This window comes from Sturnira hondurensis, unplaced genomic scaffold (assembly GCF_014824575.4).
Source record: "Sturnira hondurensis isolate 20B ecotype Veracruz unplaced genomic scaffold, ASM1482457v3 Scaffold0020642, whole genome shotgun sequence".
NCBI classification, from domain to species: Eukaryota; Metazoa; Chordata; class Mammalia; order Chiroptera; family Phyllostomidae; genus Sturnira; species Sturnira hondurensis.
This window is the reverse complement of record NW_028093273.1, coordinates 2,151,564-2,295,742: the sequence shown is the minus strand read 5'-3', so window position 1 is coordinate 2,295,742 and position 144,179 is coordinate 2,151,564.

The window sequence follows — 144,179 nt, the reverse complement described above, 5'->3', positions numbered from 1 at the left end:
TCCACCTACACCTCCATCTTGGCTGGAAGTTTATTTGTACATCTTCTTCTTCTTTTTTTTAATCTCAGGCTCTTTTTAAAAATATATATATTTTTGCCCTGGCTGGTGTAGCTCAGTGGATTAAGCGCAGGCCTGTGAACCAGACAATTGCGGATCAATTCCCAGTCAGGGCACATGCCTGGGTTGCTGGCCAGTTCCCAGGAGGGGCCAGTTCCCAGCAGGGGATGCACGAGAAACAACCATACATTGATGTTTCTCTTCCTCTCTCCTTCCCTTCTCCTCTAAAGATAAATAAATAAAATATTTAAAAATAAGTTTGCTTTAAAAAATATATATATTTTTTTATTTTTAGAGAGAGGGGAAGGGAAGGAGAAAGAGAGGGAGAGAAACATCAATGTGTGGTTGCCTCTCACATGGCCCCCTGTGACCTGGCCTGCAGCCCAAGCATGTGCCCTGACTAGGAATTGAACCTCAACCCTTTGGTTCACAGTCCACGCTCAATCCACTGAGGTATACCATCCAGGGCTATTTGTACTTCTTAATCCCCTCACCTCTTCACCCATTCCCCCACAACCCCCTCCCATCTGGCAACCATCAAAATGGTCTCTGTACCCATGATTCTGTCTCTGCTTTTCTTGTTTGCTTATTTCATTTTTTAGATTTTATTGATAGATATGTATTTATTGCTGTTTTATTGTTCATAGTTTAGATCTTCTTTTTCTTAAATAAATTCCTTTAACATTTCATATACTAATAGTTTGGTGATGATGAACTCCTTCAGCTTTTTGTCTGGGGAGTTCTTTATCTGCTCTTTGATTCTAAATGATAGCTTTGTTGGGCAAAGCAATCTTGGTTGTAGATCCCTGCTTTTCATGACTTTAACTGTTTCTTGCCAATCCCTGATAGCCTATAAAGTTTGAGAAATTGGCTGATAATCTTATGGGAACTCCCCTGTACATATGAGAACTGTGTTTCTCTTGCTGCCTTTAAGATTCTCTTTCTCTTTAACCTTTGGCATTTTAGTTATGATGCGTCTTGGAATGGGCCTCTTTGCATCCATCTTGTTTGGGACTCTGCTTCCTGGACTCATATGTCTATTTCCTTCACCAAATTAGGGAATATTTCTTTCATTATGTTTTCAAATAGTTTCTTTCTTATCCTCTTCTCCTTCTTGCATCCCTATGATGTAATGGTGGACATCTTGAAGTTGTCCTAGAGGCTGCTTATACTATCCTCATTTTTTGGATTATTTTTTATTGTTGTTTTGATTTGTTGTTTTATGTTTCAAATCATTGATTTGGTTCTTGGCTTTATCCACTCTACTGTTGTTTTCCAATAAATTGTCTTTTATTTCAATTAGCGTATCCTTTGTTTCTGACTAGATCTTTTTTATGCTGTCAAGGTCATCACTAAGTTCCCTGAGCATCCTTATAACCAGTATTCTGAACTGTGCATCTGATAGGTTGCTTATTTTCATTCTGTTCAGCTCTTTTTCTGGAGTTTTGATCTGTTATCTGTTGTTTTATTTAGCCCATGTGTCTTTGTCTCCTCATTTTGGCAGCCTCCCTGTATTTGTTTCTTTGCATTAGGTAGAGCTGCTATGACTCTCTGTCTTGGTAGCATGGCCTAGTGTAGTGGATCCTGTAGGGTCCAGTGGCACAGCCTCCTCTGTCACCCAAACTGGGTACTCAAGGAGCACCCTCTGTGTGGGTTGAGTAGACCCTCCTCTTATAGCTGAGTCTTGGTTGCTGTTGGCAGATCAATGGGAGGAATTTACTCAGGCCAGTCAGCTGCAATGACTGCCTATTACTGCTGACTACCAGCCTCTGCCTTCTCTGCAAGAGCAGGGTGGTGGTGTTCCAGTGTGGTCTGTAGCTGTCCACTGGGTGTGCAGCCTCTGGGGTTTCCCGGGTGGTGGAGGCCAAGGTCAGCCCTGATCCGTGTTCTGGCCAGGGCCATCCTGCATGAGCTATAAAGCTTGTTTACTACTTGTGCTGGGCTTGGAGGTTCCCAGTCAAATCCAACCTATGAACCTAGGCTGGCTGCTGATAATGCTGGGCCTGGGGCCACTGAGCAAGTGGTATGTGGCCCGGGGGCTTACTGAGGCCAGCTATTGCTTGTTTTAGAGCATTTTTTTTATGAAGTTGTGAAGCATGAGCAAAGACCATCCATTCATGTGGAAAAGCCCTTATTAACAGCTTGGGGGGAACTGTAAGTTGGGTAGGATAGAGTCTCAGGAGATCTCCAGGGTGAGGCAAACAGTATGAGCCAGGTTGATGGAGCCTCAAATATGGCACTAGCCTGTGGGTTCTGCAGCTTTGTGGAGGGAGGGTTTAGAAAAAAGACAATGGCTTCTTCCCACCTTTCTTTCTGAGAGAATACTGTCCCCCAGCTCTCACCTTGATGCCAGATACTTCAGTTTCCCCCAGTATGTCAACTGGTGCCTGTCTGGGAAGCAGCTTGAAAGGTGAGTCCATGTGTGGGTTCTTTAAGAGGAACTGCTTGGGTCTCAAGAAGTTTCTTCCACCCACTCAATCTTCTCTAGTTTTTGCAGCTGGAAGTTATGGGAACCTATCTTCCTGACACTGGAACCCTATGCTGGGGGAGCTGATATGGGGCAGGGACTCTTCACTCCTGAGATATCCCTTCAGAATTTTTATCCACCACATATGGGTGTGGGACCAGCCCCTTCCACATCTCTGTGTCTCCTACCTGTCTGGATGGATTTGGTTTCTTTAATTCAGTAGTTGTCAGACTTCTATTCAACTTGATTTCTGAATGCTCTGAGTGATGGTTGTTCTATAGTTTAGTAGTAATTTTGATGTGGTTGTGTGAGGAGGCAAGCCATGTTTATTATGCCTCCATCTTAACTGGAAGTAAAAGGAAGGATTTTTAAAAAAATAAATTTGGGGGTGATAATATTCCTTTTCAGTGAATGCTGGAGCCCCTGCCTGTCTCACCACCAACAAGAAGTTCATCATCTCCCTTCCTGTGACTTTGTACAAGGCAGTGGGGGAAGTGATCTGGTCTGTCCTTGTTTGGCATACCCCTCTCCTCTCCATGTGGCTGGAACTAGAATCTACCTGATGGTCTACTGTCACCATTGTTTCTTGCTGCAATACGGCTACACTCTTGGGGTTGAGTCCTGCACAATTCCCAGTGGTTGGCTAGTCCATCCTGCCCTAGAGGTTTTCTCCAAGGCTATTTATCATTCCTGCGTCTAACAACTATTTTGAAAGAGGTTGCTGGTATATGGGTTATGGAGTTGCACTTTTGCAATTTTTATTGGATAAAAGGTAGAGTTGAGTAGGATGGGCAAGAGTATGTGGTTTCTTTGAGAGTGCATTTGATAAGGAGAAGGACATAGGAGAAATATATATGAACAGAAGAGATTATAAATGATCTGTGGGATCAGGTTGGGTGTGTCTTTGAATTATTTGCCAGACTCATATGTGTGCGTTTGTGTGTGTGTGTGTAGCCTGTCCAGAAGATATCCAGTCATGTAACGTGAAAAATATAGACATTTACTGATGAAGATACAAGATACACAAAATACATACATAGGGCAATATGCTCAGTCCCCTTCAAAGTAGGCACCTTGCAACCTCACACAGTTCTTCCAATCACCATCAGCCTCCCTATTATATTTTCATGAATCTCATCAATGGTTTAAAATCTCTTTTCTTTCAAAGGTGACTTGAGTTATGGGAAAAGCCAAAAGTTACAAGGTACCAAATCTGGGCTGTGGGGGTACTGAGTTTCTTGGGTGATTTGATGTTTCTCCAAAAACCTCTGCATAAGATGGGATGCATGTGCAGGCGCACTGTCATGATAAAGCTGCAGGTCACCAGTTTCCTGTAGCTGCAGCCTTCTGAATTATCAAAGTAGTTTCTGTAGAGGAATATTCAAGCTTAATGCAAAATTTGATGCAGATTCATTGCTCTAATTGCTCAGTCAGTTTGATGCCATGGCCACACAGTACACCTTCTCACTCAACAACATCTACTCACCCCACTGAGTGGTACAGTGAAGTCATCATTGTTCACGCATGCACATTCCTGTTTACTCTCTTTGGCTGCCAGGTTATATCGTTGTTGGATAAACCATTCTCCTTACATTAACGATGGCTGGGCTTTTCCCAGACAGACCTCTTATATATGCCCAAGTTTCTGTGTCCTGTGCAGTTGGAATTCTCTTCCTACTTTTGGGACTAAGATGTGATCAATACAGGAGTAAAGGGATTTTATATGGAATGTAAAGCCAATGGAGCCAGGAAATTTGGTCATCTGGTATAGCATCCTATTTCCTTTGGTTTTGATACACTAAATATCCACTAAAATGTGAACTTTAGCCCTACAATCTCCCAATGTCTATGTTAGTATAGTGATCTGAGCAAGGATGGGATGCCTGTGCCGGGAGGGTCAAACTATTTTACTCTGTCACGTACTTCTTCGTCCTCATTTTCAGGAACCCAGTGAGCACACATATTCTCCTTTTATGTACTATTGTGTGTCCCTAGAAAAGCACCTAATAAATAGATTCATAGAGAGTTGTAAATGATGAAACTTAGGTATGTTTCCTATTTTAGGGGCATGAGCTTTAAGAGTGATTAGTCCTTTAAGGAAAATAAATAAAATCTGATTAATTTTGTAATTTCAGGTAGACATGAAATTATCAAGATGCGCTAACTTCTTTGAAGCACCTTAACTAAGAATTGGGCATTTCTCTAACAATGCCCTTCACTTTCTCTTTGCTGAGATCCCATAACCAAATCTGCAGCCCAGTACTTAAGAAGTGTTATCGCAAAGACTGGCAACAAGCCTGTAAATTTTTTTTCAAATCTGCCACTCAGCATTCATGTCCATATTGTTTAAATTTTGCTCTTAACTAAATTTCCATTCTTTCCCAAGTGGCATTCTCAGCATTTGAGATTATAAATGAGGGTAGTATAAATGGCTTGGTGGTCAAATTCACTTTATGTATAATCTTTTTAAACTATGTCCTTCAGATAGAAACATTAGTTTCAGGAGTCAATAAGCAAATATGTTGTCAGATGTGTGTCACAAAAAGTTATAATCTCCTTTACACAAATCCTGTACCTATTTTTAGGAGAAATCACACTTTTCAAAGTCTCTGCCTATGTAAGTTTTCTCTGCTTACAATAGTTATTTACTTTTAATGCATCTTTTACATATTAGTTCTCAGTCTTCTCTGTGTTTATTTTCTCCTAATTGCTTCTAGCCTAATTTCTTTTTGTTTGTTTGCTTGAATTCTTTTTGACCTGGCTTCGCTTTGTAGGCACCCACCCTGAGGAAATCTCCCGTATGTTTTTCTCTGTCTCTCCTGTTGCCATCCAGCTAGAAGTTCAGAAAAGGGCATAAAAAGCTCTTCCTGTGATGCATCGGTGACAATTCCAGTTTCCAGTAGCTGGAAAATATCAGTAAATAGACCATGCTTCAGCCCTCTCCCAGTGGAAATTCAAAAAAGAGTTATGACAGCAGTGTGGTGAACGGGGCAATATATCGTCACAAGGCAAGTGCCAGCCGTGGAAAGTGAGGGCTCGTCTGGGCTGCAGGCCAGGTGCTGCAGAGGGCCCAAGGAGGAGCATCCCCCGAGCTGCTGCGGCTGAGTGTTGACCCAGCTCCAGATTCATCGCTGCAATCAGCTGTGCTTTGTGCTTTGCCGAGAGTCACTTCGGCCTGTCTGAAGGAGGCAGCTGTTGTACATTATCAGTGCGGATCCGGGGGATAATTCTTGGCTTTCATCATGCTGTGAAGGCTTCAGCAATTAATTTCTTCTGTTCTCCTCACAGCCGAGGATTCTCCAGATTCTCCACATTATTCATCTCTTTGAGCAAGAGCCATTGGTGGCCTCCGAGTTATTTTCTCATTAGGTTTAGAATGAGAATTACCTGATTGTGGATGGCTTGAGCTTGTAGTTCATTCTGCAGGTGGATTCTGATCAGGTAAGACCTCAGCAGTAACTTAATCTATCTTAAGCTTTCCAGGCATAGAGTTCAGTATGACATTTCCATTAGATACGAAGGCACCAGCTTGGCATTTTCAAAGCCAGAGGCACAACTTCCTGATGTCTTTACCTCTTGAAGTGGCTGGTTTTCCTGTGTGCACATGACCAGATCCAAATAATTTCACCAGAGAGTCGATACTGGGCTTTTTATGTCTGTTACGACATGAGAAAACAAACCAAAAAAAAAACCACCAAAAACCACTCCCCAAACCACTCACCTTTTCTGCTGGGAGATTTAACACTTGAACAAACGGAGTCTAAAAGAGCCCTGGATCTAGTAAGCCACAGGGGAGAGACTGCAGAGGGCAGAGAATGGAATTTAGTCCCCAGGGTTCTGTTTCAAGTCCCAGGTGCTCACAGAGAATTCAGAGGATGAGATGGGGCTTGTGCAGGACCATTTAGCATGTTCCCCTGATTGCTTGTTTGTGTTCCTGTGCAGGGGGATGGCTGACAGATTCCCTTCACACAATAACAGTTCAGCCCCCACACTCCTCTGATTAGAAGTGTTCCCTTTGTATTGTCTGTGCGAGGTCCACACTGCTGCCACATCAGCTGGCAAAGGACACAGATGCTGCTGAATGAAAGGAATACACAGAGACCATTGTCTCATGGAAACAACTAGATCTGGACGCAGGAAAAGAGGGGAGCAGCATTCAGATGCCCATGTCTCCAGAGGCCAGCCTGGACAAGGTGCAGCCCCTAGGCATGGGAGTCAGGGTTTTCTTCCTCCCAGGATGGAGTGCTGACTTGAGGGGGATGCTGTGAGGTGGGCCAAGTTGTTCTTCTGAGTTCTTAGTCTCTGTGGTTAGAAACACTTAGCATAACCCTTGGTGGAGTAGGCACGTAGTAAGTATTTGATGAACGAAGGAATAGATACATGACAAGTACCGGAAACTCATCATTTTGGTGCCTTCTTTTTGCAATGCAATTGGTCCTGGTTTTCTGGCTTCTTTTGCCTCTGTAGCAAAATTTCCCTGTTTGCTGTCCCACCACTGCTGAAGTAGTCATCTCATTGGAATGTAACCTGAACAATGCGTTCTCTCTGAAGTATATTTGTAGATAATGAACAATTAAATGTGTTATCCTCGAAGAGTTATGCACATTTCATTCAACAGATGACAGGTAACTGGAGACAGAGTAAATAATAATGAATTCATATGAGAGGTGGGATTGCTGGTTGACTGAGGCACTGTCTTCAGTCAGGAGGGACCATTTCTGTGATTTCCCTCATGCCGCACTATGTAGTGAACTTCCATCCCTTCTCTCTCATAATTTTGTTCCTGGATAGACTCATAGAAGATCTGACTGAGGTGGTTGAACTCTGAAGTGCCTGAGTCATTCTGAGGGGAAGTCTTTACATCTTAGTGCGAGATCTGAATTCCAGCCTGGTCTTGGCTATGTTGGGGACCAGGGGGAACAGGGCATAACACTGGGAAACATAGACGGGTTCATTGCATATTTTTCAGATGTTTCCAATCAAACAATACGCGTGTGGGCCTAATGAGTCTTGAAAATAATTTGAAGCTATGACAGCTTCTTATTATGGAAGGCATGTGTTGAACACAAAGTCATAGCCATCAGATTTTCTTCAGTGGGAGGGAATGAAGAGGCTGTTCCCTTTGGATTAAGGTGGGGAAGTTGAGCTGCTGGCTGAGAAGACAACTTGGACAAGGTCATTCAGCAAGTAGCCAAACTACCTCTCCGTTCCTAGCCTAGCTCACCATTGTCCTGCGTGCCCCCATTCTCCCAATCCAAAGGCCCAGCTGCATCTGAGTCAGGCTCCTTGGTAGGGCTCTGTGGAATGCGGGTGTCAGCAGTCTGGGCTTGCAGAGGCCCTGAAACAATACCAGGTATTTTGTAGCAGGTATGTGCTGAGTGTTCTTCTCTCACTCTTTGCATTTGGGGCATTCAGCATATAATCCTACAATTAGTTCATTAAAAAAAATAAAAACTACTTGCAGGTCACCTTTAAAACAAAGGGAGAAGCAATTTTGAATTTAGCAATTTTTCATTTTTGACATTTAGTACCACCTCAAGCTCTGCAGCTACAAATAATGCTGGTGGGAAACGGATCCTTTTATGCACATTTGAAGAAAGAAGGGTTATACATTATGAATAGAACAAGGAGAAAGGAATTGGCTGTGTAGTGCAAGATATTTTGGGTACATTAATCAGCCCATCTCTTTGAGTGGGAATCATTTTTAAACAGAAAGCAAACAGTTTGTACAATTCAAATCTGCTTGATATACAGTGGACATATGAGGGCAAAGGGAAGATGAGAAAACACAGGGAATGAGGCGTTTAAGAGGGAGTTCCTCAGGGTACAATAAAGCAGAGAAAAGAAACAGAAGCATCAAAATGGCATCTAGTCCTACTAATATTTCCATAGGGCTTGGTGCATTGATTCTTTTATAAGGAGCAATTAGGCATCAGCAATGTGTCAGCCCTGAGTACATAGAACTCACATTCTATGGGAGAAGACAGGTGCCTCCTCAGAGAGTCCCAATAGGACTTGCTATACACAGAAGAAATACAAGGAAGATCTATTAATTGGGAGTGCTTTCCTTTACAAGTAATAGAAAACACTTTTAACAGTGTCTTAAATAGAGTTTTGTGTGTCTCACATAAGAAGTCTGGAAGTAGGCAGCTGCTGTGTGGGTTTGACACCTCAGTGACATGAGGGCTGATACCCCTATGATTTTCTTGGGCCTTCCCTCAGTGTTCTGAGACAGCAGCAATAGCTCCAGGAATCACATCCACATTCAGAGTGGAGGACAGGAGATGGACACGATGGCTAGGTGGTTCATCATGGGAAGGAAACCCTTTCTGTAAGCTCCAAGCAGATTTCCGCTGACACCTCGATAAGCCCAAACTGTGACGCATGCCTCTCCCCCCCCACCCCCCCCCCCCACCCCCACCCAGCTGCAAGGGGAACAAAGAAAATGAGAGCTTAGCTCTGGTTCTCTCTTCTAAGTCTTGCTCTCTATACCAGCAGGCTGACAGGAAGTCAACAGACTCCCTTGCTCTTGGGTTTGGTTAATGGGCAGCACTGGGCAGATGAGGGGAAGGAGGAGAGCAAGGGTGGGGTCTTGGTAAGGGCACCTATTACCTTGGTTCCCACCTTGGGTGGCTATAGCAGGTAGGCTGCATTTTGAAACCTCTGCCAGGTGGTCCTCTCCTTGGTTGTTGGTAAGCATCTGCTTTCCTTATCCTTTTGGGACTAGAGATGCCCTAGGGAGGAGTTCAGGTTGTCAGGAATTTGAAACCTAAGGCTGAGAGACTTTCTTCCAAGGCTGGGAGTCATCTGCAGTATTAGTATGGTTAACTGGTTTGTTTCTGAGTACTTGGTACTTCTTCTTTTTTTTTTTTTTTGGTTTGAGTCTTGTTTTCTTAGTTTTCTATTATGTAATTACGACCTAATGTGATGATAGCTAGAATATAGTGAGAGATTTAGACATGTTTGCTGAAAAGCATCCTTGTACAAGTTGGTCTTCCTATCCTCTGTTTCTTTATTTGCTAAATGGGCAAAGGGCTATGACGACACAGCCCTAGCTTAGGCGAGAAGCGAGTCAGAGACACATTGACTTGTGCACCACAGCTGATTACTGTTTGAGTCCTCATGTAGGTGGTTTTCCAGTTATGGCATTTAAGCCTTTCAATTTGCCCCACAAGGTAGGTTTTATGACCTCTTCTGTTGCTCCCCCAAATTTGGAACAGGTTTGCAGTGCACAGTCTTGCATTAGCTCGACCCTGAGGACAGGTGCTAGCTGGGCAAAATGGCACAGCCTCGGGCCATTTGGTTACATGGACTGGGAATTCAGTGGAGGAGGAAACCTAGAGATGAGGAAGGTAAATGTGAGCTTTCCCTCACTTCCACACCCAAACTACCCATGGCTTTCAGGAGATGGGAGGCTTTCCCTATTATCTAGAATGGAGATTTAAGCCAGTTATATTAAAATCTTAATAAGGTAACCCCTGAAATCTTGAGCAGATTTTGGCAGCTGACATTTGGGTTGCGACTGGTATTCGTCAGAGAATAAAGCATTACTTTGACTCTAAAGTCATTTTCTTTCAGAGATGGACAGAGAGACTTAGCAATTGGGCAGGTGCAGGTGTGACCGTAACATATGTGGCATGACTGTCTTATCTGGCCCATGGAAATTTTTTCTGGTGCTCGCTGGTCACATATGATACAACTGTTATCTTTGGCAAGGCCTGGGTTTGTGTTTCTTGGTTTGGTGAAGAGGAAAAAATTGAGAGAAGGGTTAAGATGGTATGCAACTTCTGAGAAAAAAAGAAACTAAATGCAGTGGTAGCTTAAAGAATTAGGAACCAGAAATTAAAGAAATAGAAGGAATGCTCCTTTTAAGTTCCAGTTTAGCAAAAACAGTTACCTTAGAGAAAAATAAAAATAAAAAAATCACTTCCTTAATAGTCCCAATCTTTGTGACTAAAACATACGATTCACATCAGGCGGCCTGCTATTTAACCTCCGCTTTCTTTTACCCTCCTGTTTCCTGGCTCTGGATTACATTCTAATTGATAAAATGTTTTTTGTTCACCACGTCAGTACAATAAACACAGAACTGTCTGCTGTCAGAATATCCTTTTCTTTTAGGAAAACAAGCAGGAAAGATGATGAAAACCATTTGGAAACTGAAGGTGGAAAACATAGAAATAAATAAAAATAATAAAAATTTATTACTGCAGGTGATCCGAACTAGAGGAGGGAAAAACCAAAGGATCCCTGGCTATGATTCATACCTTTGGAGAGGTTTCCTTAATGACTGCTCTTTTGTGTCACCAAAGCAGTACTCATTTATCAGTGTGTGGTTTAATCCAAACCTATCAGGATGAAATTCAAGGAGGATGAAGGTTAAGTGACAGACATCCTGACTGGGAAACCCCAGAGGTGATAAATGTCTACAAAACTTGACTGAAAAGGCCGAGAGGGAAAAACCTCCTTCTTCGGAGCCACGGCAAACAAAGAGGCATTTTCCGTGGGGGGATGGGAAGGTAGGGTGAATGAATTCAGATACAAACAGCATGCTTTATTTTAACGTGTTTAATTAATTGTGATTCAGAGGGAAATTCTAAACTGTGTCTCTCCTATATAGTAAGGCTGGTAAATTTGTGGTGGTAAGTGTATTGTAGCCCAAAGCAAAGGGATTAATCATGGAAAAATAGGCTTTAACAAAATTAAGATGTCTTTAAGAGTTCTGCCAGTTCTCTAGTTCACACTGTTACCTCTTCCTGTCTGACCCTTGGGTGCTCGATCGGTCTCACTACATTTTTCCTTTCTCAAATGTAGTCAGTCTGTCCTTTCCACTGTGCCCCTTGTCTATCTGGACACAGAGCACAATGTCTCGTGTGTAGTAGGTACTCAATTTAATTGCATCCAATTATATTCGGAGCTGCTCTGGTTAACTGGTTGCTTCTGCTATGTGACACACTGGCAAAACCTCTTTCTGAGGGACACAGCCCTTCCCTGGCTACTAAGTCCAACTAAGGGTTCAGCTGTAGAATCAAACTCAGAGTGATTTTGCAGAAGTTACTTAACTTTCCTGGCTCCACTTTCTCCATTCATAAAGTGAGTTGTTTTGAAGACTGGGTTACTATTTATACAACTGCTTAGAAAGAAGGAAAAAATGATTATTCTGGGAGAATAGGCATGTGTGGATGAAGCTTTTTGGTGTGAAAGAATCAAAATCTGTAAATTCTTTAAAAGGTAAAAATTGTAAGTCTCCACAGAAATAAGAAAAATGAAGAATTTGGCATAGGTGACAAATCTCTTCTCTCCCCTCCACGTCCTCTTTTCTAAAATACAATCAATCTCAGGAAATATACTAAAACCACACTGAAAAATTAAAACTAATTAGTATTTAATATTCAAAGATGATGCTCAAAAAGGAGTTCTGAAGGGTCTCACACACAACCCATGCATTGTGACTTGCTCCCTCAGCAAGACGCTTATGAAGAAGGTGACCTTCTGCTTGTAAATGAGTGGTGCTAATGATGAATCATGAGCTTTTCATGACCAGTTTCTTTGTAGGGCCAGTACTGACATTTCATTTTTGTCTGATTCATAGGTTGCTTTCTGGGTTGTCTCACTTTATTCTAGTGGATTCTTTCATTTTTCTATTTTCCTAAAGACTGTCTCATCCAAGGAACAGATAAGATCTTGAATCAGGATGGCACTCGTCTGGCACCTGAAGCATGAAAAACAAGCTTTTTTATTGCTGACCTGTTTCATTTGCACTGAGTGGCTAATTGTTTAGGTGTGTCATTGCTTTCTATCCCACCATGAGAACTCAAATGACGAATCCCTTGGGAGAGGATCACATGACTAAAAGGTCGAACAAGATGCTGCGATAGTAGTTGGTGGAAGTGGTCACCGGGGAGAAGGAGCTGAAGGACTGACTGACGCTGGCATGCTGGTATCTGGTGTCTCTCACAGGTTCTTAGGGCCAGAGCTCTGTTATGGGTTGGGCTGTCCCCAGAGAGGCAGTGTGGCACTCTGGTCCTGAGCACTGGAATTTCCAAAGAAAAGCCGTGGCATACCTTGTTTCTCGTGCCATCTCCAAAGACATGGTTTCTGCCTCGGACTTCATCCAGACAGATCTACTGAACACTGGCAGGAAGGGAACCATGCTTTGCAATCTCTCTCTACCTTCAGTGTCCTCCCTAATGTGGGCCTGCCAACTTCAAGGCAAGGGAATATGTTATTTGAGTATGTTCACTTTTCCTTCAACGCCGTCATGAGAATCTCTTCCAGTAAGTGATTTGTTAGGAGCAAAATTTCCTGTGATGATTTTTTAATAGTCTCTTTTCATTTCTTCCAGAAGCTTTATATTCCTGTGTTGTATACACTTTGGAACCTTAGTATTTAGCTTATTTAGAGAGATAAACAAATATTATGATAATGACAGCAGCCGATGAACAAACAAGTGATAATAACAGCAGAGGCTTAAATATAAGAATTAATTAACAAGAATCAGGCAACAGGCCCAGCTGTCTTCAGCAATTTTGATGGCATAACTTGAAACGTGGAAGATGTTCAAAGGAAACTTAAGTGGAGGAAAAAAAACACAACACGTGCCATTAACATGCACACTGCAGATGTGAGCTTTGTCAGCAGCATTTCTCTGTTCTTCCCGTAAATCTGAGATTGGCATTAGAAGATCACATCAATTATGTCCAATTAAAAATGCCACGTGGCCCAAGAAAGCTAGAGAGAGAAATCTCACTGCTAAAGGCATTGGGGGTAATTTCATTAGCTTAACCTGGTGTCATGTGATGCGTTGTTACGCTGTCCAGTCGTGAGGCTAAACCTATTTATACTTTTGTGTCACATATGTTATTATGTTGACGCGTTTCCTCCTTGCAGAGAAGCTTCCTTTGCCTTTCAAATATCCAATTCAGTGGAAACCCTAAATAAGTATTATGGCCATATAATTGTCCTAACTGGGTCATTTTGGTGCATACTGTTATTTAAAATTTTTTATTTTTCAATTACAGTTTACATTCTATATTATATTAGTTTCAGGTATACAGCATAGTGGTTAATCATATACTTTACAAAATATTCCCCTGAAATTTTCAGTACCCACCTGGCACTGTACATAGTTGTAGAATATTATTGACTATATTCTCTATGCTGTATTTTACATCCCTGTGACTATTTTGTAACTGCCAATTTGTACTTTTCGATCCTTTCACCTTTTTTCCCCCAGTCTCTCCCCTCTCCTCTGGCAACCATTGGTCTGTTCTCTGTGTCTATGAGTCTGCTTAAGTAGTTCTCTCTGTTTCGGATATTTCATATGATTGGAATCATACTGTGATCATTTGTAAGTGGCTTCATTTACTTAGCATAATGTTCTCAAGGTTCATCTATGTTGTAGCATGTATCAGTCTTTTTTATTGCTAAAAATTACTGCATTTTCTTGATATACTGTGTTTTATTTACCTGTTCACCAATTGCTGGGCATTTGGGTTGTTTCCACCTTTGGACTATTATGAATAATGCTGCTATGACTATTTGCTTTTGTGTGGACATATGTTTTCACTTCTCTTGAATATATATTTAGAAATGGAATTGCTGGGTCATGCGGTGACTCTATGTTTGACACTCTGAGGAAGTGCCAGACGGGTTTCCAAAGAGTCTGCATCATGTTTCATTGCCACCAGTAGTGTATGCTCCGCATTCTACATATTCTCAGTGACATTTATTATCTGACTTTGCAATTTTAGCCATTTGTGTGTGCATAGTGCTATCTCATTGTGGTTTTTATTTGCACCTCCCTGATGGCTAATGATATTAAGTATCTTTTCATCAAATTTTTTACTTATAAACACATTCTGGAAAGAAGACATGAATGAGTGTGTCTGATCATAAACAAGTGTGTCTGATCTATTTCTAACTAATTTTCATGCATAACAGGAAAAGCTTATCTTGCAAGTATTCAAAAACACATGTAGTGATGCCAATTCCTACTCAACATATTTTCTATTTCAATACTTTGAGTGTGTTAGTATAGTTACTGTGTGGTTAAGAAACAGCAATATTATGCACTGGAATTGCTCTGTAAGATTACTTCTTATATGGAGTTGAGAGAAGAATTCACTCAAATGACTCCTCAGGATTCACTAAAAGGCAGAGCAGACTGGTTGCCAAAGCCTTTAAAACTCAGTGCTTATTCATCACCAAGGCTGTTTACATCTGTGGTGCATAAGTGTGTTCCAGACGTGATAAATATCAAAGAAATGTGAGGGCTTTGACATGGGCACATAACATAAGTCTGAGAGATGGATGGCAGGACGTTTCAATGGGCTTTTTGCACTTTAATTATAATGTAAAAAACAGATCGTCATACGTATGCCAAATAATGACTGCAAAAGTTGGGTGAGGGCACATGGGACATATTTTTCTATCTTCTCTTGTGCATGTTTAAACATCTCTCCGTTAAAGAAGCTTTAAAAAGGTAGAAGATGTTGGGTGCCTCATAAGCAGAGGGAGAGGCCAAAGGACACCTGGCAGAGATGCATCAGTCCACCAAGACGGGAATTTAGCTATCCCTCAATGAGGTGATTTCAGGACATGTTATTTCTCTGAGGTCGGGAAGGAAACTCATGTGAAAGTGTTTTGTTGAAAAGTTCCCATCTCAAGACTCGAAGAACCTCTGAGAACGGTGGTCCAGCACATCAGTTGAGCAAGTGGAGGTGGACTCAGCTTGGGGAAAGTGAGATTGAAATGGATTTGAGTAGCGTTGGAGAGAGAATAGACTAAGGAAACAGGGACCTAAGGTCTATTTGTTCTGTCCCTATGTTAGTCAGCATGAGATAATTGTTTGTGGAGTAAATGAATGATTTCCAAGTAGTTATGGGACAGAATTTATCATTGCACTAGCAGACTTGATTGAGTTACTTATAAGAAAGTATTTCTGGAATAGACAAGAAGATAAAATTCTGCCAGACAGAAAAGATTAAAGGAGATTGGAAGGGGCTTGTTTGTAGTGGAGCTTTTTCTTTTTATTGAATGTATTGGGGTGACATTGGTTAACAAAATTGTACAGGTTTCAGGTGCACAATTCCACCACATATCTGTACACTGTATTGTGTGCTCACCATCCCAAGTCAAGTCTCCTTTCATCAACATTTATCCCCCATATGCTTCCTTCTCCCTCTCTCTCCCCACCCCAGCAATTCTCACACTGTAGTGGAGCTTTTTAAATGTTGGTCACCTGATAGACCATCAAGTCTACCTTTAGAGGGAGGAAGACGAGAATTTGGTGGATGGGAGTAAGTGGGAAAATGAATGACCCGAGTTCAAAACTTCACAAGGGGCATATATGTTGGAAGCATAGGTGGATGAGGCCAAAGGGTGGAAGGTCAGACCATACTGTCCTGGATGGCAGAGGTGTTCTAGGTAATAAGCTCTACAGTGGGGCACTAACTGCACTGGAGTGGACATAAAGGACCCAGTATGAGATGATGCGGGAACTGAGAGGCTGGGTTATGGGCAGCTCAGTCCATGTGGATGTTACAGCCCTCCACTGCCTGCTCACTTCCTCAAGTTCCCTGCCCTGGGCCCCATCCCACCCAATGTTCCTCCCAGGGCTTCCAAAAATATGAATTTTTTCTTTGACCCCAAGTTTCAGACATTATAGGGTTAATGGCATAACTCTGGACAAGAGGATGTAAGTGTGGTAGTGATAGGGGGCTGTGGTGGACATCTGTCTTTTTTGTACACTCCGGATTCACAAGGCATGCTGGGAAAGCTACCAGGACACTAAGACACTCATTCCATTTTTGTATTCCATTCTGTACAAATGGTGTTACCTTTCCTCTAGACCCCTATTGTAAGAGTGGGTATGTGTACAGTCTTGGCCCCCAAAAGAGGCATTTCATGGAGGTCCATAGTGAGCCCCCAAATATCTATAACCCCGGGGCATTGTTTAAAGCTCACTTTTGGTTCATGAGCTGCAGGTGTTTGGGAGGAGATTTACTATAGCTCCACCAAAGCCATGAATATCAAAGGTGACATCTCCTCCTGATAAGCGACCTGTACCCACCCACTAAGGGCAAGACCTTGTATATTTCCATCAGCATGGATGCAATATAATGAAGGCACCAAGATCACCTTCCCCAAAGACAGGGATGCCATGCCTGATGACATCCCTGCAAACATTGCTTTAGTCCTCAAGGAACAGCCCCATGACTTTTTGGTGTTAGACATCGGTATGCAGTGCTCTGACCAGCCTCGGGCAGGTGGGGCCTAGATCAGACTGATGAACCTGGGGGCAAGAAAGGTCACGGCGTGGGGATGAGGAGGCATAAACCTTTGTTCTTCCAGCAAGGTCACGCTTTCCCCTCTTTGTACTTGCCCATTCACTCCAAGGCATCATTTCCTTACTTTCATCTTTATTTTACCCTGAGAGCTAAACATTCCTCCCACTGATAGCTGAGTGATGCTTTTGCTCAGTAAAAACAACAGCAACACAATGTTACCAATCAGGCAGCCTGAAAAAATACCGAGGGATGGGAACCACTTCCCCATGGTGACTTTCCGGTAGGCATACTTCAGTGTCGAGATCAAAGTATGCTTCCCCAACACATTAACAAGACCCACGAGAAAGATTTTATAGCAGCATCTATGCTGTTCCTAGACCCTTACCCAGCCAGGCCAAAATCCACTCCAGCAATATCCCCCCAAACCCCCTCATTCAAGGTTCACTCACCTGTGGGATCCTTTGATCACTGACTTCTAATAATGATTAAGCCACTTTCTCTTCTTCACTGTTATTTTCTGAAAAATATACCTGCCCTTGACCCTCTTGAGATATAGAAGGCCTGTCTTCTCTACTGTTCAAAAGGATATTAAGCATTCCCTGAGACAGAAGATGTGGGCTGCTATATACATTCACTAAGGGTGAGCTATGAGGTAGGAGACAGAATCTATCTCCTAAGCCTCATCAAGGATGAAAGGGCATTTAGAGGGGCACATGATATCTATTTCTCAACAAGAGCTCCTGGGGAACTGATCACTTTTGGAAGCCAAAGGAAGCAATCAGTAGGAGCTGAACTAATTCCCTCCTTTTCATAAGCACAAGCCCCTCAAAAGGTTTAATATCCCAAACCCATGCTCCCAACAGTACACAGAAAACAAATTATTGCTATTAGAGAAACATTTCTTAGGGCAAATCAATACTCTCCACAAGAAAGGCATTATCTGGGGGTGGGAAATTTTTGTCCCTGGAAATTCTGGCAGAGTGTTTGCTAAATGGTAGAGATGGATCTCTGAACACAGGACCTTCAGCAGTGCTGAGAGTAGCAGGAAGTCCCTGGGCAGCTTTGAGGCCTGCAGATGGGGCTTGGATGGGGCACGATTCCTCTGTGGGGCACAGATTTCAGGTGCTTCTGACATAATTGCTGGTCCTTTAATTCCACAACTTTTTGAGGGCATCTGCCCTCATTTCTGGTGTCTACTACTACTTGTAAAGCTGGGCGGGCAAAGACAGCAGCTTGGCAACATGATTTGGTATTTGTCACTTCACAGGAGGGAGCCCTGGAGTTGAAAGGATGCCCCAGGACAGACTCCACCCAGGCCTGCACAGCTGCCTTCTGCTGAGTTTTCCCAAACTTTACTGTGGAGGGAAGGGGCTCTTGAGGGTAGGTGGTATCTATTGCCTGCTGACATCCTAATTTCTCTCCTCAAGGAACTACCCAATGTCTGTCGTGACTTTCTGAGCTTCCACTGTCCCAGTAAAGGCAGCTGTACTTTTAACTGGGCCTCTGCTCTGTGCAGATGAAATGGGGTTGCCCTTTTCCTGGGAGTTTTCTTGCTTTTTGCATTTTATTCCAGGCTGATACCATTGAAAACAGCACTTAATTTTATTTCCGAAAAGGATTTCAAGAGTAGACTGTTTTCTGAGATAGGGTCTTCCAAGACTTGTTCCAAGACTTCTCCTTTAATGCCACATCCCAAGTAGAAAGTCTCTTCCTTCTAGGTTGGGATGTTCCCAACCCCTCCACCAAGCTCTTCTGATTGGAGCCTGTGGGGAACTTTTAGGTGGCACAAACTTAAGACATGCTTAGGGACTCAAGGCTCCTGCCACTGTTCCATACTGTCCTGCAGATGGACATGCAGCACCTGGGAAGCTCCCATGTCCACACTAGCGACACCCTGAGCATGAGTCAGGGAGGCTTTGGAAGTCAGGTGTGTGAGTCATGGGACAGGTCAGTGGGTTGCACTTGAGCCTGGCTATACTTCCTGTTCTCCAATCTAGACTTTTAACTCAGCAATGAGTTGTTTCATAAGTTCTGATGATTAAGAATCTTGGAGAATTAACATTTTTATTGGGGGGATTTCAGTGGTCACAGTAGTTTCTCCTTTGCTCGTATTCACATTTACCCTTTGGGAGATTGCTAGTTTGGTGGTTGTCAGGACATAACTAGTTTTGGATTGAAGAGCATCACACTCCCTAGCCCTGAGTTTCTTTCTGGAAACAATGGGCATTGAAATAGTTTGATTTCTTCATTTTTTTCTGCCCTGTTGCATTTCTTCTCTATCACTGGAATTCACACTCTGATCCTTTGGCTCATATCTGGCCCATGTTTACCTTTCATGCAGCTTTGAGAGGGGTGAATGCTGGCTTTTGGAGAATGTCTCTGATTGCATTGCCAATGACATCATTTATGACAGGCAAAAGAGAGTGTCTGGCCCCTCTTGTTCTCTGAGCCTCCTATGCAAGTGGTTAAAATCAGAGGGTGATTGTTTCATGGTGTCCTGTCTGTCCTTACCCACAGGTGAGATGACAGATTGGGGAAGATTCAGGATGGGATTTAGAGCTTCCTCTAAGGGGTGTGAGGCTCCCAGATTTGGAGTCCTCCTCAGCATTGGAGTTGAACAAAGAATGTGAGGATGTATCTTTCAATAAAGATCTCTATGGATTCAAGGACCTTGGTAAGAAAGCCCCACAACATCCTCATATAAAAGTTTGGTAATATGGGCTTCCAGCAACTGCTGTGCCCTGGATTCAAGGAAGGAAAGCTCCTGGGACTTATTCAGGCAGTAGTCCCCACCCACTGATAGTGGCTAACTTCTCTGTTTTATTTTGGTTTGGGATTTCACAGAAATTGCTTGATAGCATGCTGTGAACTATGCACAGTCCTGGAAAGCTGACTCTCGTTGATTTCCTCAAACATATTGCTCAAATGTACTTTAAGGGCATGTTCCAGCTGTCTCTGACTTAACACTCTGCCCTGACGGACTCATCATGTAACTGTCTAGATCTTTCTCAGAGTCCTACCCCCCATCCTGTAGAGCTCTTCTAGTCACTTAATAGTTGATCTTTTGGATCATTCCCTGGGCTGAGTCCCTCATCTTTCCCCTTCTCTTCCTTTAGCTGAAGCATTTCTGAGCTCCTCTCATAGAAGCTTCCTAGTTGGCTCAATCTAACATTAGACTTTTGATACTCTGACCCTCATACACAGAAATTCATAATTGCTTTTTGACTCATGTATCCCTGAGCAATTGCTTGAGGTCTTATCAGTGCCAGAGATTCATGGATCCTGCAGGGCAGGCCCTACTGCTGTTGGATGAGCCCCTATCTAAGGTGATGGCCTAGTTTCTACTGAAGTTTACTGTGGAGGGGAAACTCTCCAGGAGGATGGAGACTGAAATGTGGGCCTGGGAGGGCCAGCAGTAAGAAGTGGGAGCTGAGGAACAAAAGTCTTCCTGAGGTCTTTGGACCACAGACCCTTATTGACATTGGGGTATGGGGCTGGATGGTAGGATTGCGAGTGGGGATTAAAGGTGGGCCTGGCGTCAGATCTCAGTGAGAGATAGGGTTTGGGGTTAGGGTAGGATTTGAGGTAAGAGTTGAGATTGGGCCTCAGACAAGGATGGAGGTAGGAAATGAAGAAGTACGAGAGATTCTTGGCTTGTAGGGACATTGCAGATGGTATTGAAAATAAAGATTGGGAAACAGTCACCTGAGACGTGGACAGCAGAGGGCAAGGACTCACTGTTCAGAGATGGAAGAGCCCAGAAAAGCTTCATAAGTTTTTGCTTTAAATGGTCTTCTCAGATCTTAGGATATGAGTACTGCTGATGGACATACAGTTCCTTTGGTTGGCCTTTGCTGCTACAGAAACGCAGGGCAACTGAGTCATGCTCATCAGGGTTGAGAAATAAGAGGTGTCTAGGATCTATAAGTTTGGCTGCAGGCTCTTTCCCAAAAGAGGTCTTTGTGGAACAGAGGGCAAGAAACTCTTGATGGAGATTACATTGTGCCAAAGTTGAAGAGAATGAATCTTTGGGTTGGGGTAGGAAACGGGGCACTGGGAATTTGGATTCCAAGGGAGGAAAAGGCTCTGATGGTTGAGTTTGGCTCAGTGGTGATGGTGATGGAAAATCATCACAGGGAGTCATTGGATTAGTGGAGAGAATGGAGGGGTTGGAGGTGGTGGGAAAGGCTCAGGCAGAAGAGGTGGATTTAGGTGTCTTACAGGGACTGCTGAGGAGGCAGGGGACTGAATAAATGATGGTTCAGTGACAGGGGCTGAGGAAGCCAGAGTGGAAATAAAGTAACATCTTCCAGGGTCTCTGAGAATAGCAGCCAATTGTTTTCAGCAGTTGCATTATTGTGTAACCTCACAGGAGGAGTTTGAACATAACAGGTGATGAAAGCAAGTAGAATCATGATGCTGGCCAAGGGGGCTGCAGGAGACAGGAGGTACAAAGCTATGCCCAGGACCAGAACAAGTAAAGAAGGACCTACTGGTCTAGTGGGCGTGGGGCTACCTGAAGCCTGATGCACCTTTATATTGCCCCACATCCATGACTTCACAATACACTCGGTAGCACTCACCCTAATGTCTTCATTCACATCCCTGTTCCTAGGGAATCCACCTCCCCTGATAATAGAAGGCTGCACTGAATCCCTGGAGTTGCATAGCATGCTAAAGAAAGATCAAGAGAAAGGGGGAAAGATAAGTCATTCTTTCAGGATAGAAATCAGCCTTCTTCTCCTCTTTCATCTGGTGCTATCTCTAACCTGGGGAACCAAGACAGTGGGTTGTATGGGACGATGGTAGGAGCACAGGTATTACAGAGGAGTCCCTTTATGGGGGACCATTGGCATAATAGACTCTGAAAGCCCCAAGAGTTAGTAGATGAGGAAAAATGGCCAATGATATTAATAAGTTTCCTGCGAGTTACTTCATTTATAAAGTACTTTTATATATATTATCTCATTTGATGCTCAAAAGCACTGTGTAAAGCAGAGAGGTCAATGGTTACATCTTGATATTAATACTTTCACAAAGTCAGGAGACACAAATTCTGACCCTTGACATGTATTGGAAAACAGCCATGCCCAGGTCCATCACTGCTTCATACCCAGGGACAGCAGAATAGAGAATTTGAGAAGAGTCTCAGGTCCTGACTGTCTTCCCATGAGTGTCTCCTCTGAGGGCTCTTTTTAATGAGAAGAACTGTGTCCAGCATCTGACATAGAGAACTTGGGCCTGGTACCTCATGGAAATGAGAGAAAGGGTCACCCTTGGGGAGCTCAGGTGGAATAGGAAGAACCTCATCTTTCAGTGGCCCACCTTTCCTTCTCCTCTCGGCTCTGCTCTGATGCTGGAGATGAAGTATGAGGGGTTGGGACTCATTTCTCTAACTTCTCTCCCTAGGAAATTCAGACATCTATTATCCAAGAATAATGTCTCTCTGAGCCAACCAAACTCATTGTAATTAATAAAACTTCATATTCCTTCCTCTTACCAATTTGTAAAGGTTAATTTTAAAAGCAGCAAGGGGAAAGGAGAGAGTTAGGTAAAAAGGAGTACCCATAGTCTTATCAGTTCATTTCTCAGAAGAAACCTTACAGGCAAGAGGGGGCTGGAAAGAAGTATTTGAAGCCGTGAAAGGCAAGGGCCTACATCCAAGATCACTCCATCCAGCAAAGCTATCATTTAGAATGGAAGGGCAGATAAAGTGCTTCTCAGATAAGGTCAAGTTCAAGGAGTTCATCATCACCAAGCCCTTATTATGTGAAATGTTAGAGGGACTTACCTAAGAAAAAGAAGATGAAAACTATGAACACTAAAATGACAACAGACTCACAACTGTCAACAACTAAAGAGTAAAAACAAAAAACAAACTAAGCAAACAACTAGAACAGGAACAGAATTACAGAAATGGAGATCATATAGGGGGTCATCAGCAGGGAGGGGGCGGAGCGAGAAAGGGGAAAAAGGTACAGGGAATAAGAAGCAAAATTCTTATGGGACAGTTAAGAATAGCATAGGAAATGGAGAAGCCAAACAACTTACATGTAGGGCCAATGGACGTGAACTAAGGGAGGAAATGCTGGTGGGGGTGTGTAAGGCAGGGGGGATAAAGGGGAGAAAAAAATGGGACAACTGTAATAGCATAACGAATAAAATATACTTAAAAATAGCACATTTTCAATCTTTTTTCAAAAAAACTCTTAGAAGAATTTTGTCTGTGAGGTTCACATTCACACTTGATATTCTCAGAGGGCCTCTGTTCAATGAGGGTATAGAATCTGAGGGCAAGAGTCGTATCTCTGCTCCCTGAGAAAAGACCCTGTAACCCAGAGCAGAGCTCAGGCTCCAGTTTCTGGTTTGAGGCTCTTAGAAGCTCAGCACTGCTCTCCTGATCAGCCCAACACAAAGCCTTGGTCTAGTGATGTCTGTCAGGGGAATATGACACATGATGAAGTGTTGGTTAGTCTGATGTCCTGCAGAGATCCCAAAGTCTCTAAGCAACTTGTTCCAGAAGTAGGGAATCACTGTTTTGGGGATTTTAGCCAGGAGCCTGTCACCACACCCAGATGGTCTGTGAGCTTCATACAGTAACCCGAGTCCTCCCTGAACCCCTAACCCTGCCTGGTGTGTTTCTCTAGAAGAGTGATATTCTAGTTTCCTTCAGACATCCTATTTTAGGTGTCTCTCTGATCCAACCAAACTCATGTATAAATGCGGGACTAGAAATGGAAACAATAGAAAAGAATCTTTGTTGGGGATTGCTCAGGGTTCCTTACCTTTTGTGTTTGTGTGTGTTTTTTTTTTCCAGAAGGCTGATATTTTCGCCAGGAAACAAGAGAAGAGAAGGAGTAACCACAACACAGAGATGTAAATCAGGGTGTGGTTACAATCTAAAGAGTCTAAGGAGGAGCTCAGATAAAGCTCTGAGGGGCTATTCGGAAACTGGCTGGATGTCATTTTCTGAATGGCAAAGCTGCCTGAGGCAACTGAGCTCTGAGAGCGCAGACTCCTGACTTTATTGCCAGGCCTGCATCACAGAGCATTGAGGAGTCACAAAGGGTTTCTGAGGATGGGGGAGGGCACAACTTGAAGAGAGTGTGTCTATGGCCTCTTCCCCACCCATCAGCCCAGAAGGCCCCTCCACTCCTCTTGGGCCTCTAGGTTCCTCTTCTCTACCCTGCCATGTCACTTTCTAACCCACCTTATAGCACATATATTCACCTTAATGAATGTTCTGCTTGTTCCATCCGTAACCCAGATATTTCCTGGGTCCCCCTTTACTGTTTGGAGAACTTGACTTGGATTTACTATCTTCACTACTATGAAAGTCTGAAATAGTGCCTGGAATTTTTACTTGTACCCAGACATTTACACTCAGGATCATATAAGTAAGTCCTCAAAGACATCTTTCCTATAGAATATTTTGCCTTTCACAAACCCAGATATAGAGCTTAATGTTCTTTTATATTTAGTTTTCTGAATGTTGAATAGTAAATTTTAGATTTTGTTTCAGTTAGCCTTTACTATCTTCAATCAGAAGAGCTGACTCAAATAATTAAAATAATTTATTATCCAATATTCACAAAACTAAAACGAGAATAAAATAAATGTAAATAATTAAACCTTTAGCCCTGGCTGGTGTAGCTCAATGGATTGAGCTCGGGCCTGTGAACCACACGATCGGCGTTCGATTCCCAGTCAGGGCACATGCCTGGGTTGCAGGCCAGTTCCCAGCAGGGGACTCACAAGAAGCAACCATACATTGATATTTCTCTCCTTCTCTCCTTCCCTTCCCCTCTAAAGATAAATAAATAAAATCTTTTTAAAAAATAAAAAAAATAATTAAACTTTTAAGTGATCTTGGGGATAATCTGTAGCCCTTATTTCTCTGAAGGTAGTGAACCTTAAACTGCATAAAGACTTTCAGGATATGGCGCGCACACACACACTCACACATTCACACATTCACATACTCATACACAAACACACATGCATCTTTTGACAAAACTGCAATATTTTAAAAATAAACTATTTTCTCTTTTTACTTCAATCTTACATTTTTTATTTTGACATTGCTTCTTTTTTACTCTTTCTAAAATACAGATAGCCTCTAGTCTACGTCAATTTTCTAACATTTGTACAAATCCCTGTCTTAGTCAGCTTTTGCTGCTGTAATTAAAATACCATAGACTGGGGGCTTAAAAAACAAACATTTCACACAATTCAAAAGGCTGGGAAGTTCAAGATCAAGGCACCAGCAGATTCAGTGTCTAGTGAGGTCTACTTTCTGGTTCATAGAAAGTCATCTTCTCCCTACCACCTCACATGATGAAAAAAGATGAGGGAGTATTCTAGGGTCTCTTTGTAAAAAATATTTTTTAGTTATAGCTTACATTCAATATTAGTTTGTATTGGTCTAAGACGTAGAACACAGTGGTTCTGTTACTGAATCCAATCAGTAGGGGACGGAGTCCTATTGGTCACAATCTACCAGGCAGAGCTCCAGTGACAGAGTTCAGTGGAAAGGAAGTGAATCTTTTATTTAGTTAGCAGAACACTTGGAAAAAAATAGCTTTTTAAATATTTGTTATTACAACTACTATATAGATTCAAGAGCTGGCATTGACATGAGAACAAAAATCTGTCCAAAAAGCTAAGAGGTTGAAATTATATAGTGTGTATTTCCTGAAAAGCGAGGCCTGAAAAGAAAGGAATCTTTCATTTAACAATTGTAGGCCTCTTCCTCCCATTACTGATAGGCCTGCAGGGCCTGTGGCCATCGACAAGTTCATGCGGGAAGGGCATGGTATGGGGCCTGTCAGTGGCAGGCCTGTGCTGGCAGCCATTGGCCGGTGGCCATTGACAGATTCATGCTGACAGATCCTCATGGGGCCTGTATCCCAAGCTTCTTTACCTACCCTCCTACCATCTTCCAGGCCTGGGGCCCAGGAACCCCAGCCCCAGTGGTAGGGAAACAGGGAGATGTCTGCCCAACCATGGTATCCCCCCACCTGCCTCTCCCCTCAGCAGCCACCTGAAGACGCCATAGCTCCTCCAGGCTCAGTGTTGGAGCCTGCCTATACCCACCTGCACGCTTGCTCCACCCCCTCCCCATCTCCTTGGGCTGCTCAGCCTCCTCCTACCACCAGCAGGCACCTATTCTCCCCCGGAGCTAGGATGCTCCTTCAGATCCCCTTCTGGAGCCCGCCTACTGGGGACTTTTGGTGCATCCTGCCCTACCCCTTCCTGTGACCCCCAGAATCATTTGTGTATCCATGAGCTGTTGCCCTGGTTGACAGGGTGACACATTCTTTAGAGATAGACAGTAATATACTTTATAAAGTGTTCCCCCAGATATTTCTGGCACCCACCTGGCATCATACATAGTTATCACAATATTTGACTATATTCCCTATGCTGTACTTTACATCCTTGTGACTATTTTGTAACTGCCAATTTGTACTTCTTAATCCCTTACATTTTTCACCCATCCCTTTAATCCCCCTCCCATCTGGCAAGTGTCACAGTGTTCTCTGCATCTATGCATCTGTTTCTGTTCTGCTTGTTCATTAATTTTGTTCTTAAAATTCACATATAAGTGAAATCCCGTGGAATTTTTCTTTCTCTCACCGACTTATTTTACTTAGCATAATAACCTCTAGGTCTATTCATGGTGTCACAAAAATGGTAAGAGTTCATTCTTCTTTATGGCTGAGTAATATTCCATTATATCTATGTATCACCACTTTTTTATCCATTTGTCTCTTGATGGACATTTCAGTTTCTTCCATGTTTTGGCTATGGTAAATAACAATTCAGTGAAAAAGGAGTACATATATTCTTTCAAATTAGGGTTTTCGATTTCTTCAGATTAATACCCAGAAGTGGAATCGCTAGGTCATAAGGTAGTGTCATTTTTAATTTTTTGAGGAATCCACAGACTGTTTTCCACAGTGGCTGCACCAGCTTGCATTTTCACCAACCATGCACAAGGTTTCACTTTTCTCCACATCCTTGCCTATGCTTGTTGTTTATTGATTTATTGATGATAGCCATTCTGACAGGCATGCAGTGATATTTCACTATGCTTTGAATTTGTGTTTTTCTGATGATTAGTGACATTGAGCATTTTTCATATGTCTATTGGCTATCTATATTTCCTCTATGTGGAAGTGTCTATTCAGGTTCTATTTGTTAATTTATTATTTGTGTTTTTTTGGCATTGAATTATATGAGTCCTTAGTAAATTTTGGATATTAATCCCTTATGAGATGTATCAATGGCAAATATATTCTCCCAGTTAGTAGATTGTTTTTTCATTTTATCATTAGCTTTATTTGCTGTGCAAAACCTTTTTTAGTTTGATGTAGTCCCATTTGTTTATTTTTCTTTTGTTTCCCTTGCCTGAGGAAATATATCAGAAAAACATGTCTAAGAAAATTGTCCAAGGTTTTATTGCCTATGTTTTCTTCTAGAAGTTTTATGGCTTCGAGCCTTACATTTAAGTCTGTAATACATTTGAGTTTATTCTTGTGCATGGTGTAAGAAGGTAGTCTAGTTTCAATTTTTTGTGTGTGTGTGTTTCTGTCCAATTGTCCCAGCATCATTTATCGAATAGATTATTTTTACCCCATTGTATATTCTTGCCTATTTTGTCAAATATTATTCTGCCATGTAGCCATCAGTTTATTTTTGAGCTCTCTATTCTGTTCCATTGATCTATATGTATGGGTATTTTTGCTGGTATCATACTATTTTGATTACTATGTCTTTATAACATAATTTGATATCAGGTAGTGTGATATCTTAATTTTGTTATTCTTTCTCAGGATTTCTGTGGCTATTTGGAGACTTTCATAGTTTCATATAAATTTTTGAATTATTTATTCTAGTTCTGTGAACTATGCCCTTGGTATTTTGATGGAATTGCATTGAATCTATAGATTGCTTTTTGTAGTATGGACATTTCAATTATGTTAATTCTTTCTATCCATGACCATGGTATATGCTTCCATTTATTGGTATCTTTTTCCATTTGAAAGATGATACCATTAATAATGATGCTGGGTCAATAGACAGAAACCAAAACTGCCCCAGGCAAATCAGGATGTGTGATTATCCCAGTTATAAGGCCAGAGCACAGAGTCTAGATTTGTATCAGTCTTAGGAAGATAACTAAAATGTTATCAGACTTCTGCTTTGTATCTTACTGGATTTTGGGAGGTATGAGGTGGTTTATAGTGCAGCCAATTGTAATGTATTTTATTATATTTAGTTAATAATGAGTTGCTAATATTAAATTTTTCTTCACTGGGCATTTTTCTTTGGTCCCTAACCATTTGTTTTGACTTTTCTGGTGTCTGCACACATGATTTAACTTTAATTCAACATTTGACCTTCCAATGGAATATTAGAGTAGTTTTCCCCACTGCTCTCTGGCACATCTGATGGCTTCTGAGGATCTCACTGAAGCTGGCACAGGGCGTGCACCTTGAACTTCTCTAGAACAATAATTCTTAGCCTCCTGAGAATGACAGCAGTTGGTTTCTGTGGAGGTGAAAACCTATAGTGCACTGTTTTGTTCAGTCATTCATCTAGTTGTTCATTGATGAATGGGGTCACAACAATCTCTCTCTCAGTGTCCTAGGAGCAATGCATTGTGGTCACAAGGATTTGGTTTCTCTTTCACCTCATTGTGAATGCTGAATCCAAACCATCAGCACATGATGACTTTTGATAGCTCAGGAAAACATCACTTGGTTAGGCTGAGACCCAATCTGTGCAATGCACTTAAGAAAAAAATCTTCCCTAGATGCCGAATGGGTTGAATTTGACCTCTCTATCTTGAACTTTGGTCTCTTTCATTATTTTGAAGGGAGAGAGTGTGGTTGACTGCACACAATTGCTGACTGACCATCTTACAAATTGAGAGACATCTGGCCTCTGCAAAATCATGGAAGGACTGTTCAGGATGACACATAATTTTCTGTTGACTACTCACGTCCCAAAGCAATTTGATAGTGCTGACTTTTTTGCACACCTGGAAATACTTCTCATCTAAACTTCCACCCCAACTAACCCTGAGTTATATGTTGTACCTCAGAGACATCTGGGGCTTTATCTCCAAGGGCCATTTTTTTTTTTCAGAGAAGCCATCCTCTTTGCTGGAGGGAGGAAATTCTATGATTTTTCTTTTTAGACTTTATGACAGATAAAAACAGCAAGGGAACATTCAAACTTAGGTATAAATAATTCAGAACTGATTTTCCTTGAGCTTCATATCCAATATTAATTTCTTTTCCTTTCTCATCATTACTCCCACATCCTTTACTGGGAGGAATAACCTTCTTACATAGCTGCCATGGACTTAGTCTAATAGCATATTTCGGGCAACAGCAAGGAGAAATTGATAATGTCATTGGCTGCAACCTTTTGTGGGCCCTGGAAGTGCTTATAAAATTGTCCATCCATTTTTAAGTTACATGTCTGAAGGTTTAATTTTTTCTAATTTTAAAATTTTACTATCTTATTTTACTGTGTTGCTGGGTCCATTTTTTTCCCTCCAAAGAGAAAGCACAGTTGTAATAAAGAAGGTCTGACATACTTTTTATGAAAGTTCTTTTCTGCTAGGGCTGGGCCTCAGCTATTAGATCTCTGCTGATTTCCTCTAGCATTAGTAACACAGGTAGCCAAAATATATTCCCTCTCACCTCTTGAACTGCCTTTTATAGTTAACTGATTAATGACATGTAGATAATTATGGAAATGTGGGCATGAAAGCAAAGAGGAAGAAAAGAATCTGCCTCCATTCCATCAACTTGCAATGAACTCTTTCCTTTTATAGATTATCTGTCAACTCAAAAAAAAATCTTTAAAAATTCTGTATGACTCAAAGATTTTGAACTAATTCTTTAAAAGGAAGCCATTCCTTTTTTGGAGGGGGAAACTACAGTTCCAGGTATTTTTCTACCTGATAGTAGTCACAGTTGCCTACTGTTTTCTTTTTATTTCTCCCCTTTCCCATTTTTCTTTCCTCTCTCCATCTTTTTTCTTCTCCCTCCTCTTTTCCCCCCTTGCTCCTATAATTGCTGATGGCCCGCTATATGCCACAAATTCTACTAAGTATAGAGGAGACTTGGGACAATCAGGGGTATGGAGAATCAGATGGGAAAGCCACAGGCTTAATATTAGTGAGCTGACAAGAGAATGAATGAATAATAACAGTGGAATGTGGAAGATGTGATGACTGAGACATGCACAGTACCATGAGAGCTCAGAGCAGGAATAGGGTGGAAAAAGGAGAGTGGACATCACCATAGATGGGGGATGTTTTCATTGAGAAGGTGAAAGTTTTCATGACTGGAGGTTAGATTTTGATTGATGAGTAGGATCTACCAAGGGTTAAGAGACAGAGTTCAGGAGAGGTCAACTGGTATAGTGTTGCTGAGTAAGAAGAACTTACATCTAAAGAAGAGGCAGTGGGGAATGGTGAGGAAATCTGGAGAGAAGGGAGGAGCCAGGGTAAAGCTGCAGTGCCTGGGGAGCACACAGAATGTTTGCAGCCATGAGGGTGACATTAGCAGTTACTATAAATTATTGCTAATCCTGCGTCAATCAAGAAAGGTTGTTATGAGACTTTTGGCTAAGATGGAGGTATAGGTAGATATATTGTGCCTCCTTGCACAACCAATAGAAGGACAACAACAAATTTAAAAACAAAAACAACAAGAACTGACAGAAAGTTGAACTGTATGGCGGTCTGACAACCAAGGAGTTAAAGAAGAAACATTCATCCAGACCAGTAGGAGGGGCAGAGATGGACAGCTGGGCAGAAAGGAATTGTGGCAAGGCAGCAGCTGGAGGACGAGGGTGGGCAAGGGGGTGGCTGGTGGACATGGCAGGTGGCAGATTGCAGAGCTGGTAGTCCCACATTTGCTTGCAGATAAGCTGGGAGGAAAACTGGTGAGTGAGAAAGATCGAGCAACCCAGGGCCCCAGCGTGGGAAAATGAAACCTCAAATCTCAGATCGAAAGCACCTGTGAGGGTTGAGGTGGCAGCAGGAAAAACTCCCAGCCTCACAGGAGAGTTTGTTGGAAAGACCCACAGAGTCCTAGAACATACACAAACCCACCCACCTGGGAATCAGCACCAGAAGGACCCAATTTGGTTGTGAGTAGCAGGGGAAGTGACTGAAAACTAGCAGAGAGCAGGGCAAGTGACACTGTTCCCTCTTGGAACCTTCCCCCTCATTAAGCATCACAATGTAGGAACGCGGGTTGCCCTACCCTGGTGAACAGCTAAGGCTCTGACCCTTACTATGTAATGGGCGTGCCGAGGCAAAAAAAATGGCCCAAATGAAAGAACAGATCAAAGCCACAGAAAAAATACAACTAAATGAGGAAGAGGTAGGCAACCTATCAGATGCACAGTTCAAAATGCTGATAATCAGGATGCTCACAGAATTGGTTGAATATGGTCACAAATTAGATGAAAAAAATGAAGGCTATGCTACGTGAAATAAAGAAAAATGTACAGGGAACCAACAGTGATGGGAAGGAAACTGGGACCCAAATCAATGCTGTGGACCAGAAGGAAGAAATAAACATTTAACCAGAACAGAATGACAAAATAATAACTCAAATAAATGAAGAGAGGCTTAGGAACCTCCAGGACATCTTTAAATGTTCCAACATCTGAATCATGAAGGTACCAGAAGGAGAAGAGGAAGAGCAAGAAATTAAAAGATTATTTGAACAAACTATGAAGGAGAACTTCCCCAATCTGGCAAAGGAAATAGACTTCTAGAAAGTCCAGGAAGCTCAGAGAGTCCCAAAGAAGTTGGACCCAAGGAGGAACACACCAAGGCACATCATAATTACATTACCCAAGATTAAAAATAAGGAGAGAATATTAGAAGCAACAAGAGAAAAGGAGACAATTACGTACAAAGGAGTTCCTAGAAAACTATCAGCTGATTTCTCAAAAGAAATCTTACAGGCAAGAAGGGGCTAGAAAGAAGTATTCCAAGTCATGAAAGGCAAGGACCTACATCTAAGATTACTCCATCCAGCAAAGCTTTCATTTAGAATGGAAGAACAGATAAAGTGCTACCCAGATAAGGTCAAGTTAAAGGAGTTCATCATCACCAAGCCCTTATAATATGAAATGTTAAAGGGACTTATCTAAGAAAGAGAAGATAAAAAATATGAACAGTAAAGTGACAACAAACTCACAGTTCTTAACAACCACACCTAAAATAAAAGCAAAAATAAACTAAGCGAACAACCAGAATAGAAAGAGGATCACAGAAATGGAGATCACATGGAGGGTTAGCAACAGGAGAGTGGGGGGGGGGGGGAAGGGGGAGAGAATAAGTAGCAAAAATGGAGTATNGGTTTTCTGAGGCCAGTTGAATCCAATTATTAGGGGATTATGTCAAGGCTAAGTTCTGCTGGGGTTAAAAACAATCTCAAGACATCAGTTCCTGAAAACAAAAATATTTGCTGGTCATTCGTGTTGCATATCCAGTGGGGACTGCGGGAGTGCCTTTTTCCATGCTGTCATCAGTCAATGGCTCAGGTGGAGATGTACCACTGTTACCTTCTGACGCTGGCTTCTTCATATAGTGTGTTGGGATTTGCCTCAGCTGGCTAAGAGTGGGCTGGAGAGCTGAGCACTGGTATGTTGCATGTGCTTTGGCCTAAATACACATTATTTCTGCTCACATTTTACTGTCCTGGCCTAGTCAGATGGCCACACTTAACTTCCAAGGGGTGTGGAATGGTAATCTTCTAAGACATGGGACGTTAGAAGACCTGGACATTGGAGCATATGAGTAGTGTCTGCCACAGGGACATAGCAATGCCAACACACTCTTACACATCTCCTCCAAGACCAATATATAATCAAAAACCAATTCTAGATGGCTCAAGAGCAATCACTTTTCCAGTTTCTATTTGTCGTTCTGTATTCTCTAATGCACTAGCCACTGGCTAACATGTGGCTACATGTTAAAATTAAATTGAATTACATTACATTACATTAAATATTTGGTTCCTCAGTTGTACTAGGTACATTTCAAGTCTCCAATAGCCACATGTGGCTGGTAGTTTCCATAATCAGAAGTGCAGATGCAGAACTTCCCTGTCATTGCAGAAAATTCTATTCATGTGCTATCTTTTCCTCTAAAAGGCCAAATAGCAACTATTTTAGGTTTTGCAGGATATAAAGTTTCTCTTGCAAGTATTCAACTTTACTACTATACTGTGAAAGCAGCCTTAGGAAGTATGAAAGTAAACGGGCATAGTTGTGTTCTAATAAAACTTTACTTAAAAAACAGACGGCTGTCAGAATTTGGTTCATGGGCTGTTTGTTTTCCAACCCCTGGACTAGACCAATGGTCTCCAAAGGTAGGGGCAGCCAGTTTTACAAGTCCATCTAATGAATGTGGTTAAAAATACTAGTACATCCGTTAACATTTAAAAATCTATTAATCTTTACTTATACTCATTATTCAGATTGGCATTGACTCTTTCGTTCTTGGTCTGTTCGTTGGATGGTGACAGTCATGTATGCTGTTAGGTAGGGGTTTCATATACAGGGTTAAACACTGTAATATTCACAGGCATTTTTCTTCATTTAAGACATTGTGACGTAATGCAGCCTACATAGTCTAGTTTTGTGATTTTATGAATTGTATCAGCTAATTTTAAGGAAATCACCCTTCACACAGTGAAGGATAGTTAAAAAATTTATCTGCAGAGACACCACTGGTTATGCTATTGTTACCCCACACTACACTTGGCTCTGGGACATGGGGGTTGGGGAGCTGAAAACCACATTTCTGCTTTGTCAGTGTGTGTCCTGTTTGGTTCTGCCAACCTGAAAGGCAGGAGGAGGGAGCAAGAACTTGCTCCTCAGTATCCGTCTGCTGTTTTTGCTCTTGTCACCCCAGCAGGTTTGTCCTTTTCTTTTCACACTCCCCAGCCAGCTTTGTTCGTCATGCCCCTCAGACGCAGCAGCGCCAGCTAGGCAGCACCTCTCCTCCGACTCTGATTCCTCCCCCAGGCCCTTCCTCTCAGGGCCTGACGACCTGGGGCACTGGCAAGTCCTCAGAAGTGTGCATCCCAGATCCCCCAGCCTCTCTTAGGTTCCAGGTCTATTTCCTCTTCTTCTCTTTGATTTCTAGCCCCAGGAGTAGAACCTGCTTTCTGAAGTTACTGTCTCTGTGACTACAATGTACCTTTTTTCTTTTTAAGTCTTCCAGTGCTCTTGAACCAATTGCCTTTATTACATTCTCTGCTAAAATAACCAGAGTGGTTTGTTTGCTGTCTGGATTTTATAGAGACACCATAGGTTAAACTTCATCTTAATAATGCAAACTTAGTGAACAAGAAAATGGTGATGATGACAATATGAAGGAGAGAACAATGATCTAATGAAAATAGTAATAAGCTAAAAAAAGGACTTTTCAAAAATAAATTTTCATCTATCGTTAATGATGAATCTCACTCTAAGTTTATACTGTGCTTGAGATAGGTCTAATGATAATTAAACAAAGCAGTTAACAAGGCAGTTAAAAATAAAGCAATTGAAACATGAAGGAAAAAACAAAAATTTTTCAATGATATTTAAAATCATGAGATCTTCAATCATTTCCTAAAATTTACTAAACTTCATATTAAACCTTTATTTATTTATTTTATTGTTGTTGTTCACGTACAATTTTCTGCCTTTTCCTCCCACTCCTCCCCACCACCCCAGCCCTCCCCTGCCTCCCTTCCCTGTTTCTACCCGGCCTTGTTATTGTCCATATGCCCTTTATAATTGTTCCTGTAAACCCTTCACCCTTTTACCCCATTATCCCCTCCCCTCTCCCCTCTGGTCACTGTCAGCGTGTTCTCAATTTTAGTGTCTTTGGCTATGCTTTGCTCACTTGTTCATTTTGTTGATTAGGTTCCTGGTAATGGTGAGATCATATGCTATTTTTTTTTCACCGCCTGGCTTATTTCACTTAGAATAATGCTCTCCAGTTCCACCCATGCTGTTGAAAAGGGTAGGAGTCCTTCTTTCTTTCTGCTGTGATGAATTCCATTGTGTAAATGTACTGTAGTTTTTTGACCCATTTGTTTACTGATGGGCACTTGGGTTGCTTCCAGCTCTTGGCTATTGTAAATTGTGCTGCTATGAACATTGGGGTGCAGGGCCCCAAGACATATGAAAAGATGCTCAGCATCACTAGCCATCAGAGAGATGAAAATTAAAACCACAATGAGATACTACTTCACACCAGTCAGACTGGACATCATAAACAAAGCAACAAACAACAAATTGGAGAAGTTGTGGAGAAAAGGGGACCCTAGTGCACTGTCGGTGTGATTTCCGACTGGTGCAACCACTATGGAAAACAGTATGGAATTTCCTCAGAAAACTAAAAATGGAACTGCCTTTTGACCCAGCAATTCCACATTAAGCCTTTAGTAACACCTTTTTGAAGTTTAAAAAATAGCTTTCTGAGTGTAGCTATCACTTTTCTACGTGGTTCACTGCTGTACCCTAGCCTAGAAAAGCATGTGGCATGTAGTAGACAACACATTTATTAAATGAATGAGTACATAGTTATTAAAAATAAAGCAGATTCCACAAAGTTGGAAGCACCCTATTCTCTGCAGGTATGGTAAAAAAATGGCTAGTATTATAAGTGGCAAACAATATGGCAATAAACTAATCTGCATTCGTTTGCCAGCAAATCTATTGGAAAGCCCAGAGAAAACACACTATTTGAAGAAGCAGGTATTAGAACAAACATGGCATGTTTGCGGTATAACTGCCCGAATGTACATATGGCTTTGCTGTGTCTCAGCTGATGGAGTTTATTAGGTTCTGTTTCAGTTTAAAAAATTAAAAACTATTGTGATTCCTAAAAAGTATATATCAAATCAGATATTCTACATAAATTAAATGACTTCTTTAAAGCAATTATTTTCTTGAAAACCTGGGTAAGTTTAGCTTTGACTAGAATTTTTAAAAAATGACGCTGGGGGTAGAACTCAGAGAATGAACCACACATGACATTCACTCCCTGCAACATTCTTAGCAGAAGCCTTTCAGCAAAGATGTTGAAGTTGGATATGACCAAGTGCTGCATGATATCATTGATTGGTTGATTTTTTCCTCTTTCTAAGGTAAGACCTTTAAATAATACATCTTCATGGTGTTTTTAATGAGATGAAGAGTGACCATGAAAAGAATTTTAACCACATGGGAGCTTTTTTCTTGATCCTGTGGCAAATTACCTAAAAGAGATGAAAAGCTAAAAGTTGAGTTATACTTTGTGCTTTTACAAACACGTAAATGCTCCAAATTTGCTGACCTTTCATATGATAATAAGGAACACTCTCCAGCATGTTACTTAAAAGTACCCACTTTTAATCAGTCTCTTCAACAGAAAGGTGATCTTTTATTAGTGAATGAGAAAGTAAATGCTTTTCAAAAGATACTCATGTTATGGGAAGAGCACTTTGAAAAATGGCATTTGGAAAGGTTATAATTTTTATGTGATTTTGTTCCTTAAAATGGCCTAAATAGTGTGATTGAAATTTTTTTCTGACTTGTTGAATAATATTACATATGTTCAAAACAATTTTTAAAAAATAAGAATGCCACACTTTCCAAATAATTTGTAGAAACAGATTATTGAATTTAGGGAGGATAAAAATTTATTAGCTAAATGTTCACACAAATCTTTGCCTAATTGGAGGATGAGATTGAAAGCTGTGTCAGAATTTAGTAATTGCAAGGGGATTTTCATTTGGATCTATGTACCTGGCTGTGATATGTTTTTTAAGTAAGACAGCCAAATATTGAAATAAATTTGAGTTTAAAATCAGAGATTCTAATCATTGTATCTCAAAGTGTAAAACTTGAATTTTCATACATACGAAGTATTTTAAGCACACTGCTTTCACTGAAAATATTTTTTATTGTTAAGTACAGTTATCTCCATTGTCCCCCCATCACTTTCCCCAGCCCAACCCATGCCCAACTCCCATCCCCAATTCTTCCCCCCTTTGACTTTGTCCATGGGTCCTTTATACATGTTCCTTGACAGCACTTACCTTTCTATCCCTCCACCTCCTCTCTGGCTATTGTCAGTTTGTTCTTTATTTCAATGCCTCTGGTTATATTTTGCTAGCTTGTTTGTTTTGTTGATTAGGTTCCATTTATAGATGAGATCATATGGTATCTGACTTTCACTGCCTGGCTTATTTCACTTAGCATAACTAGGAAAACAAAACTTAAAATCACATATTTAAAATATTGCAAATATTTTTTAAAGTCACAGTATTTAAAATATAGTGAATATTCTGAAATCACAATTTAAGAGAAAGGCAAAAATTAGAAACTAACACTAATAAGAGTTGGAAAGGATGTGAAGCAGCTAGAGCTTCCATACATGCCAATAGAAATAGAAATTGGTACACCACACTGGAAATTATTTGGCAATATCTACCAGTATACACCAACCCACCAACTCAGCAATTCACTTCTAGAAATATATCTAACAAAATTGCATACATATGTTCCTAACAGATATAGAAAGTAAATCTTCATAGCAACATATTTTTTATACTAGAAACTGAGAAGGACTCAAATGTTCATCAATAGTAGAATAAATAAATACACTGCATATATTTATTTAATGGAATTCTACACAGTAATGAAAATGGATAAAGTACTGCTATGTTCAACATAGATTAATCACATAAATTTAAGGTTTGGCAAGAGGCAGTATACTCCAAGAGTATGTATTATATGTTTAAAAACAACTAAAACCAATTTATGCCTTTAGAGGTCAGAATAGTCATTACCTTCCATAAAGAGAGAGGCTATAACAGCTTCAAAGGGACGCAGGGCTATGGTGGGAGAGTGGGTGTCATTCTACAGGATCAGTAGTTACATACTTGTGAATTTATCCATTTCCTCGTAATTAATTGGACTATACACTGACAGCTTTGACATTCTTCTCTACATTATTCTTTAAAATGCTCATTAAAAAATAGGGAATAGAGCCCTGGCTGGTGTAGCTCAGTGGATTGAGCACGGGCCTGCGAAACAGAGGATCGCGGTTCGATTCCCAGTCAGGGCACATGCCTGGGTTGCAGGCCAGTTCCTGGCAGGGGACACACGATTCATTGTGTGTCCTCGGCAGAGGCAACCATACATTGATATTTCTCTCCCTCTCTCCTTCCCTTCCCCTCTAAAAATAAATAAATAAAATATATTTAAAAAAAATAGGGAATAGATGGAGCATTAGGCAATAAAATGGGCAAATAAGTATATTTTCATTTTGTCTAAACAATTCTCACTCAGTTTGTTCTGGTTGGCCAGTGTGGATTTCAGTTCCTTTTTTTAATTGAAGATTTTATTTATTTATTTATTTTGGACAGAGGGGAAGGGAAGGAGAAAGAGAGGGAGAGAAACATCAATGTGTGGTTGCCTCTCACATGTCCCCCACCAGGAACCTGGCTTGCACCCAGGCATGAGTAAGCGTCCCAGTGCCCAGACTGAGACGCTCCCAGCGACAGTTGGGTCCACAGGCCAGCTCTCAATCCATTGAACACAGCAGCCAGGGCTGGATTTGAGTTCTTGGAAAAGTTCTTGTGTGGTTGCTGTTGTTGGTGGTAAGTTGTCCTCTATGGCCCAATGAAGCCATGGCAACTTTAGAGAGAACTGCTAAGAGTTCTGCTGGGAGATACCAGAAATGTCTGTAAATGGGAGTGAAGCTTTACTTGGGATTGGTCTTTGAGAAGCTGCATAGGGCTTTGGTAGAGTTGCCCAAAGACATAACATTGGGTCCAGGGAGGTAATGGTTGGTGCAGCAATCATTGCATTATTCAGAATTTTTTGATGAGTTAAATGTAGAGTATTATGTAAGAAGCAGAAAACAGCTTGCAATAAAATTTAATGAACAAATTAAAGAAAGATGTAAAAGTTTTGACAAAATTAGCCATATTAAAATGAGTATAAAGGACTAGAATCATTTTTAAATGATGCTAGCCTTGAGAGAGGGTCATCAAAAGCTCCAAGTACTGAGGAAACTTATGAAAAGCTGGATACAATCAACTCTGTACTTGAACATAAAATATACTTCCTCGAAAAATGCTTGAAAGAAGAAATCCAAATTCTCAGAAAAATGATGAGGTGATGGATGCCATTTGAAGCATATAGAGGACATAAAAGCCATTGTCTTATGAGTGGCTCTTCCAAGTGATCATTTGGCAGCAAGGATTTTGCCTGTGGTCCCTCCCCAATGAATGACGTGATCTTCTCAAAGGAGAGCTTCTCCCTCTTCCTTCAGGCTCTCAGTTTTCCTCTCAGGATTATGTTCACCTGCCTCCCACTCCAATATGAGGTCCAGTGATGGAAATATATCCACAGGAACTGTTCATGGGGAGGGGACTTGATTTTGAATCCCTTCCTTCTTGATCCATATGGCTTCTGAGTTTTCCACAATGCAAGTTTATTATTATTATTATTATTATTTCATCAACAGGTTTCCTGGCACACCTTATTCAGCCACAGCAATGACTCTCCAGTAGAAAGTTTTTCCCAGTTCTCCTTCTCTCTCCCCACCTCCCTCCCTCCCTCCTCCAGACTCCCAGCTTCCCTCCCTCTCTCTCCTCTAAGCTCCAAGGGCCATCCTTTTGTTCTAATTTGTTTTCTGAGACCATTTCTTCCATAGCTCACTTCTTCCATCTCTGTGGGGAAAAAATACGCTCCTTTAATGGCTGGATTTATCTCTACCAATTCAATCTAAATTTAGAAATGAGCTCTGGCTGGTGTAACTCAATGGATTTAGTGCTGGCCTGTGAACTAAAGGGTTACCAGTTCGATTTCCAGTCAGGGCACATGCCTGGGTTGCAGGGCATGTCCCCAGTAGGGGGTGCGTGAGAGACAACCACACATTGATGTTTCTCTCCCTCTCTTTCTCCCTCCCTTACACTCTCTCTAAAAGTAAATAAATAAAATCTTAAAAAAATAAATTTATTAATGAATTACCAGCAGTATTGACCTAATCTTCAAATGAACCAATCACTGAAAACCAGAACCCAAGTAAAAAATTTAAGACTTTTTTTTGCCTTGTTCCAAAGGTGATTTTGAATGTCTTCCTTTCATTATTGGCTTAAGCAACTGCTGTCACTTAAATGATTTTTATTTTTGTGTAAATTGAAATTCTTAGAATTATAATTTTCAGGGTAGATATATTTTGTAAATATGTTTTATGTGTGAATATGATGAGTTTTGTGCATTCTGTATTATATCAATATTTTATTTGGATTTAACCAGTTCATTATAACATAAACATTAATGGAGTATAACACAAGCAATTCAATAAATATTTTAAAATCCAAAGGTTATTTTTGTATATCATGAGCTATATTTAAGATAATTCTAATATGAATATAAAACAAAATTATTTTTTAATTGTATGTATATAAATTGGAACTACATGGTATTTCTTTTAGTGCTAGATGGGAAAGTAAAGAGGTTTAGAGAACATAGTCTATATGGCTTGTGAGGGCTCCCTTAGAGCAGTGTTTCCTAGAGTGATTTCAGAGAATACTAGACCTGAATGATGTTCAGAGGCAAAAAGTGTTTTCTGGTCACCAGGGTGCTATGCTAGAGCAGTTCATACTATATAGATGACAAGTTAGTTGTTAAATGTTCACAAATTTATTTTTATTATGTAAATTTTATTTGATTTTTCTAAGTATACTGATTGGCTTGTATTTTGTTAATTTTTTGCATTTATATTTATCAGAAACATTGGTCTGTAGTTCTCCTTTCTTACAGTGTCCTTATCTGGATTTTGAACCAGGGTAGTGTGGCCTTATAAAATGAGTTTGGGAATATTCCCTCCTCTTTTTAATTTTTCTGGAAAAGTTTGAGAGGATTGGCATTCATTATTCTTGAAATGTTTGGTAGAACTCACAATAAAAGCCACCTGGTTCTGGTTTTTTTGTTGGGAGGTTTTGGATGATTGATTCAAACTCTTTACTTGTTAGTCTGTTCATATTTTCTATTTCTTCATGGTTCAATTTTGGTAAGTTGTGTGCTTCTAGAAATTTATTTCTTCTAGGTTGTCTTATTTGTTGGTGTACAGTGGTTCATAATATTCTCTTATGACCCTGTGTTTTCATGTAGTATCTGTTGTAATGTCTCCTCTTTTATTTTGGATTTATTTGAGTCCTCTCTGTTTTTTTCTCAGTCAGTCTAGGTAAAGGTTTGTCACCTTTCTTTATCTTTGCAAAGAAGCATTCGTAGTTTTGTTACTGTTCTCTGTTTTATTTATTTTCATTCTAATCTTCGTTATTTCCTTCCTCTAGCTAACTGGATTCACATTCAAGGAGGGTGGCTCGGTGGGCCCCCTGGTTGGGCAGGGCTGCTGATTGTGTGCTTTGGCACAGTGGTGCCTGTGGTTGGACTCCTTGAAAGCACAGGGCTGCATGCAGGCTGTGCTCTGCAGTAGGTCTTGGTTGGATGGGGCTTCAGGCTGTCCTGTCTGATTAGCTGGTGACATTGACTGGACGCTACATTTAGTCTAGGCTACAAGCTGGGTTTCATGATTGAACAGGGCCTCAGGCTGTGCTCTACAGTCATGTTGGGCTATGGTCTTTGCCTCAAAGTTGGATAGGGCTTCAAGATCAGGTAAGCTATTGGCCATGTTCTGCTCTTGGGTAAGGTTGCTGGAGCGGCTCTCTGGTTGGATGGGGCCTCCAGCTATACTCTGCAGTTGGGTTGGGCTGATGATGGGGCTTCCTGGTCAGGTAGGGCAGCAGGTTATTCTCCATGATTGAATGGGGTCTTGGCTGGGCTTTCTGCCTGGGAGTGGCTACAGGCTGTGTTCAGATTTTGGGTAGGGTCATATGTTAGGCTTCTGTGATGGTTGTGGTTGTGGTCTTGGTTCAGTGGCTAGGCAATACCATAGACTGGCTTTGAGGCTGCCAGGCATTACTGTTCAGATTTGCTATTTATTGGGGGCCAGAGGATATTGTTGGCAGTTGAGTTCAACTGTGAATTTGCTACCCTGTCTAGGCAGAGCTACAGAATGGCCTTGATGGGTGCTATGGCCTGTTAGCTGGTGCTCCAAATTAGGCTGAACTGCCAACCAATGCCAACTGAGCCTGCTGGCCAGATGGGGCCACTGGGGCCGCTGTGCAGATTGGCCTGTTAGCTGGTGCTCCAAATTAGGCTGAACTGCCAACCAATGCCAACTGAGCCTGCTGGCCAGATGGGGCCACTGGGGCAGCTGTGCAGACTGGCAGAGCTGCTGGCTGGGATGTCTGCTTGAGTGCTGCTATAAGCAGGAATGTGACCTGCCAAGATCTGAGCATTGGTTACCATGGGCCCTCATGCGCTTTTCAGTCTCAATTTATTTGTTCTTCAATAGTTGAGCTCCAAAGATTTCCCTAGTAATCATTGTGAGGAGAGACTTGAGTGGGCCTCTTGGAAATGCCAAGGAAACTGGATGCCACCATAGGTTCTCTTTTTCCCACTGGAGGAAACATAGGCCCATGGGGCAGGGCGGTCAGGACCTGTCCACATGGCGCTGAGGTAGCATGGGAGACTATTTGGTTCAAATGTAGCCATTCCTCCTGCCCTTCTAACATGGCCCTTTTAGTCTCACCACCAGGCTCTACAATTGTTACAATGGTGTCTTGTCTATGGATAGTGGCTAGTTGGTCTTATAAAGGGGCCTGAGGTTGGGAATGACCTGTGCTGCCCTCTGAATGAGATCATCCCAGTGTTCAGGACTTTGTTGAGCTGGTTGTTTAATACAATTGTTATTAAGTATTAAATTGTATGAACACAATTAAATGACTTATATTTTTAAAGGTAATAAGTTTTCAAAACTCATTTCTTCCTATTTTATTACATTTTGTAATTACTTATGCCCTCAGGGTAATTTGCGTCTATTGTATTTCTATGGTGAAAATGCTACATAAAAGCATGCTTCTGTGTATCTCTTCCCAACTCTGCATGCGTTCAGTGCCCTTGCATTCATAGCCTGAAACTGGGCTTGGTGAGAATAGTTACACTGCAGAAATTAGAAGACCCTATAAATCGGGGCTTGGACTGATTGTTTTTTTGATTGTCTAGACTTAAAAAAGCGATGGAGAAAATGTTAATAATGCACACTTGATTAAAAATATGTCATGGGTGTAACTATGACATGTGATAAACATGGAAAATTATAGAAAATAGTCATCCAGTATTCAAAACTAGCGTCTAATTCAACAAAAATTTGCTCAAAATGTTCTGACACACCTCTTTGTCGTTTCTCTGTCCTCTTATTTGCTAAGAAAAAATATCAACCAACATTTATTTTGGAGCTATTCTTATTCATTTTTGCACCCATAGTTTGGTTTTAGATATGAGTTCTATGAGAATTAGTTGGCCATATTAAATTTATAATAAAGAGTATTATATACTTTATTATTTATTATTGTTGGTTATTATTTAAATAAGTATACAGTAAAAACCATATATGCACGTGGTTTCCTTTTTCTCTGAGATCTGGTTGTTGAAAAGCTTACCAGCATATCAATTTTTATACATGATTTCTGATAATTTCCACACCATCATTGAATTGCATTCCATTCTCTACTTCCTGAGTTTGTTTCTGATACATAAACACTGTAGTGTCTTGAGGTTTCTTGTTGTAAACATAGTTTACATTTACTATATAGCATGGACCCTCTTGGAGATTCACAAGACACCTTAAAAAGACTGAGAAGTCCTTCAGTAAGGAAGCCAGTTTCTCTTTATATTTGCAGTTTTTGCAAAACTTTTGATCACTAACCCTTTTCTCTCTGTAAATATTGACTTCACAGTTTTGAAAATGGTATTTTAGAGATTGATCAACCAGGCTCATTTGTGCACTGGGTCTTTTATGACCAGGTCCCATAACTTCAAATACCGTCCACCATTCACTTTGATCTTATGAGCAATGGTTAAAAGGCATCTTTATGAGTAAGTGCTCAAACCATTATTTTCTCACCCAGAAGCAAATATACTTTTATGGGTTACAAGAAAATCAGTGCCATGATTGGATTTATTGGGATGGCTTAGACTCTTCTTGGGAATTCTGCTGCCAATAATCTTTAGGTGGTTTATTCTAGCAGTTCTGATGCTTTGGGCCTTGATCTTTGTGATATAAACCAATTCCCTTTCAGGAAGTTTTAGGCTTCTGATGAGGAGTGGGACATCCTATGAAAGAGCAATACTCACACTTACTGCTTGGTTTCCAGTAACATCACCCACGTGACTTTCATCATTGTGGAGACATTTAAGTAATTTCTCAAATGACATGGGGGAAAATATTATGAAAGGCATATTTACCAATTATTTTTGCAACATAACTGGAATTATCTTTCAGTCTCTACCTTCAGCCATAAACATTTAACAAGTACTGTAGTATCTTGAGGATCTTTTTCTTAGTGCATATCACTCATGTTCACAACAAAGTCCCAACAGTATACATAAGACCTCAAGGAGGGAAAGGGTTGACACAACTGGTATAGTCCTAACCTAGACAGAATTCTCAACTGTGGGTGTCTGATCTCAGCTTGAAAGTTTATGTGGCAGAGAACTGTCTATAAACTGAGGAAGTCCATCTGTTTTATGACATATCTAATTGTTAGAAAGTTTTTATTTATATTGATTCATAATTCACCTTGGAACTTCCACCCATTGGTTCTAAGGCTGCCACCTGGGGCTGCATTTTTAAAGACATTTTGTCCCTCTTCACCTTGGGAGTTCTGCAGTCTTTGCAAAGGCCACCATCTGATTCTTCTTAGTTTCTTCTCTAGTCCAGTGACTTCAAATAAGTGTCCTTTGTATTTCTTTATGTGACTTCTTGCCAAACGATAAATCTTGTTTGCATGCATTTCAGTTTGCAATCGTCACTCTTGATATGGCCCTCGGGACAAAATTAAATACTCCGGGGAACATCCCATCAGTGCTCTCTTTCTTATGAGAGACACTGAAGTTCTGCTAACTGCGCAAGCTTATATTAAACTACTGGGCTTACAGCTAAGATCTCTAGTACCTAAATGGTATAATGGCTGCTAATTGAAATATGTTCTCCCCATCCTATACTTGTGTGGTCTTCTTCATTCCTGTCTGATAAGATTTGATCCATCATTCCTGTCCATTGTGCTGATTTAGAATTTGCTTCTTCCATCCAACTTAGTATTTGTTTTCTGTTTGTTTTATCTGCAACTTAGGCCAGTTTGGCACCAATGTCTTTGTTCAAGTGATTAATCAAATCACTGAACCTGAAAAACTGTAATGATATTTTTTCTTCCTCTTTTTATAGTATTTTCAAGTATAATAATATGATCATACAGAGCTTTTTCAATGGATGATTTATTTTATTTTATGAGCTTACATAGGAATTCTGTTAATTTTAATAATTTATATATTTTAGTCCCTTAGTAACTATTCCTCAAATGTGTAATGCCTCAAAATGCTAATCTTCCATTAGGTTTTAGAATTTAAATATTCAACTTGTAAAAACCAAATGCAAGTGAGTATGTCTAATGTTTTTTAACAAGTATCTCAAAAGGGCATAATAGTCAAGAAATCAAACTTTTAAAAGAGAAAAGAATACTGAGTGAAATTTATAGTATCCTTTCCAGGCTATTGATCTTTTTTTGGTAAAATTTGAATTTGAAAACCATCTTGATGGCCCTCATGGTAAGTTTTCCATTCATAATTCCTTAAATTTATTAAATAATTCAGGTGGAGAGGGCTTGATGAAAGACCTACTGACTATTTTGCTCTCTAGTTTGGATCAAATGGATGGTGAGAAACACAGTATGCTATTTATTGTTTATGGTTTTTACTTTGATTTTCTTCAAAATAGAAGGAACGTTTTTAGCATATGAGGTATCAGAAGCAGACTAACTGATAGTAAATCTTTAATCCATTTTAGCTTAACTTTTAAAAACAGATCTGGTCAAGTTTTAGGATATAGGCCAAGTTTATTGTATCCTAGAAATAAGCGAATCAGATCACATTGCTTTTTTACTTAAATCCTCCAGTGATTGGACTCCTGGCTTTGAAGTCCAATGATGCTTCTCAATCTTCATCTTCCCTAATCTGTTGACAGCTGCCCATACCTCTCTTCCAGAAATATTATTTTATATTCATGTCCGTAAAATTAGTCTGTTTTCTTTTGACTTCAATGGCTATCCTGTTTTCTTTTTGGTATTTTTTTTTTCTTTGCTTCTGTCCCTAAAATAATTGGGGACAGAATCTATTCTGCACCAAGATAAATGTACACTCCCCAGGAGACCTCATTTACTACCACAGCTTTACTTTCAACTGTATATTGATGATTCCCCAATCCAAATTTGTATCTTCTACTCGGTTATGTATTGAGTATCAAATTTATATATTGGTATTTATATACTTGATATATCTGTTTGGATATTTTATTCACAACTCAACATGTAAAACAGTGAATTGGTCATCTTTTTCAGCAGACCAGAATCTCTTTTTATATTCTCTTAGTGAACAGAACCTCTACCAACTAAATAAGCCAAACTCAAGTCTGGATTTTATCTTAGATTTCTCCCCATCTCCTCTCCCAATATCTACTCAATCTGTAAAACCTGTTGAGTTTAAATCCCCAACTTCTCGGAAATCCATCTACCATCTCTATTTCCATTCTTATTCTCCCCCCCCCCCCAAATCAAACCATTATCTTCTCTGGGATGGATTACTGAAACAGTCATCTTACTATGTGTAGTCTAAAGCCTCCAATCTATTCTCCATATTGACACCAGAGGGATATTTCTAAAACATTTTACTTAATACATTGTAAATGGGTTCCTTTCGGCATCAGCATGTTTCTGATGCTCTACATGTCTTACCCTTCTGTCTTCTCTCATGAAATCCTCCTTGTACTTTATGTTCCAGGCAGCCAGAATTTCCTTCAGCTTCATGAATATACCATGTATTACCCACACCTTTCACCCATCCCCTTTAACTGGGGCAGTGACGTCACTTGGGCTCACCTGAGTGCTTCTACTGGGAACCATCATCCATTAGAGTATGCAGGTTGCAAGGAAGAGAAACAGACTCTGGCTTATATACTAAGGAGGCACTGTTTGGAAGGGCACAGGGTGGTGCAAAACAAACAAAAAAGCTCCACAGAAAACAAATGGCAAACTGAAAACTGAGGACTTAGGAGAGACAGGAATGCCGTCAGCTCCGGAATTTAAGTGGTAGGAACTAATGTGTTGTTTCTTCAAGGTTCTGCTATTGGAAAACCTCCAACCAATTCTGATCTTTTGTCAGTATCTCAGGCTTTGTATTTCTGGGAGAAGGCATTTGATGGTTGGTCTACCTTGAGTCACAGATGCACAACATGAACAGTGGGCTGCCCTTGGCAATTAATGGGAAAGTATCCAAACTGCAGAGAAATTGGAGAATTCTTCAAAGGGAAATCAGGTGATAGTGCTCCAAAGGAGGGAAAAGGGTGCTGGGCAGGCAAACCCAGAAGATGACCACTATAACAGCTATTCCTGACCCCTTGAGTTTGAACTTGGTGGTCTGTCCAGGCATTGCCAGAACTGTCACTTCTTTTCTCCTCTTTATAGCACTCAAAGAGCTTATGTGTTTGTTCCCCCCTTGATATTTAGCTTTGTTAACCCAGTGATTGGCACTTAGCAGATAATTCATAAGCATTCATTTAATATACAATGGAAAGAATAAATAGATTTAAGTAGATGTATTAAACATTCTCTGAAATGGCTTTTGTGGGTGGTTGGTTTGTTACATAATTTAAAAATATGAAATTGGAAGTTCTTGAAAGATCATCAATCTCAAGGAAATACAAATCCATATTTGAACATAATATTGTGTAGAATCTAAACTTTTTAGGGTAGAGAAGTAATTTAAATTTTTTATATTTTTATATTTTGTATAATAGTATAGAATTTACACAAAGAAATCACTGAATAGGCATTTGTTGCGTGAAGGCTTTTCATGGACATTTCTTTCCTATTCCTGTAGGAACATGTTAATTTAAGCACATTCCAATGCTTGCTTTCTCTTTCCTTTTTTCTTTGTGTGTATGTGCTGTTTCAGTTTTTAATACCACTAATGACTTTGAAATGGGACATTGACTCAGAATTAGTGACAATCAAGTGTTAATGGCCCTTGCCTCTGTGGCCTATCAGCAGCTCATCTGAGCTGATCATTAGCTCCCAGAAAATAAGCTGGATCAGGCTTTCCCAAGACGTGGGCATTTAGAAAAGACTCCTGATCGTCATTGGAACTTCTCACTCATCTTTCATTGCTTTTTCTATTTTTACATCCTCTTGGCTTGTGCTTTTGATCGAAGGGGGAGAGATCTCTGCCAGTTACCCTGGGTAGTTAATAAGAGGAATTTAAAAAGAAGAAATAGAATAAAGTATTCAAACTGAATTCACATACACCATAATAAAACCATGGAATTTAATTGCCAGAAATGACTTTAGAGATTATCCAGTCAAATGCCCTCATTTCTCATTTTAGCAAGCGAGGCAAATGAGACCTAGGGAGGCCAAACGACTTTCCCAAGGTCTGCAAAAGAAAAAACAAATCATATGCAAAAACAGTGCACCTCCCTAAGCATTTATGAATATTTTCTGTTACTGGGCCTCCCACCTTAGATTCCTCTTGGTGAATCAATCTGCAAAATGAAAAAAGTGGCAGTGAATGAAAGCAATGCAATTTCTATACTGTAAAAATTACTGATACACTTTGTACTTCTTGATTGGTGATGCTCTGGAGAGTGTCATCTTCCAAAGACAGTAATCAAGAAAGGAAAAATAGACAAAATTGGAAATGACATCATGGAAATCAGCCGATATGCACCTTCTCCTGGAAAGTATTCTGTGATCTTAACTCACAGAATCCACGGGATTCATCTAACCAAGGTTTTAGCAAGGAGACAGTTATGGAGATGCTAAATTCCTTCTTGTTGGGAAGATTTAAGTAATCCTTAATCTGTTTGCCTTGCATTGATTTATTATGTACTAATTCTGGACCTGTTTGTCCTGAGTTTCGTTCCTTATTCTTCTGCTCTGTTCTGTATCACAGTGCATGGTCCACTTTTAGCTGCTTCTTGGAAGCTCCCTGTTAGCTTCGCAGGACGTCCTGGGCCTGACTCTTATCAGTGGTTGAGAGCTGAATGCTAAACATCCAAACCTGTGAACAGGATTAAACATTAAATGATCAAATCATACAGGGAAGTAAATCTTATTTGAAAGGACAGGTGATATATATCCCCTAACCTCATCATTTCCTAATTAATTTACTTCTTTTTCATGATAGTCTCTGCTGTGAGGTTATTTATGGTATTATGTTCATTGAGAATACACTATAAGGGCGTGCAATTGTGCATCTCTTCCCAAGTTTGAACACAGTAATTGCACAAGTCACTTAAAAGTGGCCAGGTGAGAGTATTTTTACTACAGAAATTGGGAGATGCCGCAACTCAGGCTTTTTGGGGAGAGTCAATTGTTAATTTGCCATTTCCAGCTGCATTGGACCAAGTGAGGCAGAGCAGGGAGTTGGGGTATTGGGATAACTCAGAAAGTGTGTGAAAGGGTTCCTCACCTCTCTCTTCTGTTGCCTGGGGGTCATCTCCTCCTTTGTCTCCTCCACTAGCACCTCTGGCATTGTGCTAATCTCTGGGATGCTTCACTGTCTGCCATTTACCATAGAGATGCTCAGCTCCTCTCTCACCCATGAAACAGTTGGGTGCATTAAATTCCTTCTGCTTAAAATACTTGAATGATTTCCTTTTTCCTGATCAGACCTTGTTTGCTACACACAGCAAACTTATTTAAATAGGTGTCTTTTGTTTTCAGTAGCATTTTTATGTTAGAGTGTACATAATTTAAAATAACCTGCAGCGTTTGACACAGAAAGCCCTCTCTTTATTCAGGTGAAGAGCTCAAGACCCAGACAGGCTATGCATTCATCTAAGGACCCATAGTGAGTTGGTGAAAGGCAATGCGTGTTCCCCAGCACACGCTGAGACTTTTCTTGCATCTCCACACACAGTATTTCTGCTTTCTTAACACCCAATCATCTTTTTAAACATATATAATATATATATAAATTGTGAGTGTGTGTGTGTGTGTGTGTGTGTAAGGAGAGGGGAGAGAGAAACATTGATTGGTTTTTCCACTTATTTATGCATTCATTGATTGATTCTTGTATGTGCCCCAACCAGGAATTGAACCGGCAACCTTGACTCTAATCAACTGAGCTGCTCAGCCAGGGAACTCCCAGTCATTTTTTGTCTTGCAGTTTAGTGTTTGTCCCAACTAAATCCTGTGGTCCTATTTAAATCTGAATTCTCTTCAACATTGCTATAGCATCTGTCAACTACATCCATATTTTCCTTGAAGTTCGTTCTGTCTTCTGAGATAAATCATGTTTTTCTAGTTGCTTGTTCTGTCTCCAATGGCTCTCCTTCTTTTTCCTGCTCCCTAAACAGACCCCAAATTTCCGTTCCTTTCCCATAACTATTTTGAGGCACACATTAATATTTTGAGCTAGTGCTAATCTAAAATATATTTGAATTGCTGAATTTGTCCAGTACCTTTCTGAGGTTTCCCCCTGCTAAAATAAATGAAGATAAGCCAGTATCAGTTTTTGACGTAATAGCTCATAGGCTACTTTTATTTACGTTTTTGGCCTATTTGTTTGTTTGTGGTGCCATGGTGGCTAAATGATGTCCAGCATGGAAAATTTGGTAAAATCTGCATGGTTTTAAAATATTGGATTTATTTTTGAGAGTTGAATTGACATCTGGCCAAGCTGATTTGCTGTCTTGCAGAAATAGCCCATTGGTCATACAGCCACTGTGTAAGGCCTATTAACTTATTTTATATGCTGACCAAATCCACACACTTCTGTGGCACACAGAAGGAGGCAGATACCACAGGAGAGTTGCTCCTTTTCCTTATGGATTTGAATAATACAAAGAAAATGGATTTCACTTAGGGAATGACTGAATGGTTTTGTTACCGAACAAGGGGTCCGAGGGGGAGGCAATACTTGGCTCACCGAAGGATGCCAAAAACTGCTACAGAAAACAGGGGCCCCTCCCAAGGATGATATACTAATATCTACTGGGCTCTTCTGTCCGCCGCCAATTGGGAAGACATCTCTCAATGCCAGAGATTTGTGAAAAGGAAACAAAACGTTTATTTAATGCTATTCAGGCCTAACGCCTTCATTAAAATATTAAAGTCTTTAAGGGTATACACCCCCCCCCAAATGCACACAGTGCTCCCTTCTCCCACTGTCCCAACTCCGGGTACCGTAAATCAGGAAAAGAGCACACGTCTGTTTTTCAGGTAGCTGGCACATGAGCTGTGTTGCCTGTCCAGGCAGGATCTCCAATTAATCCAAAGTCATGTGGCACCTTCCACTGGCAAGAGTTCTTTGTACCAAGTTCCAGTCAAAGTCTCTCCTGCTTTCCAGGCCACTCGGCCAAAGGGAGCACCCCAAAGCCATGTGGGCCTCTTCTACCAAAGCTGCAGGAGTCCGAACTCCACCAAAAGTGCACCTTTCTTCTTCACCTGGCCGTAGGGATCTCCATTCTGGCAAAGCTGCGTGGTCTTCCCTTTCACCTGGGAAAGAGGGGTCTTCGCTCTGCCAAAACCACATGACTCTCTCTCTCATGACTGCAAGAGGGGGTCCTAACTCTGCTGAAACTGCGTGGCTCTTTCTCCTAATGGCTACAGGGGTCTACATCTTTCCAAAGCAGTGTGGCTCTCCCCCTCACCTGGTCAAGAGGGGGTCCTCACTCTGCTAAAGCCACATGGCTCTCTTGCAGGCACTGTCTCAGAGGATCAGCCCCCAGTTACTTCCTGGGTCATAGCCACTCACTCCTCCCTGGCCCAAAACTTGGCCACAGCTATTTAACATATCTATGAAACCAGTTAAAGGTTATAGATATGTTAAATGACCATTACAGAGGTTAGCTGCAAAACTATTGCTATGCAAAACAGCTCTCAATGGCCCTGCTCCATTCATCCCTTCCCCCAACTGACACCTGGGGGGGGGGAGGGCGGTGAGGACATCTTATATGTCTCTCCAATATTCCTATACAGTTTGAATTCTGGACACCATTCCAAATCTCCCTGGCTGCACCCTGTATCAGTTTCATATTTTATCTCATAAGGAAGCACTGACTTTCAAATTCTGCAGAAATGGCTGAGATTATAAACACTGCTCATTTAACTTCATATCTTTTTAGTAGGTCTCTTTTAGTACTCTGTTATTAAAACACTGTGAAAGAAAGAGCACTGATTAAATTTGCCTACAGGGAGACATTAATGCATGATGATTAATTATAAGTTAAAGCGCTCATTCACAGAATATTTTAAGGTGGCATGATGATAAGGCTACAATGATAACCTTGCACAGCCCCTCATCAGTGTTATCAAGAGCCAGGTGTGAGGCAGTGCAACACATTTTGGAGTGGTGTGCTAGTAAGCAAAGCTGACTTTCCACACATGTCTTACTCACCTTTGGCCACAAGATGCCGCTCAATAATCCATTATGATTTAAGTCTTTTGTTATAAGCCAAATGACATTTCCATTTATTTTACATGCTCCCCAATTACATATTAAAACTCTCGGTGGGTGGGTTGGGGCAGGAGGGCACCCCCACCTTGGAGGCACTTATTAACTTGTGTGTGGGCAGTGGAAGAATAATTTCTTTAAGATACAGAAATTCAGGCTGAGAATCAGGTACCACAGATCGCTTGGTCGCACCCTGTTTCTGTGTGTGTGTGTGTGTGTGTGTGTAGGTATGCACACCCACCCTGCACCCAGGCAACCTTTTCTGTTTAGTCACCAGCACTGTCTGAAATAATTCCCAAATGAAATAATTTCCAGGTGGCCCCAGCTAGCAACACACAAAACAACCTACTTATATAACTATTCAAAATGTCAAAGGATTACGTTAACGTGAAAACACAAAATCAGTTTCCTGTGTTTCAGGCTGCAATTAAGGAGTCACAACATGGCAGTCCACAGACGGAAGCTCCATTTGCAAAGGTAATCACTGGGGGACGGTATCCCCGCCCCTGCCCCCACTGCCAAGTCCTTTCTTAAGCTGGAAAAAAAAAAATCATCCTGCAAAGTTTCCCTTTGATAGAGATGGCTGAGGTCTGTAATTTTCACATCAAATTTGCCCTAGATTTAAACTTATTCTTTTTATTTTTTGAACTAAGATGGAGGCAAAACATTGTCATATCTTTTTAATTTTGATGTTTTAATTTTAATTTACCAGTGTCTAAACATAAGGCAGGGGTGGCCACATGATCAAAAACGATTCTCTGGGAAGTGGGCAGATCAGACTTAGATAAGAAGCAGTTATGTGAGGACATCTCCATGACTGTCTCGTAGGAAGGTTACTTTGCCATTTGGCAAGGAGAGCACCCATCTGGCCCCTAGGTAAAATAGGCTGCCTCGGTGGTACGATTTTGGTAATGTTAGCCCTTAGCCTACAGGGTGGGGCAAAAGTAGATTGGCAGTTGTTCATGTGGAAAATAATACAACTAATACATAATAATGCCAGAGTAAACTCTGTTTCACATACTCACAGCTGTAAACCTACTTCTGCCTCCCTCTGTAGGAAATCTTTAGCTTTCATTTTGGTATGAGTTGGTTTTCCCCTACTTCGGGCTCAGCTGGCTGAGTGCAGGGTTTTAGGTGATGGAGACTGGTGATCAGTGGAAGCAAATAGGTGAGACCTTGGGTGGTGGGGAGAGGAAAGAAAATAAGCAGTAGAAACAGTGGGGAGAATGACCTAGAATCGGAATTAGAGAACGCTCTAGGAAAAGTGCCACTTGCTGTGTTGTTCTTTCTGCCATCCCTCCTTAGGACTGGACCAACTTGGTGGTGGGGGCACCAGTTAAGGCGATAAAAAAGGAAGGGAGGGGCTTATTCTGCTCAGTCCTGTAAGCCGCCAATTTGTATTATTTTATAATAAGGATATATATCTGGTTCCTTATATCACGGACAGAAACATTGCCTTCCTCTTTTCATTCTCATTCATTTGTTCATTCTTATAAATTATCCAGTCAACAACTATTCATCTTGTACGTACCACGTGCCATAGGCTGGGTTACTGTCTGCAGATATGCAGATGAAAACCTTTCAATTGTTAGAACTACAATGAGAAAATCAGTGAAACCATCATGTAGAAAAATTCAGTTTTTCTTAATGATATCCTAACCCATATAGTGGAAATGTTAAATTTGGCTTTATTTTGTATAAGGCTTTATTTACTATGAAAATATCACAGTGGAAAAAAAAAAAGCTTCTTTAGACCAACGAGGTTCTCAAGCATTCACATGCACAGGCATCGATAAGGTTCTGTTGAATCAGAACCTGAGAATTGTGTTAAAATGCAGGTTCTGATTCAGCAGGTCCAGTATGATACTTGAAGTTGTGTGTTTCTAATAAGCTCTTGGGTGCTGCTGCTGGTTTAGGGGGGGACCACATTTTGAATAACAAAGCTTTAGCTGGACCTGCTGGGGTGATTAGGATACCCAGAAATAGAGTATCCTATCTTTCTACATCAAAGAGGGAGGAGGAAAAAAGTGTGAAGACAAGTCTCTGTACAGTAGAGTAGGACAGAATGTGTTTGTGATGAATTGTTAGCTGCCAGCTGACTCTCCATGTGGATTTTTCAGGATCAGACATAACGCGCTGCACACCAGGACACAGGTTTTCTCCTAGGAGGGGCACAGATCCTCGCCTGCCTCGCTGTTTTGAAACATCACAACCGAAATGGCTTTTATGTTCCTAAAAGAAGGAGAAGAACAAGAAAAAGGCACCACTTTTGAAGGGAAAAAATAGTTTTTCGATAACCCCCATTAACTACAGGGGTCATTGTGGGCAAAATGAATGGGATTAGAAATCTGCTAAAAGCTGCAGTATATGGTACGCTGTGACTGACAAGCCTTTTGCTGAGTAGTTACAAATGGGACTAATGGTTTAAACTTGTTAGTCATTGTCAGAGGCTCTGATCCTTGAGCCAGCCATGGAAGCCATGGCAGAAATCGATAAGGCACCACTTTCTGCAGTGAACTGCTAGACCATATAGATTGCCTGAAGGGAAATGCTGAGTTCCCTCCCAGGCTGCCAGATGAAAGCAGGCAGCTAAATCTCCAGGAAGACTGACCACTCTGCTCGGGGGCAATTAGGCCTTTCACCACTTTGAACAATGATTATAAATGGGGGTGGGGGTGGGGAGAAGGGTGGGGGAGGGAAGGGAAAGACAGCTCTGCGGGACAAACGGAAAGCCGGAAGCCGTTTCGGGGAGGCTTGTCAGTTTCATGATCACCAAGGGCATTTTTTTCCTTTCCCTTGTTCAGATTGTTATACAATGAATGTTCCGAGGCTGCCACTTTTTTCCCTTTCCTTTATTTTTCTTTAGAAGCTGGAGAGGGGAGGACAGGCAGCAAGAGCAACACTTGGTTGCTGATAAACCGTAAACTACAGCTGAACTCCATTAATTCGTCCAATCCCTAAAGCCTGGGGCCTGAGAGAGCCTCCTGTTGGGCGCATTTCAGAAACAATCACATCCCATTGTTCAGTGCCTTTTTGGGTAGAGCCCTGCGTGGGTGCCAAAATCATCAGCGAAAGAAAGTGCATGTTCACGCAACAATTACAGACAAGCTGCAGATTATCAGTAGGCTGCATGGGGCGAGGTGCTGGGGCCCGTTTGGCAGAGGACTGTCCTTTGGAGAGAAGCCCCATATCTGATGCATACAAAGCTGCACCCACCGTTGTTAGGAAAGCGGCCAAGGGCTCCCTGGCTGCCCGGCCTGCGGGAAGCCCAGATGTGCAAGAAGGAAGGGAACTACTGGAGATACGCTAGGATTTGCCTTGGTTTCTCCGGGGAGAGGCAGGGTAGCTCAGCCTTGTAGGGAAGAGTTTCTGCCCTCTTTCTGCTTCATCAAGTTGGCATTTGTGCTCAGATTTCAACAGGGGGACAGATGCACCTCCTTTCCATCTTTTCTTGTTGAATTCCATTCCTGGTCTATTTATTAGCTTCATGACTGGTTTATTTTTTTTCCCTTTTCTTACCAGTCCCTGGCTCCTATTTTACTGTTGACTGAAGTTATACTGTAAAACATGTTCTGCTATGTGTTGTTTAGCTATTAAGAGGCGAGATGTTGCGGGAATAATCCCAAATTGCGACTCTCTGGGAGGGCTGTCAGTCAGGGGTTCTTGGACCGTTTCATTGCCCTGGTGAATGCAGCTCTTGGTGGAGAGTGTTGAAAAGTCTACTGTTCGAAGTTTGTTTTGCTGCTGGTAACAGGGAAAGCTTTGCATCTTGCCGACGACGTATAGGCCAAGAACTGAAATGCTGATGTTCGTTAGGAGACAAGAGGGCACTTGGGGGACACTGAAGGGTCCTTGATGGAGATGCTCTCTTTTGGGAGGGTGATTCAGGAGAATTTTTTTTCTTGCCATTTTCTGTTGCATGGAAAGAAGGGCTGAGGCTTTATAGGGGGTTGATGGTAGGGCGTTTCTTTGCTCATCCTCAGTTCATTAAACATCTCTGGGATATCACCCACTGTCAGAGACCTCAGGCCCCGAGGCTTCCGGGCAGATGGGAAGGGTCACATTCGTTACCGACTTGTAGTCCCATGAGGATAGATCAGCCACTTATGAAAATATAGGGGAATTACATCTACCACCCAAATCATAATCACAATCATAAGTGGAATAAAACAGAGCAATTTATTTTCTTTGGAAGATTTCTTTTATAAAGTAAGTGAAGATGACCTTCCCCAGCTTCCTTTAATGGTATGAAATGAGAATTCTTTCTGTACACCAAATAAATTTAAAAGGAGATATTAAATCTTTTAGGCAACCAGGGAATTACTGGTTGCTTTAAAAACCAAAAACACAACAAGACCAAAAATATGACAATTAGAGAACTGTTAGGTCATGGAAGAATTTATAAAATTCAGAAAAACTCAGTTGCGGGAGGATAGCTGCTTTATAACATTACTTTTAACCATGATTCTTTTTTCATGTTTTAATTAAAATAGGGTTTATTAGCATGAGGAACATGAGGAAAGAAACCCTCATAAGTTGTAGCATTCTTTTAAAAATAAAATGCAATCAATCTCTAAGCTCTGAACTCCATTAACAATGTTTTTTTTGAGGTAGTGGATTGCAGTACTTTATATACCATTATTTTTTGTTTTTGTCTTTTAAAAATGATAGAACCTGCAATACTCAATTTAATGTGAAGCCTTGTATATTGAGAGAAAATATTCCTTGGCACAGAAATGCCTTGTTTACAGGCAAAATTTCTAGGAATACATTTGAGAAGGTAGGTAGGAATAAGATTTCACATAGCTGAGAATGTTAATTTTTAAAAATATTTTAAGTTTGGTGACATTTTATCAATCTGCTAAAAGATTGATTATTTAACTCCCTGCCCTTTAAAGCCTGGGGTAAGAGTTCCTAAAATTTGTGTGTCTGCTTTTAAATAGCAAGACTGAAATGGAACCCCTACAGCCATGTAAACACGTGGAATAGGAGACCTATTCCTATTACCTACTTTCAAAACACTACTATCAAGGTCCACTTCCTTTCAATTTGTTACATGTGAATCAACATTGCTCCTCATAATCTTCCTTTCTGAAATCTAGAAACACAGAGCAAAACTTTGATGATCAAAGCAGGTATACAGCACAGCCCTGCAAAGAACTGCTTTTTATTTCATTTATTTTTGGTGGTTGGCTTTAAGTTATCTGGATTTACATTTCTGTTTCTTCTGTGAATACCTTGATTCTGTGAACGATGATTCTTCTTAAATCATCATTCTACTGAGGAAGGCAATGTGGAACTTGGCTGGAAGGTGAGAGACATGAATTTTAGTTCTTATTCTAACCCAGCCCAAAAGGGCTAGCACATAGTAGACACTAAACCCAATGGATGTATTTTGTTAATGACAATGAAATAAAGTAAGCAAATTAGAAAATATGATAAGGCAACCTGAATAGCAGTTTTAGATTTATTAAATTGGTAACAAAACATACTTTGAATATGATAGCCCAGTGAGGCCCATTTTGGAATTCTGACCTCAAGAAGTGTAAGATAATGAATTTTTGTTTCTTTTGTGCTCCTAAATGTTTGGTAATTTGTTACAGAGGCAATAGAAAACTAATATAGATCCCTCTTAGCAGACTATGGAGGGTCACTGGAAAATCCCAAATCAGGTAGTGATATGCACAAAAAGGTGATTATTAGTAATTTGAGTGTTAAATTTAGGGCCAACTGATGATAAAGCCTATGTGAGCAGAAACCAGTGATGAGGGAAGATAGGACACTAGACCCATGGAGGAATTGAAGGATGGGAAAGATATTTGAGGGAGAAGAAGCATACTTTAGCATTTGTTTAACCTGGTGGTATTTGAAAGAGTTTTAAGAATTTTCCTTTGATTGGCAGAATGCAGAATGTCAACAGACATGGCTATAGAAGAAATAGAATCTTAGAATTAGAAGGAGCTTTGGACATTGCTCTCCTTGTAATGAATGTCAAAATGTGTTCTAAAGCTTTCCTGAAACATGTGAGAATATTGCTGGAGAGGAGGCCCTTGCCCTCCACAGAGCAGCCCCTTCTCTTATGGGGGTAGCTCTAAGTCTTAAATAACTTTTCTTGTATAAAACCAACCCAATATTCTTAAAATGTTCACTCTTTGGTTTCTTTTTTTATGTGAATGTTTGATGCTCAGAAAACTGCAAGATGATCACATCTGTTAGTGAAGGGAATGGGGGCCTGGGCTTTGGGTTTAAGTTCAGAACCAGAGAGATAGGTGTCAAAGCCCTAACTCATCTGTATATAGACATAGGCATTCGGATTTTTCTCTGGGGGAAGGATTTAGGAGAATTGAAAAGTCTAAAATAGCTATTGTGCATTCTACTGCTTTATGCACCTAGTGCATAAAGGTGCATAAAGTCCTAGTGCATAAAGTCCTACTATGCTAGTGCATAGTAGGACTTCATGAACATATTTTTAATGACAGTGAAGGATGCCATTAGTAAGTAAATTGGAAATGATAAAAAGACGACCTGAATAATCAGTTTAGATTTATTAAGTTGGGAACAAAACATACTTTTGATATGATAGCTTTTTTTCCTCTCCTGATTTGGAAGTCTGCAAGCCTTACCCTGTTAGTATCTTCAAAGGGACTTTCTGCCTTCCACTGGGACTGTGTAAATGATATGCAGAAGTCCTTGTATGCTTTCTCTTAAGAAACCTGTGAGGTCACTGGAAAACCAGGAGATCACTGCCTATTATTGAAGCATATCGAGCACTTTTTTCTCCCAGGCAAATCTAATGAAGTCACATGGGTAGCTATAACCTCCCAATAACACAGGATGTAGAGGTTACATTGGGCCATGAACAATTAATCAGCGTTATGCCATAACAGCTGGAATATGGAAATTCTAAAGATTCTACATGTTGATAAATGGCCAATTTATGGTAAGATCCATCAAGTGTGTTGGGGCATTTGTAGCTATCACTGCACAATCATGACATGGTTATTATCAGACTGCACAGCATCCAGAGAAATGACACACCTCAGGAAGCAAGATTTGCCAGCGGAGCCTGCTTCTTTCTAAACTCAGTGTGAGGCCGGCTTGCTGTAAACGAAGCCATGCAGCATGGAGATTAGCTCATGTGAGGCAGCCGCATCGCGGAAAGCAATTATAGCACAGAGGCAACTCCACGACCAGGAACTAGCACCTCCTGAAATATGATCACCTCCAGCTCACCACGGAGGGAGACGCCAAACTGAAATACACACACAGCTGTCATGGAAGAGACCTGAATACATTAGAGCAGGGAGGAGAGGAGCTGGGGTTTCACGAAGCAGTTGGCAACTCTTGTTGAAACTCTTGTTGAAAACTCTTAGTTCCTCTGAACTCTGGAATGGGATGCTTCTAGAGACAGCCCAGTCCACTATTCCTTTGCTGAAGGGGGAGAATGTTAAAGTGAGGACACTAGGGTTCTCTTTTTGTTGATTGGACTAGTCGTGGCAATCACTTTCTTCCAATGGGCGTACCCTCTTCTTAGAGGACCCCTTTCTCAGCAATGAGTGGGCATTGGGCCAGAGGGCAGGCCTAAAGGATTGGATGATTGATGGCCACCAGACCCAGGCTGGACCAACTTAACTCTACCCCACACATAATTCACAGCTTTGTTCAGTATTAGGCTGTATGGTGATATAAAGCTGGGCCTGGCATGTGCTCCGCAAAGCAGCAGTGACCAGTATGCAGAGTGGGGAGGAGTCCAGTAGATGATATCCAGGCACATGGGCCAAAAATAACATGGTCTGAAAGAGATGATTCAGTCCGCTTCTGGCTTTTCGGTTTCGATTTCGGTTCCCGTGAGGCTGTGCTTTCATTTCTTCTCCTAGTTTCTGTGAGATATGTGCCTACCCTTCCATAACCACTTCCTTTCCTTTGTTTTACTTTGAGTGGCTTTCTGTTTCTGAGACATTGGTTAAACGACACCCTCCCCCGACACCTCTCCACACATCTTTGGCTGAGCACTTACCATGGACAGAATTTGTTTTGGTGGCTTGGGTATATCATCTTATTCAATGCTTTCACCAACATTCAAAGGCAGGTATGGTTATTTCATTTTTTTAATGAGGAAATAGACTTAGAAAGGTTAGATAATATCTTTAAAGTCATGAGTTGATAAGTGGAGCAAGGGGTGATTTCTATCGAAGTTACATTTGCATCGAAATTGATTTTACATTTTCTGTGAAATCATTAAACCACCTACTATATAGTAAATGATTTATGCTATAATTTGAGACAGAATCTATGTTGAATTACTGAATCAACTTGGGAATATGACTAGAAACCAAATCATCTTTATTTAAAAAGCTAACACTGCTTATATTTACTTGAGGGTGGAAAACTTGCATAAGCCTTAAAGAAAATAGGCTATATATAAGCACGTTTCGGAGGTAGAGAGAAGGGGTAAAAGTTTCAGAAGTGTTACCAAGACTATTCACAGCCTACTCTTGTTTATAGCTTGCTGATGTATCAACTTCTCGATCCTGAGAGTGTGAAAGAGGCCACTGGTGTTTTCTTGGTGGGGGGCAAGGGGTGATATTTCTTGACTTGCTTATCTGAGCCTCTTCTATGATATGTATTAGAAGTTAATATGATTGACATTATTTTACCTAAATCAAAATGTTCTGATATTCCTCTTTCCTTTTTTTTCATGTTCTTTTAAGTGTAAGGAAATAAATGTATTCCTTAACTTGTAACATTTAGAATCTCTGTTCTCTTTAATGTTTATTTTGCGGGTTCTTTGGCTTTAGCTGTTCTTACCATGACTTTAAGACCATTCATGACCTGGCAGCAATCACGGTCTCCTCTGTGGCCATTAGTACCTTTTGCACATGCAGTATGCAGCCCAACTGAACTGCTGGAGTTGCTCACGCACCCCGGTGCTTGGTGTGTCCTGCCCGGGGCTTCCTGCCTCTCAGCCCTGTCATCCGCTGGTCTGCACAGATACCTGTTAACCATCCTTCAAGACTCAGTTAAAATATTACTCTTTCATAAGGAAACTTTGCTTGATTGCCACAGATCGCAAGGAACACCTTCATCTGAATGCCCATCATATTCTAGCTACTTATTATTCCTAACAAGCAAAACCTAGGGATTAGAGTAATTTCTACACATGCCTTTCATTACTGTATTGTCAACAGCTGGGGGGCAGGATGAATTTTGATCTCATCTGTCTCTCCTCCCTAACCCAAATCGCTTTTTTTTGAAAGATAAAATAAGTATTCAATAAAGGTGTTAAATTAAAAAACAAGTGAATAAGCAAACCTTTTATGTGGGATAATTTTAATGTTGTTCAGATCTGGTACTTAAGTTTTCTATTTCCTAGACTACTAAGGCATGGTATACACATTTGATATACCTAGCCTACTTTTGTTTTATCATAATACATGTTTACTTAGTAAATGAAGGAGGAAAGAAACAATAATTGAAAAGTGTTTTCTAATATGATCATTGGGTAGGAAAAGACACCGCACCGCCTACTTTATAGTATTACCTGTCCTTTTGAATTACGTGGAAGCAGTCTCGGTTAACCAGGCCCTGTAGGCTGGGGTTGATGGACACTATATTGATGCGACATGCGGTGTGTGTTAGGCAGGGTACTTAGTTGTAATTAATATACAACCCTGACTGAACTGGCCTAGACAACAGGGTGAATTATTAATACACTTTACAAAAAGTCTGGAGGTGGTGGAGCTCCAGGATCGAACTTGTCTCAAGTACACTAAAGACCTACGTTCTTTACTTTAGCTTGTTGCGTTTGTTCCTAGAATAGCTAAAGTATTCATGAATTTAGTGGTTCTATCCAATGGAGAAAGAAGACTGCGCTTCATCTAAGTTTTGTTGACAGCAGTGAAACCCATTGCAGAAGCCCTGCAGTAGTCTTCTCCTCATTTCTTAGCCTGAGGTGAGTCACATGACTGTTCCTAATGCATTTTTTTAATAAAGGAATTAGGATTACCATAATTGGGTTAGACTTTGAGGATTTACCTCTGATTTCTGAGTAGGGTCACCATCACCTCTAGCAGGTGTGTCTTTCAATGAAATCAGGATTCTCTTATCAAGGGCAAAATGTGTGATGGTATTTGGAAGGCAACATCAGTATTTCCATAAAAAGAATGAAAATACTACTTTATAGAGATTAGTAATCCTCTTCAATGTGGGATGGGGGTAGAGAGATGTTTGCAATTTGCCCCCTACCACTAGGGGGCATTTGGCAATATGTGGAGACAGTTTTGTTGATCACAGCTCGTGGGTGGGGGAAAGCTGCTATGGCCTTGTTGTGCATATAGGTACAGTGCACAGGACAGCACCGCCCCGACCCCCAACTAAGAATTAAGTAGCCCTAAATGTCAGTGCTGAGGTTGAAAATCTTTGACATGGATATAATTACCCTTTGGGATTGACACACTGTCTAAAACATTTTACTGTTTATTCAGAACATTGACTTGAGATAGTGAAGACTACTATTGCCATATAATATTTTACTTTGGAGGAATAATATATCAGTTAATTATCATCCATTCAAACAATAGCAAAAAGATTTGGTCAGATTACCTGGCTGGCCACCTAGCAAGTCCCTCGGGGAGTGAATGCAATATATACCAGGGTAGGAACTGATGATGAGACTTAAGTCAAAAAAAGAATGAGTTAGGATACTAATCTGTGACAGGTACAACCACTCTTTCCTCTACTGAATGAAGTAAAAACAAATGAACAATGGTCATAAATACTATTTATTTGAGTGCCTGCTATTGTAACAGGCACTAGCCAAGGAAATTTAGAGTGTGTACTATAATAATTTTCTAGGTGAGATAACTGAATTTCAGTGATATTAGAGAATGGTTGAAAAAAATTTCTGTTCAAGAGAAAAAAGTCATGTTTAAATTCTGTAATCAGAGAATCATTTCCTCTCTTTAGATGTTACAGTATTTCCATTTCTGAGTGAAGTTTAGTTGACCTCATCACTTAGGAATTTGAAATGGACCAGTTACAATTTTGAGACTGGCTATTTCCATAAACAGTATTTGTCATACTTCCTCTCTACTGTTTTAATCCTTTATATTATTCTCAAAATTATAGCTGATTCTGTAGATCAATCTCTCAGATCATTAGAATATCATTTTCTTTCAAAATAGTCATGCATTACATTTTGTATTCTCTACAGCTTCTGGCATCAATAGACTGCACACTGTAGATATAATGAACTCTTTTTTAGTATTTTTGCCTGTCCAACTTTCAATTCTTCTTTGTATTCATGGAAAATCCATCATTGTGTTGCAATGCAGAGCTCTGTCTCCCACCAAGAAGGCTGAAAATTTCATACTCTGTCTCTCTCAGCCCTCTGGTCACCAGGGCAAGGGCCACATGACCTAAGATTACCAGTGTCATACTCTCCTCTTGGATGTTATTCCCCAGAGTTCCTGGAGAGCTAAGGATTCTAGAAGGTGTAGTTACAAGATGGAAGCTGGGTGGGTCCCTAAGTCACTGCTTGAAAAAGAGCTTCCTGAGAGAATTGCTTGACTCACGCTGGACTGCGTGACATATCCAGCCAGTAAGACTTTAGGTCATATTTTTACTGTATCCTAACCAAGTCTATTCTGACTAATGCATTGATGAAAAAGTATTTGTCCACAAAAGGTGCTTTAAAAAATTACCCAGTGAGGCTAATGACGAGGAAAGTACAAAAGTTTTAGAGTCTTGACAGGACTGTTTAGAATTCAGTTTTTCATCTATGAATTGAGTGAGTTTAGACATTTAGTTGGAGGGATCCTGGAGACGAATCCTGGGCAATATTTTTGTCATGTCCTAGACAGAGGATATGGATCCATGAGTGAAAAGGACACCATTAACGTCTTCTCAGACGTAAGATGACATGTTTACTAAGAAACCCTCTCATCTCATTTTGGTTTCCAAAAATGGCTTCTCTGTTTTTCCTCTAAAAGTATTCTATCATGTTTCTCACACAAACTAATGTTTTGTGAATTTGGATGATATAAGCCTTTAAAAAATAGGCCTTCTTTCTGCATCGATGAGTGGAAATATCATGCTTCACATTGGGCAGCTGGAGGTGAAAATTCCACCATTCACAGGATGACCTGGAGCCTTCTCTTGCCCCTCTGCCTCTCGCCTGTGTTTACTGCAGAACCCTCAGGTGGTCATCCAGTTGGTTATTCAAATATAAGCATTACTGACGGCTGCCCCCTCATTTTGCATTCTCAAAGCAGTGTGATGGAAATTCAGTGTTGTGCAACCTGAAACTAGCATTTCACACGCATTATTCTTTTGTGCCAAAGAGCTCACTCTAATATAATGTCCAATCTTCCCACAATTATCACATTTCCCTTCCCTGCTGAGCACTCCAAAGCATTTTTGCTAAGTTGTTATAGAACCACAGTGGAAACAGTCCTGGTCTCTGGCGGTCAGATTTGCAGATTTACTCCAAACCGTTGTAAACCACATGCTTCACGTATGTGGATAGCCTACTATTATGCCGAACAGGTAAGTGGGTCATTCAGGGGCCCCCTCTTTGCTATTAGTCTCAGTGCAGTGGGATTGTGGTGCACTGGACTAGAGCCCCCAACAGCTGCAATTGCTGCCTACTGCCTCAATGAATTTTATATTAGCAGGCAAACGAAACACTCAACCAAGTGAGAGGCATGCAGAATGCCGATGCTTCCTGGGATCAGAATGAGCCGTGCATTAGGCGAGAAGGATTGTGGCTGTCAATGCACAACGACTAATCTAGATCAAGTGCCCCTTTACAACGCATCTGTCCTTAAGTCGTTTAAATTGGTGACGTTTAGATGTGGAACAGCAGCCGAACGGAGCCTACAGATTCACCCGCTCTCTGCACACACACACACTAAATGACAGGCTTGGTTATGATTGGGAACCCCTCATTTCTGAGAGACTGAAAACTTTGTACCATGCTGTCTTGCCGAATATTAATTTGGTGAGTGTAATAAAGCTTCCAAAGTAGTCTTCTAAGCAAGTTAGTTTAAATTCTTGATTATGAAAGCTCTTCATTAGCCTGGAAACGTACTTGACAGGTAAGATGGGAAGAGCATTTCCCCCTTCCTCTGGCATTTTAGCAAATATTACACGTCTTTCCATTTTATGCCTATTCTCAAGCAGGGCTAACGATTTTAGTTATCCGGCTTCTTATTTGTTTTTATATTTGGATAGAATCCACCATTGTTTTGAGATGTAGAGTTCACTCACTGGCCACGAGTTTAATTTGTGATATGGATCCCAGGTATCTGTGTTTCTTTCTGGCTTCAAATAAGAATATTTACATCAAAGATCCTCAACAAATAAATACTCAAGTACTCAAGGGATTCCCTAGTTACATCTCAGTAAAGGATATTTTAAAATTTTAATCAGTACATCTTATGTGAAAACCTGAATATATGGGGGTGCTGAATTAAGAGCTCTCATAAGTAGTTCTTCATGAAGCATAAGAACTCTATTTGGCTGAGAAAATGCATCTTCAATTAATCTTCTTATTGTATAATTTATTTCAAAATTGGAAAGTGTTTCAAAAAGCTATCATTACTATATATTTATAATTATATGTTACTTTATATTGCAGGTAAGTATTATTGGTACTTACTATGTGCTAGACATAGAACCTAATGCTTTATAAGTATTATCTCACTTAATCTTTTTTGTATTCGATGAAGATAGCTCTATTATTACCCCTGACTTACAGATATGGGAATTAAATTCTATGGAAGTCACATGGCAAGTAGTTGTTGGGGCTAGGATTTGAACTCAGATGTGTTTGGCTCCTAAGTTTACAACTTTCTAAAAAAATTGTATTGATTGATTTTGAGAGAGAGGGGAAGCAAGAAAGACACATTAATTTGTCGTTCCACTTATTTAAGCATTCGTTAGTTGCTTTCTGTGTGTGCTCTGACCGGAAACTGAACCAGCAGCCTTGATGTATGGGGAAGACACTAACTGATCGAACTCCCTGACCAGGGCCCCAAGTCCACATCTTAACCCTTCTTGTTTGCCTCCCAAATTTACTGGGTGACAAAGTGGTTAGATAATGAGGTGATTACACAAAACTCTGTATGGAACAGTTCCCTTTAGTTTGCACAGGTGGCTTTGGTATGTGTTGATTTCACCAGCTGAACATTTTGAGAACTTTCTTCCTGCAGACATTGAGCTGTGATAGGCTGCACGAAATAACCTATGGGAGAGTTGGAGGGCAGAAGCAGAGCAGCAGCCACATTGCAGCTCATGGGCAGCGGCCCTTTCTGCTGGCCTGCCTCTCGGGCAGAAGGCAGAGGGCTGGGCTTGCTCACCTTCCTGAAGATCCTCCTTCAGCTCTTCCAGCTCCTGGGCCAAGGGTGTGTGTTTAGCTCTGTGATAAGACCTCCCTCTCTTTCCAGCTTCTACAGGACACTCATCCCATGAAGGCCAGAGCCAGTTAAAAACTTATAGGGGCTTTATGTCATCCTTCCGGGGTTCCGCCTTACCCTTGATCTCCCCAACTTTATCTCATCCCTTCCCAGCTGCATTTCCTGCAGGCCTCAGGCTTCAGCAATACCACTGAGGACAGCAGACTCGCAGAGACGGCTTCAACCAGCTCCGCACTGCCTAAGTCTAGTCCTTGTAACAAAATATGTGTGTACTCAGTCCGAGCTACTCCTGTCCGTTAGTCAGGGTTCAATCTTTTTCATACTTTCTACTGCTTCTCTATTTGAACCCTGAGCCACTGATATAGGTACTTTGGGAAATGACCTTTATTTGTGGATTGAAGCTGACACATTTCCTCTCTTCTATTCTTACAGGCCTTATTTCTGGACCCTGGAAACCTTCACCATACTCTGCGAAACAGTAAATCTGTCTCTCCACATGTCAGCACCAAGAGAAAAGAAATACGGGGTGTGACAGAGGGTGGCTGGACAGTACAGATGAATGAACATTGCTGACCCACAGCAGGCCGCCTGGGGAGAGCAGAGCTAGGCTACCAGGTTTACATCCTGGTGCTTCTGCAACCTCTGTGCTGTGTGACGTTGGGCAAGTTCTTTACCCTCTCTGGATCTGTCTGCTCTTCTGCTACAAGGGATACTATTAGCATCTACTTTATATGGTGTGTGAGGCTGGAATGAGTTAACAAATGTGAAGTGCTTAAAACACTTTATATTAGTGTTTGCTGTTATTATTGTTATTATTGGAGGAGAGGGAAGCGGTCTGTCTGTCCTTTCCCAGGAGTGTTTAAATTCCATCCAACATCTTAGCTAGGGAGAACCCTTGTTACAGGGCCTCGGAGACTTCCTTCAGGCTGCTGTTTTCCCGTCTCACCACCCACCCCTCTTCCCTTTGACTCTGTCTTGCCTCTCTGTAAATCTTCTTTTGAGAGTCAAGAAAGGAAACATGTATGAGGAAGACTGCAGAGGTAGGGGGATAAGCAACTAGGAAGAAATTAAAGAAAAGAGTTCCAATTAACTTCTCTCCTTTCATCAAGGCTTGCCATAATTTAAATAGAAGAGGGGACATGACATGCTAGGGGAAACATGGTCTTGGCTAAAGGGGCCTCATGTGAATGTCAGGCCTTCACAGTGACCATGGTCTGGGTGGAACGTGCAGAGTCCCCCTGTGTGGGCCCTGCACTCAGGCGTGCTGAAAGGGGGGTGCAGAAGGGGTGGAGAGAAGTGCCATTCTCATCCTACCACTGAGCTCCATTTTTCTCCTTTAAGAAATAAGAGTCCCCCCACCCCACATTCTAGTACCCTTTTCTGTGGCTTCCCACTGGAACCGCTCACCTTCTCTGGCTGCATGAGATAGGGCAGGCCTTTGGAGAGCCTACCTGCCTGTTCGGGTGATCATTCATTCCCTTTAGAAGACTGCCTCTGGCCTCCCCACTGGAGTTACCGCTTGCCAAAGTGGCTGCTGTCTGGCAACAAGGCCGTCCAGGGTGGTCGGGTTTTAAATGTCACCACGCAAAGGTCACTCGCAAGAACTGAAGTCTGGGATTAAAATGCCAAACCTTAAATGTCCCACAAATACGTGTTTTCCCAACTAGTGACTTGCCGCAGGAATAAACAGCAATTATGCATATGTCCCTGCTCCTTGCCTCTCCATTTCCCTCCTAGTGCTCCAAAACCATTACACGGAGTACTTTGTGATAAAAAGATGTCTCAGCATGGCCCACTTAGTATTTTGAAGCATAGAAATGAAAAACGGTAGGGCACATATGCCACAGAACCACTAAATGACAGAATCATCACTGGCCTAGTTTTCTGAGTCACTGTGACAGACACAAGGGGATTGCTTTTAAAGCTGTTGATGACACATCAGGAAGAGGATGTCTGCTTTAGAAAAGAGACTTACAGTATCTTACTTTCTGACGGGGAAAGAAGTTTTGAGTTTAGACTTTTTTTTGGGGGGGGGGGATGGTGCAGAAAAAATAAAAGGCAAATGACAGAGTACTTACCTGAAAACCCCTGATAGAGACACCTTATCCAATAACCTGTGAACACACCGGTGGAGAGAACAGGGCACATTTTTGGCTATTTAGGGTGCTGGGGATGCTACTGGTTATGGCAGGGGAAATTTCACCACAGCAATGAGCCAAAGGAAACATTCCTATTTAACTATTATAGGCTGCTGTGATTCAGTCTCCTCGCCATGCACAGCAAATGAGTCAAGCTAACTAACTAATGCAGAAAGTTAGACTCATTTTCTTTTCAGGAGCCCCTGGGGAATTTCCATAGTGTCTTTTTTCTCACACAGCCCAGTTCTTTTCTCGCTTGTGCAGTTACTAATCCATCTCTGGATCCGGATGGGAGCAGGGGACACAAAAGGATGAACTTTCCAAAGAAGTGGGCCAACCTTTGATGGTTCTGAGAGAGACAAGTAAGCTTCTGGGGGACCTCTGATGGCCAGAGTGTCTGCCCCTCAGAGGAAGCTAGTAGATCAAGTTGTAGGAAACTCACACACAGCTCCCAAATGAAAGGGAAAAATCCCCACTGTTTTTGAAATTCTTTCACTGAAGCAAACAAATGGGCAAACAGAAATCTATACTACATACCCTGATAGAGTAATTGTATTGCTAAGGATCCTGGGAACGATCCCTTTCGATGATTCTTGCTTTATACCAAAACTTTTTTCTTTTGTCGCTAGACTGGCTACTCTAGTAGTTGAAACCTATAAATCTCAAATGAAAACTAGGCTGACAATGCCACAGCTTCAATTTTGATGCCATGCTGGAGTTGGTTGCCTTAGGAACCAAAAACACAGGTCTGCTCATTAAATTTAAATTCCAGATAAACAGTGAATAATTTTCTAGTGTAAGTATGTCCCAAGTAGTGTATGGATCATGTTTATACTAAAAATGTCCACTGTTCAACTGAAATACTTACCCTAAAAATATTTGTTCACCTGGAATTCATTTTTAACTGGAAGTTCAGTATCTCATTTGGCACCCCAGAGCCATACTAAGTTTAAAGAGTCAGATTGTAATGGACTCTTAGATAAATATTTTTAAGGGATTGGGTGGTGTATGTGTGTGTGGTGGTGGTGGGGGGGGTTGTTTACTTGTGCTTATACACACTGGCTCCTGAGTACTGGGCCAAACTTGTTCAGAAGGACTCCTCTGCTGCTCTGCTAACAGGTCACTGGTGGCTGTCCCTCTAGGACAGCCTTAGGCTTGGGTGCTGCCCTGGCCCCTTAGGGGACTTGCTGGTGAACAGTTGTTTCTCCCCAGACTCCGTGGAGATCTGCAGATAGTTGAAACAAGGCCATCTCTCCTTCTTTCAGTGGCCAGCAGGTCCTGCTGGGAGTGATGATGCTCTGTTATATTCCTAGCCTTCTTCGGTTAGGAATCTTCTCCTTTTTTTCACTGGGAGTGGGGAAAGGAGACGCTGTATCAGGGCTTATATTTGGATGTACTCCAAGTCTGTATTTTCTATGTAGTGGCTGGTCAACCAGCCACTCATCTTTATTAGAAAATTCATCTTTATTAGATTCATGGTACAGTAGTGAAGTGCAAAGTTGGGCCACAAAGAGTTGTTGATAATGACTTTTGATGGCTTTAGGGAGATTATTTTGTGAACTTCTGAAGGAATGATTTTTAAAAAGAATACAACTTGGGATAAATACATTTTGACAGGTCTTAAAGTGAGAACACAAAGCTGAAAGTGGAATGTTCTATGACTGTCCCATATTTTCTTCAACTCACTGATATCCTTTAGAAAAGCTTACTGAGTACCTGCTATCTACTGAGCATTGCTCTGGGCATTCAGTGGTGCGTCTGACATGGTTCTGCAGTTGGCTACTTGCAGTTGGTTGAAAGCCTGGCAGAAGAGACATATACATAGTCAAATATAATACAGTGTGACAAGTGCTATGAGAGAGGTAGATTTGGGTGGTTTCTGAGTGACAGAGGAGGAGCTGGTCACAGACTGAGGTGTCAGGGGGAGAATGAAAGGTTTCTTGGAGTAGGTGAAATGGGCCCCGAAGGAGAAGAAGGATTTGTGTAGATGGAGAATTGGAAGAAGGTTGTTGTAGGCAGAGGAAGATTGTTCTCTACCACAAGAATTGGTAGAGAACAGAGCATGTGTGAAGGTCCCAAGGGGAGAGCTCATTGTGGTCAAGGTGCTGGTGGTAATCCAGGAAGTACTATTACAATACGTGGTGAGGAGTAGTGTGCAGAAAAGTGAGGCTGGAAAGCTGAGATGGGGGTCAGATCTGCAAAGGCTTCTTCTAATGCTCAAGAGATTCGTATTTTAACCAGAGCACAGTGGCGGAGCCAAACAAAGCTTGCAGCCATGGGATCAACATGACCAGATTTCCATTTTAGAGTAATCGCTCTGGCCAAACACATGTAGGAGGAGGAGGAGGAGGAAGGAGGGCCTGAGAGAGGTGGCCAGTTTGAAGACAGTTTCATTCATCCCCAAACAGTCATGCTTGTGATCAGAACAAGGTATTAGAAGTGGGGAGGAAGAGATGTCGGGGGAGCTTGATTTGGGGGATTTAGAACAGATTGGCATTTAGTGGCGGTGTGAGTTTGAAGTGTGGGTCAGAGGGAGGTGTCGGTGACTTGGGCACTTGAGGGAAGGAAGGGCAGGTTAGGACTGTGTGTGAAGAAGCTGAGAGGTCACTGTATTGCTTCAGAACTTCCTCAAAGCAAGTGGGTTGACCGCCTACCAAAACTCAGTGAAACCCAACATCTGTTTTTAGACAACTTAATGTTAGCCAGAGTCTGGGGGCTTTCCCTGCACTGTGGAAGCTCTGGGGAGACCATAGTGCTTATGATCTTCTGAGTGAGGGGAATACACACATCTCTATCTTAACCATAACAAGGTGTGGTGTAGGAGTTTGTGTTGATTAAAATGGTTTTGCATTGCTTCTAAAAAACACCCCAATTCCATTGGATTTGAGCAGTAAAGATCATTTTTTCCACTCTTATGTCAGATCTCTATGTAGCTTGACTAAGTTCCTGTTTGGTTTGGTTTAGTGGATCAAAGATATCCTGGAAGACTGTACTTCAGCCTCTCATGCTTCCTTTCCACAGTGTCAATGTCATTCTAAAACTTTCTCCTCCCCACGTCCATGAGAAGTTTCATTCATCTTTTTCCTTCTCCAGGAGTTTGCATAAAGCAGGGGAACTGCTTTTTCCAAAGTGAGCAGCGCATCTCTCCTTTTGCAACTTTGACTTGATTTGGAAATGTGTCCATATCTGCATCATTAATTGCAGCCAGGGATTAGGTCAATTGGTTTGAGCACGAGCCTCACACTCTTAACAGTGTGGGCAGCACAGCAGGTATATGGATGTTCAAATAAGAATCTGGGAAGTGACCAAAAGAAAGCAAAATGCTTCGGGAAGAGGTGAGCACAAATAACATGAGCACTCATCTCCGTTGGTATGTGTAAGGCACGGAAGGGCACAAAAGGCACAAAGGTCACTAGGGGTGACCAGTTCTTCCTGGCCAAGTCATAGAAGAATTTGCAGAGGCAGGATAACTGTATTGGATATGACCCTGAAAAAGGAGAAGGCATTTTCCAGGCGGGGAATGAGAAATGGGGAGAAGGACAGAGGCTGCTCCCCACGGAGTGAAGATAGGGCATGGTGAGGTGCGTCTGGAAGGGGATGCATGTGGAGATGATGGGAGACGAAGCTGAAATTATAAGTCTGTGTTATGATCTTAAGGATTTTGAGTATTTTGCTGAGAGAACCCAACCTCATCTAGTAAGGAATAAGGACCACACCACAGTACTTTTATCTCCATAAAGAAAACGTCACAAATCCATACCATCGGGTCAATCTGCATGAGTGGCCAGAATTCACAACTTAAAATGAGACCAGTATTCACAGTCCATCAAAGCCTGGGTGTCTTTGTTCTTTTGGAGGCTAATCATCTCTGGGAAACTGAGGCAGCATATTGCACTTGGATGTCGTTCCCCTAATGTTGACCTTCAGATCTTGATGAACATTTGCAAGCCTGATGCTTGAGGCTTTCCTGTCCACTCTTCTGGGCTTCCTACGGGCATCTGCCAGTAGGAGGCACTGGTGAGGGACTAACAGACAGGAATGAGAAAGAACTTAGATTTCAGGCACACTCAGTGTGGTGATTCTCAACTCCAGGCACAGCAGCACTGTTTCAGGGTTTCTGGCCTTAGCTGAGGAGACCCCTCTTCTGTGGGTTCAACAGTGGTGTCCTTAGCAACAGCAACTGTCCAGGCTTATAGGCGTCATTCCACGCAGCGCCTTCAGCAGCCTCTGGATCTCAACCCCTTTCATTTTTGCAAATCCAGTCACTTCCTCCTTCTGCTTGTACAGCTGTCAGCATGTTTTAAATCAATTCCCCGAATTAAATTTCCTCAGTTTGAAATGCCTAGAATGATTTCTACTTTCCTGACTGGATATACTAAAATAAAACATGGCAAATCAAAAGGTAAAACAGTGCAGCTTTTTTTCTTTGTTTATCGTAGGTTTCATTATCAATTGAAGGAAAAATTATTATAAACCTTCTCTCAAAGATCATACCTTGGAACAACTTTGTGGGTGTCAAGCATAAAATCAGCACCATCCTGGATGTGGGATAACAAAATGCCTTTGTTGGAGGTCAAGGACAAATCATCTTACAACAAAAGTCTAAGAAGTTAGAGGAGAAACACTGTTCCAGAGGGAAGAACATTACACTTAAAGTCAAACTTCTGGGTTCCACTAAGCATAGACTGATGGGAAAGTCTTGTGATGTCTTTGAACCTCCATCTCTTTGCATGTAAAGTGGTGATATCAACACCCAGTCTGACTCATAAGGTCACAGTGAAGATCAAATGAGAAATGTGTGTGTATTGTGCAAAATTAATATCATTCTGAGGACAGTATTGTGGGGAATATTTAAAAAGTCTGAGTTCCTACCCTCAGGTGGATGCTCATCTGGTCGATGATTTTATAAACAGCAATACAATTATAGGCACTTAAATGTCGGGAAACTCAATGCATCAGAAGTGATTCTTAATGAAGATCATGCATCACGTACTGTATTTTGCCATGTATAATGCACACCCAGGTTTTGGCCCCAAAAGAAGTCTTTCATTTTATGGTATATGGACATGGAATTAGTAGCACCTGTGTATAAAGAGCACCCTTATTTCTCACTCACAAATTTGGGCAAAAAAGTGTGTATTATACATGGTAAAATATGTTAATTTCTGGTGTTGATGTCATTCAGATAAATTGGTTAGAAAAGCTGCTTCCTTTAGGGACCACAGTTTCTTTATCTGTAACTGGGACCAGAACGCCAACCTGCCTCCTGAGTGTGTGTATGCATCAATTAACTGCATGTGATTGAATAGCATCCTCAAGATGAGCAATGGAAATGCCAAGTGTTCTAACCGATAATAAAGCAGATATTTTCTTGATGGGGTCGCCATGAGGATTAATGATTTAATTGCAAACAAGTGCTCTGATATTCTTAAAAGTACCATATAACTTAGAAGAGGAATATTATCGAATGGTTTTGCTCTGGTTCTTGAAAGAGCAATTCAAAATAAGGCAGTGCTGATCTGCATATACCCAGCCTGCATTTTTCTACCTCCTTTCAGAATGGGAGGAACTCAGGTCGCAGGATTTGGAAACAGGGTTCATGAGGAGGTCTGTAACAGAGTAATTAGGAATTTCTGATTTGTTCTCTAGTAGGCTCATGGGGTCACTTCAAGATGACTTCTTCAAAGTTGTTAAAAGTACCATAACTGGGAATTAACCAGTGCAAACACTTCTCTATTGATGAGGGAAAAATCTGGTCCTCACTGTTTAGCGACTGAAACTCTGTGACTGTCATTGTCTGTCCTCCGACCACGCCGGCTTCCTTGCTTTCCCTCCTCCTCTCTAAGCTCTTCTATTTTGCCTGGTGATGGGCACTTTTTATGTTTCCGAATCTCAGATTATGCCTCCTCCTCAGAGAGGCCACATTCTCAGGACTCCCCTTTGTCTTGGACTTATTTCCTTCTGTCATAGCAACTAATTGTCATTAGTACTTAGTGGTAAATCAATTTATCCTTTTACTGGCTTGTTTAAAGATATACTGTTTCCTTTATACACTAACACATAAATGTGTGGAGATAGATTTTATTTGTTTATGCTTTGCTTTTAAACAGTGTCTTGCACAGCGTGGTTGTTAGTGGAGTGTGTTGAGTGAATGAATGATTTATGCTATTTTTTTTGTCTTGAACAACATTGTCCAACTGGTCATCAGTAAATTAGGTTAACTTTGAAGTGCTTATAATAGAGGCTCAGGTGAAAAACTGAAGCTTTGTCTTTGCAATTTTCTATAAAATCATGACTACCAAAACAGGTATATGAATAACAGATAATACAGAATCCAATAATGCAAGACAAAAATCTCTTGCCCAAACTAAACCATTATTGTTGCCATTTTATTTTCTCTGTCTTTGATTTTGTGACTCTACATTTTGGGTTCTGAGGCTTTTGTTCCTTGAAAAATGCAAAAATTAAGGTATACTAATGATCTAGATCCGATCTGACATCTCCAATGTCAGATACTGCTTAAAAGCAAAGCATAAACAAATAAAATCTATCTCCACACATTTAGGTGTTAGTGTTACAGTCAACTGCCTGAATTGTGAATAAAGTTTTATTGTAACACAGTCATGGTCATTCATTCCATATTTTCTATATCTGTTTCGGCACCACTGGAGCGGAATTCAGCCAACACAGTGAAATATACTTTTACAGAAAAGTTTGTTCACCCCTTTCTTAGTATTGTTTTCAGAATTCTTTCTAAAAATTTTGAAAGTGAAGTATATTTGGCCTATAACTTTGTGTAAGTTTAAGATGTACGTGTTAATTTGATACATTGATATATTGTAACATGATTGCCATTATAGCGATAATTTTCCCAACCATTTGAGGACTGGAACTTTCAAGTATGTGAATTGATCCAAGGAATAGTGGTAGGTTCTGTTTGAAGGAGTTTTGTGCTATAATTCTCTACCCATTTAAGAGCAAGGAAGCACAAACATAGGGCAAAAACCAAACAAACAAGGAAAAACAACCTCTTTAAAATATCCTCTGGCAGATCTGGGAGATTGTCACTGCAAAAGGGGCTTTGCTGGATTAAATGAAATCCTGCAATTGTGCTTTTATGCTGACTTTTATTTGTTGGAAGGAAACTATGCTGAGTCTTATCAGTATGTAGATGATTGGAGTCTCCTGTTTTAGATGAGAGCATTTGAAGGTGAGAGAAGAGGAAAGAGTAGCCCATGTTTAACAACAAAGCAAGTTGTTAATTACAGCAAAAATGATTGTTGTCATGTGTCTACTATGTAAGCCATGGACTGTGTTTGGCAACAACACGGAGGGTACCTTATTCTTGCAACAGCCTCCAAGGCAAGGACTAGTAGCTCCATTTTACGGAGAAACGCTCTGGGGCTCAGCGGACTGCAGTCACAAACTCAGGTCCCCTAGGTGATCCGAGGTGGCCCAGAATTAGTATCCATGTCTGTTTCCTCTGCCCTAGGAGAGCAACAGTTAGAGGAGTAGGGGCTGTACTTTACATACAAGAAAGGCAGGCTGTGTACTTTAATGCATTTTCAAGATACACAAATTTATCTGTCCAAGAGGCTTCAGTAAAGCTGGGGAAACGTACATACATATATATATATGTATGTATGTGTGTATATACATATACGTGTATATACAGGAATGGGCAAAAGTAGGTTCAGAGCTGTTTGTAGGGAAATACATATAAATAATAATATAATTAATAAACAGCAATATAAGAGTAATTGTGTTTCATGTACTCACAACTGTAAGCCTATTTTTTCCCATCGTGTGTGTGTGGGAGACACACATAGCATACATACACATATGTGTGTACTGGAAAGGCACATCCTTCCTTTGTGAGTGAGCCCAGACTAGGAGCTCTCAACAGACTGAGCAGCTCTCAGGCCGCTGACTGAGTGATCTGCTTTGACTTGAAGGAGGAAGGCGAAGCGCCTTTCCATTTTGAACTCCCAGGGCTTTCTTTTTGAGGAGCGAGATGCTGCTTTGATAAGAGGAGGAAAGAACCCGAAGAAAGTGCTCTCTCTAGCACTTACCTGTTAATTTGAAATGCCTTTAGCAAAGTCTCGGCTCCCTGCAAGTTTTAAAGGCGAAACACTTTCCTTTGCATTTTCTTTGCAGAGACAGCTTTCGAGGAAAAGTCTTCTTTTAAACATTCCATGACTTTGGTCAAAGAGCCGAGAACCTGGTATTAAAGATTTCAGAGCTGTCAGAAGCTTCTGCCAATGAGAGTGCGCCTGTCATTCACACTGGGGCTTGCTCAATATTTCTAGTGTTCCTTGCTTTCACCCTGACAGCTTCTGAGTCTCAGGGGTCTAGGCGACTCTTCTTTCTCTGTTTCCTCTCCCAAGTGTGTGTATTTATCGGGAGACAATCAAGTGTGGATGGGGAGAAGGTTGGGGAGAATAAATTAAAAAAGAACAAGAGTTGAACAATTTTGTGTTACTCTTGATGAAATTTTAAATAAAAATATTGGCAATTTGTTCAGTCTTATGCCCCACCCTGGACCTTGCTAATATTTGAAAGCACTCAATTAAGATTCTGTAATATGTCCAATGAGTTAAACTGTCCTATGGTATTAGAAAAATATTACCCATATAAATAAAACACGTCAAAGCATTAAAAAGCTATTACACACACTGAACATAAAATGGCAGAATAATGATGGATCCCGCCATGCAGGAAACATATTCAAAAATATTATCTTCCTGGTAATGAAATGCCATCCGTTTCATTTTAAGCTAAATACGTTAGACATATCAGTGGAGTCGGTGCTGACACAGCAGTGAGTTGAAATTGAAAATCTGAAATTATATATATGATTGGACACAGTGTTAAAGTAATTTATAGGAAAAACCACGAATGTGCTGGGTCTGCACCTTCTGGTGAACTCATTTCATAGAATCAGATAGAGGAAAACTCTACCATTTCTAATGTGCAGTTAGAATGGCAGCCTGCCAGGGCCCCAGTATATTCAGTATGAAAAGGGAGAAGAAAGACAGAGACATGGGTGGGAGGGGCTCGGGAGGAGGGAGCAGCCAGGGAAGCGGGGGTGCCAGGGAGTGGGGGACAGAGACAGTGAGAAGCAGGGCCAGGGAGGCTTGCTTCAAATTACAGCAGTTCTGCAAAAGCCATCAAGAAAAAGGCATTTGTTTTCATTGCTTTGACCTAATGGGATACAGTGACTGTAGGAGCTGTATTAGCTATCCAGGCAAGTGGGAGATAACGGGAGACCCTGTGTGGGGGCAGGTTTAAGTGAGGCTGTGACCGGCCACTACACGACACCACTCGCTGAGGTGACAGTTAAGCCCCTGGTGGAGATCATCTGACCCTCAAAGTTTCAGGGGGCTCCAGAGAGTCCTGATAGGAAAGGAGGCAGTGGAGGGCACTCACAGACCCACTCAAATTGCCCGCCTGTCTGGCGGCTGTCTCTCTGCCCCACTTTTTTTTCTTTTTCAATATTGTGCATGTTTGGGCACCAAGTGCACTGGGAAGTGGAGTTAGCTGGGGATGCGGAGGAAAACAAGGCTGCACTTTTGTGTGGAGATGTGTAACGAATGGGTACCCTGATGTGCTTTTCGTCTTTCATTTATATCCATAATCCTGCTTGAAATGTGGATTATTTATTCATACCGGGCTGGTCTCCCCCTGGAATGCCAGGGAGCTGCTGTCATGGATTTTCATTTGGTGGCTGCACTGGCTGAGGCAGAGGTGGTCTAGTTTCTCCAGAAGTGTCCTTCATGACCTTCTTTGATTTTTTACAGTGAAGAAAAAGGGTTGAGCGTGAAAGGAGGAGGGAAAGATGTTTTGCCTCCTATATCACGGCCTCTAAAGAAGGCAGTGTAGAGTGGAGGGAGAAGTGTTGGTGCCCTCTGGTGCAATGGAGATAAAATGTCAGCAGACCCTTAGTCTTACTCCCTCCTCCCTCCACATAGCTTGGGGACTTTAGAAGCCTGAGTGATTACTGGACAGGTAAATATTTACAGATCTCGAATGTTGTGGCATCTTTCTTTTTCAGCGTGGGGGTGTTTCTTTTCTATGTTAGTAACACTGGTTGCCAGTTCTTGGGGGTTTACTCTATGGCAGACCTTGGGCGTACAAACATGATCTCATGGCATCCTGACCCAGACCTGGCGGTTATTGTGGTTTCCATTTTGGTGATGAGGAGACTGAGGTTTGCAGGGATCAGGTGACCTTCTCCAAGGTTAAAAAGACAATGAGTGCCTCAGGTTACAAGCTCTAAACTCCTCAAAGTCATGGTGAGGCATGAACTTTCTGCACAGTTGAACAGCAATCACTGTCAGTAAAGAGAAGGGTTAAACGACTTGAGTCACAGCAGCCTTTTTCTGATCCCTCCAGCTAGCTCAGCTGGCTCTTGTTGCAGCATCCCATGCTTTTCTTCACAGCACTTACCATGGGTTTAATTCATATTTATGTGTGCTTATTAATGTCTCTACTAGATATGAGTTCATGAATGCAGCACCTGTGTCTTTATTGCTCACTGCTATCTTGTCAGATCTTGGGACAGTGCCTGGCACTCAGTAGGTATGTGTTAGTTAGTTGGATGAATGAATAGGTAGGTGGGTAGGTGCATTTTCATTGATAACATATAATAGAGCTGAGGCTGGAAATTCATAGGTCCTTCCCTAGAAGATTTGCTGTTTTTCTAAATTGGTTCCTGTGTTTATGGTGGTCCTCCCCAGAGAAGAAATCAATGTCGATAATATCAAAGGGTTTTAAAATTGCAGGAATCCCAGTGGGTCATCTTGTCTACCATTCTACCCAATGCTGAATCACTCTCAACCATTAAAGTTCTGCTTTGATACATCCTGTGTTGGGATGCTCGCTGTATCATAAGACAACCTGTTCCATTGCTTCATACCCATGGTTTGCAGAGGCATTTTGTATAGAGAATCACATCTCCTCCTGGAACTGTCAGCATACTGGTCTCTGCTTCTCTGGAGCTCTGCACATTGGGCCTTTTCACACCTACACAGACAGTCCTTCGGATGTGTGAAGACAACTGTCATGTTTTATACTCGCTTCTCTTTTGCAGGCTGTATCTTCCCTTTTTTTTTTCAGCCTTGCCTTCTGGGCCTAACACCATCATGGTCATCCTGGATAGTTGATGTTTCCTTTAAAATATTTAGCACAATAAAAATATTACATACTGTATTTCCAATGTAAATGAATCTGTGACCATTGCTTTCCTTCATCTGAACATCTTAGTATGACAGTCCTGTGTTATGTAAGTATTCATAGCAGCCCAGCCCAGAGGGATAATTTTTTAGCCCACAAACCTGATGAAGTCCCCTACACTGTTTTAGGGGAGCTCATCTGGTACCATCACTGATTGGGATGCTCTCCCTCTTCACTTGGTCAACTCCTATTCATCATCCAATGGTCTGTCTCCAATGGCACTTATGTCCTGGGGGAAGCTTTTTCTAAGACCCTCTTGACATCAAAGGGAAGAATTTGAGCTCCCTCTTCTTCACCCAGGACCTGGAACACCAGTTTAAAAGCTGGCCAGGTAATTCTAATATGAAGCCCCAACTATGAAGCAATGTATTGGAAGGACAGAGGTAGATGATTAGCAAAGGAAAGAAAGGGGCCTTGCAGCATCAGGTCCTATTATAGAACAAGAAAAGAGAGGAGGCCAAGGAGAATTTGAGGTAGAATTCTGTCAAGGGCAACAATCTGACAGAGGCAAAGCAAAGGGTGAGGAAGGCTTCTTTTCTGAGTATGCTGTGATCGCGATGCTTCCAGAAAGATCTGGGAAGATGCAGACCACTGGAGCAAGAAAGAAGACAATGTTTCTGAAAGGAAAAGAAATGAAGAATGAACTAGGCAAACTCATTTTCTAGGCAAGACATGAAGCATAAGGAAAACAGATTAAAACAGGTTGTTTCTGCATGAAAGTTTGCTGGATTGAGAGCTGGATAACATGAACTAGTAATTTGGAATTTTAAAAGATTTAGGACTTATTTGGGAGTTATTGCCAAGGGAAATGGCCCACACTATGGCCAAGATTCTGTTAGTGATACTACCAGGCAGAGACCGTTACTGTGCACTGACCTTTTGTGTGCCTCATCTCCCAGTCCCTTTGGGTTAGGTGGGGCCATGGGCAAGAATCGGCCATTGTTAGCTGTGAATGCAAGAGACTGTTCATTCGTGGGCATCAAAGATGTGGCATGAGACCTTCTGGCTGTCTCTTTCCATGCAGAATGTTGAGATAGTGAACCTCTGTTCACCTAGACCCATGACTGACCCTGTGGAACAGAGCTTGTCCCTCTCTCTACCCACGGATATACAGCATAAGTGAGAAACAAACACTTGTGTTAAACTACTAAGGTTTAAGGTTGACTTGTTAAGGAAGACAATTCAGTTTATTCTGAACAACCCAATTTGGTGTAACAGAAAAGAAACGTCATTTTGGAAGAGGACAATGTGGTTTGATGCAATGAGATTGAGCCTTACAGTTTCTCCAAATAAGATCTTGGCAAGGGTCAGATAATTTTGGAACCAGAACACAACTGTTAAGAGGAATTACGATAAAGGAGACTGAATACTTAGCTGGTTTTCGAACACTCATTTTGATCTCTTTCAAAAGAGGAAGGAGATATTAAATTCCATTAGGTAATAATTCACCTGTGTGCTACAAACTCAAGTGTTTGTAGGATCCTTGAAACAATCACTAAATACATTCATTAAGTGCCTACTGTGTGCAGAACGATAAAGTACTGCAGGTGCAACATTATGAAGCATAATATTACTTTAACCATGAGTGTTTTTCATTTCAAAAAGGAAGAACTAACACCTGGAAATGAGGGGAGGATAAGGGAAAGACATTACAAAATGGGCATTTTAAAGTAAGATTTTCAATGTCTAAAGGGCATAGAAGCTCAGGGGGAAATGGCATATGTAAAAAAAGGGTGGAATTACAAGTAAACAATATTGAGGGCTTTTTAAAAGCTTTACAAGTAAAGACCTATATTCTACCAATTTTAAAGTATTTTCCATGAGCACATTTGGCAACAAAATTGCTCACCGAATTTTCAAGATCGGAAAAAATACAGTTATTATTTTTCCATCAAATTAATACAACTTAATGGTAAGGAAAACACACTAATCTCTAATTTAATGTGTGAAAGGAGCATTCATATGTTGAACCAACACCTTTCCAAAAGTTATAGTGGAATTATAAATTACTTGGTGTATTTTCGCTTTTTGGTTTGTACTTTTTGATTAATACAAATACAATCTTTAAACAAATCATTTGTAGTACAACTGATTCCGGCTCCATACCATCGTAAAGCACTGAAAAATATTGTTTTAACCTTCTCCCCGGAATGTGGCTCGCAATGGGAACATGTTCATGCAGTGCTTCTAAATGCACCGTTCTAACCCGGCTGATGTCCAAAACATGAAGCCCCCCTCATTCCTTTATCACACTTACTTTGCAAGATTACTTCTACTAGGTGGTTGAGACAAGAGCTAGATTATTAATAGTATGTATTCTTAGTATTAGTAATATGTTACTTATTATGTTTGTATTTAATTTTATTAGTTTTTAAGAGCCTAGTTTTCAAGATATAGCTGTGTTTTTTTTTTTTAGGGAATGCATATGTAATATTGATCAAAAGAGTTTCCTTTAAAATTTGTAGTTGAAGCACATTTAAAGTGTCAGGCTATTTAAACCCCACAAATAAGTATATATAAGGAATTGGTGTGTAAAATTGAGAACCATGATTTTGATTGCTGTATTATATTTTATTTTATGGGCCTACCATCATTTAAATTTCATACTCTAAATTTAAAAACTAGGAAAGATTATAGACATGTATGTATATATATACATGTATATTTATTTTTACACATTATATAAATTTTCATAAGCACAGAATCACATATAGGAATATAAAAACACCAAAAGGTTAACAATGCTTTTTGGGGAGGAGAGGAGCCTGGGGATGGTTATTTACACATTTTTTTGCTTCTTTCCACGTTCAGGATTAAAAAAAAATACGGCGGTACCTCCGAACTTGTCATTATTTAGTTCCGGAACGCATGACAAGTGCAAACCTACAAGTGCTGAAACCTACAAGTACTGAACAACGAAGCATTTTCTCTTATGGGGTGGTGTCATGACTCATACAACTTGTAGCAAGTGCAATGAGTCCTGAGAAAGCAGAGTGTTGAAACACTTTTTTTCTCATCAAGATGCAATGAGTACAGGCTTTGATGAGTACTGAGGTCTGACTGTACTTTATTGGTTATGCTATTACAGTTGTCCCAATTTTCTCCCTTTGCCCCCCTCTACCCAGCCTGCCTCCCACTCTCACAGTCAATCCCCACACAGTTATCTATGTCTGTGGGTCAGTCACATGTTTTTTGACTAACCGTTCACTTTCTTTTTTTTTAAAGATTTTATTTATTTATTTTTAGACACAGGAGAAGGAAAGGAAAAAGAGAGACAGACATGCACCCTGACTGGGAATTGAACCAGCGACCTTTTGGTTCACAGGCCTGTGCTCAATCCACTGAGCTACACCAGCCAGGGCCCCTTCACCTTCTTTCAACCAGCCTGTACCTCCCGGCCACCCTCTTACAGCTGTCAATCTATTCCATGTTTCTATACCTCCGCTTCTATTTTGCTCATTAGTTTATTTTGATCATTAGATTCCACTTGTAAGTGAGAGCATATGGTATTTGTCCTTCACTGTCTGGCTTATTTCACGTAACATAATGCTCTCCAGTTCTATCCATGCTGTTTCGAAGGGTAGAGGTTCCTTCCTTCTTTCCACTGTGTAGAGAAATTTAAACAATTCCCATTGTGTAAATGTACAACAGGTTTTTAATTCACTCATATACTGATGGGCACTTAGTTTCCAAATCTTGGTTATTGTATATAGTGCTGCTATGAACACAAGGGCTCATATATTCTTTTGAATTGGTGTTTTGGGATCCTTAGGGTATATTCTCAGCTGGGTCAAAAGGCAGTTCCATGTTTAGTTTCTTGAGGAAATTCCATACTGTTTCCCACAGTGGCTGCACTAGTCTGCATTCCCACCAACAGTGTAGTTGGGTTTCCTTTTCTCCACATCCTCGCCAGCACTTATTGTTTATTGATTTATTAATGCTAGACGTTTTTGCAGGTGTGAGGTGATATCTCATTGTGGTTTTAATATGCATCTCTCTGATGGCTTGTTAAGAAATTTTTCATATGTCTATGGGCCATCTGTATGTCCTCCTCAGAGAAGTGTCTATTCAGGTCTTTTGCCCATTTTTTAATTGGATTGTTTGTCTTTCTGCTGTTGAGTTGCATAAATTCTTTATATTTTTGGGAGATTAAACCCTTGTCCAATGTATCATTAGCAAATGTGTTCTCCCATGTGGTTTGTTCCCTTTTCCTTTTCATATTGGTTTCTTCAGCCATGTAGAGGCTTTTTAGTTCGATGTAGTCCCATTTGTTCATTTTTTTCCTTTATTTCCCTTGCCCTAGGGGATGAATTGGCAAAAATATTGCTACACGAGATATTTGAAATTTTACTGCTTATGTTTTCCTCTAGGTTTTTTTATGGTATCATGATTTATATTTAAGTCTTTTATCCATTTTGAATTTATTCTGGTATATGGTATAAGATTGTGGTCTAGTTTCATTTTTTTTTTTTTTTGCTTGTAGATGTCCGGTTCTCCCAACACCATTTATTGAAGAGCCTGTCTTTATTCCATTGCATGCTTTTGTCTCCTATGTCAAATATTAATAGACCATAAAGATATGGGTTTATTTCTGGGCTTCTGTTCTCCTCCATTGATGTATATGCCTGTTCTTATGCCAGTACCAGACTGTTTTGATTACAGTGGCCTTGTAGTATAGTTTCATAGCAGGTATTGTGATCCCTACAACTTGTTCTTCTTTCTCAAATTTGCTGATGCTATTTTGGTTCTTTGTGCATCCCTTTTGTTCTAGATCTGCGAAATATGGCATTGGCATCATAATAGGAATTGTGTTGCATCTATAGATTGCTGTGTGTAGTATGAACACTTTAATGATGTTAATTCTTCCAATCCATGATATGGTATATACTTCCACTTATTTGTATCTTCCTCCATTTCTTTCTTCAGTGTCCTATAGTTTTCCAGGTATAGGTCTTCTACCTCCTTGGTTAAATTTATACCTCGGTACTTTCTTTTCTTTTTTTTTTTGTTGCAATAGTAAATAGGATTGTTTTCTTAGTTTCTCTTTCTGATAGTTCATTATTGGTGTATAGAAATGCCATTGATTTCTGAATATTGACTTCATGTCCTGCTACTTTGCTGAATTAATTTATTAGATTGATTAGTTTTTTTCTTGGAATCTGTAGTGTTTCCTTTGTACAATATCATTTCTTCCATGAATAATGACAGATTTACTTCATCCTTTCCAGTTTGGATGCCTCTTATTTCTTCTTATTGCCTGATTGTTGTGACTTCCAGTATCATGTTGAATGAGAGGGGAAAGCAGACATCCCTGTCTTGTTCCTGATCTTAAGGGAAACACTTTTAGTTTTTGCTCATTGAGTATGATATTGGCTGTGGGTTTTTTGTAGATAGCCTTTATTATGTTGAGGTATGCTCCCCCTATTTCCATTTTTCTGACTATTTTGATCATAAATGGGTGCTGCATTTTATCAAATTTTCTTTGTGCATCTATTGATACGATGAAGTAATTTTTGACTTTCATTTTGTTTGTGTGATGTATCACATTTATTTGTTTGTGAATATTGAACCAAACTTGCATCCTTGGAATAAATCCCACTTGATCATAGTGTATGACCTTTTCACTGTATTGCTAGATCTGGTTTGCTGGTATTTTGTTGAGAATTTTAGCATCTATGATCATCAGAAATATTGGCCTATAATTTTCTTTCTTTGTTGTGTCTTTACCTGATTTAGGGACTGGGATAATGCTGGCCTCATAAAAAGAGTTTGGAAGTCTTCTGTTTTCTTGAAATTTTTGGAATAGTTTGAGAAGGATAAGTGTTAGTTCTTCTTTGAATGGTAGGTAAAATTCACCTACGAAGCCATCTAGTCCAGGACTTTTAGTTGCTGGGAGTTTTTAAAATTACTGCTTCAATTTCACTAGTTGTTATTGGTCTATTCAGTTTTATGCTTCTTCCTGATTCAGTCTTGGAAGATTGTATGCTTCAAAATTTATCCATTTCCCCCAGCTTGTCCAATTTCTTGGCATATAGTTGTTCATAGTTATTTCCTTCAATTGTTTGTATTTCTGCGGTATTGGTTGTTACTTCTCCTCTCTCATTTCTGATTGTATTTATTTGGGTTCTAGGTTTGGAGGTTCCCAGAAGATGCCAAGTTGTGAGCCAAGGCTGACCACCACAAGTACCAGCCTAAAGCCAGTTAGTAAGAGGTGTGGAGCATAATGAGGCCAGATGCTGCTGCTTTGAGAAGTTTTAGGAGGGTCTGAAGCATGAGCCAAACCAGATTGTGCATATGGAGAAGCCACTGAAAACAGCCTGGGTGTATCTGCAAGTTGGTGGGATGACTCAGGGAATCTCCAGGGTGGGGCAAACGAGTGTTAGTTAGGCTGATGCGGAAACTCAGATGTGGTTCCTGCCTGCTGACTCTGTGTGGGGGAAGTCTCAGAAAAGGACAATGGCCTCTTCCAACACTTCTGTTTGGGAGAAAGCTGCCCCTCCAACCCTTGCTCTGATGTTGAACAATTCATTTCCTCCCTCTATGTCTCTGGTGCCTTTCTAGCTGCTGCCTCAGAACTGGAGCTTGGAGTGAGTGAATCTGATTAGGTCTGTGCATGGCCCCTTTAAGAAGAATGAGTGGGACTCCAGAAGCCCTTTGTCTCATTATTAACTTCTGGTTTTTACAGCCAGAAGTTACAGGGACTTCTCTTCCTGACACTGGAACCCTGGCCTGGTGTGGGTTTGGGACCCCTCCTCCTCAGGGGGGCCACCTCTGCAGCCAAGATATCTCTCCTAATTTTTATCCATGATGTGTGGGTGGGGGACCAGCCCTTTCTGTGCCTCTGCACTCCCACTAGTCTTGATGTAGCTTCTTCTGTATATCCTTAGTTGTGAAACCTCTGTTCCTCTAGATTTCAGGTGATTCTGAATGATGCTTGTTCTGTCATTGTGATTTTGATGTGGTTGTGGGAGGGTGCAAGTACTGTGTTTACCTGTGCTGCCATTTTGATCAGAACTCCTGGAGCTGTCTTTATCTTGTTGATTTTAGGATCCTTTTTAAAATATTAAGTATTCGTTAATATGTCTTTTACCATTTAAAACCTCTTTTTTACTTTGTAAAAATGTTTTATATTTTCAAGTTTATCAGTATTTTACAGTTTCTAGATTTGTTGTATCAGATTTATAAAGTTTTTTTCTAATTCTAGATTTAAAATGTGTAATGTATTTTCATTTAATTTTCTTTATTTGCAATGTTGATAATTCTAGAATTTATTTTGGCAGAAGGTATAAAGAGTGGATCTAACTTACTTTTTTCCTCAATAGTTACCTAATTATCCATTACTATTAAGTAATAGTCTTTTAAATATTTGTTTATAATTCTACCTTTATAATGATGTAAAATGTTTACAATATAAAAATGATATATAATTTTTGGAAAAATTTAAAATAAGTTTTTAAGTCCCTGAAGTAATAGCTATAAAATAATAATAACTATAAGATAATTTAAAAAACAATGAACATCATTTTTCAGATAGAGAGAACTGATAAAAAATTTAAAGTGAATGCAAATTTAACCAGGGAATATTTTATCTGATAATATTTTATCAGACCAAGGGCTGGTCTACTGACTTACTCCAGGTTAGCTACACAATAACCATTTGGGAATCTTACAAACAGAGTGAGGGCATTCTTGTTGCTAGGGTAGGCTTCAGGCATTTTAGTTTTTTAAGTCTTCTAGATGATTTTGATAGTACAGCTGGATTTAGAAACCTTTGGTTCACATAGTCACAGAAACTTGTTTATTCTATTTTTGTTATGCCTACAACATAGCAAAAAGGTGTTAGATTTATATAATTTAGAACTCTAGTATGTGGACATGTCTAGTCTCCATTCCTCAAAAGCATAGGACTTTCCCAATTCTTTCGTCCTCTGAAAAGCACAGCTGGCAATGTGCCTCAGCAGGTGTTTTTATTCCCTCCTGTCTCATGCTCTATGTCCATGTTGACTGAGCTGGGCTCGTGTCCAGCCCTCTCTTAACAACCCCTATTTATCCTCTTCAGCCCCTTCCTTGGGCAGTGGCCAAGAGAAAAATCCTGCTCAGCTGCTCTCTTTCCCCCAAGAACCTTAGGAAGAATAAGTTTTAAACCAGAAATCTCCATTGATTTTTACTACAAAAGTCTATTAATTATATATTACCCCATGTTCCAAATGATTTATTCAATAAAAAAACAGCATTTAATTTGCAATTACTTCATATTTTCATTGTATACATCAAATTTTTACATCAAAAACCAAGACAGGTAATCTTCTCATTAGAATTTCTTCCCCTCTGTGCTGATAAGAGGCTTTCGTAAGGTCACTGCCGCTGATCTGTCTACTCTCATCTGCAGGTCACCTGGTCCGCATCGCATCTTTTGTCTTCCAACTCTCCTTCAAGCTTCTCTGTGTCCAGAAGAAATGCCAGGTTTACATTCCTCTGTACCTTTGAACTTGCTCTTCTCCCTGCCTAAAATACTACCTCTAACTCTGGCTTTGATAACGATAAAATAAATATTTGAAAGTGAGTACTTCTGTAGTAATATTGGCTGCATTATACTGTACTGATTTTTAATTTATCTTCTCATTCACTAGTGTATGAGTGCTCTTTGCTCTGGCAATCAGCAAAATGTGTCACTCAAAGAAACATGCCATGAGAATTGTAATTCTAGGGTGGGCCTGGTCTATAGCCAAAGGTAAAGTTCATTTCATTGAATGATGAAGGAGAAGGCTTAGACTCCAAGTACGTGTCATACTTTGGTTAATGCCCTGCTTTTGTGGACCACCAAACTGATAAGTGAACATAAACGTGGTCCTCAGACACCTGCTGGTCTTGGAATACCAGTAAGAAATAAATGCAAACCCTTTTGGAAGATTTTTTTATAATCTAGGAGACAGGAAAAATATTTCCACTTAGGGTGAATTTAACCTAAAAATGTTTAAGAACAGTCTGCCATAAATTACAGTGAACAGACAAAAAAAGTTTAGAATGCCAAATCCTGATGTTAAGGCAGGTTTGAGAATAAAAAATCTCTCTCTCTCTCTCACACACACACACACACACACAAACACACACACACTACAGCATTGGATCTCAAAGAGTGCTTCTCAGACCAACAGTTTCAGCATCAAGTGGGAACTAGCTAAAAATCCAATAATTTGGGCCCTGCTCCCAACCTGCTGACCTGTGGAATCAGAAACTCTGGGTGTCTTACCCAGCAATCTGCATTTGAAGGAGCTCTTCGAGTGATTCTGATCAAATCAAAGAATGAGAACCATTGCCCTACCATAGACAAACTCTTTGTGTATGCTTATGAGGAGAACATGTTTAAATGATTGATGAAGCATTGTTTATGATAGAGGAAAAAATAGGAAAACATTTTTATTCATTCAATAGAATGTCCTGGGACAGTTAAAATTAATGTACCAGGTGTTCATGTTTTGACATGGATAATTCTCAAATGCATTGTAGAGTAAAATATGCAAGTGAGGACCATTCATGTAGAGTGGTGATTCTCTGCTGTGGCCATTCTGTCCCTTAGGAGACACCTGGCAATATCTGGAGGCATTTTTGGTTGTCAGAATTTGAGGGGTGCTACTGGCATTTAATAGATAGATGCCAGGATACACCTAAACATTCTCGAATGTCCAGGACAGCCCCCCCCCCAAAAAAAAACAAAGAATTATCTGGCCTGTGTTAGACTCAGTGATGGTCTCCAAGGATGTCCAGGTCCTAATCCAGAACCTGTGAGTGCTATGTTTTATAGCAAAAGAGACTTTGCTGATGTGACGTGATTACATTGAAGATATTAAAATGGAGAGGTTATCCATCCTGTGTTATCCTAATACTTAGGGCAATAAGAAGGTAAAAGATGGAAGAAGGCAGTGTGAGGATGGAAGCAGAGCAGGGAGAGTCGATGGGATGCAAGGCCGCAAGCCAAGGAATAAGGACATTTAGAATTTGGAAGAGGCAGGGAAATGAGTTCTCTTTTAGAGCCTCCAGGAGAAGCCAGCCCAGATGGTACTTTGATTTTAGTTATAAAACTCATTTCATACTCTGACCTCCAGAACTGTAGAAGAATAAATCTGTGTAGTTTCAAACCACTAAGTATTGGGTAATTTGTTATAGTAGTAACAGGAAATTAATACACAACCCAAAATGTCAGTGAAGCCAAGGTTGAGGAATCCTACAGAATAGCATTTCTCTAAGTTAAAAATGATAAAAATCCATAAGATAAATTTTTAATGAATCTGAACATATTTACTTAATACTGAACATCATGTATGGGAGTGATACAAACTAACTTCCAGGTTGCAGTAACCTATGGAGGGGTAAAAAGGCAGGAAGGTGGAGATGTGATAGGGCTTTAGCAGTGCCTCTAAAAGAAAGAAAAAAAAGAATTGCAGCAAATGCAGCAAGATGTTAAAATGTATTACTGCCGGCTGGTAGATACATGTGTCTTATTATGTCTTTTATAGTTTCCTTAGAATATTTAAATAATTTCAATATAATTTCCAAAAATGTTGAGTTGTTACTATGTTAGCTTTCCCTAGCCTTCCAATAACTAAGATGGATTATCGAACTCGTCCAGAGTGGGATTTGGACCCCAGGGAAAGATCAGGACCTGTCAATAGGTCTGGATTCCACATCCTGTTATTTCTCTGGCCTATTCACAATTGTTCACATTATTGGCAGGGCTTGTCCTGTGTTACATGGTAAAAGAGACCCGAGCTTATGTTGGGGGTCTTTCTGTACCTGCACCCCTTCTCAGGCATTGCATCTTCCTCAATTCCCTTTACAATTTCAGGAACCAAGAAATGTTATATATTCTGTTCTTCCCCTAAGAGCCTACCCCTGGCAGAATCTCTGAAAGAAGCTTCTTTCCTTCTGTGTCCCAGGAACCTGTGTTCTTATCCCAGTATGTATAAGGTCCCTGGGCCAGGGCCAACATAAGACTTTGGGCTTTATGGATCATATTCTTCTTTTTTAAAAAAGATTTTATTTATTTATTTTTTAGAGAGAGGGGAAAGGAGGGAGAAAGAGAGGGAGAGAAACATCAAAGTTTGTGAGAGATATATCACTTGGTTGCCACTCACATACCCCCAACGAGGCACCTGACCCAAAATCCAGGCCTGTGCACTGACTGGGAATCAAATCGGTGACCTTTAGGTTCACAGGCCAGCACTCAGTCCACTGAGGCACACCAGCTGGGATGATTCTTGATATCCCAAGTGATAGAAGCCTACTTTGACTTGAAGATGGTTTATTCCTGTGATCTATGTAATCTATTACACATAGATCTATTGTGATCTATGTAACAAATATATATATGTTGTGTGTGTGTGTGTGTGTATAGTGTTCGTCCCTGTTTCTAGCACAGAACTTCCCAAACCCTAGAGATCTCCAAAGTGTGAGAGCAGTAAAGGTGTCTTTTCTTATGTTAATGAGGTGACTTTTGGAAAGCATTTAAAAAAGGGAACTGTTTGCCAGGAGAGCCAACCATGTAATTTGAGGGCTGGAACTTTTAGTCCCATCACCAGACATAGGGGAGCAGAGAGGGGCTAGAGATTAAGTTCAGTTGCCAATGACCAATGGTTTAATCAGCCATGCCTATGTAATGAAGCCCCCATAGAACTCCAAGAGGATAGGGTTTAGAGAACCTCCAGGTGGTTGAACATGTGGAGGCTGGAGGAAAGTGATGCAGTCTGGAGAGGGCATGAACCTTCAGTGCCCTTCCTCTGTACTTTGCTCTTTGTACCTTTTCATCTGGCTGTTGATTTCTATCCTCTAATATCCTTCCTAGTAAACTGGTGCTATTGGGAATAAACTAGTGCCCCAAGTTCTGTGAGCTGCTCTCGCAAATTAATTGAACCCAAGACAGGGGTGGTGGGAATCTCTGGTTTATATGGACAGCTGGTCAGAAGCACAGGCAACAATCTGGGTTTGCAATTGGCATCTGAAGTGGGGTAGACTTGTGGGACTGTGTGCTCACCCTGTGAATTCTGATGCTGTCTCTGGGTACGTAGTGGCAGAATGGAATTGAAATTCAGGAGGCCCTGCTGGCATTGGAGAAATGCTTGATGGTCTGGGAGGGGGGAAAAGCCTCACATTGGAATTGGGTGCAGAATTATTAATCTCTAATGATAGTAAGACAGGTTCTAGAACTGACCCCTAGGAGCCTCAAATTTTACATTTTTAGAATAACTCTGTCATAGGAAGTAAAATTATATTTCATTTCAGTACTATAAGAGTTAATTTCTAGTTAGATTTAAAATTCCTGGTGAGATATTCTGGAGTTTTGGTGTCTATGTTTTCCAAACCAACAGACACTAATTCGTTCCAATTGCACTGTGGTCTCTATAATGTAAAAGTGAATGGTTGTGGTATCACATGGACCTCTGACCTTTTGGGTTTTGTTCTTCATCTAAATTCCTCAGCAGAATTTTTACTTTTGTAAATACTCTCACTGTTTTAAGGAATTGTTCATTATTTAAAATGATAGATTTTTGATTACCATTTAACTTCACTTATTGTTCTTAAAACGATGACTTATACTTATTTATTTTCACTGAAAGATATAAGAGAATTGATTTTTTTCTGGGTACATTTTCATGTATCTTTATACTAACAGATAAAGCATGGTCTGGTTTTCCAAAATATTTTTTTCAGACAAAAATTCTAATTTCAAAATAGTGCAAATTATTAGAATTTCACTGGGGATATTTAGTGCTTCTCTAAGATTGTGGAGCAATCCTGGGAAGAAATATATAGTTTTAAGTTCCAAAATTCCCATGGCTTAATCCTTCAGGAGTAATAAAGGAAAAATAGGTAACCTTAATCAGCAAGCTTTGCTTCACCCCCTACAAATGATTCCCATTTCTATTCAATCTCATCTTAGAAAATAAATACTTTCCTCTAGAAACTAAGAATGAGAATGACTTATTGATTCCTGCAGAAGCCCACTACAGAAAGATTCATTCAAATGTCACTCCAGGTTTAACTTTGCTGGAAACTATTAGCAGACTCATTGGAAGGGATTTCCCTAATAGTACTTCCAGTGAAGTGTTGGGAGAGACTTGGATTACAGTACACAAATAAAAAAGTTATTTTTACCATGGGCCAAAGGATATGAGAGAGAGAGAGTTATTCACACACAAACCAATCTAGAGTCCTAAGCCGGCTCATGAGATGCTGTGTCGTATGTCCCAGGTCCTTGCATGTCTGATGAAGGTGAACTTGAGCTTACCCACATTTGGAATGTGGCAGAAGGCCACAGAATGGAGGCAGAAACTCCCCATCAAGGGACTTGGCTTAACTTGCACAATCTCTTCTCTGAGATTTATTTTCTTTTGTATATAATTGGGCTCAGTGATTTTTAAATTTCTTTCCATCTCAAAAACTCTATTCTCTGATCAGTTGAATGTTCTTAATTATGAGCCCAAAGACTTCTTTTGAGCTAAATCCTGATGAAAAGAGCACTTAGCAAACTCCTAAACCTTGCAGAAGAGCCCGAGGGAGCATGACGGAAGGCGGCAGCATAGCATTTTTGGACTCTCTTATCACATTCTCAGGGTTTGAGTTCCAGCTTCATCACTCACTAGAAGTGTGATTTGGGATGGCTTATTTGGTCTTGGTGAGCCCAGTTTCTTTATTTTGAACGAGGGTAATAATAGTACATGCTTCATAGTTGCCATGAGTATTAAATGAGATCATCTTAGAAAACCTTTAGTCATATGCATTTTTCACAGACAGTGTATACCATGTGTGTAAGGATTAATCAAAGAAATACAATTTTAGAAATAATGGGCGAGGGTGGGAGTGGGAACATCTCTAATAGCATCAACGATAAAAATAAAGTTAAGATAAATAATAAGAATATGGGATTTATTAAAGAGCACTGAGTTAATATAGTTTCTGAATGTCTACTGCTTCTGTATCTGATGTTGGCCTTGAAGTAATCAGAAAAAAAAAAAATAACAAGGAGGAAGCCCTGGCTGGTGTAGCTCAGTGGATTGAGCGCGGGCCTGTGAACCAGGGGATCGAGGTTCGATTCCCAGCCAGGGCACATGCCTGGGTTGCAGGCCGGTTCCCTGCAGGCCAACTCCCAGCAGGGGATGCACAAAAGGCAACCATACATTGATGTTTCTCTCCCTCTCTCCTTCCCATCTAAAGATAAATAAATAAATAAAATCTTAAAAAAAAAGAAAAAAAATAACAAGGAGGAAAGATGGATGAAAGTGGGGGAAAGCAAGGACAAAGGAGAGCACAAAAGGATGAGCTGGAACCCATGTCCATGCCGTTAGTCCTCCCATCGCAATGATGTGCGTGTCCTGTGGGAGCAGAAGGAGCAGCAGGCGAGATTATTGCCCCCTGGAAACAGTGTAAGACCACAGATAAGCAATGTGTGGGAGTGGCCACCCTACTCGATGTCCTGCACTTCCCTTCTGAGCACAAAGACAATATGGCTTTCCAAATCTGTGTAAAGTGTCCCTTGTGTCCCATGTTAATCTGGCACCATGCAAGGAAGGGAATTCTGGGAAAGAGAGGTTCCAGCTCAGCTAAGTTGACACAGTGTGAGTACACTCTGCTGTGTTAGCTGCTTTTCATTTTCAGAAAAACTTCTCTAAAATTCCTATCTAAGAGTGCCTTTTCCACCCCCCAAGCCATTCTCTGTCGTGATTTATCTGAAGCCATCTTATTTGTTTATTTATATAGTATTGTAAATACCTTCTTGCCAGACCGGAATGAAAGCTCCGTAAAGCAGGGGGTACGGTTGTCTTTGTCATTGTTCTATACTCAGAACCCAGAAATGTGCCTAGAATATAGTGGATACTTAGGACATGTTTGATGAAGACGGTCAAACCATAACATGAATCAAAGTTGGAGTCTTTTCGGAAATTTTACCTCCTAGATTTGATCTTAATGTTTAGATTGTTGTAAAAGGGATGCACAAATTCTGGACAATAATACCTGTGACGCTGAGCTTTCTGTATACTGAGTTAGTGAGGGTAACGTTGGCTGCTATAACAAATAAAGCCCCAGATTTCAGTGGCTTCTCATAATACACGTTTTTCTGAACTCACGGGTGCTCCTGCTTGATAGGTGGCTTCCCTTCTCATGATAACTCTGTGCGCTAAGCTCTTTCGCATGTCCACTCTCCCCCCAGACACTGCTATTCTTCGCTTCCAGCAAATGGGAGCTGCGGACAAGGTACACTGGTGCTTAAAAGTTCTAGCCTGGAGGAGATATGCGCCAATTTTGCACACATGTCACTGGTGAGAAGTGGTTACATAACACCCCTGGGTGCAAAGGTACTAGGAAATGGAGTTCCTGTGTGGGAAGCTGCTTCCTATGGACAACACCATATTGAGGAGGGGACACAAGGTTTTTGGGAGAGCTAGATGTCTCTGCCACCCTTATATTGTTAGTTGATACTCATAACAATCTTATAAGATTGGTATCATTAATGTTCCCATTTTACACAGGAATAAATTTATGTGAAGTGTTTTTATGTAACCTGTGCAAAGTCATGCAATTAAGAATAACAATTTTCCACCACAGAGATTTAAAAAACTGCATTCTTAACCCCATAGTATACTTCCTGTTGGTTCACAGGGAAGTTCTAACTAGCTGGACTACATCCTTTGAAAATTCCAACTAGTGTTCCTATAGAAAAAGCCAGTTAGAGAATGCCTACAAACTGTAATAAGGTACAGGTCAAATTTTCAAAAAAGCAGGTTTTAAATTTTTATGGATAGTCTCATATGGCTATTATTTTATGGCTATCATATGGCTATTATTTTTGGAAGTTGACCAATTAATGTTGCCTCAACATAGAAAAGAAGTTCAATGAGTTTGAATTTTATTTCTTAAAATGGATACTTGAATGGAGACATTTGAACCACCAAAGAATTCGGATTATTTATCATAAACAATAAGTTTACACTGGCACTGCCCATATTGGTGAGTTGTGCGGAGGAATAGAAACCCATGGCCTCTGGTTCCATTGGGCCGTATCAGTGGCACAAAAGTATGTGAGTATTTCTTGAGGAATTGCAGTGTGTCTGCAATTGCAATGGAATGCAATTCCAATGGAAATGCAATTTCCAAATTGCAATGGAAATCAGAGCTGAACAATGCAAGTGGGGCTGAAAACTGCCAAGCCATTGGTTTAAAATCAACCCCAAATTTGGTGTGTACTATTTTAGCTCACTGATTCTCCTTTTAGATAAGAGGTTTTATACGTAATGTACAAGGTCTGTCTAGAAGGTATCTAGTCATGTAATATGGCAAATAGAGACATGCGTTTAAGAAGATACAAGATACAAGAAACATTGTATACAGGACAATGATGTCTCAGTCCCTTTCAAAGTAATCACCTTCAGACTTCACACAGTTCTCCCGATAGCCATCAGCTGACCTATTGTATTTTCCTGAATTTCATCGATGGTCTGAAACCTCTTCCCTTTCAAAGTTGGGAAAAGCCAGAAGTTGCAGGGCTTTCTGGCAGCAGGGGGACTGAGTCACCTGGGTGACTTGATGTTTGGCCAAAAAACTTTGTAGATGCACGATGAATGAGCGGGTGCATTGTCACGATGAAGCTGCCAATCACCAGTTGCCCATAGTTGTGGCCCTCTGAATCATCTGAATAGTGTCTATGGGAGAATGTTCAAGTTTAATGCAAAAATTGATTCATATTTGTTGCTCTACTAGCTCAGTCATTTTGAATGTGATGGCCATACAGTACACATGCTCATTCTACAGCCTCCACTGGGTAGTACAGTGAATTTGTCATTGTTCACACATGTGCATTCCAGTCCACTCTCCTTGGCTGCCAGGTTACATTGATGTCATCATGCAAACCCTTCTCCTTATATTAACAATGGCTGGGTTTTTTCTAGACAGACTTCATATGCCAAAGGGATATTTCAAAATTGATGTATAATATATATATTCTTAAACATAGTAGATGCTTTAGAAAGTGCAAAGAGAGCCTCTGGTTTGAGAACATGGGGATTACTAGAAATTCTTCTATACTTCCTACTTTGAAACCAAAAGGAAAAAAGCATATGTGTAATCTAAGGGAACATCAGAATAAATATTTATAGCCTGGATATATGCACATTTATTTGTCACCCAAATAACATGAATTCAAACTGCCATGAATAGCAAATACCCAATAACTTTATGTTGCTTATTGTTATGGGCTTGGCTTACCAGGCACAGCTTTTGTGACCTTAGAAACAAGCAACTTCCAGATGGAAAGAAAGCGAAATCCAGACTAAAAAATTCTAGTAAATGATAGTGAAATCAAAAAAGGATAAATGAGTATAAAAAGAAAAGTTTTGCTAAAGTTCATAAAAATCATTCAGGAGAAGCCAAATGTGTGATACTTGTTAAAATTATGGAAGAATGTTTCATCCTGTGGAGTTTATTGTTGGTCTAACAATAATGTTAATTTAGCAGAAAAGTTGACTTACAATGCAGCGAGCTGTGTGGCAGAGCTGAGAGCTGTAGAGAGTATGGAATTAATATTGAGAGTAGATTTTGGTTCAGATTCTAGCTGTCTACTTCTCCTTCTTTGAAAAAGTGGTGTAGCCTCTCTAAGCCTTAGGTTTCTCATCTGTAAATGGAGGGGTTGGACGGATTCATTTAAACCTCTTGGTACGGTGCTTGGCATGTTCAGTGAATGATGACTGTGAATTTAATTATTTTTCAGTCAAATTTTACATTAAAAATGTGCGTGTTTTAAATAAACAGACTCCATAAAAGCTCCATGCTTTCTAGAATATCTGCAATTATCTGGGTACTAAGTTCTTGACACAACTTGTCTGATATGATGGTAATTTGGTATTCAGGACTCGGGGTCTCCTTTGTCAGGCATTTTCCTCTGTTTGTTTTAAATAACACTAGAAACCTCCCTAATGGAGGTGCAGTGGAGGTAAGGGGATGGGGGTGGGGAGTAGGAGGGTGGGAGGCAGCAGTTCTTAAAGACTTACTTGGTGTATAGGAAGAACTGAGCATCCACTGCAAGTGTCTAGGGTCAGAACATCGAAGATGGTTGGTTAGGAGACTGTCAGATCCAGGAGATTATGAGAAATAAAATTCCATTGCTTTTATCCCAGCATCATTGTCCAAAAAAGCCGACATGGTTTCTTACTACAATGCTTCACCTCTCATAGGTTTACAGGAGAGGTTTGCAAAAGCAGAGCCAAGATTGTGATCAACAAAGCTCATACCCATTATCGAAACTGTTCACCTTCCCGAAGCTCTGTCCTTTTGCATGTCTGACCATCCAGGCGCCTATCCCTTTCCTTTAAAGCTAATACATCACCACTGATTAAAATGCAGAAATTATTTATGACCTTTCAATGCATTTCTTTTTTCTTGCCTATGTCTGATATTACAACTTTTGATAGCTAGGCAGTTAAATGAGAAAGACAATCTTCTGTATCAAGATTTAGACTGAGGCAACTTATATTCCTAATGGTGTAAGCACTTTTGTCTGGTACTAGTAGAGTGGATACATATGAGGGCTGTTAATTTGGCTCTAATGTGGGCTGCATGGGAAAAGCTATAGGGGTTCTATTTAGTTGGTACTAAACAAGTTGGGAATCAATGTGTTTTCTTTTACTGAAGACTTGCTTAGTGCATCAGAAAAAAATTCTATTAGTTTGCTTCATTTAGTAGTCACCACGCAGCCTGATGCGTGAGCCAGTGGCCCCCATTAAGGTTTGTAGCAAAATGAGCCGAGCCATCTGAATTCAACCCCGGTGTCATCATTTAGCAAGCCAGACAGAGCCATGATTTAGGATTTTCCCAACATTTTATGGCAATTTGTTTCATTTGCCACAGGCCTGTAATGATGCAAATTGCCATAAAGTGGGATAATCAGGCAGTAGAAGTGTCATGAAACTGCAGGAGAAACAAATTTCCATCTTGGAACTTTGCATGCCTATGAATGTGGGAGAGCATAAATGTGGACCTGGCTTTGCTGGTGTTATCTGGTTGCCAAGCTCTGTGCCAAGCAGAAATGATTCCATTTTGTCAATTTGTACTCATTTTGAAGCCAAAGAATGTGAGGGAAAGAGGACCTGAAACTATAAGGAAGCACCAGGCCGGTTTCCCCAGGTGCCTGGGCTGTGATCCTGGGAGGCATGGTCCAGCAAAGAGGAGGCCAAATGTGTGCCATTATATCCATGGAGGGCAAGTTAAAGGGCTGTTAGGGATTGGAGTGTTTTGGCCTTCTGGAATGTCACGGTACTTCGGATATGTTTTGGGATCCCTGCCCTGCCTTGAACAGCCCTGCCTCTCTTCTGCCATGAACAGCCTGTCCCACAGTGGGAACCAACAGGCTGGCAGTGACATCGTTAGGGCAAAGCTCTTGGGCCCTGCTGAGAACTGGGACATGGTGGAGAAGAAAGAGTCCATTCTCACATGTTCATTGCTTGCCCTTGGAAGTGAAAATGGATTTTTTTTTTGCCCGAGAAACAGATTTCCTTTGACTCTCTGCTGTATTGTTTCAACTTTTTCTTCTTCTCACCACATTTCTACCCCATGGATCATTTACATGTTTATGGTACTACCCTGGGAGGTCTAAACAACATAAAACTTCCAGGTGTCACTCTACAGCAGACAAAGAGTTGCTTCCTTTTAACCTTTATTTGGGTGTTGTCCCTTTTGTTTCCTCTTTTGTAATATTACATTAATAGCATCCTTTGAAAGTTCCCTAAGGACACATTGTATAGCTTCACTCCTGCAAATGGAAGTGTTTTTGACAGATATTTTAATAACATTCTAGCTCATCGTCAGACTGCTAGGGGTAACAGCTATAATCATTGCTTCCTTTAAAAAAATAATATTAAATGTATCTCAGGAAGAGTTTCTCTAAAATTCTTTGGATTTTATTTTATGAACTGTATTTGTTGTGGACTTCCTAATGAACAAATCTGTTACCCAGTTTTGATGTGAAAAGGCAATAAGAAAGATGATAAACAAATGGTCTCTTTCTGGCTCTCAGCATGGTAATATTTTATCTGTAGCTTTCACATATAGTATTTTCATGTTGTAATGTTTTCTATCTAAATCAGGACGTGTTCTGCGATGTTCTTTTTGAATTTAATATACTTAGAATATGAAGGGTATTGCTTGGTCTCTGTTAATAATAGTGAATGATCACAGACATTTACTGAGAGTGCACAACACACCTTGCTTTGTAGTATTCCTTTAAATACATTTCAAAAACAGGTCTTTGAGGTGTATTCCTCTCAAAATACTTCTTTTTTCTATTCTAAACCATCAAATGTAAATAAGTGGATTGATTCCCTTTCCAGCAGAGGGCAAGCTATATTGGGTTCTACATTCATAAGATGATGCCTCGCAGGATACACAGCCACACGTGATAACTGCATTTAAGTATAAGGCAGGAATTGACATTTAGAAATTGGAAAACGACGCCCTGGCTGGTGTAGCTCAGTGGATTGAGCGCGGGCCTGTGAACCAGAGGATCATGGTTCGATTCCCAGTCAGGGCACATGCCTGGGTTGCAGGCCAGTTCCCTGCAGGCCAATTCCCAGCAGGGGATGCACGAAAGGCAACCATACATTGATGTTTCTCTCCCTCTCCTTCCCCTCTGAAGATAGATAAATAAATAAATAAATAAATAAATAAATAAATATAATAAAATCTTAAAAAGAAATTGGAAAACAATTGAAAAAATACGTGACATTTGGAACACCTGAAAACATTAATTTATTGAAAGTGCATATGGTATTAGTGAAACAACTGAACTTGGTATTCGGTAGTGCTCAGATGGAGGGCTTTTCTTGAATGGTGTCCCCTAAAGTTAAAGTGCAAAGAATCAGCCTTTGCCTTTGGTGCCTCTTCACACTTCCTTCATGCCCTCTTTGTCCATAATGTCCTTTTCCTCTAAAAGTTTCTGCTGTTCTCTGGGTATCCTATTGGTTTTATTTCACCATGGCTTGCCTCAGGTCCAGCAGGACCTTCTTCGTACCGTTCTGCCTATAGAGACTCAGTTCATGGCTCTGCCGAACATCATCTGATCAGGTAAACTCAAGGGTCTCCAATGGTAAGTGGGACTGTAGGAGGACAACATCCTGATGAAACTCTAAAAATAAATGATAGGGAGAGTGGCTTAAGGTATAGAAATAAAAATGAGAGTACGCTACAATTGTCCACAACAGAAAACAGCTTGAAAATGGATATAATATGTTAATTTGTAATTCACTTGTCTATCAATGAGAAGATGATTTTGAGATCTCAGTAACAAGAGATAAATACAACTTTGTATGTATCAAGAGAACAAAGGGATGAAATTTGAGACAACCCATAAATCCAAGGATTAAACCTCATGACAGAGTATTGAGTGAAGACAAAAGGAGGGAGAAATAAAAGCAATATTTCTGTTGGATGTTGCTATAGGTTTTCTAAGCAAACATTCCAGATTTAATCACAGAGCTATCACCGAGATGAGGTATAATAGTGATGGGGGACTACAATAACTGGGATATTGTTTGGAAGTCTTACTCAGTCAAAAATAGAATGTGTGATCACTTTTTCCTTACCTTACTCAATAGAATTATCTTTTTAAAAATAAAGAACTGACCATGAGATCACTGTTCTATACCTAATTCAGATAAAAGAAGAGGAAGTTTGAAAGTGTAATTTATTTAAGTTCCTGCCTGTTATGTACCAAAAAATTGTGTGTGATAGGGATACTATAGAGATGCAAACATGTTTCCAGGGACATAGGGGGCAGAGGGTTCTAGATTTAGAAAATGTAGATTTTAGAAATGAGAGATGAATCACAAGCAAGATATAGATCTTAAAAGTGAATTCTTACCATTACATGGGGGAATTTCACCACACCTAGTGCATGTTTTGATCATTTCAACTGTTGATAAAGAAGTAAAATAACATTTTTGGTGTAAAATATTTATTTCCAGTAACTGAATTTCCAAGATAACTTGGTACAGACCAACACTTTGTGGCCATTAAAAATTCCTAGTATTTGATTGACTTTGTCTCACTTAACAAGCAGCTCTTTGGAGCTGATACTGCTCCGAGTGCATCTGAAGGGTGAATGAGTCAGCAGAAGGCTCTCCTTCCACTGCTGATGCAGAGTCTTAGAGACAGTGTTCTGGTGGGACCTGACATGGCTGTAATGCACAGGACCAACATTGGGGGAGGGAACACTGAAAGAGGCGTACAACCCAGCCACGAGCAGGGATGTGTTCAGAGTCCAGATTTATTACCTTTGGATGTTGTGTATATGCAAAGTAATTTCTCTAATGTTCTCCACACTGAAACTAGCAACTCTCTGGAGGAATACAATGTCCATTCTGTGACAATTGTTTGACCTGGAACCAAGACTGGGGAAATAGAAGGGCAAGGAATGTTCAACCCTTGACTGCCCACTACATCAGTAAATAGGCTCTTTGTCCTTTTTTAAAAAATAAGACCTGATATTAACTGGGCTCAAATTGGTTGGTTCATAATATTTAAATGGAATTCTTGAAATTATTTATAAACTATATATACAAACCATAAAATCGTGAGAGGGAGGAAAAATGAGATAAAAGAAATACCATTTAGCCAATGCTGGCCAAGGAGAGCAGTAGGAATCTAAGAGAATAATTTTAAGAGAGAAAACTCAGAATTAGTTGACACTGGCAGAAAAGCAGGAAGGTCCATAACAATGAAAATGTTTCAAAAATGTATTTGATGCATAGATGATTTTTGTAGAGATAAAAGAAACTGGTTGTTTCTGAGTTGTGGTGCTGGGGAGTTTTTATCACATTCACTTGTCAGCTTTTCAAATAATTAAATCAGATTATGAAAGGAGTGGGTCTGTGGTAAATACTGCTCATTGTCTCTCATCTATTCTCCACTTATTATGCAGGGATCAGGTTCGGCTAATAATATGTGAACAGAGGGAAGTTATACTTCCAGGTCCAGTTTTTCAGGGAAGGGAACATGCCCTCCCCTCCACCTCTTCCCCTCCTGTTGGCTGCAACATGAGTTGCCTCGGACCATTTGGTATCAAATCCTGAGGGATGGTGGAGCAATGAGACAGAAGGATCTTTGGCTGCTCTTGACTTTGTGGACCAGAGCTGTTATACCAGGAAGGGCTTTTATGTAACACCAAAAAACCTCCTTTCTCTCATGTAATCCATTATTATATCAGATGTCTGCCATGCCTGTCAAAGGTGTGTTTTAACTAACAAGATGACTGTCTTTGACTATGCACCATAGCCACAATATGGAAACAACCTAAGTGTACATCAGTTGATGAATGAATAAAAAAGAAGTGATACCATATATAATATATATGAATATTATTTGGCCATAACAGAAAAGGAAATCCTACCATTTGCAACAACATGGATGATGGACGTTCAGAGCGTTATGCTAAGTGAAATAAGCCAGACAGAGGAAGATAAATACTGCCTGGCATCTTTTAAATGTGGACTCTTTTTTAAAAAGCCAGCTCATAGAAACAGAGAGTAGAAAAGTGGTTGGTAGCAGCCGAGGGGTGGAAGTAGAAATAGGGAGAAGTTGGTAAAAGGAGCCAAACCTTCAGCTATAAGAGAAGGCCTGGGAATCTAATATAGAATTGGTGACTACAGTTGATAATACTGTATTGTATAATTGAAATTCACTAAGAGAATAGAACTCAAATATTTTCACCCCCCAAAAGATAATTATCTGAGGTAGTGGTTGTGTTAATTAACTAGATGGCAGGAATCCTTTCACAATGTATATAAAATCACTATACTGTATTCTTTAAATATATCCCAATTTTTTTTTTAAATAAGGCACTTTTTTTAAATTTTTTTTTTAAGATTTTATTTATCTTTAGAGGGGAAGGAGAGAGGGAGAGAAACATCAATGTATGGTTGCCTTTTGTGCGTCCCCACTGGAAGTTAGCCTGCAAGGAACCGACCGGCCTGCAACCCAGGCATGTGCCCTGACTGGGAATCGAACCGCGATCGTCTGGTTCGCAGGCCCATGCTCAATCCACTGAGCTACGCCAGCCAGGGCTTAAATATATCCCAATTTTATTTGTCAATTATACTTCAGTCAAGCCGAAAAAAAGATATTTGCTTTTGATCTATATACCAAAAGCTAAGGCATTTTTTACTTTCATTTTCCTTTTAACAGGTGAGGAAGAAAAAGGGAAAATCAGAGAGAAAGGGAAAAATATGACAAGGGATTATTTTTAGGGAACTTAGTGGACACAGACAGCAAAGCCCAGTGGTGTGCTGGTTAATGTTTGTCATAGGAACTGCTGCCAGTTCATGGGGTAAATCCTCCCGAGGGAGCCATTTGCAAGGTACCAATATGACATCACTGAATGCAGAGTTGGAAAGAGATGCTGACCTGAACTTCCTAGAGCTTGTGTGTATCAATTCTATATACCCCTTTATGCTGATTAGCAAAGCAAGAACTCCAGTTAGCATGGATTAGGGCAAAACTGATAATAACTGGAAAGATACTTTGCATAGATAAAGGGACTATGCTGTTTGCTGTGGAGGAAAGAAGTTTTATCACATTACACAGGTATTTAAAAATGACATAGTGAAAATTGTCAAAACCTATGAAAACAATTGAGGCCTAAGTGCCTGAATTTCTTTAAAAATCTTCAATATTTTGGAGGATAAAATAAATTTTATAAATTTTTATTGTTGAGCAGGTCATATTTATATTTTTGTTTAAACCAAAGGATATATTTTTATGGAAAAAATAAGGCACTAATAAAATATTTATCAATTATATATTAATCAAACTGAAAAAAAAATAAAGCCACAGCCTGCAGTAGGCGTTTTGTTAATAAATGAAGTAAAAAGGTATACTGCAGACCAATGCCATTTTTTTTTCATTCTGTCAACAGAATGAACTTTATATCTAAAAGGGATGAAAAATGTTTGTGAGAGGGGACTGGTGCCAAGGTTAGGTGCAGTCTGTCCCTTGCTCACATGTGTCTCAAGGCCAAGATAAATACATGGCTGTCACAAAATATTAGTTAATACTGAAAGAGTTAAAAAGACCTAGATCTGGAGTGATGTGATGAATCCAAGAAGACCAAACTTAATAGGCAAAATTGCTAAATTGGGGAATTTGGGCCAGTATTCTAACTGCCCAAATATAAGTAATTTCAGGTAATTATAAACTTAACATAAAATCTCAATCTTCTATATTATGAATATTACCCAAGGGTACACTGACTAAAGTGCACTGTACTATCTGGAGGAAAGGAAACAATCATGTCATTATACTTTTTACCCACCCATTAATTTATCTCATTTATCACATTCATCTATCCACTCACTCTTATTCATTGACTCAATTAATATTGATTGAGGATGTACAATGTCATATAAGTGATGGATACATAGTCATAAGATAGGCACAATGCATGCCCCCATGGTGCTTATATTCAACCAGTTATGTTTAGACCATGTATAAAGTACAGTGGTTGGCATTGAAGATGACTTTAAGGGAATTAACAAGAAAGTTAAATCTGCCCACAGGTCAGTGATGAGATTGGTCTGAAGTACATGTAGTTATGTAAGAAGAGTTGAAATAACTGTTGGAGAAAAGAGTTTCAGAGCTTATCATAGCTCTCTGCAAACATACAAGCAGTTGGCATAGAGCAATCCTCATACAGTATATATGAGAAATGGGAAAAAAAGATGAGTAATTAAATCTAGTTGAGTTGCTAGAGGAAGCAAAAGTTAGGGGAGTTTTAGCCAAGGACATAATTCTTAAAAAAAAACAAACACTATTGTATTTTTCCATTACCATTTAACCCCCTTATGCCCCTCCTCCCTGCAATCATAACACTGTTGTCCACATCCATGAGTCCTTTTCCCTTTTTTACTTGATCCCTCCTTCTGCTAAAGGAGATGATTCTTAATCTGAGTCTTGAAGGGTGAATAGGAATTCATTAAGAAGAAAAGAAAAAAAAAAAACATTTCACCCAGCAGAGGGAACAGAGTGTGCAAATTCTCAGAAGTATGCAATGAAAGAATCTTGGTAAGAGCATGTACTTCTGAGTGTTTGTAGTACAGAGAATAAGAATTGAAGGGGAGAGGTGAAGAGGAGTAGCTAAGGCTGGATCTAGAGAAAGTCTTGGATCAGATCATGGGAATCTTTTAAGATAGGGAGCTTAAATGCTATTTGAAGGCAGTGTGAGAGTGGGTGGGCATGAAAGTATTATAGGAAGGGGTGCGATATTCTCAGATTTATATTTTAGAACCATCACACTGGTGTCAGTGTGGAGGAAGGATGTAGGTAGGGGAGGACAAGATTTCTAACTGGAAGGTAAGGAGGAGGTTCTGACATGGACTGATACTGAGACTGTATTTCTGAGGTCGAGTTTCTCTTAAAAGAGTCTGAAATATGTTCTTTGTAGCTGTGGTTCTTTCACACTGAACTGGGTTAAGGGTCTGAAAAAGGTATCTCTTCATTCAGGCCACTTTTGTAGTCAGAATGCAGAGTATATGGTTTTCTCTTGGTGTGTCCATTGAATCCAGGCACTTTAATTAATCAATCAATTAATTAATTTATCAAATGTGTACTAAACACCTGGCAGGTGACAGCATGATTTTGGTCATGGACATGCCTCAGACATATGAATAAATTCTCAAGAAGCAGAGGGGAGAAATAGAGACATGCAATGAACAACACATGAAAGATAGTTTTAGATACTTTTAAGTGGTGCGGAATTACCAAAACAGGTAATGTGATAGGCAATAACTTGTGTGGAGGTATATTTGTCAGGTGACCTAGTTAGAGAAGACTTCTCTGAGCGGATGATAATTTGAATTGGAACCTGACAGATGAGGAGAAAGTGACCATCTTTAAATCAGAGAGAGATCTTTAAAGCAGAATGGACCATAGTATCAAAGAACATTAGAAATTATTTTGTCATGTCCAAGGACCAGGAAGCCCAGAGCAGAACGAACACATTTAGGAAGGGGAAGGGTAGTGCTAGATGAGGCCAGAAAAGGAGGAAAATGACAAGCATAACGCTTCATGTGGTTCATAAAGCCTTTGAGGTTGGGATCTTACATTTTCTGCATTGTAAAGGAATCATACTGGCTCCTTCTAGTAGGGGGTGGATCGGAGTAAGGTGAGAAAAGGAGCACGGGGGCCCAATGAAGTTAATTGCAGATGTCCATATGAAAGAAGAGTGACCTCTACTATGGTGGTGGAAAAAGTGATGGAGAAAAGTTGGTGGCTTCTGGAGGTTAAGCCAGAAGAACTTACTGATGGATTGGAGATTACCAATGAGACCATGCTTTTGTGCTTAGTCAAATGTGCCTTATTAGGGGGATGTGCGAGGCTGCGGGGGGACAATAATTGAATGGGAAAATTAAGAGTTGTGTTTTATCCATCTCAGCGTTGAGATGCATGTCAGGCTTCAAAGGGAAGATGTCCAAAAGAGGGTTGTGTGCATAAATCTGAAGCTCAGTGGTGAGGTCCAAGCTGAAGCTAGGAATTCACAAATTATTGGTATTAAATTTATGATGGTATGAGTAGCCACTCACTGGGTGTTCACGTGGTCAAGTGATGATGTTCTCCTCCAGCTCACTTTATCACTATGGTGTCTGACACTTGGTAGATACTCAATGAGTGCTTATTGCCCTGAACTATATCTGGGAATGCTCCAGAATATTAAAGATAAATACATAAATTCTGAGTATTTTGGCTACTTCCTACCAAAAAAGCATCTTTATCTCCAGGGTTAAATTTTGTAGGGGAGAGGTAAAGAAGAATTTTCCCCTCTTTGTGTTTGGGGAAAATGCCCTTTGGGCACCCTGAGAAAAGTTTAGAAGGATGTTTCTTTTTTCTTCCCCTTCTGTATTTAAAACATATTAGCTTCTAAAGAGAATTCAAGCATTGCATCCATAGTCATGCGAGGTGATTTTACATGTATTTCAAACTCTGAAATTTTAAGCCATACAAAAATTCCTCCTCTTTATAACAACCTATTCTCAGTATTCACAACTAAATCTGCATCCTAGTGGGAGTTAGTATCACAGAACTGCAGAGACTCGGGCTTGTATCCTGACGCCAGTGTTCTTTTCCCCATCTTGTCCTAGACATTTTGATTTCTGCCTCAATCAAGTAATATCTGTAGTTTAAAATTCCATTTGGCATTTGTTCAGTAATCTGAATTTTAGTGTGCAGTCCTGGAAATAGAAGCCTGAATAGAGTAAAGAAGGCACAAGAACTTAATATTTTCCTCTTTGTGTTTTGAACACCGGTTTAAGTATCAACTAATCGGGGATCTCTGGGTACCAACTTTTACTGCTTTTTCTTACTGCTGGCATTCTCTCTAAAGACAGACTAATCATATACTCCATGCTTCTTTTTCTCTTGTATTTTCAAATCTTTAATTTTCTTTCACATATGTTTTTGAAATCCAGGTAATCAACAAGCTTTGGAAGGGACCAGCATGTCATCACGACCGTATGGCTGGTCCCAAGAGAAGGGAAAACACTACTTTAGTTGCCTTCAATGTATTTCTATGTTGGGGCCTTTCTTCATGGCTCCGCAGACAAAATTCCAGATGAGGTTAGCACTTAAGGCAGAATTGTAGACTCTCATTGACTGGGCTGAGAAATATTTTTTCTAAATACATTCCCTTCATTACCCAGAAAAGTTATTAATACATCTTTCAAATTATTTAATCATACCTGTTAGGATGAAAGAAAATATTTTTTTTAGTTTTACATTAACAATCTAGGTTTTATTTAGAATTAATATCATAGATATTGAGGCAAAAATGTTTGCTCATTTGTTGACATGTTAATTACATTACATATATTTAGTTTTACATCATGTATAATGCATTTTAATTTATTCAGTGTGTTGTGATTGAGTTGTCTGTATGGATTTTATAACTTATAAAACCTTTATGAAAGATGAAACTTTTTGTTCCTACTCATATTTAAAACAGCTTTCAAATATTAGCCCCCAAAGTTAAAGTTTTAATATCATTTTATTATTATCTGTAAACAGTAGTTCAACATTAAATTTCTTTAATGCTTGTGTATTTTGTTTTCCATCACACCTTACTAATGTGCAGTAGTGATCGGCGCGTGCATCCAATGTTCCCTCACTCTCTCTGTAGAGGAATTATATTGAAAGTTGGAAGAGCTTCAGAGTTCATTTTATAGATGGGGCAATTGAGGCTGAAGAGAACTCCTCTCTTATTCAAATAATTGAAAAAATTTTCTCACCAAGGATATGCTTTTTAACTTTGCAGTGGGGAGAGAGAGATGTTGGTGGGGAATACCAATGTGAGCAAGAGACTGATTCGTTGCCTCTTGTCCAGGGATCCAACCCACAACCTAGATATGTGCCCTGACTGGGGATCAAACCTGCAACCTTTTAGTGTGCAGGATGATATTCCAACCAAATGAGCAACCTGGCCAGGGCCAGCTTATCCAAATAGTTTTATCATACAGCTCTCACATTGTAGAGAATGACATTGTAACATCATGTGCCTCAGAAGTAAAACAAAATCTAGACAAATTGGTTGAGTTTACAAGCATATATATTGACCCTCAATATCCCCATGATATGAGCATTCACTCAAAATGGGTATCAAGAATGACCGTGAAGTTACCTAAAAGGACATGACCGAGTGGAGGGAAGGCTGAGGATGTGTCCAACTGAATTTTTGGTTATAAATGGTGGCCTTCTTGGCTAACGGCTTAGTCTTTTCTTGTGTCAGCCAAAATTCCTGCACTTCTCCTGTGCTGTTTATTTCTAGTAGCATGACCTTCCCAAGAGGGCATGGCCAGACAATTTGTTTAAATACAGAAACAGGCAAGGCAATGGAAGAAAAGGTGGTTTCAATAATGTGACTCAGAAAGGATGACAGGTTTTATGACTTCTGAGCTTTGGGGGAGAATTTTTTTCATTGTTTTCAGTCTTCACTACTCTCCTCAAATTAAAAACCCAAGAACAGCTTGAAAAGAGACTCACAATAGTGTAATTTATAGCATGAGTGGCAGACACACTCCCCAGAACAACAGAGCCATCTCGGTGCGATGTTTTGCAGAGTGCACATCTAAATTTTCAGTCTGTACACAGTTCTGTGCAGTGTGTTACAGAACCACGGATGGCTGCAATGATAAAAAAGTAGTTGGTGAAGCTCTTTGATATAGTCTTTGGGAAACTGTAGAAAGCAAGACAGATTTTTTTGTCACTACTATTCAAAGTTTTGATGTAGGAGAATGACATTGCAGCTGAGATTGCTTAGAGGGGAACAGGTGGACAGGTGTATCCCACCTGGCAATTGCAGTTATGATTTCAGTGCTTAGAAGAAGCATAACATTTAAAAAATATATTGTATTTTAAAAGAATATTTAATTAATTTATTTGTTCTTAGAGAGAAGAGAAAGGAGGGAGAGAGGGAGAGAAACCTCCATGTGACAGAGATATATCTGTCAGTTGCCTCTTGCACAACCCCAACCGGGAACCTGACCTGCAACCCAGGCATATGCCCTGACTGAGAATTCCACCAGTGACCTTTCAGTCACAGGCCAGCACTCAATCCATTGAACCACATCAAATATATTTTATTGATTATGTATTATAGTTGTCCCAATTTTCCCCCTTTGCTCCCCTCCATCTGGTATTTGCCTGTCCTTCAGCAATCCCCCTGCCCCTTAGTTCATGTCCATAGGTTGTACATGTAAAGTTCTTTGACCTCTACATTTCCTATACCATTCTTAATATCCCCCCTGTTTATTTTGTACCTACCTATTATGCTTCTTAATCCTGAACCTTTTCCCCCACCCTTCCTCTTCCCCCTCCCAGATGATAACCCTACATGTGATCTCCATATTGATGATTCTGTTCCTGTTCTGGTTGTTTGTTTAGTTTGTTTTTTAAATTCAGTTGTTGATAGTTGTGAATTTGTTGCCACTTTAATCTTTATAGTTTTGATCCTCTTTTTCTCTGCACTTCTTGGACTTACATGTCTGTTTCCTTCACCAAGTTAGGGAAGTTTTCTTTCATAATTTTTTCAAATAAGTTTTCAATTTTTTGCTGTTCCTCTTCTCCTTGTGGCATCCCTGTGATCCAGATGTTGGAGTGTTTAATCTTCTTGCAAAGGTTCCTAAGCTTCTCCTTATTTTAAAAAGGTTCTTGTTTCTTCTTGCTGTTCTGGTTGAATGTTTATTTCTTCCTTATGTTCCAAATCATTGATTTGAATCCCAGCTTCCTCCCCTCTACTGATGGTTTCCTGTAGATTTTTCTTTATTTCATTTAGTGTAAACTTCATTTCTTCCTTTACGTTGTTGCTGCACTCAATGAGTTCTCCAAGCATCCTGACCAGCAGTGTTTTGAACTCTGCATCTGATAGGTTGGTTATCTCTGTTTCATTTAGTTCTTTTTCTGAAGTTTTGTTCTGTCCTTTCATTTGGGCCATATTTCTTTGTGTCCTCAACTTGGCAGCCTCCTGGTGTTTGTGTCTGTGTATTAGGTAGAGATGCTTTGACTCCTTGCCTTAGTAGCATCCCTACGGTAGAAAAGGCACTTGTAAATTGGTTTCAGAGCCTTTGGTAATCGCCCAGGTGGGGTAACCCACTTCACTGCTTTGTGGCTCTGTGTGAAAGGAGAGCTTGGAGAAAGGACAGTGTTGCTGTCTGGCCTCTGCAGGTTTGCCTGGCACTTGCCCTGTTTTCAGTCACTTTACCTACTTCCTGCATGCAGCTGGTGCCCTTCCAGCTGTTGCCCTGGTGGTGAATTCCAGAGTGGATGGGTTTGCAAACCTCCTAAGTCTATATAAGCTTGTTAAGCTGAGTCTCCTGTAAATCTGGCAGTTTCTTCTGCCAACCCAACCCCCTGTGGTTTTTACAGCCAGAAGTTATGGAAATTTATCTTTCTGGCACTGCAACTCTGCACATGTGGTCTGGCCTGGGGCTGGAATTACTCACTCCCAATTTTTATCCATCATATGTGAGTGCGATCGTCTGTTCTGTTGCACCTCTGTGTGCCACACCGCCTCTCCATGCATCTCTGCCAGTCTCTGCAACTCTGCCCCTTCTACCCATCTGGATGAATGTGGCTTCTTTAAATCCTTGTTTGTTGGACTTCCACATAGTTCAATTTTCTGATGGTTCTGGGTGTTATTTGTTTTGAAATTTAGTTGTAATTTTTTTTCTATGGTTGCTTGAGGAGGTGAAGCATATCTATCTATGCTTCCATCTTGACAGGAAGTCCAGAAGTTTATCTTGTGAATAGCATCTCACTATTTTATCGTCTTGCGAAGATATGTTTCTTCTGATGGAGACATGTATCACACTGGCTCTAGGAAAACATGTGAAGCAGGTCTTTTTTATTGAAAACCCAGCCATCTATTAAGCAATTTTTTCCCCTTCTGTCTCACATTTGCTTCTGAAGCTGTTCTCAATAAAGGGATCATACTCTCATGGCAACTTAAAAGAATAAAATTTTGACAACAGTTAAAACTCTTAGTTTCTTTAGCACATTTGCACTCTATTGGAAATGGATATCTTGAACCAAGCAAATGAAATGCCAGTGGTATGATTGTTGAACAATTAATACACTAATGAAAAATTTGCAGGGAAGGGAGCAAGAGGACTTTCTTCTCCCTTTAAAATTATGCTACATTAAAAAATAAAACAGAAACCAAATAAAATAATGTATGAACACTTGTTGGGTAAACTTTATATTCATTATTATTTTAATTTTAAATATTTCAATGATTTTTTCAAGTATATTTTGTTGCTTATGCTATTACCATTGTCCCATTTTTTCTTCCTCTTATCCCCCTCTGCCCTGAACCCCCTTCCTCCACTATTCCCCTCCCCACTTAGCTTATGTTCATGAGTCATAAATATAGGTTCTTTCGCTTCTCCATTTCCTATACTATTCTTAACCTCCCCCTGTATATTTTGTACCTATCAATTATGCTTCTTATTCCCTGTAACTTTTCCCCCATTCTTCCCTCTCCTGTTTCCTGCTGATAACCCTCCATGTCATCTCCATTTCTGTGATTCTGTTACTGTTCTAGTTGTTTGCTTAGTGTGTTTTTGTTTTATTAGGTTCATTTGTTGATAATTGTGAGTTTATTGTCATTTTGCTGTTCATATTTTGACTTTCTATTTTTTAATAAGTCCCTTTAACATTTCCTAAAATAAGGGCTTTGTGATAATGAACTCCTTTAACTACCTTATCTGGGGAGCACTTTATCTGCCCTTCCATTCTAAATGATAGTTTTGCTGCATAGAGTAATCTTGAATATATATCCTTGCCTTTCATGACTTTGAATACTTCTTTCCAGCCCCTTCTTGCCTGCAAGGTTTCTTTTGAGAAACCAGCAGATAGTCTTATGAGAACTCCTTTGTAGATAACTCTCTCCTTTTCTCTTTCTGCTTTTAAGACTCTCTCCTTATGTTTAATCTTGGGTAATGTAATTATGATGTGCCTTGTTGTGTTCCTCTTTGGGTCCAACTTCTTTGGGACTCTTTGAGCTTCCTGGACTTACATGTCTATTTCCTTCACCAAATTAGGGAAGTTTTTCTTCATTATTTTTTCAAATAAGTTTTCCATTTCTTGCTCTTTCTAGTCTTTTGATTCTACCTCTATGATTCAGATGTTGGAATGTTTAACATTCTCTCAGTGGTTCCTAAAGTTCTCTTTATTTTTCAAATTCTCATTTCTTCATTCTGTTCCAGTTGAATGTTTATTTCTTCCTTCTGTTCCAAATCATTGATTTTTAGTTTTCTTCTTTGTGAAACATAATGAATTTGGGGGGTAAGTCTTTTTATTTTTAATTTTATTTTTAATTTTGTTCAAGTTCAGTTGTCTCCATTTCCCCCACATCATTCCCCCTGCCCCGACCCTTCCTCACCTCCTACTCTCCTTCCTATCCACTTTGGCTTTGCAAGTCCTGTTTTCCTTCCCATCACTGTTGGTTCCCTTTATATTTTTCTTTATTTTGCTTTGTATAGCCTTCACTTCTTCCTTTATTTTTCATCTGTACTTGATCATTTCTCTGAGTATCTAGATTACCAGTGTTTTCAACTTTGTTTTTTTTTTCAATTTTTTTATTTAATTATTTTTTAAGTACAGTTTTCTGTCTATTAATCCCATCCAATCCCACCCCTGTGCTGCCCCCCTCCCTCCCACTTTCAACTTTGAATCTGATAGAATGGCTATTTCCCAGTAGCTTAGAGATTTTTCTGGAGTTTTTAATTTAATTTAATTTTATTGATTATACTATTACAGTTGTCCCATTTCCTTCCCTTCATTCCCCTCCACCCTGTGTAACCCCTCCCCCACACCCCCCCTTTAGTTTATGTCCATGCGTCACAAGTTCTTTAGATTCTGTATTTCCCATACTATTCTTTCCCTGCCCTCCTGTCTATTTTCTCCTTACCATCTATGCTACTTATCCTCTGTACCTTCTCCCCCCTTCTCCTCCTCCCACTCCCCTCTTGCTAACCCTCCATATGATCTCCATTTCTACGGTTCCACTCCTGATCTAGCTGTCCTCTTAGTTTGCTTTTATTTTAGGTGTGGTTGTTAATAACTGTGAGTTTGCTGTCCTTTCACTGTTCATGTTTTTTATCTTCTTTTTCTTAGATAAGTCCCTTTAACATTTTATATAGTAAGGGCTTGGTGGTGATGAGCTCCTTGAACTTGACCTTATCTGAGAAGCGCTTTATCTGCTCTTCCATTCTAAATAAAAGCTTTGCTGGATAGAGCAATCTTGGATGTAGGTCCTTGCCTTTCATGACTTGGAATACTTCTTTCCAGCCCCTTCTTGCCTGTAAGGTCTCTTTTGAGAAATCAGCTGACAGTTTGATGGGAGCTCCTTTGTAGGTGACTGTCTCCTTATCTCTTGCTGCTTCTAGAATTCTCTCCTTCATTTTAAACTTGGGTGATGTAATTATGATGTGCCTTGGTGTATTTCTTCTGGGGTCCAACTTCTTTGGGACTCTCTGAGCTTCCTGGATTTCCTGGAAGTCTATTTCCTTTGCCAGATTGGGGAAGTTCTCCTTTATTATCTGGTCAAATAAGTTTTCCATTTGTTGTTCTTCCTCTTCTTGCTCTGTTACCCCTATAATTCAGATGTTGGAATGTTTCAAGGTGTCCTGGAGGTTCCTAAGCCTCCAGGAAGTGGGATTGAGCAACCCACTTCACTGCATTGAGGAGGGGTCCAAGAGAGAACAATGCCACTTGCTTGGCTCCTGGCTGGCTTTTAGTCACTTCCCCCATACCCAGAAGCAAATTGTTCCTTTCTGGTGCTGATTCCCTGGTGAGTGGGTTTGTGTACCTTCTAGGACCCTGTGGGTCCCTCCAACAGACTCTCCCGTGAGACTGGGAGTTTCTTCACAGCCACAACCCCCACAGGTTTTATAGCCTGAGGTTTTAAGGCTTTATTTACACACACTGCAACCGTGAGTTGTGTAATCTGTCTCACTTCATAGTTGTTCCTCCTGGTTTATCTGCATGCAAATGTGGGACCACCTGGTATACCAGTTGCCACATTGTCATACATTCTCATCATCCTAGCTGCTTGCCTCTGCCATTCCTACCAGTCTGGATGAATATTTCTTATTTAACATCTTGGTCATTGAACTTCCATAGAGTTTGATTTTCTGGCAGTTCTGGTTGTTTTTTGTTTTAGGTTTTTTTAAACTATTTTTTAAGACTTTATTTATCTTTAGAGCAGAAGGAAAGGAGAGAAGGAGAGAAACATCAATGTATGGTTGCCTCTCATGAGTCCCCGGCTGGGAACTGGCCCTCAATCCAGGCATGTGCCCGGACTAGGAATTGAACCACGATCATGTGGTTCCCAGGCCCGTGCTCAATCCACTGAGCTACACCAGCCAGGGCTGTTTTTTGTTTTTACATTGGTTATCGTTGTCTCACTTTTGGTTGTGTGAAGAAGCAAAGCATATCTACCTATTTCTCCATCTTGCCCAGAAGTCTCAACAATATTTTCACATCCAGAAAATATGTCTAGGTTAGCTTTAGAAGTTTAAAGATGTAGTTTCTGTGTTTTAAATTTGAATTTTTTCAGTTTAATTGAAATTTTGTTGTATCTGTATTTTCTCTAGATCTTGATTTTGGAAATGAATACAAGTTTACACTTATATGTTTTTTTATGTGAGTTATCTTTGTAACTCTAGTCTTAGGACTAGAGGATCATTATGTAATGTTCATCCTAGGTCTAATGCTGTCACTGACTGGATGCCTATGCTCTCAGAAACCCTTAAGCTTGTTATGCCTCAGTTGCATTCTTTACAAAGTGAATACAGCATATCTTCTCAGGATATCCCAAATAGGGGTGAACCCTGAGAGGCAAGAAGCAGACTGTGGGCACAAGGATTCATCTATGAACCAAGCCCGAGGACAGAAGAAGCATTGGTGAGTGGCAGTAGTGATAAACAGGGAGAGAATTTGGACTCTTATTGACATAAGTTTAAAGTACGGTTCTCCCACTTATTAGCTCTGGCAATCTGGGCAAGAAGGTCATTCCTTCTGAAAATTAGTATTTATGACATATGTATTATATAAATGGGTGAAATAATGATGTATCAGTTGGGAATCATGATCATATATAAGCAAAACATCAAGGTCAGTATCTAATATGATGTAGAAATTAAATAGGAAGAGGAGTGGAACCTCAGAGTTCAGATGGTCAGGCCTTGAATTAAGGACAATTTTTGTTGGTTTAGTATTGTGATCATAGGCCAAGATTTATTTTTTTGAATTAGAACCAAAATGTACTGTGAGTAAAGCAGCAATAATCATACCTACCATATAAGATTACGTAAACCACCTAACATAGTGTCTATTATTAGACGTGTGTACAGGCCTTCCTCAGTTCCCTGAGTGCTATTGTCTTCTAGACTTTCAGCAATGGACTTAGCCTCAGCTGCCATGGCCAAGGACTGTGCTTGGGTCTACACTGTTCAACTGACTGTGGTTGACCAGTTGTTACTGACTAGCCAGATGGAGCAGCTACATGCCCTATGACTACTTTTTGTCACTATGAATGTGAGTGATACCCCAAAATCGACGGTGTGGGATATGTGTTGATGTCATCAGTAGTGTGGGTAATTTACTCTTTGTGGCATGTATTTTGACCACTGGGCATCACATCAGAAAATGGAGAAGAATGTAGAAGATAAATTTAGCTCTTGCATCCTTCTTGCCATAGACTTTTTCTTAGCTGAGTTTCTTGATATATCCTATTTGTCTTAATTGCCTTCATGTTTTGTCTGTTCTTTCTGAATTCATATTCCATCTCATGTACTGATTTTCCATTTTTGTTTCTTATTGAGTTTGAAAAGCAATTGATCCCTTTGATGTTTGGCTTCCAGAAATCTTGACTTTTCTAAATTTGTACTCTGATAGAAGACTCCCATGGAGGTTTTGAGCCCAGAACTCTAGGCATAGGAAGTTTACTATTCATTTCACTTGTATTAGATTTACTTATTTCTGGGGATTTCTAGAATAGCCACTAGGGTTTGGGAATAGTGTATAAATCAATATGCAAATTTAGTGAGTCTTCTTATGGTTTGTCAATGAGGTATTTATTGTTTTAGAGAGTAGGAGAATTGGGAGTCATGCAAACTCTACATTATTTTTATGTAAGAAAGCATTAATCTGTGCAATGAGAAGATATCTGCAGACTAGAATTCTGTCTTCTTAGTCAGAGATTTAGAGAAACCCCTTTTTAGTAGATTCCATGTCTGCTTTTAAACACAGAAATGTAGATTATGTGTGTCCATCCTCAAGCCTTCCTCCACCTTGGGACTCACACACTCCAGTTCCAGAACTGGTAGGTGACCAAAGTAGTTTTTCATCTCTATTAGTCCTGTTAAGGCTGGGATAGTTAGCCCAAGTTTCAGGGGCAAGTTGAAGCTTCAGTTTCGCCATAAATACTGATAGATTTTATATAGGACCATGTTCTGGGCTTTCTCAAATTGTGTCCACCTTTGTTCTTTCATGTAAGTCAATCAAAATTCTAATCATTAAAGATTTGTTTTACATGTTACCTTTTCCATGAAACCCTTCCTTATCTTCCAGTGTGGAAGTGATCTCAGTCTCTTTTGAGTTTCTATGTGTTTTATTTATGTTTCTGTATACACAGTCTTCTTGGCAAACTTATTTTTGAGTTTGAACAACTGTGAGCTTTTTGAAGGCAGGGGCTAAACCTCAGGTATCTTTGTATCTCTCTTTAGCAGAGTGATTAGTAGGATGTGTTTTAAAAAATTTGTTGTATTGAATTTTCTGTCCTTTGACTTACACATTTTGAATATTTACTGTTTGCCAAGAACTATGCTAAGCATTATGCATTCAAATCAATTCTCCCAGCAAAGATCAATAAAAGAATAGTTTCTAAAGTATAGTCACTAGGTGAGAGCAACATTCACAACTTGGAATCTTACAGAGAATATTTTAGTTATGGATTACTGATTGGTTTGAACAGATCTATGGGGTTCTTTTAATCTCTATGCCAGAAACACTTTTCTTTCAAGTTAACTTTCTCCTCTTTTTGCCTTTGAGCCTTTAGCTGCTGCTGTCTTTGGAGGTTTCTCTGACTTCAAATCCTCCCAACTTTTTTCACTTTCTAAGTTCCTTAGATTTTATCTCCATTAAGTGTTATAATTGTGTGAATTTAGGATTAGTATGGATATTAGATATTCTGCTATATTTCTCATTCATTTTCTGTGGAGGGAAAATTTATTTTGAGAAGTATGTGGTTTATAACCGTTATTACTAGATCAGTATAAAAGCTACATTTCAAATTCTATGTAGAATGCTATTCAGAGCAGTGCTGCCCAATGAAAATTTCTGTAATGATGAAAGCATTCTGTAACTGCATTATTTGTTAGAGCAGCCACTAGCCACTTGTAGCTAATTAGAACATGTAATAGGGCTTGTATGACTGGGCAACTGTTTTAAATTATTTAATTTTAATTAATTTAGATGTAAATATCCACATGTAGTCAGTGGCCACTATACTAGACATTGCAGGTATAGACCAGTGCCAGAATACTTTTCACATTTTTCTATAAATAAATAAAGTACCCTGGGATAACTGCTTTGGGGAAACACTACCTGTATTATTTGATCCCCATTATTATCTTTCCTTATTTGGAGATTCACAATGCACATGTACATGGTAGAGGCTCTAAGAAGTCTTACTGTGCAAAAACTAATCTGTTTACATTAGTTCAATCTGGAATTTGCTGATCACAGTTGACTACTGCATTCCCCTACCCCACCAATTAATCCCGTGAACAACTTGTGACTGTCTGCAGAATCCTTTTGGGAAAAAGTCTCCTTCGACAATTTTCCTATCAAAAGCCTGTGTTATACTTTTAGCTAGACTTATTCCCTCCTCTATTTTATTGGAAGCATAAGGCTGATTTTAGAGATAAAGGGGAAACTTCAATAAGCTTTGTCAAATCTCCCAGGAGATGGGGCGTGATTTTTGCCCAATAGTCACGAAGCTATCGAGGCTCTGAAATTACCCTTTGCAGAGGGATGGTATATTTTCTAGTTCTAGCTGTGGCTGAGCCTGGATCAAATTTGGTCCCTGGAACTATGATATGTTTCTCAGTTCGACCTAAGTCACAGGTAGGTCTCTCCTTTTTGCACCCATTAGAAACAATCCCCTAGCTCTCACTGGAATTTCTGTTGTCATGGGCTTACTCCACTAGCAATAATACAGGAAGGAATACGGTAACAGTTCAGTTGTCTTTTCCCTTTCCTCTTAATAGACCAGCTATTGATGCTTCAGATGAAATTGGTCTGAAGGCTGAGAGCAGGTCCATTATTGGGAGCATTTGCTTTAAATAATGAAATCCAGGAAGGCTTGTGGCAGAGAGACAGCCAGTTCTGCCGCAAAAGGCGCTCGCTTGTCTGTTTCTTGCATTCTGTTAAATATTTCTTATTTCATCAGAATGCACCACAAGGACCATTTGACTGTCCCCTCTGGCTTCTGCATCTTGCTTCCAGCATGAACAGACAGGTAATAACCGTTCAGCAGGGCCATTACCTCTTCTAAAGACTATTATCAAAATGGTCATTATACATAATGGAGATTATTACAGGCAGCCTGAGAGATCTTTTAGATACATCTCTCCAATAATAGGTGGCCCTTTTTAGCCTTCTGTATCTGTGGGGATAATACCAGGGCACAGAATTCATGACAAATGGTGATTTTTAGCAAAACTCTGTCAGCTTTTAATGTATTAATTGGGTTGTGAATTTAAATTGTATTTATGCAGAAACTCTTACATTTTAACTCTTGATAAATACACAACATGGCAGAAACATTGCAAAAATAGTAGTTAAAATATATAGAATGCATGTTTGTACCATGCAATCACATATGCAAGGATACTGGCTTTAATGAATCTGTTGCAAACAAACCCTTTTACAATGAAGTAACTAGTATGTAGTCAGCCAATCAATAAGTATTTATAGACCTTGGGCTTCATGCTAGGCACTGGAAATATGGTGGTTAGAATACACAGAGGGAAGTTTATATGCTTAGAGTCTAGCAACTTGTTTTAAGTAAGTCAAATTTCAACCTTTTCTAGTTCAAGACAATAAACTTCTTTGTACATCTCCACTGTCCTCATCTGTTTGATGCAAATAGGCCCTATCCTAGGTAAAAATGTGAATTCTACTCTATGATACGCAGTTGGTTGCCTTTCTCCCATAAAGCCATAACCTCATTACTGTTTGTTTGGTAAGGTATCATTTCCAGGGATAAACTGTTAATGGGCTAAGTCAGTCAAGCATAATATGGGATTCTTGGCATCTCAGTACAACTGAAGACCCAAGAACAAAAGTAATAGGTGACTAATAATCTCCCAAGGGGGGTGGAGTCGAAGTGCTAGATTGCTGATGCTCATTTGCAAAGGAAGTATCAAAAAGTCAAATACTACAAACCTTCATCCAACATCCCCTTTTGAATGTATAAAGGTTGAGGTTAAAGTGAGAAGGGAGATAGTATTTTTTGGAAAAAAAAATGTTCGGGAGCTGTGGCATTTTGCTTTCTCATGGTGGTGGGACTTGCCCCTTGCTTTACATCAAGTGAGAGCATTTTGAAAGGATCACAAAGCTCTTGTTATTGGCACTCTTGATGTTGAAAGAGCAGAAGCCACTAGTCCTTGGCCCTGGACTAAGAAATTTAAAGGCCCAGGACCTTGGCTAGTAAGGTACTCTGATAGCTGGGCAAGAAAAAATGGCTTCACTGCAATGTGGAGCCTTAACAGACTGTGTGGTTCCAGTGATGCACGAGTGTTTTACCTGGGCCAGATGGAGTCATTCAGGAGAAAAAGTGGAACTGTTTTGGAATGAACATACAGAGACTTTGCACAAGAAGGCCACCTGCAGGGGTGATGGAGCCCTAAGAGAGAGTCTCTGTGGAAAAGACCCCTGAAAGCCAGGTGATGAGGGCAGTTGTGTGGCCAGATGGAGGAGACATTGCAATTGTAGATGCCTCAGAGATGTCTCAGCATTAGGATCTTTGTTTGCAGTCCATTTTGCTCAGCTCTTCTGAGTCTTAGAGTTGAAAGCTTCCTATTTAGTCCATTTGCTAAAATAATTTCTTGTCACCCATCTTTTCTCTGGACTTTCCTTGCTTGACAGGTCAGTCCTCTTTTTGAAAAATTAAAAAAAAATGAACAACAGAATTTTATTTCGCACAGTTCTAGAGGCTAGAAGGTCAAGATCAAGGAGCCCTGTCAGTCCTCACTTTGGATGTCCTGTACAGCCCAGGTCTCTTCACTTCCCACACCCTCTTAAAGAGGGAAGAATCTGCAATTGGTCATCATTTTGCCTCTATGTTATTTTTCTCTTTTTACTTTACCTCTGACCCCCTTTCTGGCAATAATAGCCAGATTTTCCTTCTGTTAACCTGTGAGGAACTCTGATCACTTTCAGTCAGTATAGTTGACTCTACCCATGATTCCAAAGATAGGCATGTGTCTCAAAACAGGCCCATTGATATATTCAACCATGTTTCACACAATGACTACTTCAGAGCTGACCTGAGGGACGTTTGTTAGGACGCTGTAGATGAGGAACCTTATTTTCGCAAGGCTTGCTTTCAGGTAGGAATCAAGGGGAGGCGCTGGTGGTTTCCTGCTCCTCTAGGCTTACTTCAGCAGAAACCGGAGCTGGGAGGTGGGACAAAAAGATGTGCTAGGACAACATTTGAGCATCTGTATCTAAACGTGTCTGAAATTAGATCTGTTCTACTTCAAGAATAAATTGTCTTCAACCCATTCCCATAAACCATTTTATGTTTGATTATGTTACTTAAAACAGAGAAAGAACTACCCAATAGATACCTATACTACGGCTAAGTTGCTTTCATTGGGGATTAAAAAAATATTCATTATATATAAATTATAAAAAAGATTATTCCCCATTCCCACTTTTGAATTAGGGAAAATTTAGCATATAGAAAGCAGAATAGCATACAGAAAATAGAACAGCAAAATTAAATTTTCAAGCAAGCATATAGAAAATAAAATAGCAAAATGAATTTTTATATAGTCTCCACCCAGATGTTAACAATTAACTCTATCTATATTGGCTGTACTGCTTAAGAGTATATTTTAGGCATCATGATAACTTATTCTAAATATTTCAACATATATCTTATTAAAAATAAAACAAATTCTCTATAAACATAATACCATTACCACACTTAGGAAAATTAACAATAATTCAATATATTCTAATATATCTCCCTCCCTTTCCTCTTCTCTTCTCCTCTCCTCCCTTCCCTTCTTATCCCCTCCCCTCATCTCTCTTTCTCTGGTTCATATTTAAACTTTCCTAATTTCTCCAAGCATGATTTTAGAGATGATTTTTTTATTTTTGCAGAGTGAAATTCCAATGAAGGTTCACACATTGACCTTGGTTATTAAATCTCCTTAGTCTAGATCTGTTTCCCATTTTTTAATGACATTGACCTTTTGAAGAGTCCAGGCCAGAAGTAAGGAATGTCCTTTATTTTGAATGTTTGTCTGATTGTTTCCACATGATCTCTAACTTGTTCCTCTAAATTATGAAAACTGAGTAAATTAGAAATTATGTCTAAATATTTGATTATATTAAAGTTAGTATTTTTCAAGACTATTTAATAAAGGGTGTGATATTGCCCTGGCTGGTGTAGCTCAGTGGATTGAGCACGGGCCTGCAAACCACACGATCGTGGTTCGATTCCCAGTTAGGACACATGCCTGGGTTGCGGGCCAGTTCCCAGCAGGGGACTCACAAGAGGCAACCATACATTGATATTTCTCTCCTTCTCTCCTTCCTTTCCTCTCTAATGATAAATAAATAAAATCTTTTAAAAAAAGGGTGTGATATTATAGGTGATGTTGTACTACATATAGAAGACATATAACATCAGGTTGCTTAATATTAGAGATGCTAAGCTTGACTAAAGTATTTGCTTGAGATGGTTATTGACAGGTCTCTTATATAGGTACAATTTTCCCTTTATTCTTAGAAACTAAGCTGTGTGGTTGTAAGATGACACTTTAGCATTATTGAAATCCTAAAATACTAACACATTTATTTGTTGACTTTCTTCTTCAAAGAAGAGTTTCCTTCCCTCTTTCCCTTTCCTCTCTCCTTCCCTCTTTTTTTACTCTTCTCCTTCCTTCCTTCCTTCCTTCCTTCCTTCCTTCCTTCCTTCCTTCCTTCCTTCGTTCCTTCCTTCCTTCCTTCCTTCGTTCCTTCCTTCCTTCCTTCCTTCCTTCTTTCCTTCTCTCCTTCCTTCTAAGATGCTGACAAATCACCTTATTTTTTTGTGTTTCTTAGAATGTCTTGATTTTTAGTCCACTTGTGAAGGATATTTTCAATGGGTTTTGAATTCTATTCGGCAGTTGTGTTCTTTCAGACTTTAAAGATGTTATTACATTATCTTCTGGCTTATAATCTTTCCATTAAGAAGTTAGGTATTAGTTTTATTGTTACTGCTTTGAATGTCAAGTGTCTTTTTTCTCTGACTGCTTTTAAGATTCTTTTTCATTGTTGTTCTTTGTTTTTAACTTGTTTTACTGCAGTGTGCATAGATATGGGTTTTCTTGTATTATTACAAGGCATGGCATGAACTGTGGACGTCTCAACCTGGGATTGCTGAAATCTGACCATGTTGCTTTTTGTTTTAACTCATCCAGTTCCACTAGTTAATTCATCTCGCTACCAATTTCTGCATTATCGTCATTCTCTAATTGAAAAATAATACAATCCCACAAAAAAATCTGAGATAAAAATTGGAAATCATTACAAAGAGTATCTGGTAATACAGGTGGCAGCTGGCCCTCAGGAAGAAACTGGATCCAGAAGCTTAAATGCTGGATAAGACTTTCTCATATCTTTCTTCTTTCCATGTATCTAATGCTTTTTCTTCTCATTTCATGATTACTTTTTATTTCTCTTACTGAAAACTTGAAACTACCCAATGTACACAGCAGAAAATAATTGCTTATGGCTCCAAAGTTTATATCTCCTGCATTCAAGACACCAGCCAAATCATGTCTATAGTGTTGTATGCCTAATTCCAGCTGCCCTTGTGGGGTGAAGGGCCCAACCCAGGCCAATCCAGGCAAGTCAGGCAGGGTCACATTGTAAAAATATGGCCTCTGAGCAGCCAATGCTTTAATTATATGTATCGAGGGGAGAATTTGGTCATACAAGTCAGTGAGTGCTGGTTACATCTTCCAATGCTCCATGGAAGCTACTCTTTATATTGCTTTATTTTTTAGAAGATGAACTTTCTAGGATATAAAAATCTCCCATATGTAGGCTAGCTAGAAGACATCTTAAATACTACCTAATTGTAGCAACTTGGATAATTTTTGTGAGAAATATCCCATGCTGTGAAATCCTGAAATCCAGAAAAATATTCCCTTGAAAAGCCAGCCTCAAGCCACACTTCCCACATCCACACTATTGCCCTAGGCTACATCTTTCTCTTTCAACATTTTGGTTTTTAAAACTATGCCCTGCTGTTCCCTACCCTCATGATTCCTGGGTATACATTTGATGGGTCCTGTAACATTTTATGGTATTTTATGTAATGACAAATAATCCTTTTATGTCATTTTACTTTTATCTGATGTTACAGAGGGAATCCTCTGGTTCTTTTGTTATTTTGCTTTTGGTTATCAGAGTTACTGACAAAACAAAGCATATTACAGGAATGAATCCTCTTCATTGAAAAAAGGAGTGATTCCACATAATTTGATATCTCAGAGCAATTTATCTAGCACCAGTTGTATAAAGTGGTGCATATGCTTTAAAATCCAACAACTGCTTAGTTGTTCTTGAAGCTGAAAGTTTTTATTTACTTCATGATAGAAATACCAAATAAACCTCATTTAAAAAATGTATTTCACTTCCTTTATCTTTTGTTTGTTTTGTTTTCCTGTGTACTGTTAATGTATATATTTTAGAAAGTCTGACACTTAAAGGAATTCCTCTTTCTTCAGATTTAAGAAGGTGTGCCATTTTGTTCCCAGATAAATAAGAGACCAACAATAGCAGCAAACAGCATTGAATAATTCTTTCAAAGATTTTCTATTCCTGAATTCTAACACTGGGAAATTTCTTATGAAGCCATAGTTTATTTATGTGTTTGTTTTTTGGTAAGAGAAATGCCTACAGCTTTGAGACCAGGCTTTTGACAAACTTGTAAATTTATCACACTTCAAGAGCAATGACATACAAAGATGTGATTATTATAATTGGAAGAGGGGGTCATCGCAGTTCAGCTCTGTGCAAGGAGAGTGACATAGTTAACATCTGAGGGAAGCTATGTTACTGAGCAGCCTGGGGATAATAACCTATTCCCTAAAGAGTCTGTTCCGGATTATGTTTTTCATTGTAATGTGTGCTGGTGTGTCCTAATAAACTGGGTGAGGCATGGTCACAAGGCCTGATGTTGTTGGCTTCCTAACAGCTACTCAGAATTGCTGAGGGTCTGGCCTAGTTTTGTTTTCCAGGCTCCCTGAATACCACTCATCAAGGCAGCATTCACCAAGTGTTATAAATGCTGCACTGCTCATCCAGATAGGTGAGGAAACAAGATGGCTGCACGCAGTTCTTCCCCATGTATTTCTTCTCTGATAGGTTTCAAGTCTGTTGCAGCACAGGGCATGTGTGGCAGTTGTGACTGCATTTCAGAGGAGAGTTACTGATGTTGTTGTGACAGTTCCCAGTCTGTGTGAGTTTTGTTTCAGTGTAACTGTTTCCAAACAGCTGGTGCTGTTGCACAGCGGCCAGTGGGGCTCTATCACTTGCCGCCTATAGGCAAAACTCTAGAGTCAGAAGTTTGGTGGAAAAGGAAAAGGGTTGTTTGTTTAAAGGCCATACAGTTTTGTAACAATTGACAGGTTTCTGCCTCAGAGCCCTGCTTCCTTTAAAATATCCAAAGAAAAAGAATTCTGCCACCCTCTGCCAGGCTAGACCAGTTCCAGAATGTACCCGGAATCCCTTTTCCCACTTAAAAGTACCAGCCTTTGGGGAATGCAGGTGGCTATAGCATGCTCATCCAGGCTGCTTGGCAGGTGCCAGGTCACAGTTTGGCTCCAGGCATCTTTCACGAGTCTGTGTGCACATAGCTGGGCAGGACTAAGCTGCACCAGCCAGGGCTCCCACCACTTTCTGTGTGGAGTGGTGCTGGGAATGCTGCTAGACCGTGTGGTCTCTGTGGCCTGCTGGACTCAGGAACTCGGTGGCCCGCCCCCCAACTGACCTGGGTAGCCAGGGGAGGGGGAAGACCACGTTCCCATCATGTTCTGTTTTAACCACTTGGCTTAGAAATCCATTCAGGACAGAGCATCTGGCATTTCAACCAATGCACACCAATGTCTGCCACGTCTGTCAGCTCCTCAGTGTCTTTGACCTTCTTCTGGCTGCATTTTGTGGAAGGGGGTAGAGGCTTTATTCACATGTGGGGGTGCAGTATCTGTTTGCCTGGGCAGGGCATCGTCTTGTCATAGGTGTGTTTTGCAACCTTCTCAGCCCACCCATGCTCTATATAAGCTCCCTCTGGCTGGGAAATGAGCTTGCCAGTGTTTACCCTCCCCTGCAGTAAGGAGGCCTACTTCACATACTTCAGCTTCAAATCATGGTCTCAGGGTTTCCTTCCCACCCTCTCCTTTCTCGTGAGGGTGCAGCTTCTAGGGCCTGATCAGGGTTTCCTTGGATTGTGGTCACTCCTGCTCCCCAGTGATTTGGCCAGGCCTTCCCTATTATATAACCACCTATAAAGATTAGTTTATTCTGCCCTGGCTGGTGTGGCTCAATGGCTTGAGTGCTGGCCTGTGAATCAAAGCGTCACCAGTTCAATTCTCAGTCAGGGCACATGCCTGGGTTGTAGGCCAGGTCCCTAGTATGAGATGCGTGTGAGGCAACCACACATTGCTCTTTCCCTCTCCCTTCCCCTCTCTACAAAAATAATTAGTTCTTTCTTATTTATTAAGCTTGTAACATGGATCAAGGATCAAAAGAGAGAGAATCCGTTCCATGTCTTTCTCCCAACCTCTGGTGGTTGTCAGTAATCCATGGCATCCCTCTGGTCTGTAGCTGCATTACTCCAACATCTGCCTCCATCACGAAGGGCATTCTTCTGTGTGCGTATCTTTGTCCCTCTGTGCGTCTGCCCTCTTATAGTGTGATATCGATGATTAGATTTAGTGCCCATCCTAAGATAGTATGACCTCATCTTCTCTTAAATGTTACTTATCGCTGCAAAGATTCTATTTCCTAATAAGGTCATGTTCACACATTCCACGTCTTAGGACTGGAACGTATCTTTTTGGTGGGCACAATCCAATCCATTATAGTTGGTTTCTGCTTCACAACCATGTTTAATTTTGACTTATTTCTTCCCCATTTTTTCACTAAAATTCAAGTTCTACTTTCTTGGGAGAATTTTTCAGTAGCATTGATTATTTAATGGAGATTTAAAAAACGTTATCACGAATCAACAAAAGACATCTTGGTTAATAAAAGCCAATAATATTACTTTGTTCTAATAATGTACAAGGTAGTTAGGTGAAGAAATTAGGAGTAAACCACCTAAGACAATCTTTAATGGGTAATATTTGGTATTACCACATATTTGGTATTACCATTGTACAATGTTCTCAGCCACTTAATATACTGAATTTTAATTGAAGAAAGAAGTTTTTAATCCCCTCTAAGGGCAAACAACAGTATTAAGATCTATTGGTGCAGAACCATATGTAACATTGTTGTTTTTTTTTTTTTTTAATATTTTATTTGTGTATTTATCTTTAGAGGGGAAGGAGAGAGGGAGAGAAACATCAATGTATGGTTGCCTTTTGTGCGTCCCCTGCTGGTAGTTAGCCTGCAAAGAACCGGCCTGCAACCCAGGTATGTGCCCTGACTGGGAATCGAACTGCGATCGTCTGGTTCACAGGCCCGCGCTCAATCCACTGAGCTACGCCAGTCAGGGCTATTTTTGAATTATTTAAAAGTAAACATATAATCTTATGACTCAGATTAACAGAACCATGTTCCAAATGACTCCCTCTAAGAGAAAATTATCTTGGTGGGTGCCGTGTCCTTATAGTTAAGCCTCAGAGACATCTCTGTTCTAATCTTACTTTGGAAACATCTAGTGTGGATCAGAGTTTTCATTACCCTACATTTGTTTGCAGCTATCTTTATCTTTATCTTTTTTCATATTTTATGATAACCTTCCCTTAGTGACTTAGATAATTTCTCTCTTTTTAGTGGACATACAAGATTCTTAGCCCAGGAAGTCTTGATTTCCCATGGAAAAATGCCAGCCCAATAAAAAACGGAGCTCCTTTCTGCCTCCTTACATATGTGGTTGACTTTTAGTGCCTTTGCTCAGTACATTTATATACTCTTTTTGTTAGCAGTGTGGCTAGTATCCTTAAACCTGACCCACCCAGAACTGTACCTGTGGCAGTAAAATATGTGTGTATATCTTAGGAGGGGGAAGGTCTGGGCCAAAGAATTGAAATTCCTTACTTTAAAATCTACACAACTGACCACCTAGCATGTCATTCATGAATATGCCAAGGCTTAAATAATTATTATCTCATTTGTGGCCTATATACTTTTTCCAATTTTTCCCATTTGACCATTTCATTTTAGTTTCACATGTTGTATCAGTAAGGATTCTTGGTTACAAATGAACAGAAAACTATCAGAGATAATTTAAGAAGAAAATTTACTGGGTGTGTGGTAGATTAAAGTATTCACCCCAGTGCTTTATGGTTTTGTAGTACTAATAAATGTTCATCCCCTTACCATGCTCGTGGTAGGCAGAGTGCACATTCTGACCCCTTGACTTTAGGGTGACTACATGACTGACTTCAACCAGTGAGGTGTTAGCAGTCGTGATACGGGCAGAAGCTTGAAATATGGTTGAGTGTTTGTACTTGATCTCTTGCATGTTGGTAATCTGAGATTATGCCCCAGGTAAATGATGTTTTTTTCAGTCCATATTCTAGACATGTGAAGTAGGAGACTTGCTCCAGGGAGCCACTGAATCTTTTATCATCTCACAGATTCTGTGGGCCAGGAGTGTGAATATAGTTTAGCCGGGTTCTCTGGTTCAGGATCTCTTGCAGGGCTGTAATTAAGGTGTTGGCCAGGGCTACAGCTGTCTCAAAGCTCAAATGGGAAAGAATTTCCTTCCAGACTCATTTGTATGGTTGTTTACAAGTCTCATTTCCTTAAAGACTATTAGATTAACCATCTCAATTTTTAACCGGCTACTGGTTGGAGGCCTTCCTCAGTTCCTTGCTACATGGGCCAGGCCTATTTGTAGAGCAGATTACAACGTGGCAGCTTGCTTTGTGAGAGTGTGGAAGTTAGAAGAGGAAAACAAGGAGAGTGTGAGAAATATGGAAGTCACAGTCTTAATATAGAATGTGATATCCCATTGCTTTTGCTATTTCTGCTCATTAAAAGCAAATCGCTAGGTTTAGTCTGTACATGAGGGGAAGGGATTGCTTGGGGAGTTACTAGGAGGAGGCAGAGGTCACTGGGAGCCATTTTAGAAGCTTTCTACTACATATGGTTTACAGAATTGATCAGGAACCTGGAAACTGATTTGGACATGGACCAGAACCATAAGAGTTGGGAAGAAGGGTACTCAATTACTACAACTGACCTGTGGCCATGTTTTTCTTTTTTCTTTCTTTAAAATCAGAATCCATGAAAGGTTCTTTGCTGTTAAGAAGCAATCTGATTATATTGGGTCAGGCCTTGCTGCAAAACCTCCTGTTCTGGACCTGTTCAAAAGTGTTTTCTTTCTACAGAGCTCACTTTCTTCTGCTCGTCACCCGATTTTCGTGGCAGCCACGAGAACAAGACAAACAGTCTTCTACAGGTAGTATGACCAAATGAAGACCTCACTGCCATGCTTTGAACTTTATCAGCCATTTTGCTTTGAGACCATGGCTCCCAGGGCTGTACCTTACCGGCAATTAAGTGTAGTAGGGATACTTGGGCAGCCCCATTCCTAGGAGAGAGGATTTCTTCATCTGCTGCCCTTGGATCTAAAGAATCTGTGGCAGTTTTCCTGAACCTTTCCTAGATTGCACAGCAGTCGCCTAGGATTCTTCTAATCCACCTTCTCTCTCCCTCCCTTACTGGGGTCAGACTTGCATTATGGTCTCACAACAGTCTCAGTCTTCCCCTTTGCTCTGATCTTAAAACACAGGCATCCTCCCCCAGTAAAATCCTTGTACCTTTTAATCTTGTCAGGGCTACTGCTTCTCAGAGGACCTGGACTAACATGGCTGCTTTATCTTTCTAACCCTCTGGTCAAATGTCTATTCCTATGGGACCTTCACTGACTTCACTACTATAGCTCTCTTTTCTTGTTACCTATTTCCTCTCCTGAGATATAACTGTCTTTTGGGTGGGGACATGATTGGCCCCAAACACTTAGCAGCTTTTCTGGCAGATTATGTGTTTCACAAATAATGTCAAATTAATGAATGGATTTTGATAGATTTTCTTACAAGGACATGGGAGTTTCAAGGAAGAGAGATACTATTGGTGATCTTGGAAGCTGATATATTTTGGAGGACAGCTAGACTCAACTAGATTCTATTGGGTAGTTGAAGGCAATGTATGAATCCTGGTCTCTTGGTATAACCAGTAAGAGATTTCTGTTGACTGTATGCCACCAGTTCTCTGGGACAGCTCCATATCTGTCCTGTCGACTGTCTAAATGTTCTCACTTTTGTCAAGACATTTGTTCTAAAAAAAAAATGATGGCCAAAGTGATGTAGAAAGGGCACCAGGAGAGAAAGGCAAATACCGTATGATCTCTCTTACATGTGAAATCTATTGGGTTGGCTAAAAAGTTTATTTGTTTTTTTCTGTAAGATGGCTTCAGTAGCATTTACTTGTTTTAACTTCATTTGAAACAATTTTGTTAGACTGTATTGTGACAGCTATCATATCAGCTTGCATGTACAAATAATCTTGATCAGAATTGGTGAATTTTTGTGTAGCCATTTTAATATTGATGATAGAAGAAACTAAGCAATGCTTTTGGGCATATTATGCTTCATTACTCTTCATTCAAGAAAGATAAAACATAACTGAAATGAAAAGAAAAAAGATTTGTAGAGTGTGTGGAGAAGGTGCTGTGACTAATCAAACACATCAAAAGTGGTTTGCAAAGTTTCATTCTGGAGATTTCTCACTGTACTATGCTCCATGGTTGGGTAAATGAGTTGAAGTTGCTAGCGATCAAATCGAGACATTAATTAAGAGCAATTGACATTATATCCCATGGGAGATAGCCAACATACTCAAAATAGCCACACCAATAACCAATAAAGTTGTTGGTAAAATGAAAAACGTGTCTTTTATTTTATGGGAAAAAACAAATGGACTTTTTGGCCAATCCATTGAAAACAAAGAAGAAAGAAAGAAAGAAGGAAAGAAAGAAGGAAAGAAAGAAAGAAAGAAGGAAAGAAAGAAAGGAAAAAAGAAAGAAAGGAAGAAAGAAAGGAAGGAAGGAAGAAAGATTGTTCATGGATACAGAGAACAGACTGATTGTTGCCAGACATGGTGTAGGAGTGGGGAGGAGAAAAGTGGGTGAATTTTTTTTAGTTTAAATAGATTGAATTAAAAATGATTATATGGACTCATAATTACTGATAAAAGTATTCTCCAATGAATTATTAGGAGAAATATGATAAAGTCTGTATAAGAGTAGTATTCTATTTTTTGTTCTATTTTTCTGAAGTTTTTGAAGTCTTATAATACATATATACTATTTCATATATCCAAAATTTAATTTTTCTTACTACTTGCATGCACTGGGACCTATATAGGATTTAGAATTTCTGTTTTTGAAACTCCAGCCTTCTTAAGAAGTGATTAGAAAAATTTTAATTTCTTTTTGCCAAATGATTATTTTAAGTAACAAATATTTTACCCTAAGGAACAGTTATTTGATCATTACGAAACACCCAAAATAAATCAAGGAGAAGAGGTAATACAAAAAAAATTAGATTCATAACTTTGGATGAAATTTAAAAGTGGCACTATTCTCTTCTTTTCTAAAAAGAAAAAAAATGAAGGAAAGAGTATCAGTAGAGTCAAAGGCAAGCTTTGTTTTAATTTTATTTTAATTTATCTCAGTGCATCAGTCTTGCCCACTTCTTTTCCCTCTCCGGTGATGTGGCACGGGTGGAGGGAAGTCTGGGAGCTTCATCTGCTCCACTGACAGAAGAATCCAGAATTAGGTGTAGGGAGCAACCTGTTGCTCTGTCTTCTTCAGTGACTATTTTGGCGATAGTAGTGTGTAGCACATTTAAAAATTCTCTAGCCTAATCTTAACCAAAGGACTGTCTCTGCCTTTTAAAAGTGCTCCTTCTCATTTTAAAGGGTGAAGTTCAACATAACAAGAGAATTTGGCATTTTGGACTCAAAAATGAGGTGCAGGTGGTAACTACTTAGTTCTGGAATTTAATTTCCATGTCTGGCCTCATTGGAAGTTATATGGCAATTGACTGCAAAATGAAAAACTCCGGAGTGCTCAGAAATTATCCGAGTCTTGATGAAAGTGGAACTAAACTCAATCAAAAGTTTTCCTCATGTCAGGATCTGAGACTACAAATCACCTCAATTTATGGCTCTCAGAGGGATAAATTTGTGTGCTGTGGATAGCCAATAATGGCTCCCATTTTTGTGTTAGATTCTGCTGTTCTGACGTTATTCTCTTCAGGCAGATTCATAAAGGCAATAAGCCTGTTAGCTACCCATTATGGGAGCCAAAAATGACCACTTCAGTGTGTGTGTGTGTATGTGTGCAAATGTGGATACAAATGCACACAGAAATCGGAACATTTGCTCTTACCTGATATGTCTATTTAGCCCAAGCCTATATAGCTTAATAAAAATACAACAAAGGCCCACATATATAAATCAAGACCAAGATATACAAAGAAGAGAAAGGACTGGAACCAGAGGGAGAAATGTGCTGTCAGCCGAGTAATGCCAAGAGAGAAACTAATCCCTTGCAAGGGGTCCAGATTAGAGTGGTAAAAGTGTAAGGGGAGGCAGCATTAGCCTGCCCTGACTGTAAGGGCAGAGAAAGAAAGAAAGGAAACCTGCCAGGTATTTGTGAAGTAAAAGTTCCCCTTTCTTCTGAAAGCACAATAGCTTGTGTAATTTTGTCACATGCATCTGTTGCTCTCGCCCCTTACTTTGTGCTGAAGTGCTCACCAGAGCATTCACGGGAGTAATTCTTCCTCCCACCCCTGACACCTGCCACGGAAAATGCTGCATTATTCATCGGCAAGCTAATGACAGGTGATGAGATCTTTTCATGCTACATCCCTCTCGGTGGGTGTTTATCACTCTGTTCACCAGCAGCCCTGCTGTTACCGAGGGGCCAGAAGAACCCTACACACTTGCTTGAAAGGTAATGGGAAACGTGCTCAGCTTTCCAGGCTCACAAGTGCAGATGAAGGTTATCACCAGGGGCAGCTGCGAAGCCCAGGGCAGCAGGAAGGTGGTCACTCTAAGTGAGCAGCTTAATTTTGGAAATCCATACAAATCATGTCAGAGCCATGATAATCCATCTTTTTTAGCCTCCAGCCTTTCAGCAGTCATTGCACTGTAATAATTTCCCCGATTCACTTGTGATCTCTATAAATAACTGGAGTGAGGGAGGAAAGAAGCGGAGGAAAGAGATGAGTTTGGCTTAGTGTCTGATGAGAATGCCAGTGAGGAATTTATCTCCGCCTAGCAAGCAAGATGCCATCTTCTCTGAGAGTGGGCAGGCGTGTGGCCACAAACCAGCTAGCAGGAGGACAGTCCTGTGACCCCTGCTCAGTGCTCTGGTGCAATTTGAAACCAGTGATTTATCTGAAAGCTTATGACAAAAAAAATTATGGAGCAGTACCATGTCAGCATGTGGGAGGAATAGGAGAAAGGGGACTATTTTATCTTCAAGTACTTAATTCCTTATGTGAGAACACATTATTAGAGATTTAGTCACCTTACCATATTTGCCATAATTATCCTCTATTGATTCTAGCTTTTTTATTCATTTTTTTCTGGTTAAGTATTTTGGTGGAGGACTTTCAGAGTATAGTTCTAGGTTACAGGAATGTTAGGTAAAATAATCTAGGTTTGAAAAAGGCACCTTGGCCAAGATGGGGAAGGCAATTGAATTTTTGTGTTCTCAGGTCACTTGTGGCTGATTTCACTTTCCCTCAGATGGTGGTTTCAGGGCATCCCACTAACATCACGTCAGAGGGCACAGGCTTAAGGTGGGGAGGACTCGGGTTTAAATCATAGATCAACCATTTTGTTGTTGTGGGAGTTTATTTAAACTTTTTGAGCCTTGTCTTCATTACTCGTATGATGGGTATAATATTAAGTGTTGGGTTACTTTGAAAACTAAAGAACAACCCCTTAATAACTTCCTAGCAATTGCTAACCCTTTCCATTCTCTCTAACTAAAGGTGACTTTATCTTTCCTTTTCCATGGCTAAAGTGAATCCCTTTAGATAAGTTAGCAAATCTTTCCCCATGAGGTATTTCAAATACTCTCCTATATGTTTCAAACTGGTTCTTGGTCAATGGGTTAATGGTTAGACACACGGATAGATATCCATACTATGGAATACTATTCAGCAACAAGAAGGAACAAACTATTGATACCCACAACAAATTGGAAGGATCTCCAAGGGAATTATACTCAGTGAAAAAAGCCAATCCCCCAAAAGTTACATATTACTTGATTCTGTTTATATAACGTTTATGACCTGCTAAGATGATGGAGAACAGATCTGTGACTGCCAGGGGTTGGGTGTTGGGGAGGCAGAGTCAGGTAGGTGAGTATAGTTATAAAAGGTGGCAGGAGGGATCCTTGTGATGAAATTGTTCTGTATGTTGACTGGGGTGGTGAATCCATGAAACTGTACCTGTTACAAAGTTGCACGGAAGTAAACACACACACACTGAGGCACACTCATGAGTGTAAGTGAAAGTGAGTAAGGTTCATGCATTGTGTCAGTGTTGACAGTTTTGTTATATTATTGTACTATAGTTATACAATAGTTACTGTTGGGGGAAATCGGATAATGGATGTATGCAAGATCTTTCTGTTATTTTCTAAAATTGCATATGAGTCAGCAATTATTTTGAAAGTTAAAAAAAAATTTAAATGGGCTTTTGTGTTGTTTTTTCCATTGTAGCCATATCCAGATATAAAGATAAAGATCACTCAATTAGTAATATGAACATAGTCCTTTAGGGGGTCATATTCCTTTGCTTTGGTAATTTCTAGAAATATCCCCTGGGGAAATAATCAAAGATAATACACATAACTGTGTCCAAGGACTTCCACTGAAGCATTGTTTAGAGTCGTGACATACCAAAAACAACTTAAATTTCTAATTTAGGAATGCTTATTGCATATTCATAAGATAGGATTAAAAACCGACATTAAAATAATGTTCTGATGCACCAACAATTGACTAAATGCCAGAGATGAGGGGCATTTTTTGTCTATACCATCTCCCCTTATATTCTCCCTCTTCTAATTTTTGGTGTTTAATTTTTGTTATATTTTCCAATTTGTATTTCATTTTATTAATTAGAACTTACATTCTTTGATTGGTTATCATTGTAACCTCAATTTGTTTTATTATTTAAAGTACCAGATTTAGGTGATAAATAACTCTTGAATCCCTCACTTTTAGGCATCAAAATATTTCAGCCCTGCTATTCTCTACCCATATCTCTAATTCTATCAGCTAAGCTGTTACATTTTATCATCAAAGTTTATAGTGTGCATCTATAATTAAGTATCCTATTCTTTGTTTCTAGGTTAATTCTGAACATTGGAAACCACTAAGCAGGATTTCCAATATTACAATTATGTGCATATTTTACACTTTGGAACCAGTTAGCATAATTCGATTCATAGAGAATGAGATGATACCCTATGTTACTAAAACAGAGTTGCTTGAAGAAGAAAATCTCTCACAAGGTCAAATAAATTTTCATCTTTTCTCTCAATTGCTTGAAGTTTGGCCACACATTTTTTATTACAGCATATACCATAACCTTCTTGAGAACCATCAGTTTTACCTATAATTTCTAATTACCTTTATATTCTTATGCTTTCTTTATTGTGCTATCAAGCTTATCCAATTTCTTAATCACATTATTTATTGAATGCTAAGTTTTAAACGGACTGCTTTCCAGGTCTGCTTCATAGCAGCTACCATGAGCTTTGTTTTAATTGTCTGGGGTTAGCTTCTTTTTCTCTTGTGTTCCTTTTCAGTCGGCTACAGCTTCATTCCCCCGTATCTCCTCCTCCTCCAAAATGGTGAATGGAAGATTAGCTTTTTAAATTCTTGCAGGAATAACCAGTTAGTTGAAAAGTCTCAGTTTAGTGGGTAAATATATACAAGGGAATTATTTTTTGCTCATTAATGGTTTGCCAGTGTTTCTTTTTCCATCCCTGGATAGAATCCTGAAGAGCTTCCATAACTTTGTAGTGACCTATGGTTAAAACTGTACTCCATGCTCAGGTCTTATTTCCTTTCTCCTCCCTGTTCTCCAAGAAGCTTTAGTTTCATTGTCTTCACTTGCTCCTTTTCTGACACAGCACTTGGAGCTGGGACTTGGGGCATTCTGTTCTGCTGCTGGGACATACCTCCTTGTCTTCTAAACCTCCGATTTCCACCAACTTCTGTGTTGTTGTTTCAGAGAAATTGCTGATGCTAAATGCTACAGTAGAAGCTCTTGCTGCTGATAGGAAAGGAATATTGGCACATTAGTTACTCCAAAGACAGGCATTTGGCAGCAGAGCAACCACCATCCACTCATTTCCTGGTGTATCTGGATCTTGAGATTCTAAACCAGACAATAGATTATGGGGAAGAAATAAAACCTCCTCCACCCACTACCTACTATTTACTATTTTGGTCTAGGTCATCTAGTGGAGATTTTCAAATGATTGCTATGACTAATTGAAATTTCTTCTAAGATTCTGGCAATAATCTGAAGTCCTGTTTTAACTTTGATGTGATTATAAGATCATTATATTTTTCAACTTAAAAATATTCCTGTGATAAGTTGAGAGAGGTAACTTTCAGGGTTGCTAACCAGGTTTCAGAATATACATATTTGGGTATGGATATGTATAAATAGAATATCTTAGGTAACTATATTTTGGACCAGTCTATTGCCTAGCTAATTTGAAATATACTATTTTAATTCTTATTCTATTGCCTTCACTCTAGATATAAAAGGACAATGATCCCAACATTTTATAATTTGTACTTTGACAAACCTTGTTTTTTTGAGCAGTTAAGTATTGGCTAATCCATATTTCTTTATTAAATTTTTCACTGTAACATGCTGGCATATTTGGTTATCATGAAAAATAGTTCTATTTCAAATTAAAAAGGAAGATGGCAAGAAATTTTGAAAATACTAGGTAAAAGGGGAGTATGAATATGTGATTTTTACATTGTGCTTATTCTTTAATATTTCATTTCTTATTGTATTTTTTCCATTACTGGGTATCTTCCTAAGCCCTCTTCTACCTCTACTCACCCCCTCCATGAATATGTGGTTTTAAAAACAGGAAAATGTTTAATGTTTTTTTAAAAATATATTTATTTTTAAACAGAGGGGAAGGGAAGGAGAGAGGGAGAGAAACATCAATGTGTGGTTGCCTCTCATGTGTCCCCTGCTGGGAACTGGCCTGCAACCCAGGCATGTGCCCTGACTGGGAATCGAACCGTGATCCTTTGGTTCACAGGACCATGCTCAATCCACTGAGCTACAGCAGCCAGGGCTGTTTAATCTTTTTACTATGCAGAAGTATCCCATCTTGTCAAGTGGTCAGATTTTTAAAAATCTCTGCTCTCCTAAGACAGTCCCAAACTGGGGAGTGAACAGAGGAGCTGTTGCCAAAACTTCAGACCTGTTTCTGCAACCACTGTTAGACTGTGGCCAAGAGCTGTTGCTTCAAAAGACAGGAACTGGGGAATGGTTTAGAAAACATTTTCAAACTCCTCTTTAAATTTCTGGCTTTGAAGAAGATACTGAATAAGTAGCAGCAAAGGCAGTAGAGGGATGGGCTCAGGTAGCAGACAAGGTTTGGAATTCTCGATTCTGCCTCTTCCTAGTTGTCTGATCTTGGATAAACTATATCCCTTCTAGGCCTTAGTGTTCTCATGTGCATGTCGAGCAGAATAACACCCATCTCATATGGGCTGCCCTGGTGATTAAATGAAAAAGTATACATAAACATTATATTAATCTATTGGCTATATAAGGATAATAATAAACACTTACTTTACACCAAATTCCCCATTTCTTAATGTTATTGAATAAATCAGGTCTATACAATAGTGTCTGAAAATAGTATTCTTCACAGAATGACAATGATGTAAACATCCATACTTGGAATAAACTTCAATGAAATATCAAAATGCCCTATCAGTGAGTTACGAAAAGAACTAGTTAACTGCTCTCTATATTATCGTCAAATGGAAAGTCAAAGCGAGGGACATGAATAAGTCTTTACTATGTGTGTCATCAATTACACAGCGGGCTGCAACAATTTTAGGACCACCTGTGCATTTATATGCTTGAGCAGGTGCTTACAAGTGACGCAGAAGAGCGAATGTTAGGGACTCTAGTCATTTATACGCAGTTTTGGATGGCAAGATATCTTCCTTCTATTTCCTTTCGGTCTGGCAGCTACTCTCTTTTCTTCCCTCCCCAGCTTACTTTGCTGGGAGGTAATTATGGGTGTCTAAGTTCCAAAACCTCATTCTATCAAATTTATATTTTAGCATTATAAAGTATAGCATTTAAAGTATTAAAAAATACCCCACTATTTTCAAAGTGACTATGACCACAAAAGAACCTTTACTTTCAGAGCTGTAAAGATTCATAAATGCTAGTGGAGTAATGACAAAACTGTGCTTGTATCAACCTTGACTATAGGGTGTCTAGCACATCAATTTGTCATTCCAATTATTTGTGCATTCAATGTTTGATTCTTGTATGTGTCTGGACCAGGGATAAAACCTACAACCTTGGTGTATCAGGAAATGTTCTGAAGAACTGAGCTAGCTGGGAAGGGTGAGGGTGTATGATTCTAGAATCACTGAAACTGGGTTTAAATTCTCACTCTTCTCAAAATTGAATCAGAAGCACAGAAATAAGGAACAAACTGATAGCTGTAAGAGGGGAGAGGAGAGGTAGGGACTGGTTGAAAGGAGAAGAAGGGATTAGACAAAGAACACATATACATCAACCATGGACATGCACAATGGTGTGGGGGTTGACTGGGAAGGGAGGAGTGGGAGGGAGGGGGGCGAATGGGGAGAAATTGGGACAACTGTAATAGCATAAGCAATAAAACTTCTTTAAATTCATAAAACATAAGCATCAAGTGCATTTAAAATAAAAAATAATAAAGCAACATGTACCAAAATGTGTTCCAGTAAACACTGGTTCTACTACACACACACACACACACACACACACACATGCACACACAAGATCCTGGCTCTTCTGCTTAACTAGTTGTGTAGACAGGGTATTTAGGATTTCAGCCTTCATTGTCTCAACTGTAAAATGGGAATTGTAGGGTTTACTGAATACCATTTTATGAGGATTCAATGAGGTAATGCATTTTAATACAAGCAAAGTGCTACACCTGTAATAATGCACATTATGTATGAGCTACAATGTTAAGTATCTAGTGGAGTCACAAAAAAGCAAAACCCTTGGGTGGATTAGCACAGCAGGGCAAGTTATTTCCTCTCACCATGTAGGCAGAAAAATGGCTCCTCCAAAATGTCCACACCTTAATTCCTAGAACCTGTGAGTATATTACACTTCAAAGAAAGAGAAATTTTGCAGTTGTAATTAAGGGTACAGATTTTAAGAGAAAGGAATTATCCTGGATTATTTCTATGGGCAAAATCTAATTATATGAGTTAACCTTCGCCAGTGTGGCTCAATTGGTTGGGCACCAGCCCACTAACTGAAGCGTTGTGGGTTCATTTCCCAGTCAGGGCACCTGCCTGGTTTGTGGGTTTGTTCCCCGGATGGTGTGCATATGGGAGGCGATGGATCAATGTTTTTCACATCGATGTTTCTTCCTCTCTTACCTCCTCTCTTCCCCTCTCTCTAGAATCGATAGAAGAAAAAACAAACAAACAAAAAGAAGCAGAGAATTTTTTTTGGCTAAAGTTGGAGATTCAGCAGCAGAAGAAGCTACAGAGTGTTCAAGCTTGAGCATTGGACATGCCATTGATGGCTCTGAGTTTTGGGTCATGTGCAAAGAATGTAAAGAGGCCTCTAGGAGATAAGGGCAGCCCCAGATGATAGAACCTCAGTTTTATATTCACGAAAAGCAGAAATCTGACAACAACCTGAATGAACTGGGAAGTGTATCCTTCCCAGAGCTTCCTGATAAAAACCCAGCCAACTAAAACCTTGTTTTCAGCCTTGTGGAAACCTGGGTCAGAGAAACTAGTTGAGCCAGCTCAAACTTCTGACCTCCAGAACTGTGAGATAATAAATGTGTGGTTTTTAGTCTCTGTGTTTGTGGTAACATAAGGCAGTGATAGAAAACTAACATAATACCCAAACCTCTTAGCATCTCCTTCCGGATTCTATGAGAGTTAGCTACAATTTCAAGAATGTTTCACATGTATAACATCATCCAGCATAGAAGCGTCTATGGAGTGACTTACAGAATATAGCTAGAAGAAGTTTATTAGCAGAGCGCAGGCAAAATTAGATGAGCTGAATAGGGTAGGATGAAGAGTTTTGGGTAATTCAATATATGGTAACATTTGGGAAATTTAAACACTGAAAGGAATTTTAGGACTATCTACTCTTTCCCCTTGTTTTAAGATGAAGAAACTTAACATTAAAAGTGTTGAATGGACATGCTCAGAGTCAAATATCTCATAATCTGTTCTAGGCTAAGACTGGTCTACAGAATTATTGTGATGTTCTCTTCTCACTCTTCACACTATTCACACCCAGTAGATCCTAGGCACTCACTGGGCATAGAGTAGCAGAGTGCTGAGGGAGGTGACCAGGAATATAAACAGTATTTTTAATTCAACCAGGAATCATAAAGGTGGGCTTTATAAACAGTGTGAATATGCATATAAAGAAGGTATGAGTATGCATAAAGCTTCATTCACCCTCCAGATAGGGCTTATGTATATGGAATCCTAGCATGGTGATATTTCTCAAGCATTGTTCTTTATGTGTAAGCTACCATGGCCACGGATAGACAAAAGTCATTGAAACATCAATAGGGGAATTAGGTTAGGTGACTGTCAAGATCATTTCCTGTCCTGGAATTGTTCAGAGCACTCAAGATAGTGATTTATGTCCACTTAGAAGGATGCCATGCAGACCCTGACCAGTGTTTGAAAACAATCTCTCAGTCAGCAGTGCAAGAGATGCCATGTTTATGGTATATCATCTATGAAATCACCAGCAGACATGTCACTGCCTCATAGAACCTTCACCCGGGTTCATATAGGTAAGGTGCTGCTGCTTTAAGAAGATATATGACAGCAATGGACAACCGAGGAGTTATTTTTCTCTTTGCAATGCTGAAATCTGGCTTTCTTTTTGGGTACTAATAAAATCCTAATAGATGACTACATAACATGATGATGAGTAGAATTTTTTCCCACTGCTCCAGAATTGGTGATACCGGCTCAAGTTGAGGAGGATCTTAGCACCCCTTATTTAAGTGGGAACATCAACAAGTGTGATTAGATTCTTCTCCAGGGCTTAATGAAAGAGGCAAAATCTGCTCACCTCATTCAATCATCTCTCAACCCCAAGTCAATAAGAATAAGGCTAGTATATATTAGTTTGCTAGGGCCCCATGACAAAGTACCAGACTGGGTAGCTCACACAACAAATTTATATTCTTACAGTTCTATACGCTAAATATCTGAGATTAAGGTGTTGGATGTCTTGCTTTCTTCTGAGGCCTCTGTCCTTAGCTTACGGGCTATACATGAAGGACTAAAGAGGTTAAAGGATGGGTCAGATATCCCTTTCCTGCCCAGGTGACATGTAGGCTAAGCAAGTGAAATCCTGCTCGGAGAATGATTTTGAAGCAAGCATCACTGATGAGGCTACTTGAGAATTAAATTCACATTATCTTTGTTAATGGTCCTCAACCAGGCTGAATTGGCCCTCCAGGGGCCAATTAGCAGCTTTGTTGGTAACAACCAGGAGGAGGTTGCTACCACACCAGGGGTGCTGCTAAACATTCTCCTAGGCACAGGATAGCCCACACAGCAGAGTTACCCGGGTCAAAATGTCACTAGTGTTGCTGTTGAGAACCTTGATGTATATGGAGTCTAGAACATTGGCATAAGTCTCACATTGCACATGCTGTCATATTGGCATGAGCCATTGCCATTACATGGTACCAAACTGCATCAGAGGGAGACCCGTGATGCCTCCTTGTTGCTGACGGGGGGCCACATACATAAGAATGGACTGCCTTCTTATTTCTCCTTTTTGTCCTCAACCATATGGATTAAGATCAAGGGGAGGGAAGAGAAAGAGATTCTCAGAAGTACACCATATTATTCCATTCTGAAGTTAACAGACATGGTGGAAAAGAAAGAGTACAAAAGCAGATTATGCCTTCCTCTCCACATTAGGCTTGTATCACAGTGTGAGATACAAGAAGTGGTTAGGTTTGAATTGGAAATGAGATTGAAATATTGACTGGACTGGATTTTTAGAAAGTGCCTAGAAAGCCATGGGATCTGCCTAAAGACCCTTAAACACTGAAGAAGAAAAACAGCGCTTAATCTTGGAAATAGTGATGAAAAGAAATATAACCTTTCCTTGGTTGCATACCAATGACTTGAAACTCCTTTAATAGGAGCAAACAGGTAATGTAAACAGGCTCCATCTGTCTTCAGGCTTGCACTCGTGCCAGTAAGGAGCTTTCTTCATGATATATTGGAAGATGTTGTATTCCCTAGAGGCAGAGCCAAGGATTTGCTCAACTCAATATTCCAGGCTTTATGGACCCCAAGTGAGGTGATGATTTCTAGAAGTGTAATATCTTATTCATCTGGCCATGTGAAATAAATGGAAGGATATTTATTTTGGAGTGAGAACATCTAGGTTCAAACCCAGTTTGGCTATTTACCAAGCTTAGGTGTGATCTTTGCTTAGTTATATAGCTTCTGTTTGAGTCCAGTTT